The following is a 133,503-nucleotide window of genomic DNA, read 5'->3' on the forward strand; positions in this document are numbered from 1 at the left end:
TAGATACTTTTTCCTTATAAACCTAAAACGGTAAATCTCTTAGATCTTTGGGGTATATTCTATGCCCGGAATAACTTGCGGTCTGAAAGTCGCAGGCTTTGGATATACACAGGGGAATTTGGGGTTATACTCATTTTGCGTACATGTAAACATAGACGCTTTATAAGCAAGATAAAGTCATCGACTGACGAAAATGACCCGAGAAAAAGAAAACCCGAAGCCTGGAGGCCGAGGTTTTTCTGTTGAGGTTTATTTCTGAAGTCTTTCTCCCCCAGCATAACCCCAGTCTCGTGCATTATCCTACACGTAACATGATAAAAGTACATGTATACTAGTAATATTCAGTATCTGATTTGTGTTTTCTTAGGTAATTTCCAAATTAAATGGAATTGCTCATTTCTGCGTAACATCATCGATACCTTCGCAATTCGACTCATGCAATCTTGTGAATAAGATATAGATACAATATTTTTGGATGAAGCGAGACGTTGTGCATTATTAGAGTATTATGAAAGAAGCCTATCAAAGGTCAGAAGTTTTCGACCAAAGCTTGTGAAAACGATGCTGGATAGAAGTCATTAAGTGATTTTTACAAAAGAATTGACGCAACTTTTTCTTTTGGGCTTTCGAATTTCTGAATTGTTCGACCGAAATTTTCAAAACCTGACATTGTTTGGGAAATAACCAGGCCTGATTTTATAGCCCTACTACTACTACAACTACTACTACTACGAGAAGGGATTTACGTCCGTTTTGCCTACGGTAACATCGCAAACAAATTATCGATACGTCTGCCCGACTTAACAAAAGGAAAAGGTGTGACAGAAACGGACCAATAAGACGCCTCCGTTGCGCTTGGTCAAGGTCATACTAGCTGTCACACTAAACGCAGATTCAGTATAAACAATATCTGACCACAGAGATGGATGCAGGATTAGCCACAAAGAAAGCCCGTGTTTCAAACGGTTCGCATGTAAGTAATAGTAATATGTTTTAGTAAAAGCAGTGTGTCCGCTGTCATTGTTGACACTGCATGAATTTCACAAAGTTCTGTAAGTGTTGATCAATATGGTGAATTACCAATATGTTGTTATCTCAAGTACGTCTTCACACTCTGGCAGATTTGCTCGAAATATCCCCAATCGATAAAATTACGACTATTTATACATAACGATAGAAACGGGTTAGATCGGTTAGGATTAATCGATAACTTTCCATAGATTATCAGGAAATATGTGCTATTATAGTTAAATTTTATACATTTAAGCAAAGAATATATAAAATACTACCGAACTGGTTGGATTACTCGTTTGATTATTTTTAATTCAGAATTTTGTGAATCAAAATCGTGATTATTCATTTATTTGTAAGTTTTCAAACTTGTTAGTTAAAATAAATCTGTGAAACAATATTTAAGATTAACTCGAGTACATGTAGAAACCATCTGTTATTTTCCACCCTGTAATAGTAGGTTATGTGTGTTAATCTAACATAAAGTACAGTAAACTGTTTGTATGTAAAAGGTCACACCACATCTTTTGAATATTTTATTTTAATTGGCCATACTATTCCATAGCAATTATGGTATGTATAACTAAAATACACATGCTGTCATTTTTATAACCGGTGGTATTCTTATATTACAAACAATCTTTTATTTTAAATGTTGACTTTGGAAAACAGACGTTTTGGAAACTGTTTTAGTGTTTGATGATGCCCATGTATATGTGCCTTTCGTCATAGTGTTAACAGATTAATAAGAGACGACTATCAGACTTACTTGTAATCATATGATCAGCCATTTCTAAGAAGGATAAAAATGTCTATACATAATGATTTACGACCAACTTGTAATGTCCAGTTTTTGTGAGCGTTCAAAAATAATAACTTAAAGGAGCTCAATTGCTAATATCGAATGGTAATCTCTAGCGTCTGGTTATTTCAGTCTACACCGATAATATTTACTGTGCATGCTCTCCAGATAAGAATATAGCCTCACAGTTTGACATGACTTGTGGAATATGTCTAGCCTCTTTCTTTGAACCCCGTGTTACAAATGGCACTGAAACGCATTATGGTATACGATTCGTGTATCAATGGTAAAATGTTTATTTTGTCATAAATATTGGATATCAGAACCTCAATGTTGATTTAGATTGACTATTAATTCGTGTTTTCAATGTCGAAGACTTTGGATGAAAATTAATCTAGTTATATCATATTCAAGATAATCTTTGATGCTCCCAATTATTGAGAATCCAAGCACTGACCTATTCAATAAGGTATTTTGTGCCAGCGTTCGTTAAACTCCACGAAAACCTCTAAAGAATTTGCATAACTCATAAATCTACCGATAAAACGTCGATATCTGAGCGGGCGTGTCTCATAATTTACATGCAATCTAATTTGAACATTCAAGATGGAACTGTATAATCTAATTTAATTAGATCCAATTAAAAAAAAAATATTGTTTCTAACAACCGCCAAAGACTCCTAAAGTCACTAAGTAGCAAGTTAAATGCTTACTACCTATGGTACTAATTAGCGAAGTAAAGAATATAGATAGATTACTCGAAAAATGTAAAATATGATGGGATATATGACAAATCTATATTAACTGGGCTTGTATATTCAGCTTTGATAATAACAACAATTAATTTACTTTAAAGCAGCTGATCGCTATTAATTTCTAAAGGCTTAATGAACGCCAAAATGTACTGATGAATTATTTAACATTTAAGAACACAAAATCAAAATAATTATCAACGGGAGATAATCCCACGGCTTGGATTTAATCGGATTAAAAAGAGGTCAATCAAAAGATTTTCTTCAACTCTTATAGTTGTTTGTGTCCTCTGAAGAGGATGCCGAATGTTGCGAAATTTTCAACCCGTGTTATCTGCTGCTATTCCTTTTTCAGAGATTCAGTTCTGATAATATGATGGTTTGTTTGCAAGGGATTCAAAATATCTTAGAAAATGGCAATTAGTGGCTTTAAAGCACTTTTTATCTTAGCATTAATAGCCGGAACAGAACAGTAGGACGTTAAACCCCATTTCAATACATTTCTTAACATTAAATCTCCATGTTTGTATATGTTTGATTAAAAGCGAATAAAAGTTTACTAAATTGCAAAAAGCGGATAAACCGCCGCGCATCATTATTATTCTCAATTATCAAAGATTCAATCAAGTAAAACGTACCACAAAGCGCATTTTAACTTTATATCAAAGTATTGTAAAATAGAACAGCAAACATTATTTGATTAATTTTAAAAATTGAAAACCAGTTTGAATCAAAGAGGATATTTCATCAACTGTCATAGTCATCCAAATCAGCACACAACACCCTTTAATATTATAAAATCCACATTAATTTGCCATGCTTTAGCACCAAAAAAACCCCTCAGAATACCAAGGAGAATCAGAGAAGAGAACCCGGGCGGCATTGGAGTCCATATGTTGTTAGCACAACGGAGTAAAACTTGAAGAATTATTAGAAAATTTCATGTGTCATATGTTTTTAATCGTTTTTCCTGGATGATATTTTTGTTTTGTTTTGTATTTTAGCATTTGAAGGACGGGCAACCTATTTATGTAGAGGAAATTGAGGACACTGAGGGTAGTACTACTCTGTTGTTCTCTCTGAAAGAAAAGGTTGGAGCTCTAGCTGAAGCCTTGTCAATATTTGAGGTAACAACTGTATAAAATAAATTAAAATAGGTGGTCTTTTCGGGGGTTGACGTGCCAATGTCAAGGCAAAATTCTCTAACCTCGTATTGTAAAAGATTTAGTAAGCATAGAAATTCGAATTACCATTATTTTGTTCATAAATGACCGGAGTGATGTCTCCAGGAAACATTAAAACCAATTTCATTCCATTGTCATCCTGGATATTTTCCCAAGAAAATATTGATATCGTGCAATTACATGTTGGGGATATTCTAGGATTGATTTTTATTCGGTTTAACAAGTTTGGTTAATATATCAATGGTGCTGGGTGGAGGGCCGGGCTAGGAGCGGCGTCTAGTCTTTCGAATGGGACAAAAAACATTGTGTGAACGTAAAGAGCCCGCGACAGGAATTCGAAGCCAGAGTATATAGACCGTAGCGTAGTTTTCCGGTCAAAAATTCTCTCATAGCACAATGCGTCGTGCATACCCGTCTTCATTATCCCGGATGGAGCAGAAAAGCAGGACGTCAAACCCTAATTTCATTTGGTTAATGTTTTGACCCGAATAACTATGTATCGATTAAATGTTAATTGGATAAAAATATTTTAAATAAAACTGGTATTAGGTGTTCCACAGAGAGTGGGTACACCCTTCTACATGCCGTGCCCGATTGAAGTTATCATAATAATTATATTCATAGATAGACCCAATCTTGCTTTTTAACAGCTACATGGAGTCAATCTCCACCACATTGAATCTAGACCGTCAGCTGAAGATGCAGAAGAATACCAATTTTTTGTGTCTTGTGACAACCAAAGAGGGGGTTTGAAGGAAGCAAGCATTGCATTGAAAGAGAAGTGTAAAGACCTGACAATTTTATCTAGAAACCCCGGAGAACAGAAAAATGAAGGTAGGTTTAGAGACTTACTTCGTTTAATCGCACAGGGCCAATGGTCCAAATAGACTGTTTGCTGGGAAACAAATTCCTAAACTACTTGGGGCATTTCCGATAAATGTAGCAGATACGCCTATTTAGACGCGTTCATGGGTCGTGGTATGGCGGCTTATCCAGCAAGAAATGGGTTTCAATAAATGCTGAACTTACATCCGTGAACGTAACAACCTTCCATGACTATTGCTCAAGTGATTACACGACAGAGACACAGCACGTGCACTATCACCAGCAGAAGCGCAAATTCGCCTACTTACCTAGATGTGCTAGTTTCGACTGACAGTCGTATACGACATCTTGTCCATCATGAGTAGTTCGCCACACGTGCATTCAATTTACCAGATTTAAGTTTCCCATGTGTTTGATACTTTTGGTTAATTTAGAGTGTTAGATTAGTATAAGCCCTACATAATTGTTTTGATATAATTTTGTTTGTATCTTTAAAGTCACTCGGACATATTCTGAGCGTGTATGTTAAGTCATTATTCCGAACTCAACAGAATAACGAGTAAGATTTTTATCAAACGTAACTATTTGATGGTGTAGGCTATATATTTGTTATTAATGAAATTGTTCAAATGAATTTGCTCGACATCATAGAGTTGGACAGGGGCGCCTTGAATTAGCAAATTTAAACACGTTCAACTTACTATATGATTAAAACGTAAATTTATGTTAACATCAAGTATTGTGTTTATTATATAGGTTGAGTTAAACCTATATTTAATCACGCAATTATCAGACTGAAAATGTCATTGTACTTATTATATTATTCAAAAAGAAAATTGGGTCAGAACAGTTATGGAAATCGTTTTGACGAAAAATTTAGAAATTATATATAAATCTAACGGTATAATGTCAGAAGTTGTATGATGACATTAATATGTCACTACGTGTAACTTTTCTTTTGTTTTTATTACGATGGGAAAAGCCTAATCACAGCGTCTATTATTTATGTATTATTATACACGCAATGTTTTCCAGGTTAAAACTTTAGCAATATATCAGCCTGAACTCATTACACAACCAGAACCAGTCGTAAAAGTATATAAACGTCTAAATTAAGATTCTATTTTCGAAATAACGACATTCTTACTTTTTATTGGTTGGTTTTATTGTTGACACCTCATGTTATAGGGCCCTGTGGTGGCTCAGTAAATGAAACGCTGTTCGATACCGGTGTTACCGAGAAAGTTGATCGAGATTTTCCGGCATGGTTCTTCTTTATCAGTGGTGTAGACCGGAATGCCTGGCGAGAGACAGCGTCTATACTAGTCGTTCAATGGGGACGAAAAACCGAGTTCCCGTGTACACCTTGGCATGCACGTAAAGAACCGTTGACAGTTGGAATTCGAAATAAAAGTAGACAGTGTGCAAAATTTTCCCCCAAGCACTTTATCTTCTCCTTTATTTTTGAGTAATGTGGTTATCTTTGTTTATTATTTATCAAGCTTTTCTTTATTGTTTACAGTTTATCTCTATTATTTATTATTTGTCATTTTCCCTGCTTATTATGTTTGCTCTGATTATTATTTAACGCTAATTAAAATCTTGTGATTTTTTTGATTGTATGTTAATTAGGTATACACATAAGACTGAGAAATGGTATTACAGGTTAGTCTTAATCTAGACCTTTCTCCCATTACGTACACAATTCCTTAAATCTCGTTAAAAAAAAAATACAGTCGCTAACATAAACAAAGTAGCGTATTTACCCGTTTAAAGATTATTTCGTAATATTTATACCGTCGTGTAAATGGCTATGGGTTTTTCCTACATTCTTTCAGAAAACTTTATGATTTTCCAACATATTCCTTTCCGTTTTTTTCTTACACTTCTTCGTGTTAATTAAAGCTTTTTTATGCTTTTTAAAACCAAGTTGTATTTCTTAACATATTACAAAACAACTATCTTTGTTTATTATTTACAAACATTGGTTTTTAAATTATTCAACAGCTATCTTTATGTGTTAAGGGTTTTTTTTGTTTTGTTTTTTTTGTTTTTTATTATGTAAAATTATTTTTCTATATTGCGTATTAGGTAAAACTTATACTGAGACGCAGTGGAAACGCATAGCTTTTATAAACGAATGTCTTTCAGATCACGGCGATATTACTGTGAGAATGATGTTTTCACGACCACAGATCAATTCTCTCAAACACAAAACGTTGAATTCAACAAAATTTGCCATGTGGAAAATCACATACATGGGGTATGTCTTTTAAAGAACTAGAGCCAGTACACGCCATTGCGTTACCGTCAGAGCTGAGAGCAGTTAACTGGTTAACGTATTTATGAGATTAACGCGTTATTAGAAATGAATTAACGCGTTAAAGCTCTGTGTAGGCATATTAGGCTGGAAAATAGTTGCACAGACCAGTGAAAGGGCCTAATTCATGAAACATTCGGAATCAAGGGTTAAGGTCGAAGACACCAATTTCGATTTTTTATAAAAACGTTTACCCGTCAAAATGCCACCTAAATCCTAGATTTGGAGCCCAGAATAAAAATAATGACAAATAAGAAGTTTTTATTACTTTCTGAAATAGGTTGAAAAACGAAAATGGCCATAATTTAGAAGCTTTGATAATAACTCATAACTTAAAACTTTTAACGCGTTAACCAGTTAAAGGAAATTTTAACTTGCTCTCAGCCCTGGTTACCGTAATGCAAGAGGGCATGTTTTCATTGCGTCTCAGTATATTTTGTTTTAGCAACTGTGTCTGCTTATTTTTCAACAACCACCCTTGTTTATTGCTTTTACATTTCTTTTATTTGTCTTGGTTGCATGTTCAATATAGGTATTTTTATAACACTAAGAAATGGTGTGACAGGTTAGTTTTCATGTAGACGTTCTCCTATCTTCCCTCATCAAAGACAATCTCTTTAGTTTATGGCTATAATGAAAATCATAAAACATAAATACCCTTTTCATTACCCTATTTGTATACATGTACATATCAGTTTCTAGACCGTCGTTTTCTTATATAAATAAAGAGATTCTTAATTCCTTTAATTTTTAAACGCCCACATTTTCATGTGGACGTATTATGCCGTCGCCCCTGTCCGTCCGTCCACAATTTGTTTGTGGATACTCTACAGGTCACAATTTTTATCCGATTTTGACGAAACTTGAAATATAGGTATGTCTCCCAAAGATATCGGTTCCTTTCGATATTAGGGGCGTTGAATGGCCGAATGGTTAGCACGTGCGCGCTGTATCATAAGGTCTGTCATTGAGTCAACTTGCGTGGTTTCGATTCCCCGATTGTACGTGACAAGGAGTAGGGTCGCCTGTCCAACCTCGTGGGTTTTCTCCGGGTCCTCCGGTTTCCTCCCACTGCCAAAGATCACTACGCGCAAGCGAATTATTGAAATAAAATTGAAGCGTGTGTTAGTACCGAAATGACCTAATTTGTGTCCAGTGGACGTTAAACCCCATCTCTCTCTCTCTCTCTCTCTCTCTCTCTCGCTCTCGCTCTCCAAAGTTTCGGATTGTAGATTTTGAACAAGTTTCGCAAGTTTATCATGCCGTTCACATTCTGACTTTTAAAGTTTGGGAACGCGATACAAGACGAATGCTGAGTGGAAATGGTTAAAACTTGATGGCATTGTTCATTGAAGCATAATGTGTAACCCAATCAATGATTAAAAATATTCGTTTCTCAAATTACTGTGTTAACTTTCGGTTCACATGACATGTTGAATTTGGTAGTTTGTGAATTATCTACAATTAGTTGGATTTTTCAAAATTTACCCGGCGAGATTTTTATTGACATCGATTTTTAACCTATAACAGGAATGAATGTTTGCTGGTGGGCTCATCAAGGGACCCCCCCCCCCCCCCTCACACCTGTCTATGTTTTGGCTTGATCCAAATTCTCCTAGAGTATATGGAATCTTTAGAATATACCTAGTGGCAGTGTCAACCATATTTATTATTCCTGATACCACTTCTCATGATTAGGGTAGTTCATATAACTAAAAATTGTTGATTGTGTTTCCGTATTTATCCCGTTGGTTGGTGGTCATAAGCACCCAGGTGATCCTTTTAACCAGTAGACTTTACTTTAATTATAGCTTTAGGTAGTGGCACGTGGAAGGGTGTGCTTACTATTTCTAGTTTGCCCAATTATATATATCTTAAAAGTAATGGTTAATGTTTGAAAATTAGGCTGATTTACTTTAAAATCTAGTATATAGTATCATTATAGTGGTGCAGTTGAATATGAGGCTTTTTGATATTTATTCTATCTGTAGTAGTGAGAATAATAATAATTTTATTAATTTGTTATTAAATTCTTTGGGTATATCTTTCAGTTCCATGGTTTCCAAGAAAAATCAGTGATCTTGATAGATTTGCTAACCAAATTTTAAGCTATGGCTCAGAATTAGATAGTGACCATCCGGTAAGAATTCATTTCCGATTGGTGTTCATTTCAGAGAAGACAATAATATATTGAATGTAGACAATTAAACTCACCAAAGTCACATACATAACACAGCCGACATTAGTCATCCGAACAGTGTAGAAAATCTTAACCAGAATGGTGAAATACATATGCAATTTTGATATGGTTGTGAAAATTCGAAGTTTTAATCCTGGAGCTTGATAACTCATTATACATGTATTTATATGCGTTAGCTTTGAATTCATTTTAATGAGCTTGTATGTTGCCATCTCATTCGTTTGCCTTCTCGCACCCATTTTCTTGTTAACCTACAGCGCATACAGTTATTGTCCGACCCTTATAAGTTTATTGCTAATATTTCACAAAAAGTAAACTTTGACAACCTGTGGGCGTCGTTTGTTTCGTTGTCTGGGAACTTTACTTCCCATTCAGTACGATAATTTTCTCTTCAAACATTTTTATAAATAATTGTTTTCAACAGTACAATAAAACTATGATAGCTATGTGAAAACCTTAAACGTCACGATATATAGATTTCAGAAGATGAAACTGCTGGATGGTAGATACAAACTAAGCAAGCACAGACTTGATCTCTACCAGTAGTTTATAATAACCCCACTTCTTTTATTGTAGGGTTTTACGGATACGGTGTATAGAAGCAGAAGGAAGGAATTTGCTGACATCGCATTTCATTATAAACAGTAAGAACATTATAAAGTGTTTAACTTGTTTTTATACAAGATAGAATTTTTATTTATTGATTGATGGTCATAAATAATATTATTTTCCTTTGTTTGAAATCAATTAAGTTTATATATATTTCAGTGGCCAACCAATACCTCGAGTTGAATATACCCAAGACGAAATTAAAACCTGGTAATTTGTTTAATAAGTTAAATCACAAACTATTGAATTGTTTCAGTTGTCATTTTAAGAGAGGGTACCAAGAGAGTTTCGGTGTCATTAATGTGATAAAGTATAAATCATTAATTTTTAACCTTTGTTTATATAATTTCACCGTAATAATTCATTTGAGCAGGAAGTGACATAGACACGTTTAATGTCAAGGTGAAACTTAACAACCCTGCATCACAGTAGTTCTAGTCATTCCTTCCTTTTTTCATTATTTATTATAATTATCGAAGGTATTGTCTTTGTGTATTTCAGGGGAACTATTTTTAATGAACTGACTAAACTTTATCCAACACATGCTTGTCGTGAATATAATCATATATTTCCTCTCTTGGTGGATAATTGTGGGTTTAGAGATGACAACATTCCACAACTTGAAGATATTTCACAGTTTTTGAAAGGTGTGATTAACACTCCCATTTCACTCCAAACCATTTGATGAATATGGAATATTGTAAATTAAAATTTTATCAGATTAAAGTTTATATTTAACTATTCTACCATTGTATACAGATTATGTAGAGTTATATTTAATTCGTCTTCGGTTCAAATGTGTAACATGTTTTTGAATTACAGATTGTACAGGGTTTACATTAAGACCGGTTGCTGGACTATTGTCATCCAGAGATTTTTTGGCTGGTTTGGCATTCCGTGTTTTTCATTCCACTCAGTATATAAGACATGGTTCTAAACCTATGTATACCCCGGAACCGTAAGTTGTTTGAACCTATATTAGCTGGCTAGTTTTAAATATTAAGTTCGATTGCAGATTTCGTCAAGGTCGCGAGATGTAAATAGGGTTAGCCCCTAACCCTGTTTACATCTCTTGACCTTTGACCAAATCTGCAGTTGGCCTTAATATTTAGACTTAATCTACTTTAGATTATACAAACTGCCCGGTTTTACACGTCGAGCATCCAATGTCAATGTCACTATTAGATACAGCACCAAGTACAATATAAATAGCACCATTAAATTTCCAGTTAAAATGGTTATTATGAAGTAGTTTTAAAATTGATAAATTCGGCCGTTTGGTTTCCTATATTGAACAGACAAAGAAAAGTTCACTTTTGATATCAAGCAATTGCAAGATAAATTTTATCAGTATGTATAAACCTATTATTAAGCTACTACAGACTCGATTAGCTGGAAGTTATAAGTTTCTCCTAATTGAGGAGAACATAATTGTGCCTATTTTGCTTTCAGAGATGTGTGTCATGAACTATTGGGTCATGTACCGTTATTTGCTGATCCAGCTTTTGCTCAGTTTTCACAAGAAATAGGTTTGGCCAGTCTTGGTGCACCTGAAGAATACATACAGAAATTAGCAACGGTAAGTTCCCGTGACGTGTTGTGTTCAGGGATTATAATACATCTCTCATGAGAAATAAAATGAATGCAGTTGATAAATTCAAGGCAGTGGATATATAAATTAAAGGACAACGTCTTACCGGAACTTATGCTTTAGCTGTATTATAGACTTCTTCCTCTGCATTACCGAAAAAAATTATACCTTTCTGAATAGGGGTTTCCTGGAAAACGTGATGCAACTTTTCCTTTGAGAAGTAGACAGCGTACAATCATGTATTTTTTTATGTGATATTTTATTTTTATTTACAGTTGTACTGGTTTACAGTAGAATTTGGTATTTGTCGTCAAGAAGGTCAACTAAAGGCTTATGGTGCTGGTCTTCTTTCTTCATTTGGTGAACTACAGGTTTGTAACAAGATAACTTAAATTTGGCTTTTGGTTAGAAATATTAGCTTGATATTGTTAATAGTAACCTTAAGAAATTAAGATACCAAATTATAAAATATGATATTAACTTGATTTACTATAATTAATGTTTTGCATACTTGATCTTTTTTTTATAACTTTTGGTATTAAATTTTAACAGTTTATATTATGGATTTGTACTTTTGAGAAATCTATTATTATAAGTATAATTACTATATTATGATAAATTTATGATAAGTATTTTATTATATTACTTTGGTAGTGCCTTTGATAAATCTATTTTGATATTGTAGTATTGTATTTCTGATAAACCAGAGAAAAGAGAATTTGATCCAATTATAACAGCAGAACAACAATATCCTATAACAGAATATCAACCCGTCTATTTTATCTCTAATAGTTTTGAACAGGCGAAGGACAAATTAAGGTATTGTATCATACCACCTTTTTTTTTTAAAAAAAATAATTATGACAATAAAAGGCTGCAGATGTCTGTTAATCTTATTTAATAATTTGTTGAATGATACTCCGGGTGAAAATTTGGTTGTTTAATTTAAAGATACATTATGGGAGCTTCGATAACGAGTTGGCAGTTCTCACTATACTAATTAAAAACAAGGTAACGTAAAGGCAATTTGCTGAAAATTTCATTCAAATTGATCTACTATGAACCGAGAACTAAGCGAATGAAATTTCTGCCTAGCCTCGGTCATCATTACTAAAGTCAGTACGTTAAACAGCATAGTCTCGATTATCCATTTAATCGTTTAATCGAGAAGGAAAGTTATGCAGTAAATCGGATCACAATCCACTTAAAGTTGCAATTTCATATTTTTAAGTTATATTTTAGAAATTTATTAAAATAAACTTAAAATAGATGGTATCTATAAACAGTCCTACATTGTGAAAGAATAATCCTATAATTCACTATTGCCAGTTGAGAAATTGGCAAAAATATCATTTCATCGACAAATTCAAACGTTTGAAGTTAGCTACTCCATGTTAGAATAGAAAACAGGGGAGGTAATTGTGTTATTATTTCCGGTGTAAATGAGTTTTAAGTGTGAGAATGACACCTATGATCGTATAATAGTGAGTTGACAACCTATTAAGCAAAAGACATAGAAATAATTATGTTTTGACTTTCTTAGAAAATATGAAATTGTAACTTTAAGATCGCAGGCTAGCGATGCCATCTAGAGTTGATTATGGTCTGGATAAGTTAATTAATGTCTAATTAATAATTAAGATAACATTTCAGGCCTTAAGAAAGACATGCAATAGACAGATTTAGCTCTTGCATAATGTATGTTTAACAAAACGGTTATTAAACAATTGTGAACATTAGGTTGTTTAATATGATGGTTGTTTAATGATAAGTTGTAAGTGAAATAAAATGAAATGAAATGGGGTATAACGTCCTACTTAACTGTTCTGCTCCGAATTGGGCTAATGAATACGGGCATACGCCATACAGTGTGTTATGAGGGGAATTTTGCCCGGACAGCGGCACTACGACCTACTCTTATATCGAATTCCAACTGTCAAGGGATTTTTAACGTGCACGCCAATGTTTACACGGTACCCCGGTTTTCCGTAATTAAACTCGATTTTGACAGTTTCTTCGTTGAATGTTTTTAACTGCAATCAGCCTTGCTGGAAGTTACGTGGATACAGACAGATTGATAATATTATTATGATACCATGCTTTTATATGTATCCTTATCTATTAACAGGACTTATGCGAGTACTATTCCACGTCCATTCAGTGTGCGATACAATCCCTATACACAGAATGTAGAAGTTATCAACAACAAAAAACAGATCATGAATTTGACGAAAATCATTCGATGTGAGTTAATATTTTACACAAATTAATTAATTTATTGATATTTTGTCCTGTATGAAGATGACCTTGAAATATTCAGCTGTGTCTGTTGTTTCTCCATGACAAGGAGTAGGGGTCGCCTGTCCAACCTCGTGGGTTTTGTCTGGGTCCTCCGGTTTCTTACCACTGCTAAAGACCCCTACGTGCAAGCGGATATTGAAATAAAATTGAATCATGTGTTAGTCCCGAAATGACCTAGTTTGGGTCGAGTGGACGTTAAACCCCATTTCTCTGTATCAAATCTGTTATTGTACATGTAGTTACCAGAACAAGAATAACAAAATTATATGCACAACCTTTAGTATTTAGTTTGGAAAACGGTTGTATTGCCGCTGACCAAAATTCTCCTCTCTACCATCGAACACGTGAGCGTGATAACGGATACCTCTAATTCTTGTGTGTCATTTATTTTAAAAATCCAGTTATACCTTCAGCATGTTCTCGGTAAACTTCCTTCACAGATTATCAATAAATATAACTTTTTTGTAATGTGTATTTCTATTATTTGCAGGCGACCTCGGACTTTTGGAAGAGGCTTTGGAGAAATGCAAAAATATTTCGTCTCACTAAACAGTCATGGTATTATATGTTGTTAATATGTACTGGTGTATTTTGATTTTCACGGCTATCCACGTAGTATGTATATAAGCTAGAGCTATGGACGATTCATATTGGACTACATTCGTCGTCTTGAAATCGTATACTAAGTTCGATAGAGATTGTTATGTCACAATATAGCCTCGATCATCTCCAAAGACGACGGATACAAACCATTATAATAGTAGTAAGCGGAGGAGGGGGGGGGGGGTGAAGCCAAAATACCCGGTTAAAAGAAGAGTAAAATATAAAATTACAATTAGATATAATTTAATATTTATGTAAATATCAGCATCTGCATATTGTAAATATTTCTCTGATACACTTATCTCTTAATAGTATGACCTATGCAATATACTTTGGCAATCCATAAATTTTAACTGGAGAGTGTAAGGCGGCAATTTTCGGTGAATTATTACATTAATTTGTCATTTTGTATTCATGAATTTCGGAGTTAATTGTCCATTAAGAGTGATGGTGCTTTTATTGGTGCATTTTATTACAGGCAGCGGAATTTAACCTCTCAATTAAAGCTCAAGTAATGTCTATAGTCTGGTTGACATCGATTTTGATGTTGTTGTATATGTTTATATTAAATTATAATACAATATTTATAGTTAAGTAGTACATAATTATTACCACTGACTCGTACTGAGATATTTGTTATATTCTTTTGCATAGTGTTAAAAAACCAGAAAAGTATATATATATTGTATATGTGAATCAAAAAAAGAATATTGTCCAGTCTACCAAATTGAACTTTTTGTGGTGTGTTAATAAACCATATATACACATTCATAACAGTAGTCCAAAAATTGTACCCCACACTCTTGACAGAGGGTTTGAAAATATTACTTTTTAACAACTTTTTTTTAAAGCACAATGGTATAGACAGAATCAACGTAAAACAACATTATTGACATTCCATTCTACTATCTATAGGCCTGTCTTTTCAATATACAGTGCTAATACTAGTCAACAGCTAGAATAAGATGAACAGTGAACAATATTAATTATGATTCGCGATATACATGTTAGAAATCTTGAAGAATGTTCACCCTGAACCGGTTTGTTAGTTGGTATTATATTATAAATTGTATTGTATATTATGATGGTCTATCGGTGTTATTATTTAGTTAATGTTATACAAATAATAAAAAAAATATTAATAAGTATCTAGGTGTTGAATCGTTTTTTTTTATATGCCCACAGTGAAATGTGGTCATAAATTGATTTTCAACAATTTCCGATAATACTGCCAGAGTTGTTGCCCTTGATTACTTGAAAAATCTTGCTGCCGCTTTAGAGGCTGAAGTTAATATAAATTTTTAAAAAATTATATATAGTGTTTAAGGTCATGACACAAACAATTTCTGATAATTACATAATGGGTTGTTACTCGTAATAAGATTTTAGTGTGTTGTAAATGTTGTCGTTACTGTTAAAAGAAAAAATATGTGACAACCCTTGTTGACTACTCGGACGACTTTAAAGGCTGTGGGTGCATGTTTCTTTGTCTGGAAACCTGTGTTGTTAGACCACAGGGTCACCATTTCCAAAAAAACTAAAATATTTTTAAGACTTTATCCCTTTTTGGGGAAATGGTTAAGATCTGTTTAGCTTTTAGCCAACAAAAAGACTGCATTCTGAACTAACTTTCTTAAGTTTTCATATTGGACAACATCCATTTAAAAACAAAATCCCAAATAAATTGCTTGTCACTAAATTAGTACTAAGAAAGCTTCTGAATTTGCTAAAACAAACATATTTTTCAAAATTTGAAGACTTGTTGATTGTAGTATTTAGTTATCCCCGTAAGACTTTGTGATTTCCCAACAACGACGACGGAAGTCGATACCCACTGCAATGGTAATGGCGCACAAGCGACAGATTTTATGTGGTCGCAATTAAAAACTCGATAGTCTTGAGTAACAAATCTGGTTTTATTTATTTACATAAAATAGTTTATAGCTTTACAATGTTTGAGATTTCAATCTTACCAGGAGTTAATAATCAGAAGTATAATTCTTCAAACCCACCTTATGGATTAGCAGATCTTGTCTTCGGTTTTGCATAAAATCTAATTTTAACACCTTAAAATGAACAGTAGAGTCAAATCACAGACAATCGACATTGCCACTTCATGAAGCATGTTTTAGTTTTTCTTTTTTTTTAGTACAGATCATTATTGGTTGATTTTTGCGTATAAAATAACATCAGAAAGACTCTATTTTGATTTTATGCTATAACACCAACAGGTGTATTAACAACCAGAGACCCCAGAACAGAAGCCCGTGGAACACCATGCATCCAGACATCTTCAGCTGTATAAATAATCTCTTATTTGAAATGATCTCATTGGTGTACTGATTATACGTAATAATGTACACTTAATGTAAGTACATGGTTATTGTGTTCTGTCACAGGAACTTATTTTAAATTCATTCTTCAAACGTGAGCATTGGTTGGTCAGTCAAAGTGCAAAAAGGGGTATATGTGACTTCTGCCGAGTTGTGGTTTGTGCTTATTTTGAAGTTCTGGATAATCTGAAAAATATATAGCTGCACTAATTAAGTTTTCATTCACACTTAGTTTGTTATTGCATATTGCATTATCTTGCCATTTTTAATGTTCTTTATTTGCTTATACTAAACGCGTGCCTCACTGTCTATCATTTCCGGAAACAGACCATTAACAAGTCGACCTCCATGACGAAAGCGTTAGCATTTTTATAAGTACTTACGTCGATTAAACTCAATATCATTTATATTTTCCAAACTGAAATACTACTGCACAATGTTTGGTTAGCTATGTGAACTAAAGAAGCCACGCAAAGTGTGGAAATGAAGAACCAACACAGCTGTTTTGTCCCCAGAGCAGCTTATATCCAGGATGCTTCACAGCAAATTTGAAGAGCAATAGGACTAATTTTCTCACAGTCCTACATTTAATGGTTCATTCCAAATTTGAAAAAATCCGTTAAAAATGGTAGTCTCTAAGACGTTAACACGGTCTTCAGAAATCGGAGGGGGGGGGGGCAGAACGGAATATCTTCGAACGTTGAATATCGATAGGATATGTCCTCACCAAACCCAAATGTCTCCTGCAATTTTTTTGAACAATCCCTGATAACAAGTTTTTTTGACAAGATGGAATGTTGTAGAACATTGATAGGGTTCATCCCCTTATGACCCCAATCCGTCATAAAAATATTTGAAAGAAATCCGTTAAAAGCTGTAGCCTCTATCATTTATGCCAGGTTTTTGGGTAGTTACTCCGGAACAGACGGTCGTGAAGCGCAGAATATATAGATAGGGTTTGTCGTTTGATGACCCAATTCGTCACATCAAATGCTCTCCGTTACAAACTGTATGTTGTTAACAAGGTCTTCGGTATAGGGGTGATAACCAATTATTGGTCGCGAAGCGCTGAATATCGGTAGTGTTCGTCCTCTCATGACTCAAATGCTTCACACCAAGAAAATCCGTTAACAACCGTAGCCTCTATCCTTTAATAAGTCTTTCAGAGAAGGGCAGGGGGGGGGGGGGTAACTTACGGCTGGCCCCCGGATCCATTCACTTGATTTGATATTTGTTTATTTGGTGCAATGTCTATTTTCTGTCTTGTCCGCAGGTTTATCTTGTAGATATTTGTTTTGCGTGTAGCGCTGTCCTCCTGCACTTACTATTATGAATCCTGAATATCGACAGGTTTCGCCTTCTCTTGACCAAAACGCTTCATGCCAAATTTTCATACAATCCGTCAAAAACTGTAGAATCCGTTGCGATTCTCATAGTGGTGGGATGGGGGCTAAATATCGATAGGATTCCTTCTCCCATGTAGCCAATGCTTCACAACAAATTTTAAAGAAATCTGTTAAAATAGTAGCCCCTGTGGCGTTAACAAGGTTTTCGGAGAAAGGGGAGTAACTCCAGAACATAACCCTTAATATCAATAGGGTTCATCTTTTCATGACCCTAATAATTCTCACCAACCTGTTACAGAAATCTGCCAAGAACTGTAGCCGTAACAATGTTTTGGGGAAAGGGGATATAATTCTTCGAACACTCTGGCCTCTATCGTGTTTACGAGAATGATAGGGGGAAATAACTCAGAACAAAAAGACAGAGAACGCTAAAAAACGATAGGGGCCACCCTTACAAGGTCTACAATCAGCACAAAATTTGCAGAAATCCTTCAAAAACTATCGCCTTCACAAGCTATTGTTGCTGCCGGACTTACGGACAGGTGTGACGAGTGGGGTGTTGAAATGAGAAGGAATACCGGGTGTTCTATAAAGAAAGAGAAAACAGAACGTGTTTGTGTATGACAGTCAGTAGTGAACCTGGATTTCAGAAATCGAAGATAGTGGGTACAAGATAGCCGGGCAAAAGCGTTATCACTTGATCAGTGTTTGTTAGCCACGTGAACCTTTCAGATGCTGTCTGGAGTTTTTATACAGTAAGCAATGCGTAGGCGATGGATCCCGGGTATTTTGTTTCAATGATCGATGATCCAATTGTCTCCCTTGTCAGCATTGTGCCTTTTAGTGTAAATCTTAGCTCTGCGTGCATGTAATCAGCATCACTACAACTTGACAGTTATCAAAGACCTGCCTTTGTTCTTACCTTAGCAACTGCTAAATAAATTTCTTGTTCAGCGAATCGTCTACCAACACAGTTTCTAACACCTATATTGAACGATATTAAACCTATACTAGGTATTTGTTCTGCCTTTTCACCTTTCTCATCTCGTAACCACCTTTCTGGTCTATAAACGGTTGGATCTTTTACATATTTTGGATCCCTCATCTTCCGTCGGTTATTCAAAAATATATTTGTCTGAAATTAGGTTTTTAAGAAAATTGGGAATGTCAAAACGCCTGAGAGGAACCAACATACACCCACTGTCACCGTCCCCTGAGAATGATTTACGAAATAGATAGCTGTGTAAAAGAAGAGAGCCATGTCATGCATCTCATTGTGGACCAGCTAAGTTATTTGCTAAGATTATTCTTTTGTAGAGGTATTACGTATCTGCATTATAGACGTGTCTACTGCTATTTTTAATTTGCCACATTATTTTTACGTTTCATGCGATAAACGTAAGCCACTAGGGTACATGATAACCGCTCAAAACTATATCATTAGGCAAGATTCTAATTGTTCCCATAGAGACTGCATAATGCATCCTAAAATATAAAACAAAAATCCATTTTTAAAATAAAAATACCCATATCCCTACCCAAACCATTTATTTTGACGTCTACAAAGTTTCAACTCGGAATAGGTTAGTAAATAATTATTTTATGATTCGTCAAATGAGATAGTTCTATCACGAAAGCGTATACACCGCGTGAAAAAGTATCACGGAGCTTTCAGTTATGGAATGGGAATATGATGAAGTAACACCTTAATCTACTAAAGCTAATTGGTCGACACCTTTAATGCAAAGCTGCCATAAAGGCGCAATATAATATTAGTTCATGTATACAATAGAAGATACGATCAGATGTAACCAGTAGGGGAAAGACATTTCGCTATTAGTGCTGATCAGTTGCTGTCTTTTTTTTGCCCATTTGCCGTTTTGATGTTATTCAGAAATCAGTTTACATTTACCTAAACGACTCTTTTAAACATGCTGTTAAATATTTCATCTTAGGTAAAGTATCTGCTGTCAAATCACCATGACAACTCATGTGTTCTTAGATCTCCTGGTGTAGAGTTTCCTGTACGTCTTGATGATGTGCCAAGCAATCCAAAAATACTTGAAAGGGCTTAGCCGTCTGAAATATATTTAATGTAAAATGTTACTCGAATGTTATATAGGAGGACTTTTTCGTCTCAGATAATAAATTATATCCGTCGCTAATCGACACTGGTTTGATATTTGCAAATGTAATGAAATTGGGTTGAACGTCCTATTTTTCTGTGCCAACCGAGTTATATGAAGACAGGCGTATCCATGCACTGTGTCACTAGGAAGATTTTGTCTGGGCAACGGCGCTACGGTCTCTTCTTATTACGAATTTCAACTGTCAATGGCTCTTTACGTGTGCGCCAACGTGTATATGGGACCCCATTTCTTTGTCCAACCCGAAGGACTAAATGCTGCCCTGAATCACCGACAAACAGGAAAACACGCCGGAGAATTCTCGATCAAACCCTGGACCTCCTGGTTAGCAATCATTTTTATTTTACCTTTTGAGCCACCATGGCGCCCTGTTTTGTATGAAATGGACTATAAATTTTCATTGAGCAAATGTTGACGTGGTTGATTACTAAGTCCATTAGTTTTTAATCAGTGTTCCTCAAAAATGTAAACTTACTGAATCGGTACCAGCAATCAACAAGTCAAGCACCAAACCAGTAATTTGATCAATGGAAAGTCTGTCGTTTGCCAACAACGACATCAATAAATTGGGATCTTCTGGGTTCCAAGTTCTACCTTTCGTCATTTGAACTGCTTTTTCTAGAGACTTTACCGAATCTGAGGATAGCCCATTTTTCGGGCATCGATTATTATTTGTTATTGCAGCTGCAAGAGTCTGATTGGATGGTTGGAATTCAGAATGGGATTTCGCTTACAAAACCATTGGATTCTTTTGGAGTTGCTTACACAGGCTAGTATAGCAGAAAATGCATTTGCGGTGGTTAATTTGTCAAAATTTTCTCCGGGAGGGTGAGGCCCCCATACCCCGCGACGATTGATTGGTTGTTTGGAATTCTGGTCAGCCAGGTAGGCTATATTGGACCAAATTGAAGTTCCTGTATTCACTGGCTGGAATAGCAGGAAAACGCGTTTGCGGCAATTAAATTTTCAAAATTTTCTCCCAACGGCCCCGTCTCTGTGAACTGTAAACGATTTATCTTTTGATTTGAATTCGAGTCAGCCATCTTAATTAGGCTATATTAGACCCTTTAAAGTTGCTTTTTCACGGGCTGAAATAGCAGGAAAACGTGTTTGCAGCCGTCAAATATTCAAAAATGTTCTTGGGGGGGGGGGGGTCCGTATAAAGTAAGCTCCGCTTCTTCGCCTCTCGAGGAAGACCGTCGCCGCTGTCTGTAAAACCCGGGTTCTGCCTCCCTAACTGTCATCAAGCCCGTACGCCTATGCAGTGACAACGCTTAGCGGAAAATTATATCGATATGTAAAGGTTTCATTTACACCACCATATACACAATTATGCCGTATTCCGTTTAGTAATAAAACACTTCACCGTTTTATAAACGTGAATATTGTGAACGATTTCTACCTTCGCGTCCGAAAGTCTAATATCCTTGGCCTTCTGCTAATATCAATGAGCAAATTGTTAACTTTAATTACAAATTTTTGTATTTTGAATTCAAACAATTGCGGAATAAGATTAATTCATATCTGAATACAAATTACTTATGGTTACTTACTTATGGTAGATTTCCAGATCAGGTTCTATACGATCCTCTACTCGTCGACTCAAAGTAATTGTATGTTATTCTGGTGGATTTAACATTATAATTATAGCAAGATTCGTGTTTTTGCCAAAAGTTATCCAGTCGGGATTTAATAGTGTTGAGGTTTGGCGCACTGACCACATCTTCTGGCATGGTATTCCAGATGGGGGGGGGGGGGGGCTCTCACAGTGAAGGAATTTTTCCTGTCTTGTTTGCTCTCGGGACAAAAATCTTCTTGGAGTTTCCACGAGCACCAACCCTTGCCACATCGTTCCACATTTTATGGGGAGGTGCAGCCTGTTTTTCGTACTTTGTCTGCACTATTTTGTAACATTCTATTAAATCTCCCCTCAATCTCCTGTATGTCAGTGTTGGGATTTTTAACTGTTTCAGTCTTTCCGAGTAAGTAAGATCCTTGAGTCCTGTAACTGTTTGGTGTCCCTTTTCTGAATGTTTTCTATCAGGTCAATATGCTTCTGTTTATGTGGCGCCCACACAGTCCATGTGTGGCCTGACCAATGTTTTATATAGTGGCACAAATGTGTCCACATAATCTATGAATTGAAAAGTTCTTCTCAGTAGAGGTGTCATTTACATGATTTGATAATATTAAAAATAAATTATTCACAAACTTATTGTCGTAATCAGCACTTCCGTTGAGCGGCAATTCGACACAGAAAGGTGAATAAAGCTGCAGTAAATACTTTTTGACTTATACTATCATAATTATCGATAAATCAGGTGTTAAATTGTAATATTATAGACTATTGACCATCATTTGCAAGAACTGTCACATCTTTTAATATCAACATTATTCATATGGACCGTTCTATAAATTGATGAAAACAGAACTGTCAAAATCTAAGCTATCATGGCTGCCGTTGTCAAGTGTTGGTAAATGTTAGTAAAAAGGCTTGTTTCTAAATTTTGGATAGATTTTTATTCATTTATGTTAGAATAATAAGCATTATGAGGGTTTGTTACCTAGATATAATTTTTGTGGAGCAAATTCATTTCTATGGAGTACCATTTGCAACACATCATATTGTCCAATCAACCATTCAGCTGGACCTTTTCACATTCAATAGTGGACTATTAGTGTACAGTCTAAGATTAAACAATGTGTTGAGTTTGAATAAATATTGAATAAAATTTATAACAAACTATTTTACTATGAAACTTACTAAAAATGTCCAATGTTTAATTGTCAGTGCATCTTTATGATTCCAAGCACAAAGTTTCAAGGGCTTGAATTAAGAAGTAATACAAATGATAACAATGTGTATTCATTATAAAAAATTGCTGAAAACCAAAAGCAGTTTCAAGGAAATTGTGATGCAGTATTTACAATATTCCATACAGACCCGAAACATTTAATCCAAATGATGTTTATGATGGTACTCCATACAAAAAGTCTGAAAGTAATCCCTTAAAAAATGGAGGATATTTGAAAAATAAAAGTTTAATTATATGGACGTGTTGTGCTAAAACAACGATAGTTTTTAAGATTTGAAGTCTTGATGGTTGTAGTGTATATATTCAGGTATATCTGTGAGACTGTGATTTCCCATGTTGAGTTGTTTACCAACTGGAATATTTTATCTGCCAAAAGTGTGTGATAAAAAAGACAACACCTAACAATTTTATGTCTCAGCTAGGCTTGTTATAAAACAATAATTACCGATATATACAATACAATATACAACAACTTACTTTAAAAATCGTTTATCCATACGAGACTGCGATGGACCAATTATACTGAAAACGCCACTATCATGTGGCATTCAAAACTCCCAATTGATATATGGACGAAGGGCTGGATTTTTTTAGTAAGCAATACTATTTTAAAATATATTCTATAATACAACAGTTACTAAGCCGATTCGTTTTTCAGATTTTCTCAGAAACGTAGGTGTGCATTTTTTTCATTTTCTCTTCTCAAAGTTAAACATTGATTTCTGTTGAAGGAATCCAAATGTTTGGTAAATAATCTTTGGTGGCGGTACTTCGCCTGTCAGACTAACTTTAAAGTTCTGAACAATCTGAAATAAAAGAAAATAATTACAGACATTCGTTATAAAGATGTGCATGCGACCTATAAACGTGTACTATTCGTTTGGACTCGACGAATAAGTAAGGTCCACCCGTGTGCAAGTAAAAAAAATCAGTTGGAATCGGAAAAGAGCGGACAGAAACGCAGTGTTCTTTTTTCTGTTTATTATCAGAATTTGACAAAAATATAAATTTATGAAAAACCACTGCAATCAATTTCTGTTAATGAAAAGAAGTATATTTCTTACAGCATAGCTTCTCTACTCTTACCTTAGCAATTGCTAAATAAATTTCTTGTTCAGCGAATCGTCTACCAACACAGTTTCTAACTCCAATACCGAATGGTGTTAAACCCACTGTAGGAATAGGATCAACTCTTTCACCTTTCTCATCTCGTAACCACCTTTCTGGTCTATAAAAGGTTGGATCTTTTACATATTTGGGGTCCAAAAGCAATCTTCGATTATTTAAACCAATTAATGTCTGGAAGAAATCAATGTTCATGCCAAACATGACATTCGAATCGTTACACTTGCTTTCAAAACGTAAACACGTGGATGATAATTTATAAGAACTACAACATACCAAGAACAAAACATAATAGATAATTAGATAATAGACAGATAACTATAACAAAGTTGTCCTGAACAAATCCCACAAACAGGATGCAATCAATGGCTGAAATATGCACATTTTAGAAGGTAGGGCTATAATATTAATAGATAAAAAAGATTACAACAAAACGAAATTTCATAGTTTGCTCTGGGCGGGTGGCTCGATCTTAAAACTAATAACCACATGATGGTATATTGCCGATAATAATTATAATATCCAAACTTTGAGTATAGACGAAGGGAGTATAAAATCTCTTTTTAGAATAATAATTTGAACGTCACATTCTCCTTTTTAGAAGTAATTTTTATGTCTCGAATGATCTATGTTTAAAGCAACTCAAGACAATGTTTACATAAAATATCAGAACCATTGATATGTGCATATTAATAGGTGTTAAAAACAAATGTATATGCCAGTGACAAAATGGTTGAGTTCCTTTTTAAATGAAGGGTTTGGTCAGTAAGGCATACATTGCTACATGAAATAACCGAGGTAATCAATCAATATTTATACAGCGCTAATCAATATTTTAATGTCATTTTAAAAAACACCAAAATAAGTCATTTATTCCTAAAAAATAAAAAAATAAATAAAAACAAAACAAATTTTCTTGGATTATTATAAAGACAAAACATTTGAGAATGAAAAAGTCTTCAGTGGAGAACGAAATGACGTTAATGATTATGATACTCCCTTTATTCTACCTTGCTATGGTTGAGATTTATTCGCTAATTACAATATGATATGCCTACCCCCTTTGGTACATGATAACCACTTAATACAACATCTACAGGTAATGCTCTAACAGTTCCAAAAGATATAGGATAATGTAATCTGCAACATAATATTTAAACCTTATATTATATCCCATCATATAAATCACATAAACTGTCTCAATTACTGGTAATTCTTTCACACTATTATTATGATGTCAGTCAATTAGACTGTAGTTGCGTTTCTTGTTTCTTTTTTCATGTTGCTACATTAACATTGCAGCACAGGACAACAGCGGCCAGGGATGCGATGATGTTTTATGAAAAACTGATTGTAAATGATGCTTTCCATAGAGTATGTCATAGCTTATACACAAATTTCGCGTGTGGTAATCTTAGAAATTCACCAAAGAGATATAATATACTGAAAGATACAACGGTTTGTTACCTGAAACTTTCCTTCAAGCAAGCTACTAAATATTTCATCTTCGGTAAATTATCGGCCGTCAAATCGCCATTTTGGCCCATGTGTTCTATAATCTCTTGGTACAGAGTTTCCTGAACTTCTGGATAACGCGCCAAACAGTCCAAGAAATTCTCTAGATTTTTAGCGGTCTAAAATAAGAATGGCAGCAAATAACTGTGCAATAAAAACTAATATGGTAATACAAAATAAAAAAACCTCGCATCCCCTTTTTTTTATCACGTTCAATGTTCAACGTATAGTTCACCGTTCCTCGTAAAATTATGTATACGTAATCTGTACAGTAAAAATGTTTGATTTACTTGTAAGTCTTACGTGGGCTTCATGAAACTTGGCCAAGTGTCTGTCTAAAGTCCAAGGAACAAGCATGCCAAGTCTTTTTTCAAAGACCGCCGCCCCCAAGAAGATCAACAAGATGGGTCGTGTTTAAGTCCCAGTGCAGAACCATATTAAACACAGAAAATTTACATTGGACAAATTATTACACTAAGGGTGGTTATAACATAGCTAAAGTGATTCGAAAATCTTATTCATATTTATAATATTAGAAACAGTGGTAATCATACCGAGTCAGTGCCAGCAATCAATAGATCAATAACCAAACCAGTGATTTGGTCTATTGTAAGAGTCTCTGCTGCTAACAATGACATTAAAAAATTGGGTTCTTCTGGATTCCAAGTTCCATTTTTCTTCATTTGAAGACATTTATTTAGAGCTTCTTCTATCTGCATTCGACCGAATCTAAAAATGGTATGATTATGTACTAGAAGTAAAGGTTACATATTGACCAGGACATAATACTAAATAACCCTGAATACCTTATATTCTATGCTAATTAACAACGAATCCGTACCCACCACCAGTTCAGAATTTAGATGGGTCTTTGTTATAGATATTATATTATAATCGCGTTCGCCGACTGACTGTAACTGAACGGGGTTTTTAATATGTCGCCAACTTTAATTTAGACATTTTGAGGACAACAAGCGGGTGAGTGCGACACCTTTACACTTTGAATTCCAGCTGCCAAGAATTTCTCTTACTCTCACAACTATACTAATGTCCAAAAGAAAGTATACACTGCGTATTTTGTACTGCATCAACCAAAGTCGTTTTTCCATGGTATACGTTATTTGGTCAATTTGTTTCACATTTTTATTTTGCTTAGAAATGTTGAGTTTGGACGCAAGAGACACACTCGGTAATGCTTTATCTAATGTTTTTAATATAAAGAAAACTTAGTCATACTTTTAGTGTGTATACTTTCTTTTGGACATCAGTATACACATACTTTATTGACCAGGCTCACGAATATTAATGATACATATAATAATTTACCCATATGATTCATCTGCAGCTTTCTTGAATTTCTTGTACATCGGCGTCTCAAAGTATTTATATAGAGGCAGGCCCAGTCTTCCCTTATTAACATACACAAAAAACGTCTTGACATTGTCCAGATAATTCTTCACCTCTTCGGTTGCAACTCCACTTAAAATACCTAATCTTCTATCAAAACACACGACCGATATAGCTACAAAATATAATGTAATTATGGTTGGCGGGGTTTGGCACAACACCTGGGGGCTAATTGACGGAGACTCAGTGGTGCGCATAGCGTCATGCGTTTGAAGGTTTTGCGTCCACTTGAGATTTTGCACGCCCGGATCAAATGAGTATGTAAGCTTATAACTACCATTCGTAATTTCTACTTTTCGTCCCTTTACACTGTTAGAAATAAATGTTAATTTACCGTAAGAATGTGGTAAAATATTTACGTAGTTGTATGTTATTTTACAAATGTATGTTTTATTACATCAAACAGGAGTGATAGTACAAATAGTCGTAAAAAAACATATTATACAGGAGATTTTACCGTGAAATAATTTATTTTTACATACGTAACGTCAAAATACAGTAATGTTCAGTGTATTCAAACTATAGGAAGATGTACCGTAGCCCAAATTGGTTGTCGTAAAATGTTGAAAACACAGAATGTTTTATTCAATAGTAATGAAAGCAAACCTTGAAATATTTTTGTTAATATTTCTCAACACACAACCAATTAACAGTGACCGTTGAAGTCCACAACCAAATAGCAAATGATGTTACGACAACCACCAGGTAAACTGTCAGAAATGTATGTAAAATTACAGTAGTTCAAGGGTTTTTTGGACCTCAATTATCGGTATATTTTAGAACATAAACTACTTTTACCAAGTCTAATGTATTTTTACCGAGTTTCAAGTATGTTTATCGAGTTTCATGTCTTTTTGACAATAAGTGGCGATGGAATCAAGGACATATTCAAAATCCTGTAAAAATACATATAATGTAATAAAATTGAACTGAAAGTAACGCAGCAAGCGTGTTACTTTAAAGATTTTACGTTTGTTCACATTATTATGTAATTTACTTTTAGGTAAGAAATATAAGTAAAATTACAGCAGTTAAAGCATTTGTTTTTACCTTAAAATATTGAACGGAAAATAACATAGCCAGCATGTCATTTTACAGACTTACGTTTATTCACGTTATTTGTAAATTTACTTGGTATTCATTTCAATTTATTAACCATAATATGGACAATCACATTTTGTAAATTTAGTATATTGCATGTCATGTATATCTAGTTTCCATTATTTCTAAGATCTATAAAGTGTATTGATATTTAGCGTACGTTAATCAGTTTGTAAGTATTTTCTTAATTGCATAAAAAAAATGTTTTGACTTTCTGGCCGTAGGTTGTATTATCTCGTTTTCAAGTTCACTTGAAGACGGTAAATTAAACCGATTGACCAGTGTTAGTTGAGCCGGACTGTCTGTAAAGCAGGGTTATAATGCCTGCAAATAGAGAGTACCGCAAGCTTACATCTGAAAGCCTGGAACCATGCTCTCGTCTACCAAACAGGATTATCGATATTCAATATATATTGAAGTGATATTAATACGAAATATTTTACACCGGGGCTATTGCTCGAATCTTGCATGTAAAATTACCAATATTAGTATTTTTAACAAAAGTGTAAATTAACAGTGTGATGTATTATTACAAGAAATGTAAATTAACATTCTGCTGTATTTTTACAAGAAATGTAAATTAACAGATATGTCCTTCTACAGTAAATTGTTAAATAACTAATGGTGTAATTTTACCTATGATTTAGGGGCAACTTTTGCTGCCCGTAATTTTAGGGTAAAATAAACAAAATATTTTTAACAGTGTAGAACGCGAAAGTCGAAAGTCGAAAAGTAGAAGTTACGACAAAAATGTGAGGTGAAAGTACAGCCAAAATCGACTCGAAAATGGAAAATTAAAGACACATTATGTCAGATTTAGATAGAGAGTTGACCATTCTTGCATCCAAGGTTACTCAATGGAGCATCATGTTAAACTTGTCAACGTCTATGCTACATTCAGTTGATGATCCGAAATAGTCCATAGAGGATAACTGTCGCCGGAGTGCAATAAGTACTTCTTCGGGAATAGTTCCGATAAGCTTCCCTTTTCCAGTTTCAGTATTTGCGAAGTCGTTTCTCAGTTTTTCTAGTTCTGGCAGTTTAGCATCAACAAATTCTTTCACATTTTCCCACTTACGTTTTCGATCACCTCCACTTCCATCTATACCTAGTAGGTCCATTAGAGGATATATGAGAATTTCAACAATTAGTGAGTAGACGTCATTACAGCAAATAAACCAAGTATTCGATATGAATGAATGAATTGCTAATACCAGCTTGTTCGAATTTTCATCAAAAAAGCCACTCACTAGAGCATCGAGATTCTTGAGAAATTCTCTAGCCAGCTCGACAATCTTACCAAATCGATTAGAAACGAACCCTGGGAATAATGCTGAATCATATCCATTAACAGACATCCATTCCTTGAATTCGTTGTACAGCAAAACGGACTGTGATGAATGACCGGGAGATACTAACTTAGCTAATGCAATTAGACCCAACGAATGAACACTGGACGAGCTTGTACGCAGTATTTTATCAGCTTGGATCAGTTTATCGAATTCAATCTTCTGTTCAGTGTCTTTAAATGTTTGACCTTTGGCATAGTCAATACATAGTATCAAATGTGCGCAGCATTTCAATATTTTGTCATTTTCGATTTGTAACTTGCGGAACAAAGCCGTGCAGTCCGCCGCTCGATCACTTATCCAGAAGTCAATCTGTAATTTAATATCCCCTACGTTTGTTTCCGCCAAAATAGCGAGTCATTTTAATTTCATCTCGTATGCCTTTGCACCATCATTTAATTGATACGTCATTTTTTCTACACACAATTTATTACGAAAAGGTCATGACGGTTTTCCTGAAAATCCGCCATTTTGGAACCCATTTTAAATTGGATTTGCGAAATTAATTTTTGAGTCTAGAATTGAATTTAGAGACATAGAAAAACATATAAAAGACATATCCAACAGGAAAAATGACGATTATTTGAAAATCCTCTACTTTGGAACCAATTTTTGCGGCCATTTTGAATTTCCGCCATCTTGGATTATCGAAATTCATTTTTGAGACCAGAATTGAATTCAGCCACCTCGAAAACCATATAAAAGACATATAAGAAAACATATCTTACGAGATACTGATTAGTTATATGACCGGCACCAAGTGAAAAATTCAGTTTTTGACAAAATTTTGTCAAATTCATTATTTTCGGTATATTTCGCTTATAAATCCACTTTGCGTTTAAAGAATTAAAAAAAAAACTATTTATTATCCCATCCCTACCATAATAGCCCAAAAATAGATAATGTAAAATGAAAATATTGAAAATTTCATTCAAATTACTTCATTCTGAGCCCAGTTATCACTGTTTGTAGTTTTGACAAGATGTGTGCATTGTGGTAACCAATGCACTGGTATATTCGAGACTTAGCCTCGCTTTCCCGTCTTTAAATTAAATTTTTAAATGGAGAACCGTTCTAATCTAGTCAAAATCTTGAGTATCCGGTGCCATCGAGAGTTAATTATGGTCTTGTTTTGTTAATAAATGTCTATAGTCCGGTAAAAATAATAAATGACCTAGAACAAATTCCAACAGAATTTTTCTCGACGGCATCTGGTAGAGGGGTCCCTGAAGGTCTCCCAAACAAAAATCGCCCAAAATAAAAAGATTTTCGAGTAATTAGCATAAATCCAATATGGCCGCCATTGGCACCTTAAAACTCCAATATCTCGGGAGTGATTGATTTTATAGGGTGTAAATGTATTAGAGGTAGATATAAAAGTGGTACCAAAAAATAAAAAAAAGCATAATCCATGACGTCCCTGTGACGTCATAACGTCATAGTCCAACAATTGGCATAAATCCAATATGACTGCCTTTGGAAACTTAAAACTACAATATATCGGGAATGGTTGAGTTCAGAGGGTGTAAATGTGTTGCGGATAGATAGGAAAGTGCTACCAAAGAATCAGAAAAAACCTTGCTAAATTACGCCTTATGGAAATCTTAAAACTCTAATATCTTATGTATTATGGGCAGACAATGTGAAAAGACAATATTATTCGACAATGTTATGATAATTTACGAAAAGGGGATTTGGAATTCGGCCAGAAGAGATTTATCAAAACAGCAACCACACTAATCTGCAGCAAGATTATTAAACAAAATCCATCACACATCCAGAAAAGTATTACCTGGACCAGAAACAATAAAGTTTTTGAGTGCATTGACAAATTTTGCATCAATTTTGCTGAAGGATACACAATAACTTTCAAATGTTTAAACGATCCTTTGACATCACCCTATTTATCCGATTTGATTAAACAATATGTGCTTTCTCCTTCCTTACGTTCCTTATGTCCAGTACAAAAGTCAAAGTTTGGTGAGAGAGCTTTTGCGTACGCAGCACCAAACGAATGGAACAAATTGTCTCTGGAAGTCCAAAATAGCCCAAACTTGGCTATATTTAAACGACGTCTAAAAACCCGTTTTTTACCCAAACTTTTGAACTATAATTTAAATGCTTCACTTTCCATTTGTATATTGTAACTTGACTATTCCTTTGTATTCTTTTGTTTATTTGTATATACATTTATATTTGTTTATAATCATATCTACGTTGTAAAGCGTCACAGAGCAGTCAGACTGACTGAATGTTCAGCGCTATAGAAAACGATTATTATTATTATTATTATTATTATTATGTTTGGTAAAAGCTGCGAGACCCTAAGCAATTTTAGACCTATTTCATTCAGCGTTCGCGAAACAGCTACATCATATTTATGGGCCAGGATTTCTGATCGGTACTTTGAATGCATACGACTTCTGTACCTCTTATTTGAAATTAAAGCAGCAACGATGTAGTAATACTGGACTTCCTTGTTGTGTTTCCTTTGTGATCGTAAGATAAAAGTACAGGTTAGTTCGTTTCTACAGCTTTACTATTAAACTGCTTGCAGGGCTTCTATGTTCCACGTTCTCAATAAAGCATTGCACTATAAACCCCAGAATGCCTCGCTCGGCATTTTTGTCCGAACGTGGCAAAAACGTATTAAAATTTTTGCCATAATTTTGCCAAGTTGTAACGTGGTAAAAACAAAATGCCACGTTTGTCTGGAGTTCCAAAACGTATTTTTTTTGTTAAATTGCATTGTTTTTGGAACGAGGTATTTTGTCCAGAACGAGGCTGATCACAAGGTTGGATACACGATTTTTCAAAAGGGTTGGGGGTGGGGTTCAGCCAAACCCAATATTTTGTTCCTGTTTTTATATAATAAACGACGGGTTTAAGATGAAAACGTGTCATGTATATTGAGTTAGTTGCTCGGTCCAAAGGTAGAAGATTTTAATGGCTTTTAACACAAAATTAAGCAGTTTTATTCTCCAAAATATAGTCCAGATCGACCCTTTATGTAAGAATCCAGACGTAGGCCGGTCACCTGAAGGATGTAAATGTAATTATCATTTTTAATATAGTTGTTCGCATCGCCTCACTTTGCATGTCATTATATAAACATAAATTGTGTCTATTTCATTTTTCGATGGATTTTAATTTAATTGCTTTTACCATTTTTATGCATACAACTGAGTGACAATTACATAAAATTTTATGTGATATATTAAATATAATATCGTATATTATATAAAAAAAGGAACAGCATATTTGTAATTAATAATATTCAAAGGCCTAAAAAAACAATTATCGAGTTTGCTCCGCTTTGAACTTGGCTGTTTTTCATTTCTCTCATCTCTTTGTTGGATATATTGTGTGAACATATGAAACTGCAACAAAGAACTTGGCTGTTTTTCATTTCTCACATCTCTTTGTTGGAAATAATGTGTGAACATATGAAACTGCAACAAAGAATGTAACAAACTCTTTTATGCAACGAATGTCATTTCTAGTCGACTTTGCCGTGTTTTTTTTTATCTACATAATCGCTTGAAAGTGTCTCCAAATAATGTTATGCTGTCCTCGATACGCTCGACGAAACTTTGGTTTGGCTGAACCCCACCCCCAATCCTTTTGAAAAATCATGTATCCAACCTTGTGAACAGCCTCGTTCTGGTCAAAATACCTCGTTCCAAAAACATGGCAATTAAAAAAAAAAACTTTTTGAAACTCCAGACAAACGTGGCATGTTGTTTTTACCACGTTACAACGTGGCAAAATTGTGGAAAAAATTTTATTAGCACGTTTTTGCCAAGTTTGGACAAAAATGCCGAACGAGGCATTCTGAGGTTTATAGTGTTGATAGCTGCTAGGAATATCAGGGTGAGTTCTGTTCAATTTCACTCCCTAATTTCTGCACGTCATAGTCTGACCTAGGCCTTCATTTCCTTCCCAAATATGGAATAAGCACTCCCATTCTCCCCAAACCAGGGGGAGAACATTACCTTATTTGGTCTATCAACCACATGTCATAAACAGATAAGAGACACATGGACAGAAGCTCCAGAACTAGAGCCGCCAAGTTTGTTAACTACACTGTTAGAAATATTTTGGTTATTTTACCCTAAAATTACGGGCAGCAAAAGTTGCCCCTAAATCATAGGTAAAATTACACCATTAGTTATTTAACAATTTACTGTAGAAGGACATATCTGTTAATTTACATTTCTTGTAAAAATACATCAGAATGTTAATTTACATTTCTTGTAAAAATACATCACACTGTTAATTTACACTTTTGTTAAAAATACTAATATTGGTAATTTTACATGCAAGATTCGAGCAATAGCCCCGGTGTAAAATATTTCGTATTAATATCACTTCGATATATATTGAATATCGATAATCCTGTTTGGTAGACGAGAGCATGGTTCCAGGCTTTCAGATGTAAGCTCGCGGTACTATCTATTTGCAGGCATTATAGCCCTGCTTTACAGACAGTCCGGCCCAACTAACACTGGTCAATCGGTTTAATTTACCGTCTTCAAGTGAACTTGAAAACGAGATAATAACCCTACGGCAAGAAAAATTTTTTTTTTTATGCATTTAAGAAAATACTTACAAACTGATTAACGTACGCTAAATATCAATACACTTTATAGATCTTAGAAATAATGGAAACTAGATATACATGACATGCAATATACTAAATTTACAAGATGTGATTGTCCATATTATGGTTAATAAATTGAAATGAATACCATAAGAAGATACTTGTAGGAATGTTTCGTTTCTATGGAATACTAAAATACAATAAGAGATAGTAAATTTACCGAATAAGTAAATTTACCGAATAAGTAAATTTACAAAATAACGTGAATAAACGTAAGTCTGTAAAATGACATGCTGGATGTTATTTTCCGTTCAATATTTTAAGGTAAAAACAAATGCTTTAACTGCTGTAATTTTACTTATATTTCTTACCTAAAAGTAAATTACATAATAATGTGAACAAACGTAAAATCTGTAAAGTAACACGCTTGCTGCGTTACTTTCAGTTCAATTTTATTACATTATATGTATTTTTACAGGATTTTGAATATGTCCTTGATTCCATCGCCACTTATTGTCAAAAAGACATGAAACTCGATAAACATACTAGAAACTCGGTAAAAATACATTAGACTTGGTAAAAGTAGTATATGTTGTAAAATATACCGATAATTGAGGTACAAAAAACCCTTGTACTACTGTAATTTTACATACTTTTCTGACAGTTTACCTGGTGGTTGTCGTAACACCATTTGCTATTTGGTTATGGACTTCAACGGTCACTGTTAATTAGTTGTGTGTTGAGAAATGTTAACAAAAATATTTCAAGGTTTGCTTTCATTACTATTGAATAAAACATTTCTGTGATTTAACATTTTACGACAACCAATTTGGGCTACGGTACATCTTCCTATAGTTTGAATACACTGAACATTACTGTATTTTGACGTTACATATGTAAAAATAAATTATTTCACGGTAAAATCACCTGTATAATATGTTTTTTTTACGACTATTTGTACTATCACTCCTGTTTGGTGTAATAAAACATACATTTGTAAAATAACATACAACTACGTAAATATTTTACCACATTCTTACGGTAAATTAACATTTATTTCTAACAGTGTAATTCACCTGATGCCAGCTTAAAAATTGAACCTGAACCTGAACCAACTGCATACTTGACACTACAGTCCCTGAAATCGTCAATAAAGAAGAATTGTTAGCAGAAGAATTGTACAGTCCATAATTGAAATCCAGGTCTATCAGAAACCAAGTAAAATATTCCTGTTAAAACCTTTACAAACTAATGAAATATATGAATTGTTTGACAAGATGATACAAGTACATTTAATACATTTTCACCCTCTAAACTCAGCCATCCGCGAGAAACTGGATGTTTATGGTTCCAATGGCGGCCGTATTGGATTTATACTAATTTTTGGACGTATGACGTTACGACGTCACGGTGACGTAATTTGGCAATGTTTTTCTGATTCTTTGGTAGCACTTTCCTATCTACCAGTAATACATTTATATCCTCCAAACTCATCCATTCCCGAGAAATTGGATTTTTAAGGTGCAAATGGCGGCCATATTGGATTTATGCTAATTGTTGACCATATGACGTTATGACGTCACAAGGAAGTCACCTAGCATCGTTTTTCTAGTTCTTTGGTAGCACTTTCCTATCGACTCGTAAACCATTTACATCCTCCAAACTCAACCATTCCCGAGATATCGGAGTTTTAAGTTTCAATGGCGGCCATATTGGATTTATGCAAATTGTTGGTCGTATGACGTAACAGGGACGTCATTTGGCTTTGTTTTTCTGAGCCATCTTTCCTATCTACCCGTAATACATATTGGATTTGTGCTAATTACCCGAAAACTTATTTCTTTATTTTGGGCGATTTTTGTTTGGGAGACCTTCAGGGACCCCTTTACCAGATTCCATCGAGAAAAATTCTGTTGCAATTAATTAATAGTGACATTTCAGGCCTAAAGAAAGACCTGCAATAGGCAGATTTAGCTCTTGCATAATGTATGTTTAAGAAATAAACACATCGCGATATTAGCAACCCTGTTTTGTCGTGACTTCTACTTTTCGACAGGCATTTGGCTTGTGTAGCATGATGTCGACTTTCGACTTTGTCATATTTTTGTATTTATCCATGTCAATAAGAAGGTGCCAACAACCATACCAAGCCAAAATTAATACAAAATCAGCAGACACCACGTCCCTGTGCCACCTTAATTTTCTTAGTTACGAAACGGAATTCTAACCGTAAATGTCTACATAATATCCAATATTCAGTAGGTCCAATGGAAATTTTACACAGGCAGCAATTGAGTACCAATTCCAACTCTCAAGGGCTCTTTTACGTGCACGCCAACTCATCATCATAGGTCACAATTCAATGCTATCACCCAGTGATTACGTTTCTAGTGCAAGGAAAGATTTGTAATATAAGAATCTTCAATGAAAAAAATGGAATTAAACAGTTAGAAGGTTTAATGGATCCATGTGATTTAAAGCGTCGACACATGGATCCAAAATTTTCACAGTCTACAACAGAATACAATAATAATAATAAATAATAATAATAATAATAGCTTTATTTCCAATCAAGGGTCCACAGGGGACATGGTACAGAGCAAACAAAGAGGGAAAACCCAAATGACAGTCAAGTAAGAAAATATAATAGTATACATAGCTCACAACAGGGGAGATACACATATAAGTACCTTATGCACTAAGGCTTCATGGCGAAAAAAAACGGCTCATGAGAACATTATTATTAATTAAGAAAGGGAGATAAATCCACTTAACTCTTAATGTTACAGATCAATATTAAGCATTACAGAACAGCTGTATTCATCCGCAAAAAAAATAGTACCTAAAATTCATGTACATTATATAGGTTTAAACGTCAAATGAGGTCAAATGAATAGAGACGTCTTTAATATATACTAAATATTCGTATCATCCCAAATCGACAATAAAACAGTGAGAAAAAGGAAAATCTAAGTAATGGCAATCTAATTAACATAAAATTTACGACATAATGGATTCTTCAATGTTTTGATGGTGATCATGAAGAAAATAGGCCTACATCTGTTCTCAGGAATCCGATAAGATTTTCAAAAAAAAGATCAGTAGAATTATAGATTGTTATTCCACAAAGTCGAAAGGTATGTTAGATTTTTCATTCAGTCAAGTTAGAGCGAGTTTATTGCCGTACTTTGAGCTCCAAACCCGATAGAAATGAAGGCGGAAGTGGCCATAATAGTTTTAGAGATCGCTACGTGATGGCGCTCCTGCGTCGCGACAAACGGGGCCGATTTGTTGAGAATAAAGTGTGGTAATTTTGAAAAACTAAGTAATGATTTTTCACAGATTTGTTACCATTCCCTCGAAATAAATATCACCAAATTCGTGATTTATGATAATAACGGACAGCTAAGGTCGTTAAAAATCAAAGTGGTAAATTTTATATCGTATGTTATAAATTACGTGCCACGTGAAAACCGGTATCCAAACTGATATGGTTTCACCCGAGTCTCATTCCCAAGGAACCAAGCACAACCGGGCATTATGGCACCGATTTAGTTTACGCACTGAACAATTATACAATGGATACGGTACAGATAATATGCGGACAAAATTCCTACATAATTTATTTTCATGAACAGGTAAATTCGTATACGATTATCGTTTACTTACATTCGGTGGCATATAGGAATAAGAGTTCTCGGACCTGGTCTGGATGGGTGTTCTGTAATTTATGAACCAGATCTGTAGCCACTTCTGACTGTCTTTCTATGTAATGAAGAGCCGATTTCGGTCGCACCAACTTTTTCTGTATTTGATGCCGAAGCTCAGCCCATTTTTCGCCATGTCTAAATTTAACAGAAATGCATCACGTTCATATACAACCGTGAATTAAGATAAATAGAGTAATATGTTCTTACTGTAAAATCTAAATGAAATGAAATGGGGTTTAACGTCCTATTTTTCTGAACGTGTGTGTGTGTGTGTGGGGGGGGGGGGGCGAATGATAAACGCGTGCGTGTTGCATCATAAGATCTGCCATTGAGTCAAACGGCGTGGTTTCGATCCCCCGGTTGTGCGTGACAAGGAGTAGGGTCGTATGTCCAGTATGTTCAACCCCGTGGGTTTTCTACGAGTCCTCGGGTTTCCTCCCACTGCTAAAGATGAAATAAAATTGAACCATATGTTAGTCCGGAAATGGCCTAATTTATGTCGAGTTGACGTAAACCCTCATACTGCCTGCTATGAGATAAATTTTACCCGGACAGCGGCAATACGACCTACTCTTATTTCGAATTCCAACTGTCAAGGGTTCTTTTACGTGCACTCCAATGTTTATACGGGACCTTAGTTTTTCATCCCATCTGTCGTGTACCATGACTAACAAACGGAAACCGCACCGGAAAACACTGGGAGCGAACCAGAGACGTCCAAGGTCAGGGGCGGATCTAGGAATTTTGAAAAGGGGGGGGGGCGCCGCAAAATGAGGGCACTGACCGCGGAGACGGGGCACGCCGCTGAGAGGGGATTTTTTTTTTTGGGGGGGGGGGCCCCCCCAAGAAAATTATCCGTCATTTCCTTGCATCTGTAGCCATTCCAAGAGCTATTTGGCTGATATTTTCGTTTAAGTAAACATTCGGAAATCGTTGAAAAAGAGCCTTAAAATCGAGGAAAAAAGCCAGTTGAACATGCGGCTCGAAAATTGTCAAGGGCGCGCGAGGCATTATGATGGGAAAAAAGACGAATCTATTCCCTAGCCACTTAACTATTTAAGCCTTGTAACTTGTTCTTTGTACTGTCCACACATGAAACATTGCTACATCAAGTTGTACTCATGCGCGTCGGTGATGGACATGAGTGTATACGCCGCCGATTCCACAAGATGTCTGTCTATAGCACTCTATAGGATTAGGGCACCGTCAGCTAAACAACAAGAATTCGTTTGAAAGTGGAAGCATTAATTAGACCAGACTGGTGTGTTTGAATCGATGGTTTGAGTCATTTGGGATCCCTGCAACGGGTTGGGAACGGACATATTTGGGTCTGAGAAAAGGCACTTTCAGCAGTAAAAAAGGGCATTGTCGAAAATTAGGGGGGGGGGGGGCGCCCCTTGCCCCCCCCCCCCCTTGAATCCGCCTCCTTAGGTAGCGAGTCAGGGACTTACTCACTGGACCACTGCGGCTCCTTATTACTGCAAGGAAATGGTATGATAGGTTAATAAAAGGTAAAACTATTTACTGATAAATATCACTGATCTGTACAACACGACCAGGTGCAATATCCCTCCGTATAATTATACGAAATTGTTAAAATGGCATATGTTTCTCATTTAAAGTCCCAACACGTCTTTCTGAACTAAACAAGATTTTTCGTTTCATATTACAACTGGTTAACAAACGCTTAACAATCAATCAACATTAAGTATATGCATTGATACAGCAGTGTTGAGGGTATATGTATCAACCAAAACACGGCGAGGAATACTCGGTATGTACATTTGAGTCAATTTGACTTATTTGTTTAAGTGTTAAGTGATTAATAGAAATATATTTCGTAAAAAATAGTTGCTTACAGAATTCCTAGGTTTTTGGGTCTTTTAGTTCTCTCAATATAAACTTCGAATAGTCCCAATCCTGGTCTAATTGGATATTTGCCTTCATTTTTATAGACGATTTCTATATCATTGGGATCGCTGGTGAATACAGCGGACTTCATAAGGGATAATTTTATTATAGGTCCATATTTATCACACACATTGTCCAGTACCTCATGGAAACGTTCCTGGTTATAGTTAGCTAAAAATGAAACAAGCGGTTGCCTATACAAGATACGTCCACACTTTCCAAGAGATGAACAGAGAACAAGATAAAAAGGCGATTTTCGACCCAATTATGGACCATAATCCAGGATCTTACGGTCTGACATGCGCCAGTATCAAAAGGAACTAAGATCTTTGGGATATAGATATATATTTTAAGTTTCTTCAAAATCGGATAAAAAAATGTGACCTATAGAATAGAGTAGCCTAAAGTTAATGACACGACTTTTCGTATAATAAGGGGCCATAATCCAGGAATGTGTGGCCGTATAAAAACGAAAGAAGATATATTCAAAGAACTGATGGAAAAAACGGTGGATATTCTTTTTATTACAATAACGTTTCACTTTTCTGCCCCACCCGAGCTAATGAACATGGGCATGCGCTATACAGCGTGCTGTGAGAAATAATTTGCCTGCACAGCGGTGTTTCCGCTTTCTCCAACTGACAAGGATTCCGTAATAAACGGCTCGGTTTTCGTTCAATCCGAACACCTAGACACCTGTCCTTGTCATACCCTCTGACCTGGCCCACTCACAAGAGGAAATCATATGTGAAATAATATTATGGTTTTGAATAATTATTCTCCATTGTCAAAAATATTAGCTATGGTATAGGTTTAATCTGAAACGCAAATTAAATTGTTTATGAAATATTGTGACAATAACAGGACATGGGGTCTAAAGACAAGTAATGGAGAAATATGATGGCTGAAACAATATTATCTTTCATAGTATTGATTCTAACTTCATAACCAAAAATATAAACAGTATATACTGGTTATTTTGATACGTTAACTGAGCTATAGATTAATGAACATGTTGGTCATTTACATTTTTCTTTGTTATAAAACATATATCATATTTGTTGACCAAATTAATTAATAATCCCTGTCAATATACAGCTTGGGGTGCATGTCCATTCCATATTAGGAATTTTAGCTGTTGTCTTTTACGTAAACACCACAGACAAAAGAATAGGCATCTATAGATCAGATGGAGTGAGGGCTAGAATAGAGATGTTAATTTTAAATATTGTAATGCAGACTATTGTTTAACTGTTGTGACATAAAAACGTAGAGAAATAAAACTATCGTTGTTCCTGTTACTTATTTGAGTCGGTATCGTAAGAAAACACATTGGTAGCAGCCGAGAGTCAAACAAACACTTAGAAAATCATGCCAAAAGAAAGGTATGTGGCAGCGGTAGTGCAACAGACCTCCTGATGTAATCCCAGTTATTACACTCGTAACTGCGTCACATAATTTGGCATGGCGTGCTATTACAACTTCAGAATTTACCTTTCACATCTTTCGGGAAAAATTCTCTGAAATTACTTACAAAATGGTTTAAATAAAAACATAGCACCAATTTTTGGTATATTGTATATTCCTGTAGGTCCTGGTATATCTTTAAATGGTTTAGGGTTAGAGGTTTTGATATCAGATAGTTGTGCAGCAGCGACTGTAGAATTGTACTTGTGTAGGAGCATTGAATTGTGTTGCCCATACTGACGTAATAACTTGAAACTGTTCATCATAGCTAAAGAATGGGATAAAAAAGACTAAGTTTTAAGATGGCGCTAACTATAAGTATACAAGATTTAGCAATAGCTAAGGGTGCATTTCGACGAAAGTTTTTTAATAAGGTAGTTATTTCCAATTTGATACATATGGTAAGTAGATATACTCAATCCTACTAGAAAAATACTCGATTCCCTGAAAAACACCCATGGGGAATCCCACATGACAATGATGTAAGGTACGGGTATCACTAATTGGCAACCTGTTGCCTAATTATCTACTCGAATGACGTAAGGAATGCTTCTCATGTGTTGACCAAATGGCTATTGGGAGACTTAAACGTATATCAAAGAATGGCAGAAGATAATCCAAGAATTTACCATTTCGTGCTTCAAGATTAAAATGATATTACTATTTTCAATGGATAGCTATAATGTCTGTGCATACAGATAAAATATAGATGATTAAAAGAGAGGATGTCTATTATTATAGATGATTATTTTCTGGTTAAGTAGATATAGCCTATATTATATATATATCATTCCATAATAGAAAATTTGAGAATAGTGACTCTTACAATAGACCGTTTACTAGTTTCGCGTAGACGGAACAGGAAATAGGTGTATTTCTATGTAAACAATCCCATTCGTTGTTTTCTTCATCGTTTGCTGTCAAGTATTCTAGTGTATTTTCATATATAGTTTGAGAGTTAGATGCGATTTTCAATTAATTGAATTTTAAATAATTATCTCAATCCATTAACTTTGTAGTTGCGCACCTTCTTTTCTCCATTGTATATTTTTGGTAAAAACAAATAAAATCTACAAAGACTATATACGTACCGGTACTGGATAATAGAAAATCTATCTTCATGTCACCAATAAGCTATTGAGAAACAATCGTGCGAAAATATTGAGGGAAGGTAGACCTAGTCTGTATTTTCTGTGTAATCTGTTGTATTCTGGCAAATGGAAAATAGAAGCCCAAATTAGAACCCCAAGAAAAACAAGCGGTTGCCATGCAAAATACGCCAACGTTTTGCAAGAGATAGACAGAGATCAAGCTAAAAAGCGATTTTTTTGTACAATCTGGGGCTATATATCCAGGATGTTATGATCCGATATGCGACAATATCAAAATGAAACAAGATCTTTGGGATATACACATATATTTTAAGTTTCTTCAAAATTGGATAAAATATTGTAACCTCTATGAGGATGTATAAACTAACCAGTGACTGCCAGGCAGGATACGCCCACATTTTACGAGAGATGGATAGAGAACAAGCTAAAAACAAACGGGATTTTTTGTACAATCAGGGGCAATAATCCAGAAAGTTATGGTCTGAAATGCGCAAATATCAAAAGGGACTGAGATCTTTGGGATATAAAGATATGTTTTAAGTTTCACTAGAATCGGATAAAAAGTGTTAACTCTAGAGGGTCCACAACCTTCGTATTGCATACTTTTACACAATTTGCGTACAAAGAGCGGCCATTTTGGCGGGCAGGTTCATTTCGATTTTCCCGAAAATCGAAATCAACCTTCATTATGGTGGAATGGTGAAATATTTAAACGGTTTTTAAAATCGGAAAATAAATTGTGACCTCTAGAGAATCCGCAAGCTAAAAATGCGATTTTTCGAACAATCAGCAGCCATAATCCAGGTAGTTACGTTCAGATATAAGCGATTATCAAAAGGAACCAAGACCTTAGTGTGTAATGGTGATATATTCACATGTTTTTAAATTGGATAAAAATTGTGACCTCTACATGGACGGCAAGCTAAAAACGTGATTTTTTTGTACATTCAAGGGCCATAATTCAGGAAGTTACGATCCGATACGCGCGAATATCGAAAGGAACCAAGATCCTTGAGTTATAAAAATACATTTCAAGTTTCAACAAAATCGGATCAAAATTGTGACCTCTAGAGGGTCCACAAGCTTGATGTACCAGATGATATACACTATTTGCGTACGAGGGGCGGCCATTTTGTCTGTAAGTTTTGGGTCGATTTTCATGAAATTTGACCTCAAACATCCTTAGGGTGTAACGGTGATATACTAAAACGGCTTTTTATATCGGATAAAAATTATGACCTCTAAAGGGTCCACAAGCTAAAAACGCGATTTTTCGTACAATCAGGGGCCATAATTCAGGAAGATACGGTCCGATATGCGCGAATATCGAAAGGAACCGAGATCTTTGGGTTATAAACTTACATTTCAAGTGTAAACAAAATCGGATAAAAATTATGACCTCTATAGGGTCCATTTCGTACAATCAGGGGCCATAATCCATGAAGTTACGGTCCGAAATATCAAAATCGGATAAAAATTGGCCGGACGGACGGATGTCCGGAGGGACAGGGGATGACGGCAATATACGTCCACGTGAAAATGTGGACGTAGAAAAATTTAGAACTTGACTAAACAAACAAATTTATCAAGAGCCGAAACTCTGGCAAAATTCGTTGAAAACCAATTGTCTTCTTCACTTCATGACCTTAAACACTGCGTATATTCACAAGATGTTTCCAACTGACCAAGGGTGATAGTCCTGAAAGTAATTGTCGGAAATCGCCTATATTCTACAGCGCCCACAAGGTTGTTTTAATTGATCAAATGTCATAAGTCTGTCAGGAATCCTCGGAAATCGCTGAAAATCAATAGGGTTCTCCGTCGCATGACTTTAAACTATGGAAGGGTATCGCTGCCAATATTAAATGCTCTGCTACAATGTCTTTTCCATTGATTATATGTAAAAAGTACAATGTACAAAGTCATAACACCGGTAATGATAAAGTCAAAAAATACCTCTAAGGCAAGAGTTAAATGTAAAACGTCAAATGTTAAGTGTTAAATAACAAATGTTTTGTGTGAAAATGCTTTTTTTTGACGTGTCTACATTTTACATTTCTCTCATTAAATTTTACATTTGCTCTCTGCCACATCCCATTTGTCATTCACGCATTCTACATAGCATGTTTCTACATTAAACATTGTGTATCAGTCGAATAATAATTTTAACCTCTAGAGCGTCACCGAGGTGACGTTACAATGTGGGCGTATATAAACTCCTAAATGGTCTATTATATAACATTATTTTATGATACAATTAAATGTCCGTGTGCACTGCATAATATGTCGGTCGCCATACTTATTCTTTGGTGTATAACTTTTCGATGTGGGATAATACATACTTACAATGAACATAATAAGTTACTATAGATGGTAACATCAATAACGATTTCTTCATTGATAAACAAGAAACCTGTGATAAACGAAGTACCATAGTGCGTTATACTATTAGCTTAATATGACTTATCTATGTAACACAAATCGTATATTTATATGTAGGTCTAATATACATGTATATAATAACACAATGTTACTAGGTATACATAACAACACTAATATAACACATAATTTCAAGGATAATCATAAGCTTAATTGTTAGGTGAGTCAACATCCCAAAACAGCCATTCGGAATTACTTTAGATTAAATAAGGTCAAAGTTCGAGAAAAGGCTGAAATTAAATCTTGATTCAAATTCAGTATACAAATATTTGTTTATATGAGTTTTAAAGTTAACGTTGCATACTAAATTACGTTGAAGTATATTCGACAACTTGTCTGTGATATGGAAGCGGGCTGTTGTCTGTAAGAGGGGTGTTGTACTGTGACAAATTTATCCCGATTCATATTGGCATAAGAAGTAATTTTTCGTTCTAAAGGGGGTTTCACTAAATTACATTTAAGGATATTCGCTTACCGCTTTGTTCATTCGCATACTTTTAACGAAATTCACATTGTTTTCAGATATTATATGTTTAGTTCATGTTTTAGAGTTACGTGTAAGCATATTCTCATATAGAAGGTGGGGGCTATAGTGGTTCAGTGTGTAATACGGTGGTCCCAGGTTCGATCCCGTGTTGGCCGAGGAGTTCATCGGGATTTTCCAGCGTGGTTCCCCCTAGTCACTGGTGCAGGACACAGTGCCTGACAAGGGCATATAGTTGTTCGGATGGGACGAAAACCCGAGACCTCGTGTACACATTGGCGTACACGTAATTAAATGGGCCCTTGGCAGTTGGAATTCGATATCAGAGTAGGCCGAAGTGCCGCTGTCCGGGAAAAAGTTCCCTTATAGCAGACTGCACGGCGTATACCCGTCTTCAATAGTCCAGACGGCGCAGAACAATTAGACAATAAACCCCGTTTATTTTCACATGGAAGGAAGGTATCCACTACCATTAAAATCGTCCATTAACACTCGCAGTAAACAATAATGAAAATATCGATCTTTAATTGTAAATCCCATTTTAGTTTATCCTTTAGGGCTATATTTGATCATATTTCCGGATATAAGGCATGCATTCACTAGCACAGTAGAACTCGCCATTATCAATGTGTCACACATACTGACATCAATGAGATTATACAGCCCCAAACAAAAACACATTGCTTTAGTAACGCTATATTGATAACTCACTTAATGGCAGCCTCCTGGTATACTGAAAACTCACTTAATGGCAGCCTCCTGGTATATTGTTTGTGTCAAAATATAATTTTTGGTCAAATGCTTTAGTTTTCGTTATGCACCGATTATCAGGACCCTGTCCACTAATGATTTCTGAAGGTCGCATCGTGCAGAGAATGCCAGCTCTTTCTAAAACATATATTTAGTTATTGAACATTTTATGGACACACAATTACTAGATGTAATTCCTATGACAGCCTTCGAGAATGACAGCCTTAATTACCGCATGACACCTGCGAGCATAATGTAAAATGTATGCCAGGTCGCCAGGTCTATTTATCAAGCTTTAATTGCGACCTTACCTACCTACCTGAAAGATAACGCCCCAGAAAACGTCAGTTCGAGGCCGGATCTGCAATGCGTCCTGCACGGTTGATTTCAGGTTGATATGTGCCATAATTAGACCAAGTAGAAAATAAGATATGTAGATAATACGAGAGAACATTTGGGACAAGTAAATTTATGAAATAAATATTGTTGAAATATTGCAATTTTGGCTTCCCGGCGAATTGACAAGTACCTTAATTATTACTAGGCGACCTATATTCTTCAACAGCTCCATACAAATTAAGCACATTCGAGCTGAATGAATTTATGTGGATGACGGTCGCTAGTTGACTCGCCACATGTCAAAAATGTAGTAATTGAACGCGGCGCCACGTATTTACGAATGGGCAAACACCTGGCCTCAAGTAGGATAAAACAGTTTGGGACAAAATATAACGATAGCAGACGTACAAGCGGAATATTAACTATAATGTCATATTAGCTAAAACTAATTTTTCGTTTAGGTCATATTCGAGACGCAAATCCAAACTGGGCGCGCAATTGTCACGTTCAGATGAAGTCAATAATATATTCAATAAACTTGTAATTTTTTGGTGAGAGTCGCTGTCCAGGCCAAATTCTCCCACAGCCCATTGCACATAGGAATAAAGAGTAAAATATAATATCTTTCAAAATGACCGAAAAATTGCCTTCTCTTTATTTTTATGCTTTGCCGATTCCTCAAAAGCATTTGATTCTGTTTGGCGCAAAAGTCTCCTTCTTAAATTACTGAAACATGAAATTAATGGAAAAACATTTGAATTGATTAAATCTATGTATAAAAATACATCCTATGTGGTGAAATACAACAACTCCATTTCGAATAACACCGATTCTACCATGGGAGTTAACCAAGGCTGTGTTTAGGTCCTACATTTTTAAATATCTATATCAATGATCTAAACAAATACTTAGACAATTCTACAGACAATTATCCTATATTAAATATTACGGGTCAATCCCATCTGCTCTTGTTCTGATGTCATCTACCGAAATAGGATTACAGAACACTCTTGATAATTTAAAACGTTTCTGTGATGACTGGAAACTGGACCCCAATAAAGATAAAAGCAAAGTTATGATCTTTAAAAACAATAAGGACTTTTTAAGTACTATAAAAGACTAAATGAAAATATCAATACCATAAGCAACTCATTGCCGGACTGAATTCTGCATACCAGGAAGACATACAAATTTCGCAATTAAATAATCTTATGGAATGCCAAAAATATGAAGATTTAAGAAAGCCAATATATACATGTATACTATTCAAAAAAAGTAGGGGATATTTGATTTTTAAGTGTTATTAAAGTCACCTAATGAAACTGACGAAGAAACAAATGACAAAATGAAATGAAGTTCACATTCATCGATTTATTCCAAATGATCGTTAGACTAAGTAAGGCACAGACTGACCATTATAAGGGTAAAATGATACCCGGGGTCAAACAGCAAAGTTACCACAGCATCACAACCAAGTCAGTAACGGGTAAATCCTCCTCTGTTTGCCAAACAAGCATTGATCCGACGTGGCATACTCCTAATGAGACGTCTAAGGTCATTTTGGTCCAGATTGTCCCATTCCTGTTGCAACGCAGCAGCAAGTTCTTGGACATCGGCAGGACGTTGTTGACGTTGACGTAACCTCTGTCCAAGCATGTCCCAGACATGCTCGATGGGGGAGAGGTCGGGACTCAGTGCTGGCCAAGGTAATGTGGTGATGTTCTGTTGTTGGAGGTAACCTGTAACGATCCTGGCCCTGTGACATCTTGCGTTGTCATCCTGGAAGATGAAATGGCGGCCATGACGTCGTGCGAACGGCACAACATGGACTGCCAAGATGTTGTCCCGGTAGTACTGGCCTGTAACACGCCCTGCAACAACATGTAAAGCCGTTCTTCCAGCAACAGTGATGCCTCCCCACACCATAACAGAACCACCCCCAAATCGATCATGTCTGATGACGTTAACGTCTTGGAAGCGCTCGTTTCGACGACGCCACACCCTCCTACGTCTGTCCAAAAAATCAACAGTGAACCTTGACTCATCTGAAAACATCACATTGCTCCAGCGTCGATTATCCCAGTGTTGACGATCCCTACACCAACGACGTCTTGCTTGAATGTGATGATCTCTCAAACAAGGGATCACGCGAGGACGTCGGGCGCGAAGGTGACCCCTATGCAGTCGATTCCGAATCGTCTGGCCACTCACTCTCACACCAGTGTCTGTTTGAAGACGAGCGCTGATCTGATTTGCTGTGATGACACGATTTCTCAAGGCCAAGGTACGGATAAATCGATCCTGGGCTTGAGTTGTCGCCCTTGGTCGACCTGAGCGTGGTCTGTCCTGTACAGATTGTGTATCACGGTATCTGGACCATAGCCTGCTTATGACAGACTGAGAAATATTCATCGTCCGCGCCACAACCGCCTGTGTTGTGCCGATCTGTAGCATGCCAAGGGCACGTAACCTTTCATTTTGGGTAAGCCGACGCATATCAAAATTTGTTTTCTGGTCACTAAAACAATTAAACTGATGTTTCCACCCTGGAATTCAATGCCACAATGACTGTAACATTCAAAGTCAGAGTCGTGCAAATCTTGGGTTGGACCCCCATGATGATCCCAAGCATCACCTACATTCCATGCGGTAGCTATTGGTGCGTTTGGGCGTCACATGTAACTGGAAATGTTTCTTCTGTTAGGTTCTATAGTGACTTTTTTCGTAGTCATTTGCATATTTTAGTATTATGCCCCCAAAATCACCTACGTCTCACCAGAGAGAACATCCATTGCCGTAGACCTGACCGTGGACCGATCCTCACCCCTCGCCATCGACGTGAACTTCTTGTACAGTTTGCCCAACAACACCAGAACTGGCGACACAGGCAATGTAGAACTGTTCACTGATGAGAGTCGGTATTGCGTATCAACTGCAGACTGGTGGCAGTGACCAGAATATGGCGTCGACGTGGCCAGCGTTATTCTGACCAATCTGTCATGGAACGAGACTCGTGGGGAGGTCCAAGCATAGGTTTCGGGTGGAATATGGGCCTGAACCAAAGAGCGGGTCCTGTGGTGTTCCAAAATCTTGGTCCAGGGAGAGGAGACGGCATCACAGCAGTGCGCTACATCGATCAAGCTATTCTTAGACCCCACGTCATAGGCCTTCCACATTTCACACGTCATCGAAAAAACGTTTTCCAGCATGACAATGCCCGTGCCCACACCGCCAGGCTTACTTTCTACAGCAGAACGGTGTCAACGTTATGCACTGGCCAGCCCTTAGTTCATACATAAACCCGATTGCACATCTTTGGGGTGAAATTCAGAGGAGACTTAATAACGTACCGAGACCAAACACAGCCGATGGATTGCGCCAGGCTTTTCTGGGAGTCTAGTGGTTCCAGGTACGTGCCAAGCCCAATGGCGTTCATCAATCGTCTGATCCACTCTATGTTAATGTACAGACGCTGCGCTGCTGTTATTGACACTCGCGGTGGTCACACCAGATAAAGGATTGTATAGACTGTGTTAGTGTACACAGAGACACGACTAAACCTTCTGCTCGTAATGTCTAATAATTGTCTTGGAATTGTGATGAATTAATCACTAATGTACGGTAGGCTATATGTTTACAAAAAATTGCTTTGATCCATTTTAGTAGTCGTTTTCTAGAATATTTTGATTAATTATAAAGTGCCTCTCTGATTTTGAAATCGTAGACTACAGACGTTTTTTTTTTTCGGTTTAGTATTGGAAACATCCGGAGGCAGACCACCATAAAATTTTACCATCTCGTTTTCTCTCTCATTTCTCCCCTTTTGCATGCCCATTTTTGTTGATTTTTTGGTCTAGAAATAACGATGAGGGTTTGAATTAACATTTTCTGCCAGGTTTTGGTAAATATTCATGATTTTGAGGCGGAAGGATAACAGGGTTATCAGGTTGGCTACGGCGATATGTACGGCAACTAGTTACATGTTTTTAGTATGCTTCTTCTATCTCAAAATTTTTGTGGTTTACCTCATACAAATTTTAGTACAAAGACATGACCATTTGTTCCTCTGTCTGTAGTGAAAAGCATTCAGCCCAACGAAAATTTGGGGAAAAGTTGGAGGTGGGCATAGAGGCCAGAATTAATGGGGAAATTAATGGTGGTCTGCCTCCATACATTAAATGGGAGTTATTTCCCTTTTTAAAAGTAAAAGTAGAAAATAACTATACCCACAACAGAGGTTGGCAACAACAGATAGTTAGCTGTGATACATGATATAATTTGTTTGGACTTTGCTCACACTTTGACATTGTTTGTTTTTAGGTTACGAAAGAGGGCTTACAGTTCACCAGTCAGTAACTACATCAAACTCACCCTACATCAAACCGACAGCGAGGGCCTTGCAACAAAGACTGAAGACAAAGAGCAATGTGGTTTTTCATAATAAGCAGCCTGTTGTTTTTGGCAGGAATATATTTCTTTTTGGCAGCCGATCCACCGCCAGTGAAGGGGGTTTACAGACAGAAGGGGAAATGGTTTCCTCTCAAATTTTTTCTATTTAGAATTTTATTTTGGCTAAGACAACGTAAAAGCAACAATTTGAAAAAGATCAGTGGAGAAGATGCTGGGTATGGTATGAAATCTCGAGTTTCACAAGAGGAAATGGACAAGGTTCAGACACTCTCACCAAATCATCCACAGGTGACAAGAAAATGTCTATATCATACACAGTACTATGATTCACAGGCATAGGCTGAAGTAAAAAATGTGTCTAATTTCAGAAAAAGTAGAATTTTGAGAATTTATTTTAGCAATTTTGGTATATTAGCAATTTTTTCTTCTACTAAGTTTACATAGCAAAACAATTTCAGCACTTCTGAATGGAAATGTTTGTATAAGATTATAAATATAACTCCAAGCTATGTCCTTAATTGCCTGTTAGATTGCTTTTTTTGTTACCAAATCCCAAGATTTGTTTTGGTACATTACTTGACAGCACCTAGACTCATGGTTTCTCCCTAATTATGCAATTTCTGGCAAGGAATACTTAATAGCACCTAGTTGTTCAGATGGTATGGAAATTAAAAGTTTCATGTACTTGTTGGCATGCATATATGAACCCTGTCCAGACAAAAATTCAATTTTGTATGTACTACATGGTATTCTAGAGTTAAAACCTTTTTTTAACTTTCATAATTTATTATTCAACATATATAAATACTATTTACCAGTGTATTAAATTTATTTAAGGCTGTAGATGCTGTGTATTTTAATGGAGGAAATAAAGATGGTATTTACGTGGTGGCAGCTACAGCTAGAAGACATAAAAATTTGACACAAACAATACTCATACTACTGGTATATCTTTTTTTATTTTCAAGAGGTGCTATCACTATGAAACTTATGTATTGTAAGGTCCATTCTGTCACCTTGTATGTCTAGCAATCAAACTTTCCCAGCAAGTTTCGAATAATAATAGTGGCTAACCTATAACAATTCCAGCAATAGTGAAAATTACTCTGCTGTTATGGTGACAACTCTGTGTAAAATTTAAGCATAAGTTTGAATTTCAGTACGGTTCTTCTGTATGTTTAGCAGTCGAACAATCCCAGCAAGTTTCGAATAATAACTCCGCAACACGAAATACAAGAGGGGTCCTACTATTGACGGCCCAAACAAGTTTGGGTATTTACAATGTTATTCGGTGACCGAGCATGAAGTAAGTCTGTGGAAAAACTGTTGCGCTTAACTAAATTTCAATCGGGATTGTCCTTTTAATGTTCTGAAGAATTTCAATAAACCCAAAAATCTTGAGCTTTTAAAGTTTTCGGTGAAAGGGACAAGCCAACAACCCTTAGTAAATTCGACAATCTGAAAAACTTCAAGAATAATAGGCTACCTGAAAGCTCTGATTTGTCTGGCCATTTACAAGAATGACAATATACTCCCATCTAATGGTATCCAGTCGTTATAATATTTTTGTATATATAAATTCCCAAGTGAAAATGAAAATATAACGACTCAGTTCATGTTTTTAGGCACGTCCTGTTAGTTATTATGAGATTCCAGCAATCCCTTGGAGAATATAACAACCCAGTTCATATGCTTCTTCCATCATGTGAGTACATGATTGATGTGTATATAAAAATTTTTCAATCTAATTCTTGAATCTGGGAGTTTTCCCGAACTGTGGCGTGAATCGTTCATATCCCAATACATAAGAAGGGGAGCATACAGGATGCTTGTAACTAGCTGCTTGAGCAAACATTTTTTATCTATTATGAATAACCATATATCTAAATATATTGAATCTAATAATCTGTTAGAACAAGCACAGAGTGGATTCCAAGCGGGCCGTAGAACAGTGGATAATGTTCTCATTCTTAATACTCAACTTAATCAACAAATAAAAGAAACTCAAGAAACCTCTATTTTTATGCTTTGTCGATTTCTCAAAAGCATTTGATTCAGTTTGGTGCAAAGGTCTCCTTCTTAGATTACTGAAACATGTCATTAATGGAAAAATATTTGAATTGATTAAATCTGTGTATAAAAATAGATCCTATGTGCAGTGAAATACAACAACTTCATTTCGAATAACATCGTTTCTACCATGGGAGTTAAGCAAGGCTGTGTTTTAAGTCCTACATTTTTTTATATCTATATCAATGATCTAAATCAATACTTAGACAATTCTACAGACTGCGACAATTATCCTATCCCATCTACTCTTGTGCTGATTCCAACCTCGTGGGTTTTTTCCGGGTCCTCCGGTTTCCTCTGTAGGATTACAGAACAATCTTGATAATTTAAAACGTTTCTGTGATGACTGGAAACTGGACCTCAATAAAGATAAAAGCAAAGTTATGATCTTTAAAAACAATAAGGAAAAAACAACAAAAAAAATTGTCAAATATTATCTGTACCTAGGCATTTTCATAAATGATAACAGATCTTTTAAATCAGCTATTGTGAAATTGGAAAAAGAATGCTAGGAGAGCCTGGTTAAAGGCATAAAGTCTGTACATCTAAAAGATACATTAGTTAAGAGTTTTATAAAGAGTTGGCCATTCTTGGTATAATAATTCAAAAATAGATGATAAAAAAAGAAAATGTTGAACATTTCAGTCAAATTACTTTGTTCAATTGTGTCTGCACTGTCTATGAAAATTGGTGATCGTTTGATTGACAGACGATAACTCCACCCATATATTCTCGATTATCAAGTAACATGCTCAATGGCTTTATGGTAGCCTTGCTTGGCAGGCCTTTCATCAGCAGTTTCCGGTAGTGACATCAGCGACTAACGGTAAACGTTAGCTTGGTCCGCCATTTATTGATTTACTTTGTTCAATTGCACTGTCTATGAAAATTGGCGATCGTTTGATTGACAGACGATAACTCCACCCATATATTCTCGATTATCAAGTAACATGCTCAATGGCTTTATGGTAGCCTTGCTTGGCAGGCCTTTCATCACCAGTTTCCGGTAGTGACATCAGCGACTAACGATAAATGTTAGCTTGGTCTGCCATTTATTGATTTAAAGTAGCTAAGTCTCCAACTCAATATCATCCAAAATCTTCAACATTGAAAACACGAATTATTTGTCAATTTAAATCAACATTGATGTTGTGATCTTACCGGGAAAAGATGGGCTTCTGATATCCAATATTTAAGACAAAAAAAACATTTTACCATTGGTACACGAATCGTGTACCATAATGCGCTTCAGCCCCAGTTGTATCAAGAGACTCGAGGGACGAGGCTAGACACGTTGCACCAAATCAAACGGCGTATGTAGACTGGAATAACCAGACGCTAGAAATTTGCACTCGCTTGAGACTGCTGGCTTATTTCGCCGAACATAACTGATTTGAAATTGGAGTAAAAACGGAAACCATTGAATGTAAATCAGTTTATATACATTCATATTACAGTATGATATGCGTTGCGACCCACTTTTGTCAATTTCTAGGTCCCAAATGTTAGCGATTTAGCTCCTTTAATTTGAAATGGATGACTGTTTAAATCCAAACTGTATCCAAGCCATCCATGGGTCTACAGAGTTGATTTTGAGCTTGTCATTGGTCGTGTAAATAAAGGTCTATAAATTAATAATTTCTATAACATCTGAAGCCTAAATAAACTCTTGCAATAGGCAGATTTAGCTCTTGCATAATGTATGTTAAATCGCCTTCCAACACATGTTCTGATACAACTTTATGAATCAGTTGTGAAACAAATAGTTTTATATGGCTCAGAGGTTTAGGGGGATAATGTAGTATTAAGTAAGAACTTTGTGATAGAAAATTGGGGGGATAATGTAGTATTAAGTAAGAATTTTGTGATAGAAAATTGGGATAAAATAAATATGAATAAATTGGCCGTTAAAATATGTAAATTTATACTTATACAGCCATTAAAAGCATCAAATATATGCTGCCTGGCCGAATTAAGAATTTTTCCTGTTAATATCGATATATTTCAAAGAATGACTGTGTACTAAATATACAGAAATTTATACTAAAAGACTAATGACTGGTACAACTGAATATGCCCATGTCACCCATATGTTATACTTGATCTGCACTGGTTACCCATTTCTTATAGAATAGACTAAATATGTTCTTTACTTTTAAATGCTTAAACAATCTAGCATATAAATATGCCATAATACACATTTCAATTTGAGTCTTATTTTATTTGAAATGAATACATATATTGCTAAGATTAACTCTGCTTATAAAATGTAAATTTGTTTGTTTTGACCAGCTAATAAAGAACAATCAAAAGTGCGATTGGTATTGAGGTTTTTTTTCTTTTAGATTCCAGAAATTGGTTTGTTAGAAATGCCTACTCAGCCTGACACTAACTTATCTGGTGAAGAAGGAAAATATTCAGCTGGTGGACTTGTGATAGAACCAGTAGAAGTTATGAAAAATTGGAAAATATCTTTTAAAGGAAAACTGAAGTATGTTCATGTTTCAGCCATCCGTTTCCTGTGTTCTGTAATGATTTATGTACAGTATTTGATTGTGAAATTTGGTGTCATGTTTTGGACAGTCCATTCCCATATATATATATATATGTAGAACTTTGGCAGAAGAGAAACTTTGGTGGAGGTGGTCGTACACCTTTAAATTAGTAGTATTATTTGTCTGTGATATCAACTGGGTGAAAGCGGACATTAAATAAATCTCTTTAATATACTCTTTACAGATTGTCGGAGAAAGGGAAGACACTCTTTGTATCTTTTGATCTGGAATGGACAGCCATTTCAAAATATTTTGATTTTGATACTGATTTAGATCCCAGTGTCATGGCAGATGCTATAGCCAGAGAAGACTGGTCCAGAGAATATTTTCAGACACTTCAAAAGTAAGCTCATGTTGTTCATGCTTTAAGTTTAACCATTTATTTGACATATTTTACTAGATTTCTTGAATCATAAATGCCAAATAATTTAATAAAAAATTAATAAGATAAAATAGGGAAATATTTATTTAAAGTTACTTGTAGCTTTTCTATATGAAAGATGCATTATGTAAGAGCTAGAGCTAAATATGCCTATTGCAGGTCTTTATTTTGGCTTCAAATGTTATATAAACTATCATTTATTAGACATAAACTTGACAAGCCCATTATCTACTCTCTAGATTATCGAATGGCAGAAATTTAAATGGATTAGAACGTCTGCGAGATTTAACAATAAAATGGATAATTGAGACAGAGTCTCATTTATCCATTACCGTTGCTGGTAACTTTGCACAGAATAATGTAATTTGAATGAAATTTTCAATATATCGATTTTTCATTATTTATTTTTGACTGTACAAGTTGCATAATACCTATTTAATAACTTGTAGTGCTTAACACTTTTAAGGGGGAAGCAACACATATTTTGCTCAAAATGTATCACCAATTGTTATCACGTCAATAATAAATATAATATTTGGCATGAATTGTTAGATTCTGATATTTCATTAATTTTCCTAAAATTTATTCCCCAAAACCTCAACTGAAAAGGGTTAAACTAAAAGTCTTGATGCACATTTTCTTCATTTTAGAGCACATCAGACACACTATGAACAGTTTGGTGAAATAACAGGCTCCATTAATATAGATGGTTATAATACCATTGATATAAGAGTACAAGGTGTTAGGGATCATTCTTATGGTAAAATACAAACATCATGTTCTTTATATTTTAATAAATTTCTGTATGGTACTTATTTTTATACACAAATATTTTGTCCATCTGTTTACAACTTGTTTTTTGTTGGGGTTTTTTAAAAACAAACCTGCTGGGATTTTTCAGCTAGTCATAAGTTGTTTTTTTTGTCGGAGACAAACTGGCTCAAATAATTTTGTTTGGCTATTGGATAGTCGTAAGGAAAAACCCTATCAGAGTTTTGCATCGATTTTATTTAAATTTAGTACTTTTCTCACCAAAACCTGGTACAGTTTTTCAGATGCGGTTATTGCTTCTTTGATGTAACAACATATACTGTGACATCCTCTGTTTCCTCTCACTCTCACAAAGCTGGTAGTGGGTGGATTTTCATTGCCTGGCAATACTATATTATAATTTCTACTAATTATTAATAATATGATCCGTGCAATGTTTGAGATATTAATTTTTACAACTATTCATCAATAAAATTACAATCATATTGATATACTGCTGCAATATTTAACAATGAAAGTTTATTTGTACAAGGTGCTTTAAAATTATCAAGATGAAAGCTACATCAATACATAGTTAACAAACTGTATTATTCTCAATTTTTTAGGTAATATTAGAGAGTGGAAAAACTTACATAGATATGGTATACAATATATGTATTTTGAAGATGGATCATGTGTATGCGTCGGATGTATATGTATGCCTATTACCATGTCAAGGTAAATTGTGTGTCTGTCATAACAAGATTTCATGATATGTATTGTATGCATACTGTCAAAATTAAGTTCTTACCCCCAACATGCCAGAATAAATATAGTTTAATTAAATAACATTTTGATCCTTAAAGTATTGATCAATCAATTCCATCTAAAGGCCACACAAAAAATATTCTGATTATCTGACAATCTTTCAAACAAGTCTAATGCGAGAGGGAAGTCTTTATTTTATCAAGGGATACATTTCAAGGTTCTGCATTTATCTCATCATTTTGTTTATTCATGCAGCTTACAGGAATTCACTTTAAAAAATTGACTTTAAAAATTAGGTGAACTAATGAAGAGACCGCAGCCTTACGTAATCACTCCAGAACATAACATAATTTAGTTTAGTTTAAATTTCACTTATGATTAATAAGGTAATCCATGGAACTATATTTATGAAACTTTAGGTTGACAATTGGTTATATTTTCCACCAAGATGGAACTATGGAACCAGTTTCTAACACTGATTTTGAATTTTATAATTTTGGTGATGATGGTCACCCACCTAAAGAAATGTCTTTAAATTTTCAAGCAGGTAATTTTGATGTCTTCTTAGTTCTAAATTGTACATAGGTAGCTAGTTAAGAATTGTGTTGAATAGACTTTTACAAGACACAAGTTAGATACTAACGCAGTAAAAATGAACCAGTTATCAATAATTGAGGACAAGCATATTGTTCCATCTGAAAGCAGGTATTTCCTGGGTAAGGAATTTTTTGGTCTAATAAAAATTATACTAACAATTTTCAGTTGTTACTCCACTAAAGACATTTTTTTAAAGGGTGTGTTCAGTATGCACAGATTGTTTGTTGGAGGCCAGATCAACCTACCAATCGAAACCTGTGATACAGAAAATTCTGCAAAATCTTTTGATAGGCTTTGATTATCAACACATTTAATTGCTTGTATAATCAAGGTCACACAGGCCCTGAACACTCTGAACCTGACTGGCCAGTTTTCTGGCCAAGATAACATCTATATCCCGGCACAGCATGACACATTAGGAATTCCATACTTAACACATGTTGTGTTTAAAGAGGACTATGGCCACTTCTCTTGGTGATACACTGGTATGACTTACTTGGAATTCCATCAAATCTAGACAAATCAGAACGTGTTACAATGTGTCATCTGTAGTGAGGGCTTTCCCTTCTTCATTGCAAACACAACACAAATATTCCTGAAAATATTATTTTACGGTCATGAATGGCAAACAGACGTAACAGTAGACCAGCCACTCGCTAGAATACTTGAGAGTGATGACAAGGACTTGAATAATGTTGATTAGAGCAACGATATTGACTTTCTAAATGAAAGTAATGACGATAATGAAAATAATCACTTTTTTCAGGGTTTTTGTAAGCTGTGGAACTATGATGACAAATGTTGCCTTGAAAAATCATATTACGTTACTATTTTTCCTGGTAGCACTTAATCCATACTTGCAGAATATCCCCTTTGTTTGCATTGTTATATTTTATCAATGAAAATTGTAAAATGTTGCCCCACGGGCCGGGGGGGGGGGGGGGGTCATTTACGGTATATAAGCCAGAGTTCAAAGGGTTAATCAAACAGGTCTTTAGATGTTAATGGAAATGAAATGAAATGGGGTTTAACGTAGATGTTAATGGAGTGACCACGAGAATAAATGGAGCAAAAATAGTATTTGAATTTAATTCAATTGGAATTTTCCCCAATATTATTATAATATAATTGTTACTATTTTCACAGGAGGAAAACAATACCATCTGCAAATAAATGTTTTACATTGTCCAATATTTTATATGGGTGAAGACTGGGATGTTAAGATACACGAGAGATTCTGTAGATATAATTTAAATGGTATTAATGGTTGGGGTATCAGTGAATGGGAATACAGGTACATATATACAAAGAAAATATCTTTACAATATATTACGTTAGATAAGGGAGGAAAAACTAACTGTAATTCAAGGATCAAATCAGAAAAGGTCATATTTTCATTTTAACCTGTAACTAAAGTTGATCTAATAACTTGAAAAACATCAACTTTATGGAATTCTCAGACTGATTGATGATGAGCATGTTATAATTTATTGAGAGTAGGACATTGAGCAAGTTTTTTTTTTTTTAAAAACAAAACATGAATGTTCTATGTAAATATCATTATTATTATAATCATTATAATATAATGGTTAAAATTACTGTTTATTTCTACTGTGTCATAACATATTCTGAATATTTAGAGGGACTTGATTCTCATTTTTTGTGGTATTGATATTAGTGTTGGCTATATAAATGTTTATTATCTGATTTTAGTGGCACTGTTATCCTGCCTTATAATCATACATTATGTATTTTTTGTTTTTTCAGGAATATTGCAGGGCGATCAGACAAAATTGTGACAGTACACTAATAATTTATATAACGCTACACTCACTATATGTGAACTGTTTCAGTTGATTTGTAGGACTGTTATAATTTGATACAATGGAACAATACTTAGATATTGTAGGGTGCCCCATGCAGCCCACATTTTCCCTACTGAAAGTTGAACTCAACACAGCGAATGTGCACACTTCAGTGGTTTGTTTCTAAGTGATTTCTGGCTAATCACGCGCTGTGATAACACTCAGCACAAGAGTCTATGAGTCTATAAATAGCCATCGCACATGAAATTCTCTACACATCTATCAACTATTTGAACTGTAAAGAATCTATTGTTGAAGATTCTGAATAGCAGTAATATTTAGCTTTTTGGTTATTACAGCAGCTTTAGAAATTACATTTGTTCTATTTTTTAAATTGCTTTGTCATTTACTACACCGTTAGGAGCGGAATCTTTTGGTTTAGTACAGATAATATCTCTGAAACACTCAGGTTAGGCAAAAACATGATACTAGCAGTAGTTTGATTTTACTTTTACAAGATTCTTAAAACAATTGTTGAGTTGCCAGCTTTCTGTTATGTTTTGTAAAAAAGTAGTCTTGCTTATCTCTACATATTTTGTAAAAATTATTATCTTTTTTCTACCAGTACAAGTATATTTGTATGTAATAATTAAGTGGGGGTCAAAGGATTACTAAACATTGTTTACCAGTGTGATAATTGTAAATTTTGATATAAATCATCCTCAGTATACCTAGTATGGTATCGTTCCGTTCTACTCCTTTAACCCATGGGTCCATTCACTGGGGAGACACATAGTCAAATTATCTTCCCTTAATAATTGTGCTATTTTTATCGACCAATCAAAAAGCGAGTGGGCGAAGGGCGGTAACTCGCATTTTGTTGAAACTCAGATCACTGAATCAGTGTTGTAAACTTTGTCAATAGGACATGTTTATGTGTGCATGTCACCTCTTTGATATTAAATTTCTTGCAAAGTTTCTCATAATCGAATGTACAAGTTGCGGTATTGTGGTGAACATAAACAATGATGCTATGATTGGTTTGTAGAAATAACCTATGTGGCCAATAAACAATCGAGGGCAGATAATTTAAATTCATGAATACCCTGTGAATGGACCGAGGGGTTTGTGGAGTGAACTTTGAATACGGAAGATGGATATAAATATGACTGAGAAATAAAGGTGATTCTTCAGTAAAAATATATAATTATGAATTATTACAAATGAACTGGCCTCCAGTTTATAGAAATACTAATTACCTCATGATAAGGTACTTATTTGATTTGGTTTATGTCCTTTTTTTATAAACTTGACCCAGGGAGCAGTAATTAGGTTTTCGACTGAATTTTCCATAGTGACAGACATCTCGTGCATATGAGTCCCTTATTAACATATGTGACCCGTGCTAGCTAAATGAGTCAGAATGAGCTACAGACAAAACAAGTGAAAATAATGAGTTTGAATGAAATTGAGATTTTCACAAAAATGGGTCTATTAATATACATGTACTATCTATCAACCTTAAAGATCAAAATAACAATAAATCATTAACACCTTTATTTGGACGTTTTTTCTTAAATTAGTTATTTTTCTTCACTTGCTGTGGGACGATTAGATAATCCCCTTGCGTAATACTTGGCATTGTTGTGAAAGCTTTATATCTCTAGTTTATAAATATTATTATGACCTATTGAAAATATTTTTCCTGAAATCAGACACGACAACAGTTTGTATTCATCTTATAATAATATAAAACAGTAAAATCCAATGAATAAAAAATAGAATTGAAAGCATTTAATGCACTACAAAAAATTATCTAAAATGTAATAATTAGAGATTCATGGTATATGGACAGAATGGCATTTATAATGCACTTAAAGTGGTAAAATATATATAATTTTCATAAATACAGTAATTCTTTGATATAAATTAAAACAAATTATAAATAATAATACATGTATTAATTTATAATATTCTTAGCTAAAGACTGGTACATGTTGACTGTAAAATGGAACTAATAACAACTCAACTCTAACTTTTAATTTACAAAACTTCCTATGACTTTTAAGTTTTAACTGGTTTTTTGGACATAACCAATTTCAAGCCTAATCATAAATGTACCAATTGGCAATTTTGCACTTGCAACAAATACTTTTTATTCCGTTTTAACACAACAATATTGAAATGATATCTTACTAAGTAATTAATGTATATTGGGCCGAGTTGTAAGTCTACATATGCAAGCCTTAAAAAAAAACAACATAAAAAGTATGCGTAGAAAAATATAAAAAATAGATTCACATTTAATTTGGATATAAAAAATAAAAACAAGTACAATTGTGTAGGGATTTTAGCAATAAAATTGTTGACTCTCTTTTACAAATAAGATTTTATACTCTCTAAAAAAATATTATATATGTATCCTATAATTTTCTAAAAGGAATAATGTAAGAAACAAAATATATATTCCTATACCGGAACTAATTTTAATAGTGAAATAGCCTTTTCTTTTCCTCATCTTCTTTCAACCATTTTCTTAAGACAAGAACAACTTGATCTTCTTGTTTCCATCGTCCCATAATCTAAAATTATAAGATATAAATATAGGGTAAAAACAATTAGTAACACTTACATGTTACATGTCCACGTCTATTAAATGTACATGTCCATCATTTTCTTTTGTTCTTTATGTACATATATAAATATTTAACTAATCTGTTCACTCTTTCGTTAATCACCCTGTAAATATTTTATCTGTATATATAACATGTAATTGTCTGTGATATCAGTTTATGTAGTTTATAGTTGACCCTATGTAACATTAATTATTTGTGAACTTACATGATCCCAAACATCAGGTGCTCTAGTACTTGAAGATGGAGTAGAAACAGGACGAGTGACTTGCTCATCTCCTAGAGAATATTTAAATTTGAATTAATAAACAGCAAAAATGTTCATTTCTACTATCCAGTGATATATTCATGCAAAAATGCCTACAAAATACGCAATTAGCCTAGAACAAAATGAAATGAAATAGGGTATAACTAATGAAGTCTAGAACCATTTACAGACACGTAATTTCTTTAATGTAACCCAATTTTCATATAATTTCTCTGAAAGTTTAAATAAAGTCTGCTGAAGGATAACCGTATGTCTATCATGAAGTTATACTTTTAAGTTATTATCAAGTCACTTCTACAATAATGCAATTCCTCAAAAGAGTTAGTCTACATAAGCCTGTAAACGGCTCAATATTGTTTATTGGAAATTTCAAAAAGGTAAATAGCTTTTTTATTATTCCCTTTAAAGTTTCTGATTTGTATACTGTAGTCCAATTTTATCAACAGATACCAAATGAAATTGGGGACTGCTCCTTTATTTTGAGATTTATAAATCACTAATAACATAGCATAAATTATACCTCTTGTAACTTCTTGTAACGTTAGTCTGACTTCATCTCTCAACTTTCCTTTAGTATACTGAGCCATTGCCATTAGTACACTAGATCCACCATGACGATTAAATAATTGTTTTAATCGAAAATCACTGCTAATCAACATCTTAGTCAATATCAAACCTAAAATATATGTAATAATTTTATTTCAAAATTAAGATTTCAAGATGTCCATATTTTTCCACATGTAGGCTACCTCTTTAAAAATAAATGAAAGATCACAAAGTATTAGTATTTGGCACTAACAACGTAATTTATATACCATTAACATTACAAATATTTCTCTGAATCATTGTTGCAGAGAAGTAGGACGTTTAACCCTACAACCTTCATTAATTCCAAATCACTGTCTGAGTGCAATAATGACCAATTGTATTTAACCTTATTCTCTTGTATTCTCTCTACAGAGGAGGCATTTGAATTTTTGAACCTCATCTATGGATTAAAATTGTCATTATTTGTGTAATTTTCATAAAAATATAATTTGTATATTAGAGTAATATGTAAAGCAGATTGAATTGAAGAGAGGATTACTTCATTAGATGGAAGACCTACCTGAAATTTCTAACATCTCATCATCTTCATTAATACGGAGAAAATCAATAAGTTTTGGTATACAACCTAGCTGTGATAATTCCATGTGTGTTTCTACCTATAGAAGAAACACCAGTCTATTTATTTTATACAAACATTCCAGGCAATGAAAGTATACCCCCAAGCAACATTTTGATATGTAGAACATTTACAATCACTCAATGAAAAGCTAATGTTTTTGTTGCTTTCAGTTACTCCAAGCTCGTGGGTTTTCTCCGGGTCCTCTGGTTTCCTCCCACTGCTAAAGACCCCTACGCGCAAGCGAATTATTGAAATAAAATTGAACCAGGTTTTAGTCTCGAAATGACCAAGTTTGTGTCGAGTGGACATTAAACCCCATTTCTCTCTCTCTCGGTTTTAGTTACTTTTCAAACTCTCAAGACCCTTTTACAAAAATTGTAGGGGGGGGGGGGGGGTTGCAATGTAATGCACCTTCAGTCTTTTTTAGATATTATTCTTCGGGCAACTGTCTATTTGTTAAGTCATTGAATTGCCTTTTTATACGCCTACATTTTCATGTGGACGTATATTGTCGTCGCCCCTGTCCAACACTCTACAGGTCACAATTTTTATCCGATTTTGACGAAACTTGAAATATAACATACAGTGTGCTATGAGGGAAATTTTGCCCAGACAGCAGCACTACGGAATAATTTTATATCAAATTCCAACTGTCAAGAGATCTTTTACGTGCACGCCAATGTGTACACAGGACTTCAGTTTTTCGTCCCATCCGAACGACTAGACAGCTGTCCTTGTCAGGTCCTCAATCCGGATCACTGGCCAATGTAACTTCCTAGATTACAGCCCCTGATTGTATGAAAAATCATGCTTTTTAGTTTGTGGATTCTCTAGAGATAGCAATTTTTTTATCCAATTTTAAAACCGTTTAAATATATCACTATTCCACCATAATGAAGGGGAAAATCGAAAACAAACTGTCCAACAAAATGGTTGCTCTTTGTAATATGAAAGTACTTTCTGGATTATGGCTCCTGATTTTACAAAAAATCGCTTTTGTTTTTAGCTTGTTCTCTATCCATCTCTTGCAAAATGTGGGCATATCTTGCCTGGCAGCGGTTGGTTTCTCTATTTTATAGATAATTCTGAAACATCCAGAACAATCACAAATACCTGTGTTCTGAACATGTTTGTAAATCCAGAGCCAAACAAGATTGTGCTTTCTACCATTAATAATTGTACAGGGGAGGATCCCAGAATTTTTGCAAGAGGGGTTTGCCCGGTACCTAAGACAATGTATCTTAGCGGGGTGGGTGGGGTCTCGTATCGGTAAAACCGACTGAAACCTTTGACTGTAGAAACCTTTTTCTGGATTCGATCCAATGCCAGTGATCTGCCGTTGCTTGACAGACCTATTGTTTTGAGGTCCTAGATGAATGTAAAATTAGAAACCTATTTTTATATAGTCCTCGGTTGATGATGTGCAGAGAATCTACTGATTATGCAAAGATCATGAGGAGTGTAAAATGTGGTAGTGCTGTGTACAACTTAATATACCCGGTAAACTCTGTCATTATGGTAGGTAGAGTACTAAATTATTATATGTAATGACATATACTTCCACATTAAATGTGAGCATATAAAAACCATTCATTTACATATACAGTGAAAATGTCTGCTCAGGGAAAGAATTTTATTAACCATTATGAGCTGACTGTATGTAACTTACAGTTCCATATTTAACAAGATCTTGAATGAGAAGCAGACAACTCTTCTTTACATCTCTAGATTTACTGAAGATGCCTTTCAATAGCCGTGGACCACAAGTTCGTACTGCTGACTGACGACATTGTTGAGTTAGTGGTTTGTTGCCATCAACTGGTGGTTTCAATGTTGTCTTTTGATCTGATAAACAGAAAGGGTAGCAAATTATTAAAATTCTTTTAGAGGATTACAACAGAGTGACACACATATTATGTTCTATCAGCCCCTGTAACAGGTTGGGTGCAAGTAGAAACATGATATAACGAAACACAATAAAAATACACTTGCACAAAGGATTGGGATTGTTACTCTTCGTGTAATTGAGAAAATTGCACACATCCCAATCCCTTCAATAGACAGTTAATATCTAAATTATTTCAAGCAAAAGTAGTCACACTTTCCCGAACAATTCCAAACTCATACTTAAAGTGTTTCGTTATTTGCCCTATAGTATCAAACGATTATCCAGTCCTAAATATTAATGTCCACATATAAATTCAGATACACGACAAATTAGCAGCATTTATAGAGGAAGGCCAATTGAAGACTAGAGAATGGAAAAAAAAAGCTTCATGACAAAAGACATTCAGCAACATTGTGCAGCAGGGCTGTTTATGATTGCACTTACTAACTGGATAACAATCTTTACCTGTTTTGTTTCTGTTACAAGCTGAAACTGGTCTTTGTCCAAGAATTTTCTTCATGGATGAAGATAACTGTGGAGACATGCCATGTAAAGCCAACTCTATTTTATGCCTATTACTTCTTGTGATGGCAGATTGAGGTCTAAAAAATAGTTTTTGCAAATTAAAATACAAATTATCAAAGACATTTTACCAAATGTTTCAATCTATAACAGCACAACTAGCTATGCAAAACTTTTAACCAAATTTAAGAAATTGGAATTAATTTGTTCAAAGTACACCGTGTTATAATTACCCACTAACTATGTGAACTTCTCAAACAAATATTCAACTCAAATTGATTTCTCTATCCTCTTCATAGAATAGTATTCAACAAGAGTTACTATTTTATTATATCTTTACTTACCTGGATCTTTTAGGTTTGTTTGAAGGAGGTTGAGGAGTAATTACCTCATCAGTCTCAAATATATCATCCAATGGTTGTACAGAACATCTTAATATCAGTGGTGACATTACCTACAAACAATTAAATAACATGATTTTATATTCCTAAAAATATAGCCTACATGGTAAGTAGATACAATAGTAAATATGCTTAATATGTGTGCTGATTCAAACTATAAGAATAACTCACATTTTTGGTATAATTTTATGTGTAAGAATGCGCATTATGATATCAGATTTCACTACTATTTTCAATTTCTCTAGATTAAAGCTGATATCAACAGTAAATTTCACAAGTCAAGGATGATAAACCATTCATAGTGTGCAATTTTGGCAATCAAAAACTGTGTTGATGTAATCACTTGAAATCTCTATTGGTTCTGTTAATTTCTAATTGATTATGGGTTTTTTTTTTTCAACCCCTCCAAAATAAACAGCACAAAAATAATAAATTTTGAATATGGAATCCACTCATGCTTTATTATCTGAATAATGATATTTTAATTCTCAATTCATAAAAGTGTGTCAAGGGAGATAACTCATTATTGGCAATTAAACATATGATTGAAGGCTTTTTTATCGACTTGCCAAATCGATTTGAATTTAGTGGAGATTTCATGTGACAGTATAGTCAATTTCAAAGTACTTTGGCGAGTTCGTTAAATGCTCCGATTAGCTGTAAACAATTGTTGTGGCTGGACACAGTTGAAAAAAAACACGTGATCACCCGATCAAATCGTCAAATCGCACCCTGAAGTGATTTGGCGATTTGATTTAATCGCTTCGGAAATTCGTTGATTAGGGTAACCAATTTGAATTAGATGGAGGTTAGAGATGAAAATTTGATTGAATGCAAATCACTTTGGCTAATCAGTGGTCGATAAAAACACCTTGAATTGTATGCTTTTATTAATTATTATACCTTTATTAACTTATCTATTCTTAACCCTCTAGACATTGATAATTCTTGCGTTTAGTATGCATATCCATTATAAAAAAAAATAATTATTAAACTACAGAAAAACTAGGCCAGTACTTTATATGTGAAACATTGAATTATTACCACAAACTACATACAAACAGAATTTTTTATTTAAATGTTTATATCTTACACTTATTCTTGTATCTTTAGATTCTAGGAATGGACTCAACACTCCATATAAATTTTGTTCATATAAGTGTTGTCTTATTAGTTTCCCTTCATGGACAGCTTCCATAGTCTGTTTATCTTTAAGAGCTATCTCTGGATCAATAACTTGTGATACTCTATCAATACTGCTGGTTAAATGAGGATTGGAATCTACCCAGATCTGTGTTTTAGCAGACGGTTTGTTAGCTTTCATACTATTGTTGTTCGATAACTTGAAATTTTGACAAGTTGCCACAGAAATAAAAGCTAATAATCTTAGAACATTTTGGACAAGTTCATTTTCTTTTTCTGTGAGTAAACCAGGTGTAGTTGTTTGAATAGTTTCACAGGTTGGTGAAAAGTCAAGGCATGTCTGCAACTTTCTGCTGAATTTACGTAAAATTGTCATCATGTTGGTTCCAGCTCTGTGCCATACGTCTAAAGTTAAGAAACGGTTCATCTTAGACAACATGAACCTAAAGAGGATAAAATACATTTATAATATTCAACTTTTCTTATTTTAAGGTTCATGTAGCCCTTAGCTTTAAAAATGATAACCAGAGGTTGCCAGGCAAGATACGCTCACATTATGCACGAGATGGATAGAGAACAAGCTATAAAACAAAAACCCGATTTTTCATACAATCAGGAACCATAATCCAGGAAGTTAAAGTCAGAAATGTGCGAATATCAAAAGAGACAAGATCTTTGAGATATAAACATATATTTTAAGTTTCATCAAAATCGGATAATAATTGTAACCGTTAAAGTGTCTACAACCTTGATATTACATACTTTAACACTATTTGCGTACAGGGAGCTCCCATTTTGTTTGTCAGTTTCAGTCTGATTTTTTCGAAATTTGAACTCAACTGTCATTATGGTCTAACGGTCATATATTCAAACATTTTTTTAAATTGGATAAAAATCATGACCTAGGGACCACAAGCTAAAATATGATTTTTTGTATGATCATGGGCCATAATCCAGTAAGTTATGGTCCGATATGAGCAAATGTCGACAGGAACCGAGATCTTTGGGAGATAAACCTATATTTCAAGTTTCGTTAAAATCAAATAAAAATTCAATCAATATCTGTCTATACAGATAGTTGAATGGCCAATAGTCTGAAGGAACAATGAAATGAAATGGGGTTTAACGTCCTACTGTTCTGCTCCTATACTGGGCTAATGAAGACGGGCATAAGCCATAAAGTGTGCTACGAGGGAAATTTTGCCCGGCTGAAGGAACAAAAGAATATTATCATTTCTCAAGTAAATCAATTACAAGGGGGATATTAACAAAGAAAAATGTGAATTAAAAAAATAAACATTACAAAATCGTTTGTCTCCGCACCAAGTGAACAATTTGATGACTTGGAGTTGAACTTAAATGCTAACAGTTCTGAAAGCCCCCTGACCAATACTGAGTTTGGCTTATTGAAATGTGCAAATATATAAATAATCAAAAGAAAGTTGTATTTAAACTTAGTCTGTCCTTTCTTGATACTGTTTTGATTCATACTTACTTTATTTCATGATCTTCACTCAAATCATTTACTTCTATTTTTGGTAAAGAAGATTTATGTTTTTCTATGGGCCAAACACATAAATTAGATAGTATTTGAGACAGATGTGTCAGACATCCCACTTGATTCAGGGTTAAATTACAGGTCATTAGTCCATCCACACCTTCAAAGTTTGTTAATTCAGCTGAAAGCAAAAAAAAGAAAAAAAAAAAGAAAGGATAATTGTCTTTTACTTTATAAATTTTAATATTCCATATACCGGTATTTAAATTCTAAATAAAGTGTTATCTAATTGTAGACACAAGCATGTTTAATGTCCTACTTTACAAGCATGAAAAATCGATGGAGGAATAAATGAAATATTCAAAATCTAGACATGATTATTATTAAAGTTGTATTATATAACAGCAGATGTCTTAATTTGAATTGGGTTGAAATACAATCCTTCCATGGTTTATTTCAAATCTAATTTCTGATTTCACACATAAGTGATCAATGATGTTTTTTATTAAGATACAAATTTCACATATTTAAAGCTTAACTTCTTGAATGAACAAACAGAATATTAGTCCGGAATCAGACCAATCAAACACACTCTCATTGATAGATCAACCAGAATAATAGTCACAATGTGATAGATCAACCAGAATATTAGTCACAATGGGCCCAATCAAACACTCTTATTGATCAATCAACCAGAATATTAGTCACAAATCAGCCCAATCAAATACTCTTATTGATAGATCAACCAGAATAATAGTCACAAATCAGCCCAATCAAATACTCTTATTGATAGATCAACCAGAATAATAGTCACAAATCAGCCCAATCAAACACTCTTATTGATAGATCAACCAGAATAATAGTCACAAATCGGCCAAATCAATCACTCTTATTGATACATCAACCAGAATATTAGTCACAAATCGGTCAAATCAAACACTCTTATTGATAGATCAACCAGAATATTAGTCACAAATCAGCCCAATCAAATACTCTTATTGATAGATCAACCAGAATAATAGTCACAAATCAGCCCAATCAAATACTCTTATTGATAGATCAACCAGAATAATAGTCACAAATCAGCCCAATCAAACACTCTTATTGATAGATCAACCAGAATAATAGTCACAAATCGGCCAAATCAATCACTCTTATTGATACATCAACCAGAATATTAGTCACAAATCGGTCAAATCAAACACTCTTATTGATAGATCAACCAGAATATTAGTCACGAATCAGCCCAATCAAACACTCTTATTGATAGATCAACCAGAATAATAGTCACAAATCGGCCAAATCAATCACTCTTATTGATACATCAACCAGAATATTAGTCACGAATCGGCCAAATCAAACACTCTTATTGATAGATCAACCAGAATATTAGTCACGAATCGGCCAAATCAAACACTCTTATTGATAGATCAACCAGAATATTAGTCACGAATAGGCCAAATCAAACACACCCTTAGTTATAGATAACAATTAACCTTCTTTGCTTATAGCCATGACAATCAGATGTATAAACTGATCCATAGAGCTCCAGAGTTTTTCTTCTGTTTGATGTTTTAACAATACTGGATACATCAGATGATTATGTATCACAGTATCATCACAATCAGCTTGAAAATAAATTCCTATCTGTGTCATAAAATCATGAGCTATCTTGGGTTGTTGACTTCTGGTAACATGTTTTAAAACACAAATGGCTGCTTCTCTAACTTTCCTGAAAATAACAAATAGATTTGTCTGAGTAAAGAAAGTTATGAGACACTAAATTAAATAACCTTACTAAGACTGATTTTATTATTCTTTGCTTCTACGATATTCACACATATCGAACGGTAAGTATCCCCCCCCCCCCCTTTGTTGTACGAAAAATCACATTCTAAAGTTCACAATTTTATCAGAATTGAAAAAACATTCAAATATATCACCGTTACACTACAAGTGATTTTTCGTACAATCAGGGGCCATAATCCAAAAAGTTATGATACGATATGCACGAATATCAAAAGTAACAAAGATCTTTAGGTTATAAAATTTATAATATAAACAAACATTTCAAGTTTTATCAAAATTGGATAAAGATTGTGACCTCTTGATTGTCGACAAGCTAAAAACATTATTTTTCCTACCATCAGGGGCCATAATCTATGAAGTTACAGTCCGATACATGCCAATTGCGAAAGGAACAGAGATCTTTGGGAGATAAAGCTTTATTTCACGTTTCGTCAAAATCAGATAAAAATTGTGACCTGTATAGTGTCCACAAACAAATTCTGGATGGATGGACAGGGGCAACGACAATATATCGTCCCCTGAGAGGGAAAAGGTCGTAAGTGACATTTTTCACTTTTCGAGAAAATCGAGTTTAAAGGTTTGAAAATGGTCCTGTAAAATTGTTTATTTATTGTTTTTTCTAATATTTTGTACAGTATGTTATGATTGGGAATAGCTAGAAATGCAATATAAAGTTTTCAGTTATCAGGTGTGGTAACTCGGAAAAGTCACTTACGACCTTTTTCTACTCTCTACCTATAACCAAAGATACATACTTATTGCTGTTTACGACCTTATGTGATTTTGCCATGGGGTGGAAGTTATATTGGTCTTACGGGTACGCTTTGGATCTTAAGGTCTGTAATTGAGTTAAGTGGCATGGTAGCCTGCTCAACCTTGTTGGGTTTTCTCCGACTTTCTATCATTGATACAGACCCCTACGCGCAAGCAAATTATTGAAGTAAAATTATGGCCTAGTTTGTGTTCAGTGGATGTTATACCCCTCTCTAACCCCAGGCCCCTCTTCCCTCTATCCCTCACGCTATCTTGATACCTTTCTCTGGCTCTCGCGCGCTCCCTCCCTGTCAAGCCTCACGGTATCGTACAACCTTCTCTCTATCTCACTCTCTTCACCTCTCTATCTCGCCCACTTGTTATCTCGCTCTAGTACCCACTCTCCCTTGCTGTGCCCCCCCCCCCCGCTCTCCCTTCTCTATCGCTACTCCCTACCCTTGCTAGCTCCCTCCCTACCACCCTCAGCCTTTAGCTCATTCTCTCTCTCGATCTCTTCTATCCTTCTCACAGTAGATTGATAGTATCATCACATCGCAGGCTTATCACTATCTCTCTCTAACCCCCCACCCCCTCCGCCCCTCACCCACTAGATTGCTCTCCTCATATCGATAGTTCTCTTTAGACCCCCCCCCATCTCTCCATCTCTAGCTCTTGCCTTCTATCTCGCTATCTTCCTAGGTCTCTATCTCACGCGCTCTAGCTTTCTCTCTAGCTCACGCCCTCTCTCCCTATCTTTCTTGCTCTTTCTCTTGTTCTTTATCTTGTGGATTCTCTTTCTTTCTATCTCTCTCTAATAGTCTAAGCTTACTCTCTAGCTCTCGCCCTTCTCTCTAGCTTGTTCTCCCTCGAGGTCAAGCTCTCCCTCACCTCTTTCTTTTGCGAGCTAACTCCCTACCCCCCCCCTTAGCTTGTTCTCTGTAGCCCCACCCCGCCCTTCTCTCTCTCTCTCTTCTCGAGGGACAAGTCTCATCCCTTGGCAGCCAACTCTCTAGCGCTTTTTGACCTCCCCACTCGCCCTCTAGCTATCTCTCTCCCTCTAGCTCCCTCCCCCCCTTACCGATAACTCTCTTAAGTCCCTCCCTCACTAGCCCATTCTGTAGCCGTCACTTTCCGTGTCGCTATCTCTCTAGGTCTCTCTCTATCTTACGCTCTCTAGCTCTCACCATCTCTCTCTTTCTCTAGCTCTTTCCATCTTGTTTCTTATCTTTCTCAGGGTGTGTGTGTGTGTGGGGGGGGGGGGGGTGGATGGCCGAACGGTTAGCATGTGTGCGCTGTATCATAAGGTCTGTCACTGAAACAACTGGCGTAATTTCGATTCCCCGGTTGTACGTGACAAGGAGTATGATTGTCTGTCCAACCTCGTGGGTTTTCCCCGGGTCCTCCGGTTTCCCCACTGATAAAAGACCCCTACGCGCAAGCGAATTATTGAAGTAAAATTGAACCAAGTGGACGTTAATCCCCATCTCTCTCTCTCTCTACTCTTAAGCTCGCTCTCTAGCTCTTGTCCTCTCACTATAGCCCTCGTCCTCTCTAGTTCGCTCTCTCTAGCCTTCGCTCCCGCTAGCTCTCTGTCCCTAGCCCGCCTCTCTAGCTACCCCCCCCCCATCTCCCTCTCTATAGCCCTGTCTCTCTAAGTTACAATGTGGATCTCTCTTTCTCGCTCTCAGCCCCCACCCCCTCTCTCTCTCTCTACTCCACTCTTAAGCTCGCTCTCTAGCCCTCGTCCTCTCTAGTTCGCTCTCTCTAGCCCTCACTCCCGCTAGTTCTCTGTCCCTAGCCCACCTCTTTAACTACCCCCCCCCCCTCTCTAGCTCTCTATAGCCCTATCTTTAAGTTACAATGTGGATCTCTCTTACTCTCTTTCTCGCTCTCAGACCCCCCCACCCATCGCTCCTTCTCTCTCTCTCTCTCTCAAGGGGCGTCTCATTGCATCACAACCCTCTCTCTATCCCTCTCTAGTTCCCATTCGCTCTAGTGTGTACGCATACCGTACTACAGTCCATTGAAACGGCGAACGTGGGGTATTAAAAGCGTCTCTTACATGCAGTATCGCAAAAAGGCCCCCCTACAGCCCCGTTCTTTGTGTAGTCTACTGTGAAAAAAAAAACACAACACAATTTATATCGAAAAAACAATCACTGTTTTGTACACATATAGCACGACGTTTCGACAAGTATCCCCTTATTGTTATCAAGCACAAAACGACAACGATAAGAGGATACTTGTCGAAACGTCGTGCTATGTGTGTACAGACCAGTGATTATTTTTTCCATATAAATTGTATTGTGTTTTTTAATGTGCCCAATCCCTAAATGTCACTCAAGGATTAAAGTCTACTGCGGGTTGATCAATTTTAAACACTACTATCGCAAAATGAAATGTACACAGGCTTTTGTGGGAAAGCCAGAAAGAAGTTTGCCAGAAAGAAGTTGCTACTGCACATATTTAAATGTCACTTACGACCTTGTTACACTGCCATCAGTGTACTTACTACCTTTCTCCAGTGACATTTTGGTAAAGTTTTCCACTTACTACCTAATATTAATTACCCATATTGTAGTTTGTATCATTGCAATTGTCACCATTGTTTGTAATAACCTGGAGGGGTCAATTTATAAAGTTTTGGTGCAAAAATATCAAATTTGCCTGTTTTGTCACTTGCGACCTTTTACCTCTCAGGGAACGATATGTCCACATGAATGTGGGCGTATAAAAAGGCTGAATAGATGTATAATACATACCTGCAATCTGAGAGTTGTAAACAGTTAAGAAGGGATGGTATAAGGTATTTATGGTTGATTGTTACTAATATGTATTTCTCATCCTCTAATAAACTTGACAAAAGTGATAATGCTATTGTCTGACTAGAACTACAAAAAAGACAGGGGAAAGAAATGAAGAAATTGATACATCAGAACTCAGTCAATAGATTATATACTCTTCCAGGTGTCATACTACTGGAGCTGAGCCATGTAATTAAATACAAGCAGAAATGAAATTAAATGGGGTTTAATGTCCTTAAATATCACAAATGCTATATGATAACATAGTAATAATAGTATATTTCTGTTGAAATCCACAAAGTTTGGATGATAAAAAGATGGACAACACAGTGCTTAGACGTTATATTATATGTATCAATCTGGAATCCTTCAAATATGGGATATAATAAAAATATGAATTAAGATATTTACCATGGACCTTCACTAATTAAGTCGGAACAGGTTGGTAGTAGATTAGTGTCCAGTAGTTTTTTGTCCACTAAACCTTGATGACGATATAAATTTACCAATATCTCAGTAAAAATTTCCTTTAAAAAATCAAAATTAAAGAAATAATCTAAGGTAATATAATCTTATATGTGTATTAAAAAAATTATGTACATATATGTCATTGACAATTGCTAGGCCATTTGTGAAATATAGCCAAAATAAATGCTGTGGAAGCCAGATACATGTAGCATGACTTTAAAAGTTGTACATAAACCTGAAGGTTCTTCTCTTCCTGGTAAAAGTTAAATTCTATTTTATCTTTTACTTTAGAAGGTAGATCTTTTATTAACAACAAACTTTTTAAAAAAAACAACATTTTATTTATATCATAACAAACCTTTAACCTAGCACTAGAATCTTTAAACTGTTTTAATATCAATAAGGCTTCTTGTCCTAGAAGATCAGCTGTTGATTTATTCATGGAGAGAGAACGTAACAAACATGTAGCACTATATTTAACAGCTAGTGGACTGGATGTATAGTAAGTACGTAATATACATGGTAAAATACAAGTATCTACTTGATTCCATAAACTATCACTGATACTATTGTAGGTAAATAGCTGAAAGAACAAGCCAACAGTGAGTCTGATGCCCCCCGCCAAAATCCCAAAATAAATAGATGACACGTATTAATTAATCGCACAAAGCATCGACCAATGAACTTTAGCTCGAAATGTTAATCATTGAACTCAGTCAAGACATTCACCTAATGAACATCTATATCAAGTTTAAACATTCTATCTTGTTATGTTCCAAAGTCTTGACCAATCAAATTGCTTATCGCTCCTTAGCCTAAGTAGAAAATTCTCATCATCGAACTTAGTCAAGGTAATGATATAATGAATATATAGTCGGAGTTTCATCACTATCACTTAATTAAAACCAAAGTTGTCGTGCCCAAAAGCATCAACCAATCAAATTCCTTATCTCTACTTACCGTAAGCAGACAATGTTCATCATCGAACTCCATCAAGGCATTCACCTAATGAACGCCTACACCAAGTTTGAACATTCTACCTCACTTAGAAGGAGAGTTATTGTGTTCCAAAGTATCGACCAATCAAATTGCTTATCGCTCTGCTTACCCCGAGCAGAAAATGCTCACTATCGAACTTAGTTAAGGTATTGATGTGATAAAACTATACACCAAGTGTCCTCACTCTCACTTAATTAGAATTAATGTTATCGTGTCCCAAAGCATCAACCAATCAAATTGTTTATCTCTGCTTGCCCTAAGCAGAAAATGCTCATCTTCGAACTCTACCAAGGCATTCAACTAATAAACACCTATGCCAAGTGTGAACATTCTAGCTCAATTATTAGAATGAGAGTTATTATGTTCCAAAGTCTCGACCAAACAAATTGCTTTTCGCTCTGCTTACCTTGAGCAGAATATGCTCATTATCGAACTGAGTCAAGGTTTTGGTGTAAAGAAACTCTAGACCAAGTTCCATCACTCTCACTTAATTAGAATTAAAGTTATTGTGTCCCAAAGCATCAACCAATTAAATTGCTTATCTCTGCTTACCCTAAGCAGAAAATGCTCATCTTCGAACACCTTCAAGGCACTGACCTAATAAATACCCACACCAAGTTTGAACATTCTAGCTCAATTAGGAGTTATTGTGTACTAAAAAGTGTGACGGACAGACAGACGGAATATATTGAATATATTCACAAACATTAAAAATTTAACAAAGAAAAATCAGGCTACTGCCCTGTTTATTACCGTAGTATGGCATATGGCAATTATAGCCAAAGCAGCTTGCAGGACAAGGCAGAGAATTGCAAATCTTTAAATATGAATTCTGTGACTCTGGGCAAATTCCACAAAATGAGAGAGATAGAGAAATGTGGTCATTTCAAGACTGACATATGGTATTCTTTATTCCAATAATTAGCTTACACATTGGGATCTTTAAAAATTACAAATGTAGGAGGAAACTGGAGTACAATGAGAAAAGTCATAAGGATAGGCAGGTGACCCTTTTCCTTGTCAAATGCAAACCCAGGATCAAACCCATGACGGGCAAAAAAAAAAACAGGCCCTACAATCTGCTGAGTAACAATCCCCACATCCCTCATACACAAGTTCAGGAAATTCTTTACCATTTGTTATTCTCTATATGATTTCATATTCATTCCTTAATATTAAGATTACCTTTTCAACAGTTTTAAATGCTGCAACTTGAACAGGGACATCATTTGGTGAAGATAAAATATTAAATATCATCTCCATGATAGCATGTTGACTAACTTTAATGGCTGTTTCCTCATATAAACAAAGCTGATAAAGAAACGTTAATGTCACTTCTTGAAAAGACGATTTCTCTGATGATAATAAATCCTGAATCTGTTCGAAGAAAACAAAGATTTAGAAAAGGAAATCAAAAGTACGCTCAAGACCAGACAGAAATAATTCAAAATATTCTTCCATTTGCTATTATATGCATAGCAACATTCTCAAGCACTTTCAAATTACATTCATGTCATGATTTGATACCATCTGAACTTGTCGTAGACATTGTCCTGTGGTGTGAGCAAGTTGTTAACAGCTTTAGGATTTTGACAACTGGATTGAGTGTAATCACTTTGTCTCTTTTCAGTTGAACCAGTACATAAAACTGAAGAACAACTGCTCATACCACCAAATACTACCTTATTATTGTGAAAAAACTACAATAATACTTCAATTATATATATATAAAAAAGAATTAGTTCGCAGAATTAGCAAAATTATTACAATAAACCGGAAAATTCTATTTATAGTATCCGTAGTACCCAGTAGCTGAAGCATCTGAAAGTCTACCCAAATATCCCTCAATTCCATCGTAATACTACAAAATACAACCACATACTACCTTAACTTATTATTATCCAAAACAGAAAAAATTCTTCAATTACTTCAATGTCAATGAGTTAATTCCTATAATAAGTGCAACCATGTGAAATATCTATTTATAGTATCAGTGATAAATGGAACACTAAACTTTGAAAAAATAATTCATTTTCCACAAGCAAAGATATTGGTATCCAAACATTTTTACTTTTATCTCATTTTTTTGTAATATTGGACCATTATTTTACAGAAATAGATTGATTTCTTATTTCTGGTAGGGAGTAGTGAGGTAACTGGACACAACCATCACTTTTGCCGTACCTTTTTCACAAGTTTCCCACGAATTAACTTATTTTGTTTTATATAATTGAAGTGGTGAGATGTGGTGGTATTTGGAAGTATTTAGTTTGTATTTGGTGGTATTGGGTAGTATTTGGTAAGAGTACAAGCTATGGTTTTAACAAATGTTTCTTTACCTGATTCAACTGGTCATCTGTTACACCTATCCCACTAAATGATGTAATCAACCGTAGTAAAGCTTTATTACCATGGCAACTCGGAGGCTTGTATTGATGTTTTTGCAGAATATTCATGATCTCCTCAACACCAATTCCTATTCACATCAATATTTTGTTATTTTGTAGATGTGGGAAAAATAAGCTTACACAATTGAAATATAAGCTATAATTAGTGATTTCTCTAAATTATACATCCTAAGTTAAATAAGTGGTTGCCATGCAATTTACAGGTAACAGTGAAAATCTATAGGGTTCATCATGTCATGATTCCAATGCTTCACATCAACTTTGATAAGAAATTGCTGATGGACGGACGGATAGACCAATGGAGAATGATGAAAATCCACGGAGTCCATGCTCTCATGGTCCCAATGCTTCACACTTGGCGATACAAAATTGTTCAAACTCCGCATGTTAACAAGAAACTAATCTTTCACACCAGGCTGGGGCCATAACCCAGAAGAAGTTACAAACAGATGCGCACCAAACTAGAAGTCATCTTTAGATAATTCTCTGATGAATATGATAGTTTTACTTACCTTCATCTTCTGAATCTTCTTCATTTGTTTGCTCTCTGTTGACTCTTAAATCACCAGACAAAATGGCTGACTTACAGCTACAGACGGCACAAACATAATATTCTAGTTTCTTCAGATTACAGTTGTTTAATCTATCTAATACATCATCCATATCATCATCTCTAAAAGCAGAAATTCAATATTTTTTCAGTTTGATTAAAAACTCAAATGAAACTGAATGATAATCGCATAATATGAGCTGACCGTTTTGATTTGGGTCAAAAATAAAATTGTGTTGACTTTGTCTTCTCTGAAAATTTTATGTCTACAGGTACATAAATGTACATAAAGCCAGTGTTGCAACAGAAAGACGGTATTAAATACGACTTTTCCTTAATCTTTGGAGATTAGAAACATGCACCCTCATTAATCGAAATAACACATCCAGTCAACCTAATTCAATTATACATTTTGGCCTTGAAATTTAGTTCCTTTAAAGATGCATTATGTAAGAGCATCTTCAATAGAAGGATTGATCTCGCTTTAACTCGGTACATCTTATCAATACCCTAAATTTTTTGGCACTAATTTCGATTGGTTCCTCATCCAGCTGGGGACCTCTATGATTGCTTGATAGAAAATATCATAGTGAATACCAAGTTGCACTTTCCAACTGAAATGTCTAAAATTGATAATCGAGTTGCAAAGTTCAAGGTCCATTCAATGTCAAGGTTGCTGGAACTTTACGCTTGTCAGCTATGACCCACTTCGTATCTTACTTCAAACCTTTCTACTTTACTTTTTGTTCTTCCATTATGCTAGTAAGGTTGCTTGTTTTGGTTTTCCGTGAGTTTTTCAACGGCTGTAAACGAATCTATTCCTTTACATGTTTGTATCACGCGTCTGTGGTTAAGGGAAATAACTACTAAAAGTTTGGGGATTTCAGACTAATCTAGCAATGGCTAGATGTTGTAAAACTTGTGCAATGGTTGCTTTAGGAACATGTAGGAGCTAAATCTGCTTATTACACGTCTTTGCTTTGGCTTCAAATGCAATATAGATTATTAATTAGGTATTTACATGAATTCACATGACAATCAACTCTCTATACCACCGGATGGCCATGATTTTGAATGGATTAAAACACAATCACCATTTAATAATTTAATGCAAAAATACATAATCTAGACTTTGTTTATTATCGTATAAATAGGTACTTGACAGTCAAGACTATATCCATAAACCTTAAACCAGTAATATAACTTCACTCAGAATAAAGTAATTTGACTGAACTATTCAATATTCATTTTTCAATATCGACAATATCTATTTTTGAATTATTATATAGCAAGAACCACAAGCTCTTTCTCTAAATCTTACATTACACATCTTTAATATTTCATATTCATTTTACAGTAGACAATATCATAAATAGAACTTCATATTACTCCCAGGGGTCAATATTATCACCCTTTAATTGTATTGATAGGAATCCTTTGGATTGCCAGAGGCAAAATCTGGATATCCAAGAAGGAAACTAACAAAGGACATGGATGATTCTATAATTTATGCTTACGTGTGCAATGCAAGGAAGCAAAATTCTGCTGTCTACTAATATGCTTTAATTTCCAATTGTCAAGGGTTCTTTGACATGCACGTCAATGTGTAGGCCTATGAGAATGAACTTCAGTTTTCTGTCCCTTGCAGTTACCATCCCTGAGAAATATTCTTTACGGACGTTGCCGGTATTTGTTTGAATACCTCACTTGTGGAGAGTCTTTTTGTGTTTTGATTAGAAATATTTGTACCTGTTATATTTGGTCATTTGTTTGGGTGAAGCATAAACCATTTCACCACAAACTTCTAGTGGTGAGTAATTCTTGTCATACTGAGGTACACAAATATACTCAGTAGTCAATCTCTTATTTCTTTCCATTTTTTTTACTTCAAATCTTCTAACTTGAGTAAGCATAAACCACGATACTTTTGTTCCATCTTCATAATAAATCAATTTACACTATTATTACCCCCATACAGCAACTCCACAAAGAAACAAATTTATCTAAAGAGAAAATAAACAAAACGATATATCTGTAAACCTATAATCCATCAACATTGACAAGAAGTAGAATTTTGATTAAGAATTAAAGTAGGCCTACAGAATTTGGAGGAGGGGTTAAAGAGTTAAATGTACCGGTACATGTAAGTACAAGATAAGCAAACTGAGTGATATATAAGCAGTAAATATTCTATCACTGAGAGGGATGACATTGGTGCAAGTTAATTTTAGCTCTCATTATTAAACATACATTATGCAAGAACTAAATCTGGCTATTGCAAGTCTTTATTTAGGCTTCAGATGTTATAGAGATTATTAATTATAATTAGACCTTTATTTACACGGGGGGTTGGATGGCTGAATGGTTAGCGTGCGCGCGCTGTATCATAAAGTCTGTCATTGAGTCGACTGGCGTGGTTTCGAATCCCCAGTTGTACGTGGCAAGGAGTAGGGTCGCCTGTCCAGCCTCGTGGGTTTTCTCCGGTTTCCTCCCACTGCTTAAGACCCCTACACGCAAGCGAATTATGTAAATAAAATTAAACCATATGTTAGTCCCGATTAGTCCCGAAATGACCTAGTTTGTGTCGAGTGGACGTTAAACCCCATTTCTCTCTCTCTTTATTTACATGACAAGCTCGGATGGTTTGGATACTGCTGGGATTTAAACAGTCATCCATTTAAAATTAAATCAAGAAATGGTCGACCAAGCTATTAACGTTTACTATTAGTCACTGACGTCACTACCCTACAGCTATTTTATGACAAATATAAGTGTCAATAAAATGGTGTTTTTTGTTACAACGCCATATTGAGTAATACACAACACAGTACATGTCCTTTCACTTGGGTTTATATTCCAATTACAATCGGAGCATATTTGTTCAGCGCCATTGAATGCCTAATAACTTATCCAGCGCATCGAGTCAATGACAGACGTTAACGAATGAAAGTGATGTAAATATTAAAAACAAGTGGCTATGATTCGTTTGTGGGGAGTATTTATGCAAATCAAAAAGGCTAGATTGAAAACCAGCGGCTGCCAGGCAGGATACGCCCACATTTTGCAAGAGATGGATAGAGAACAAGCTAAAAACAAACAGGATTTTTTGTACAATCAGGGGCAATAATCCAGAAAGTTATGGTCTGAAATGCCCAAATATCAAAAGGGACTGATATAAAGATATGTTTTAAAATCATTAAAATCGGATAAAAATTGTGACCTCTAGAGGGTCCACAACCTTCGTAGCATACTTTTACACAATTTGCATACAAAGTGCAGCCATTTAGTACGGCAGTTTCATTTCGATTTTCCCGAAATTCGAATTCAACCTCCATTATGGTGGAATGGTGATATAATTAAACGATTTTTAAAATCTGAAAAAAAAAATTGTGACCTCTAGAAAATCTGCATGCTAAAATCCAGGAAGTTACGGTGTAATGGTGATATATTAGAACGTTTTTTTAAATCAAATAATAATTGTGACCTCTAGAGAGACCACAAGCTAAAAACGCAATTTTTTGTACATTCAAGGGCCATAAGTCAGGAAGATACATATAAAAATGTATTTCAACTTTCATCAAAATTGGATCAAAATTGTGACCTCTAGAGGGGCGGCCATTTTGTCCAGCAGTTTTGGCCTGATTTTCACGAAATTCAACATCAACAAACATTATGGTGTAATGGTGATATATTCAAAGGATTTTTTAAATCGAATAATAATTGTGACCTCTAGAGGGACCACAAGCTAAAAACACGATTTTTCATACAACCAGAGGTCATAAATCAGGAAGTTACAATTCCATATGCACGAATATTGAAAGGAACCAAGATCTTTGGGTTATAAACTTGCATTTCAAGTTTCATCAAAATCGGATCAGAATTGTGGCCTCTAAGAGGGTCCACAACTTTGATATACCAGATGTTTACACTGTTCAGGTACGAGGGGCGGCCATTTTGTCTGGCAATTTTTGTCCGATTTTCATGAAACTCAACCTCAAACAAAATTACGGTGTAATGGTGATATATTTGAACGTTTTTTAAATCGGATAATAATTGTGACATCTAGAGGGACCACAAGCTAACAACGCGATTTTTCGTAAAATCAGGGGCCATAATTCAGGAAGTTATGATTCGATATGCACGAAAATATAAAGGAACCAAGATATTTGGGTTATAAACATGCATTTCAAATTTCATCAAAATTAGATGAAAATTGTAACCTCCAGATGATCGACAACCCTGATACACAATATTTTGACACTATTTGTGAACGAGGGGCGTCCATTTTGTCCGTCAGTTTCAGTCCAATTTTTTACAAAATTCGAACTCACCCATCCTTAGGGTGTAACAGTGATATGTTCAAATGGTTTTGTAAAACAGATAAAAATTGTGACCTCTATGGGCAGGCATCGATATTTCTGCACACATGCACACGGCGTGCGCAGGCACATTTGCTTTAAAAAACTTTTTTGCAGGCACATTTTCAAAGATGTAGCCACGCCGGGCGGCGCCTGTGTTCGGCACTATTTTTTGCCGCCCAGCACAAAGAAAAAATCGAAGGAAGCCGCCCAGTCGTATTTAAACCCCTTCGTCCTTCTCTGTACACAAACTTGGCGCTCAAAATTTTCCACGGCGGTTAAATGGCAAAGCCATGGTAAAAGCCGACGTACGCAAACCATGTCTGTCACAGCATAATTATTTTTGTGTGCCGTAGTAGACCCTATCATCCCAAATTAGTTTAAATAAAAACCCAACAAAACAACAAATACCGAAAGGTCCTCAACTTATCTATCCAGAGAAACAGAGTGGGGCGGGACAATTTTATGCTCGATTGGATGGTGTCAAAAAGTTTTTAGATCCCTGTATCATTGATGAAAATTAAGTGAATTTGGTAAAATTTGAATATATCAATGGAAATTTGATTTGCACTGAACCAAATACAAAAGCCAGCAGATGCTCTGAAAATACACCAAGAAGGATTTAATTTTCATAAAAGACCACGCCCCCCTCCCAAATTTTACACCACTCACCAAATCCTGGCTACATCCCTGTGTAGCAGGCACATTTTCAAGTGTGTGCGGAGGCACACTCAACTTTTATAGAGACCTGTCTATGGGGTCCACAAGCAAAAAACGGTTCGATTTTTACGAAATTCGAACTCACCTTTCTTAGGGTTAATGGTGATATATTCACACCTTTTTTTGAATCGGATAAAAATTGTGACCTCTATGGGATCAACAAGCTAAAAACGCAATTTTTCGTACAATCAGGGGTCATAATTCAGGAAGTTATGGTCCGATATACGCGAATATCATAAGGAATCGAGATCTGTGGGTTATAAACATACATTTTGAGTTTAAACCAAATCAGATAAAAATTGTGACCTCTACAGTGTTCACAAGCTAAAAACGTGATTTTTTGTAGAATTAAGGGCCATAATCCATGAAGTTACAGTCCGATGCATGCCAATATCGAAAGGAACCGAGATCTTAGGGTGATAAACCTATATTGCAAGTTTCATTGAAATCGGATAAAAATTGTGACTGTAGTCTAGTGTTCACAAACAATTGTGGACGGACGGACGAACAGGGACAACGACAATATACGTCCACATGAAAATGTGGGCATATAAAAAAACCATATCATTCTATCATCAGAGTGAATCGGCAGAGGTTAGATTGCCTGACATTACGAATTGTTGAAAAAAAAACGAGCCAAAGCGAGAGCAGATAAAATCGAGGCTTCAGCAGGCATTGCATTCCTGTTCTTTTTTTATTATATATTGTCTAGTCGAGTATTATTATTATTATTATTATTACAGCATATTTATAGTGCACCCTTTCATATAACATGTTCAGGGGCACTTTACAAAGTGACAATGTAAATCACACAAAAACAACAAGATTATGGGCATGTTAACGATTGTATACAGAGTCAGTTAAAAGCCTGATTAAATAAATGTGTTTTAAGTTGTTTTTTAAAAGAATACAGAGATGTACAACATCTTAAACTAAATGGTAGATTATTCCATAAAACAGGTGCTTGATAACTAAAAGAGCGCTGACCATAGGAGACTAGTTGAACAGTTTTGGGCTTTAAAAGTAGTTTATCTGATGTATGTAATGTTCGGCCAGGTGTATAAAGTTCTAAAAGATCTGAGACGTAAACAGGAGCTAAATTATTTAAACATTTAAAAGTAAGTAATAAAATCTTAAAATCAATTCGATATTTAACAGGTAACCAGTGTAAATTATATAAAACAGGAGTTATGTGGTCACATTTCTTAGTTAAAGTAACAAGTCTAGCCGCAGTATTCTGTACTTTTTGTAATTTATCTATAAGCTTTAAAGGTAAACCAACTAAAAGTGAATTAAAGTTATCTAATCGAGAAGTGACCAGAGAATTAACAAGTGACTTAGTGGCCTCTACAGTTACACATTTACGTATTTTACCTATATTTCTAATATTAAAATAGCACAATTTACAAATATTATTTACTTGAGCTCCCATAAGCATAAAACTATCAAAGATAGCGCCAATATTACGAGCAGAATAAGATGAAAATATATCACAATTACCAATTACAACAGGGGGGTTATCTTGTGCAGATTTACTTAATTGATGCCTTGAGCCTAATAACAAATATTCGTTTTTTTTATCATCATTCAATTTTAGAAAGTTCTTTGACATCCATTTTCTAATTTCACTAATACATTTTTCAAGTTGCAATTTTGATAAATTGAAAGAAGATGGACAATTAGGTGTAAATGAAATATATAATTGAGTATCATCAGCATACAAATGAAAGCTGAGACCATATTTTCTGACAATATCTCCTAATGGTGACGTATAGAGGGTAAATAAAATCGGACCAAGAACAGAAACTTGGGGAACCCCAGATGACAAATACAGATTCAGACGACGATTTGCAATTAACTAAAATACACTGTTTTCTACCCACAAGTGTATGCATCGGCTAGCCTATATTATATAATAGTATTACTAGACTATTACTATTAGTATACGATAGAAGCCAAGGTCAGATTCCTGTGTACTTTACTAGTAACGATTGAATTTTTGACTAGTGATTACTGACTGAAATGTCTGTGGTCATGTAAATTAACATAAAGCTTAATAGTTCGTACAGCGTATTGTACTATTCCTACTACTGATAAATCAAAGTTCCTGAAAATGTGGCAGAATTCGAAGTTCCATTTCGAAAATATTTACTAAGAAAACGGTGCTCACAGTCATGTGACTACCAAATAAAACAGTCTGCATGATTTGTATTTTTCAGAATAACTATTATTTGAGCTGTGCTGATAACGCCTGGCGGTCTCCTTGTCATTTATTATGCTTACTGTATTAAAAATATTCTCATTCATGACATAAAATTATTGATTTTTAGACTGCATTCCACAACAACATATTATTGCGAATGTTTTTTTTTAACGGTGGCAAATTATATCAACACCGTTAATAAGGACGCTCTTTACTATTCGGAGAACATCGTTCAAGCACCACTCCGGTGCCACTACAGGGCAAATCACTTGACATACATGAAACATTTGGATGAAAAAAATATATCTCGACCATCTGAAGACTATTGAAGGAAAAACAAGACTGTGCATTTTTGTAGTCGGATTTGTGTATACGGGTATATTATGTTTTATAATGTTCATTGACCTATTTATTTTATCGACCGGACGAGGATAAACCGAATGGGACCTAAAAATCTATTTTTATCAACCAATCATCGTCGCGATTTGCAGTTCTATAAATAGGAATTATGACGGTAGACTTTAATGGGAAATCCTTCAAACAACTATCGTGATTTTGTTGCTCATTATGTACTGAATAATAGTACATAATCAGTAGATAATGGAATTCTTGCAGAGGCTAGCTGCCTCAATGAAGAGAGGAAGATCTGTTGCATTGCCTTCAGGTTTGTAGTAAAGTAGTCTCTAACTCCAGTCTTCGACATTGAAAACACGAATTATCTGATCCGTCAATTTAAATCAACATTGATCATTTGATCTTACCCGGAAAAGATGGACTTCTGATATCCAATATTTAAGACAAAATAAACATTTTACCATTGGTTGGTACACGAATACCATAATGCGTTTCCGTGCCATTTGTAAAAAGGGACTGGAAGAACTTCTATAGACGTCATGTCAAAGGGGTACGCCATGGCATATTCCACAATATCGGTGTAGACTGGAATATCCAGAGGCTAGACGTTGCCATTTGATTGAGACGATTGAATGTACAAATAATATACATTCATATTACATTATTATGTGCGTTGCGACCGATTTGTGTCAATTTCTAGGTCCCAAATATAAGCGATTCCCCCGCTTAGGTACGTGGCAATTTAGTAGGGTCGCCTAGCTGTCCAACCTCATGGGTTTTCTCTGGCTCCAGTTTCATTTCACCTTCATTATTACCGTATGCATAACACTGTCTTGACTTTCTAATGGACCGGAAAAAAAATTCTTTGCTACGGTTGCTTCTAATGGAACAAAAAAGAACCCTTGGCAGTTAGAATTCAATAAAGAGAGATGGAAACTGCTGTCATCACTCAGAGCAATATTTCATTAGCTCACTACATGGCATTTGCCCGTCTTCATTAGCATAATTTACTCAAGGTCGAAGCCATTTATCAGTGCCCCAACAAAAACAAATACATTTAATCATGATAGACAATCAATTTTTATTAGTCAGTGTTTAATTTATTTTATTTTCAGACAATAGAGAAGCCTTCTATTTTTTGATGCCAATGGTTATTTCTGATAGTTACAGGTACACGTAGTGAACCATACAGATTTACAAAAAACAATATGTTACATATATTATGCAGATTTTTCAATAGATGCTTTTTATGCACTATGCATTTTATGTTGAAACATGTTTTTGTCACCTTTGTATGTCCATCTGTCAGTCAAGAAATGATTAGTGCAATGCCAAGAAGTTGATTCACAGTGTGACAGGCAAGAATTGAACAATACAAAGCTAAGAAGTTGCTCAACTTCAAGCATTCACAACCTCGTTGTTTTGTCCTATCCGAATGACTAGACACTATTACTTGTCGGGCCCTCTATCCTGCACCACTGACCAGGGCAGGTCAAGCCTGAAAATCCTTAGTGACTGGACTTATCGGATTCACATTGTTTATTTCTTGCCCTTTTGCCTTTCGCGCTGTTAACTCACAACGAAATGACGCAGTGAGATTTATGCCTTCAATGTCCTAGAGAAACTGAAAGTTGAAGCGTGATTAAATACAAACTTGTCTGTCAGATAATCCCTCCTCATGAGCCTGGTCGGTGCACAAAGTAGAACATTAAATTTCATTTCTGTCAGATAATGTCGGGAAGAAACTGTCACGTGACTTCCATGTGGTATAGTGTGTGTAGGTCATTTTAACAAGGGTATTTATATGACATCAAATAGTATAAGTCAAAATCTTTGAATTTCAAAGAATAAACAACAAAATACATGAATGGATATTTTATTTATGATTTATTTTAACTTTAGATCTGTTGGTGATCTTCTTAATGGATCATCCTATGATGTCAACTATACTTGTGGCAGAGCACAAAGAACACTACTACATATAGCAGCAAAGTATGTATATTATGTGAAAATGATTTTATACCACAGACTGATGGAGTTTGACTTTTGTTTTGGTTTATAAATCTGAAGCCTGGTCTCATGAGTATATAAAATCTTTCAGACCATAAAAAACAGTGTATCATTATAGATTGTTTGAATTTTCTCACTGTCTATTATTTTGCACGGCTTTGAAGTACCGGGTAGATGTTACTTAATTTTCATTTTTACACAGTAATTGTTTTGTTTGTATGTGATCCGCTCTAGCTAAATGAGACAAATGTATAAGGGACAAAAATCTAAATTCCCTAAGTTTACTCCAAGACTTTTAATTTGTTATGTGGCTGCGCAATTATCCCAGCAAATGGCTGAGATATTTGGCCTTGAAGTTAGGATACACAGTAACATCAATTTTAAGAAGAAAAAAAAACAATTGAAAATTAGTGAAGGACGCAAATACAGCATTTGTTTTTGCATTTTGAGCATTGTTGAATTAAAATAAGTTATTGAAGACAAATACACTGGAAATGCATCTCAAATAAGGGATATATTTTTCATTCAGAGAGAGTTTGTCACATATACCAATACTTGTATATAAAAATAAGCTAACATATATTGCTTTTAATTTTAGTTGTGACAGTGTAAATTGCCTTGGTTTATTTTTAAAGAAAGGTGCTACTGTTAATCTACAAGACATTTCCGGTTGTACACCATTACATTTAGCAGCTAGAAATGGGTAAGGTCCGGATTTGAAATTTTTGCATTTTTCATAGAAGTTTTTTTACAGAATCTTTTGGTTCAATCGCTTCCCAACAATCAGACAATAATGCACAGAATGCAGGTGTACTATACCTTTGTATCTTGTAATTTGAAGGCTACCCGCATCCTTGGTTTATCAAAAAATGCATTAAAACTATTTCAAGTATTTTTACTGCTGAGACTTTCTGAACTTTTTAAGTTTTACATTTAAAATAAGATTTTTATATTTTTTAGTCAGAAGAGATGTTTGACAAAACTTGTAGAACATAAATCAGATATAAATATTAAAAACAAAGAAGGTCTTACTGCTGTAAGTTTTTTTTGACAAGAACTGTTTCATTATCCCAGTAAAGGCTTTTTGACCATAACTGCTGTGTTTATCTACAGTGACTGGCAGTCCCCATAATAATGTTGCAGTCTGTGTGAAAATTGAATGATAGTAAAATAATTTGTACATCAATTTGTGCATTAATACTAGATAATGAATAAAATGTAAAGATTCTGCAATAACTGGAGTCTTACTTTAAGTATACTTCTAGCCTACATAAGAATCTTGTGTGTAGAAATGTATTATACCATTTTTTTTCCATCCATTAAAAACCCTGTAAAGTCAGTGTAACATAGCTTTAACTTAGGTTTGTTTTGATAACAGATACACTGGTTGGCTGTCAATGGTAGAGCAGAACTACTACAAACTTTGTTATTACATATAAAGGATGTAGATATTGAGGTAATATTATGATATACTTAAATCTGGATCAACAATAGTTGGATGTTGTATAGGTATTCTTAAATGAGCTAAACTTCTCAGCTCTTTTTAAAAATTTAATTTTAATTGTGGCTACAGTGGAAAACAAATATCGATTATATCTCAGCACTACTGCAGTAAATTGGACACTGACAAAGAGATTGTTTCATTTTAAGAGTATTCCCACTCTGAATACCACATAATGCATACATATATTACCCATCATTTTAAACTGTCACCACTTGTACATTGTATGTATATACAGTTATATGTATTCACATCTTGGATAGATACTTTTGATTGTCATAGTTGGAAAAAATAGTTTTAGGAAATTCACAATTGCATGATTAGTTTATCACTATTTACTGCTCCATTTGTCTTCTTCCAATTTCTACTTCCATTTTGTTCAGCACATGTTTCAACACAGAAAACACATTCAGCACATTCAAAACAAGTTCTCCTGAAATTTGTCATAGTATTTGTCCCTACTAAATCGGGATGATTTGGCAGAATCAAATCTCAGTAAAGAAGACTGGGTATTTTTACAACGTTTCAATCGAGAAATGCAAAAACAACTTCGTGAACTCTTCGTAGAATTCAAGAACGACTTCCCATGAGCCCCTTTTCAAAGTATGCGAAATAGCAGCATAATACTTAGCCTAACTCAAGGCAGGAAATGAAAATTGGGACGAGTTCCCAATTTATTTAGCTGTGGAACCCCCATTGTGAAAACTAATAAATTATCGCATACAACCCCATAACCTAATAGAGTTCTTTAAAAGCCCCCATTAGTTTATAAAAATTTTAAAGATAAAACTCAAGAGTTGGGAGCCTAAAGTCTATGTAAATATGCACACTTTTTGGAATAATCGACTCCGTTGTTAAAGATCGACTCCGGTCCACTTTTGATGTCACATGTTCTCCGGTCCTCACCGACTATATATAGAGGGAAACCGCACGTCCCTAATCAAGCCTAAAGAGTTTGAATAGAACAAAACTAGTAGCTTTCTGAGAGAACTCTGGGAAGGCTGTTCACCTAATTACAGTTTTTTTACCTACTAATAGGACATATCATCTACTGGTAAAAGCCAAAGATGTTTTGTAATGATTTTATGATTATTCTACTTTTAAGGATGCTCAGGGTCAAACTGCACTACATGTATCGTGTCGAAATGGACATATCAAGGTAAGAGTGTTTGACACATTGTATGCATATGTAATTAATAGTATTTGTATATATACATAATATAAATCAAAAGTATAGTTATTTTAATGACTTCTGTTGTCACTTTGTCTTCTTTTTCAGACATTACAAACACTGTTAGAAAAGGGTGCGTCTATAAATAAGACAAACCAGAAAGGATGGACACCACTTCATTTTGCCTGCAGGTATTTTTGTATAGTTCAAAATATTAACTAAGAAGCAAGTACACAATAAAAACACAAATGTATCAAACTTTTATACTCAATTTTAATGTTGAAGCTCTTGTGTATCGAAACAGAAGTCATTATTAGCTCAATCAATATATTATTATTCATTTTGAATGATTTCTGATAAATCATAGAGCTTAAAAAATAATAGATCACATAACAGTTTTTGTGGACTGCACAGACATGTTATCTGCTGTGTGTGTATGTTTTTTTTTGCCTGGCAGCTTATCTTTTCATTTGTTTTCTTTTGTCGTCTAAGCCATGGTCAACATGAAATTGTAGATATTCTGTTGAAGAGAAAAGCACTGTTGACAATAGAACCAAATAAAACATCACCTCTGGAGTTGTGTGTTAAGGTAGATGTTCAATATCTTACTTAAATATAGAGTTTTATGTGGATATTTTGTAACTTAAGAGTTAGTATATTTTAGTGTGGATATTTTGTAATTTAAGAATTATATACCCGGTATTTTAGGATGGATATGTTGTAATTTAAGTGTTTGTATAATTTAATTGAAGAGATTATATATTTTAGGATGGATATGTTGTAATTTAATTGTTTATATTATGTAAGGGTGGATATGCTGTAATTCAATTGATTATATATTTTTAGGGTGGATATGGTGAAACTTGTGAATTGTTATTACATCATGATCCACGACTATTATCACATCTTTTACAAACAGTTCAAGATCAGTCAATAAATGAAGATATGGTAAGCCTTTATAATAATTTATTATGTACACTAGTAATTATTTAGCAGGAACTTTGGAAGAAATAAAACGTTTGCTGTAGTACTGGCAGAAACTATGGATATTGCCGATTATCGTCGGTTAAACGTTTTGAAGATCGATAATCGATACAGATTCAAAATATCGATAGAAAGCAGTATCGATTGCCAGCCCTAGATTACTGTGAAATTAGAAGGGAGAGTCAATGACTGGCTTTATGAGGCCAGCGTTGATTGAAATTATCATCATTGATTACAATGGGCATCATTATTTTTAACCCATACGTTATTGATTATACAACACATTATTAATTTTGCCGATGGTTCTCCCCTCTTCAAGGGGGGTTGGATGGCTGAATGGTTAGCGTGCGCGCGCTGTATCATAAAGTCTGTCATTGAGTCGACTGGTGTGGTTTCGAATCCCTGTTGTACGTGGCAAGGAGTAGGGTCGCCTGTCCAACTTCGTGGGTTTTCTCCAGGTCCTCCGGTTTCCTCCCACTGCTAAAGACCCCTACGCGCAAGCGAATTATGTAAATAAAATTAAACCATATGTTAGTCCCGAAATGACCTAGTTTGTGCCGAGTGGACGTTAAACCCCATTTTTCTCTCTCTCTCTCCCCCCTCTTCAACCATGGTTGAAATGTTGTTAGTAAAATAAAGCAGTAATTGTTATTCATAATGCATTTTATTACCTATCAATAACTAAGATGTCACGTAAAGAAGCACATTGTTAATTGTTGTTATTGTTATGCTTTAGATCCTGAAAGTGTTACATTTTTTGATAACACAAGATTCATCTGTAATATATAAACTATTGAATGGTTTGGCTGAACAGGCATCATTGATTGGTCATCATTTACTCAGGTATCTGTCTGTCTTTGATAATTCTGGTACTGTCATGCATTGGCATATTTCACCTGCCTAAATTGAATCCTTGCATTTATGAGAGAATATTATTGTTTTAATTGCTGACTGGCTAGTGAGTCAGTTGGCAGGATTTGCAGAAAATGTCTTGCATTTGTTAATGTGGTATTAAATAGACCTTGATATGAGGAGTAATGTATACAAATCAACTGGGTTAAAAACTCAAGATCGATTTTTGAGAGAGATAGAAATGGTGTTTTACATCACCCAACACAACTAGGTCAGGTCATATTGGGACTAACATTTGGTAAGCATTTATTCAATAGGTCATTTGTTGGTATGGGTCTATCTATACTGAGCGCAATGGAAAACGCATCACTTTTTTTTCCCAAATATTTTATTTCTAGGTGGTTTTGTATGTATAATATTATGCAATACTATGAACTATTGTTTCACACAATGCTCCCAAATGCAAAAAATATCGGCCCGTGTGCAAAAAAAAATTGCACGAGATGCACATGAAAACCCCAATATTCACGTGCAGCATTGTGTGTGAGCCCTTTAAAAGCATGTTTTCAACCTAATGTGCAGTACATGATCTATAAAACTTCAATCTGTCGTAATTTGTTGTTGGACGTGTGAAGGAATCGAGCTAGAGATGCCGAGACTTACTGAAAATCAACGGAATGAAGCCATGGGAATGTCCAGGGCTGGCATGTCTACACGTGTTATTGCCAGACACTTCAATTGTCATCAGTCCACTTCAATCTGTCGTAATTTGTTGTTGGACGTGTGAAGGAATCGAGCTAGAGATGCCGAGACTTACTGAAAATCAACGGAATGAAGCCATAGGAATGTCCAGGGCTGGCATGTCTACACGTGTTATTGCCAGACACTTCAATTGTCATTGCCAGACACTTCAATTGTAAGGTTGGTGGAACGTGTTCGAGTTACTGGATCAACACGTGACCGTCAACGTCCTGGTCCATAACGTGTTACAACCCAGACTCAAGACCGCTACATCCGGGTCACTCATCTGCGTGACAGAGATTTCGCCCAGCGACTCGAACAGGTGCAGCAGTCGTTGGAAGACAAGGACCAGTAAGTGCCAACACCGTAAGACGTCGTCTAAGAGAAGTAGGACTCCGTGCACGATGACCTTATGTTGGAGCTATCCTCAGGGATGGGCTCAAGGACACCAGACATGGAGAAGAGTAGACTGGCAAAGTGTGCTCTTCAGTGATGAGAGTCGCTTTCATCTTTATCACGCTGATGGCCGTCAACGTGTGTGGAGACGTCTTGGGGAACGTCTTGCAGACTGCTGCGTCTTCTAAATGAATCGATGGGGTGGGGGAAGTGTAATGGTGTGGGGAGGCTTCACATTTCATCACCGTATGGACTACCTGGCTGCTAACAACATCAATGTCTTGGACTGGCCAGCCATGTCTCCGGACATGGCACCGATAGAACATGTCTGAGATGAGATTGGACGCCGTCTGTATCGGAGACCACAGATGCACACCATTGCTGCTTTAGAAGCTGCATTTGTCCAAGAATGGAACAATTTGCCCCAGGCCTTTTTTCAAACATTGGTAAATTCCATGCGACTTCGCTGCACAGCGGGCGTAAGAGCCCGTGGAGGACACACACTTTTGTCATACTTTTGGTTTTGACCCCTCTGACTTTGTACCAATGATTACAGATTAAACATCCATAAGTGTACAAATGTGTTGTTATTGATGTGTTCCCATTTGAATATTGTTCACAATAAGAAGCAAAATAAATAAGATATGTTTACAGGATCATTTTGTTATACGAAAAACTAAGTGATGCATTTTCCATGGCTCTCAGTATATATCTATGGGTCATGTACAAACATGGGGGAGGAAACCACAAACATTTGACACAATCACTGACCTAAACACACAAGTGATAGTAAGGGTTAGTGTGGCAACTTTAACACTGGCCTGGAGAAAATGAGAATTTTTATCATCTTTAATGTTGTTAACATAATCAAAATTAGTGCTATACTATTATTTTTACACATTTGTTTTTTTTCCAGTATTTCTACAGAGTCAGAAACTGACTCCAAAAATCTATTGAAGTGTGTTCGAATTTACAATAAGTTATTGAGTTCTCAAGTTATTGAACTAGATTCTAGTTTTCTACAAACGGCCAAACAACAGGTAAAATATATTAATTATTGTCTGTCTGCAGCAGGTCATAATAACTGACGATGACCTGATACATGTAGGTATTTCCTTCTGAGCAGTCTGTCAAGAACAGAATCAGTTTTTCAATGTCAAGGCAATTATAAATTCCATTTTGGTCACTTGTCCCGTTGATCTACATTTACAGGCTTAGAATGTTCATGTCTTTAGTTCTTTGAATTAATGGAAGAAAATAATATCTAGTTTTATTTATAGATATATGACAGTAGGCATTTCACTATTTCAGTTTGATACATTATGGCAGCTATTAGAGGATTGGTTGATTTTGATTCATACAGAGATAAATAAAAATTGTGAATCAATTAGTGAAGATTCAACTATCTCTCAGTCCTATTCTACTGGTAAACCACAAATAGCTTATTCAAACCATGACACAAATACCACAAATATACCAGTACCAACCGATTCTTCCACGCTTTCAAACAATGATGTCCCATGTTGTAGTGGGATAAAAGAAAATGGTGATATTTCTTCAGATTGTGAACCCAGTAAAAACCAAGATGTGATTGGATCTGCCTTTCCTAAAATCAGCGCTGTGATACATGCTTTTTATATCTGCTGTCTAAATAACAGGTATGTTACAGTCTATTAAGGGAAAACCGCCCAATTGTATTATGTATCTGGTAAGCACTTCCTGTCAAATCTGTTGTGTGTCTCAGTATATTTTATGGCCTTCTATAAACTTATTGAATCTTAAAAACCTCCACATTTCTCAAATACAGTGTTTATAAACTCTTATTCTTATATAAATTGGCAACCAAAACAACACTTTTTGACATTAAGGGTGTTGAGTATTCTAAAATGCACATTTTAAAGCTAGCACTGTTAAGTTTAGTTCATAAGATATGACATTTTTTGTTATTTGGGGTGATAAACTATATATTAATCACCAAAAAAATACCAATTTTATATACCAACTATGAACTTGCCGGCCCAAAAGCAGGAAAATAAAGGGTGCTGATGACAACAAAAGTTGAATTTTCTCAGCTAGCCAGCATGGATTTGTATCAAATTTGATGTGAACAATGCTAAATGCAAGTCCACGAAATTAGCCATGTTCCAGTCGCAATAGATGTTAGACCTGGATAATCACGTGTTAAGAGTAAATTCCCTCTGATGTCATATATAAACGTCACGGGTCCAGTGTGAAACTGTTGCTGGAGACAGCCATGATTGTTTACTGCGGATGACGTGACCGATGTGTGTGTACGACGTCATAATTTATTCAAGAACTGATGTAGGTCAGGGAAACTTTCTTGTTTGCTATGAATAGTTTTCTGCTTGTATCTCCATTATTATACAACAAACGGTCGGACTGTTATGTGTCGTCTGGGTTATTTTACACATGGAACAAGTATGCAAAGTCTTAATAAGAAGACTGGTGTTAAAAAGTTAGTGTGTGCCAGAGATTAAAAAGTTATTCAGTCCATATATTAATTTGCATATTGTAATGTAATAGATTTTTATAGCTGTTATTGTTATACTGTAGATAGATTTTTAAAATTCTGAAATAGATAAATACCACAATGTTTTGTATTTCAGAAGCTTTGTAAATTTATTATATTTGGCTTTATTTATATTTACAGTCCATCAAGATTTATGGAATTCTGTTTAAAACATCTTCCAATATTACAGATTTTAGTCAACAGGTGACTGTTTTGTATTATTATTTAAGGTCTTGGGATCTTTATATCTAAAAAAAAATTGCTAATTGTGGCTCATTTTGAAGTAATTTGAAATATTTTGTCAAGTATGAAATTTAGCATGTCATTGTTGAGTCTGTATGATAATTATTTATACAAATCTTTATTTCTTTTCATATATATATAAATTCTTTTTCTTTCTATTCAGAAACCCACAAATCATATTTCAACATTTTCATTTTCTGTTGGAATGTCCTGATCTGATGTGCCATTTTCAATCTGTTATTCACTCACAGGTAAATATTCATTTTTATACGTCAGTCTTTTGCTTATATATAGATTTTTTAAGATTATGTACGAGCCATACAGGTACACATTGCCAATAGTTCTTATTTTTATACGCCCACATTTTCATGTGGACATATATTATCGTCGCCCCCGTCCGTCCATCCACAATTGTTTGTGGACACTCTCTACAGGTCACAATTTGTATCCGATTCCATGAAACTTGAAATATAGGTTTATCTTCTAACATCTCTGTTCCTATCGATATTGGAATGTATCGGACCGTAACTTCATGGATTATAGCCCCTGATTGTACGAAAAATCATGTTTTTAGCTTGTGGACCCTATAGAGGTCACAATTTTTATCCGATTTTGTTGAAACTTGAATTGTAAGTTTATAACCCAAAGATCCTGGTTCCTTTCGATATTCGCGCATATCGGACCATAACTTCCTGAATTATGGCCCCTGATTGTACGAAAAATCATGTTTTTAGCTTGTGGACCCTATAGCGGTCATAATCTTTATGCGATTTAAAAAAATGTTTGAATATATCACCATTACACCCTAAGGATAGGTGAGTTCGAATTTCGTAAAAATCTGACCAAAACTGATGGACAAAATGGCCGCCCCTGGTACTCAAATAGCGTAAAAAATATGGTATATGAAGGTTGTGGACCCTCTAGAGGTCACAATTTTCTTCTGATTTTGATGAAACTTGAAATGTAAGTTTATAACCCACAGATCTTGGTTCCTTTCGATATTCGCGCATATCGGATAGTAATTTCCTGAATTATGTCCCCTGATAGTACGAAAAATCATGTTTTTTAGCTTGAGGTTCGTCTAAAGGTAACAATTATTATCCGATTTAAAAAAAACATTTAAACATATCACTGTTAGACTGTAATGTTGGTTCAGTTCAAATTTCGTTAAAATTCGGGCCAAAACTGCCAGACAAATTGGGCGCCCCTCGTACACAAATAGTGTATAACATCTGGTATGAAAAGGTTGTGGACCCTCTAGAGGTCACAATTTTGATTTGATTGTGATGAAACTTGAAATATATGTTAATAACCCAGAGATCTTGGTTCCTTTTGATATTCCCATCGTATCGGATCATAACTTCCTGAATTATAGCCCCTGATTGTATGAAAAATTGCCTTTTTAGCTTGTGGTCACACTAGAGTTCACAATTATTATCCGATTTAAAAAAAAAACGTTCAAATATATCACAATTACACACTAAGATCTTGGTTCCTTTTGATAATCGTGCATATCCGAACGTAACTTCCTGGATTATGGCTCCTGATTGTTCGAAAAATCGCATATTTTTTGCTCGCGGATTCTCTAGAGGTCACAATTTTTTTTTCCGATTTTAAAAACCATTTAAATATATCACCATTCCACCATAATGAAGGTTGAATTCGAATTCGAGAAAATCGAAATGAAACTGCCCGACAAAATGGCCGCTCTTTGTACACAAATTGTGTAAAAGTATGCAATACGATGGTTGTGGACCCTCAAGAGGTCACAATTTTTATCCGATTTTGATGAAACTTAAAACATATCTTTATATCTCAAAGATCTCAGTCCCTTTTGATATTTGCACATTTTTGCCCCTGATTGTACAAAAAATCCTGTTTGTTATTTGCTTGTTCTCTATCCATCTCTTGCAAAATGTGGGCGTATCCTGCCTGGCAGCCGCTGGTTCAAACATTGAGCAGACGCTGGTGAACAGTGCTTTGACCTATCAGTTCTTAGATTTTTGATAATTAACTAAATCTATGGTTATTTTGAATATCATATTATATGAAATGGGGTGGGGGGGGAACCGAAATGGTTAGCGTTTGCACGCTTTGTATCGCATGGTCTGTCATTGAGTCAATTGGCGTGGTTTTTGATTCCCCAGTTGTACATGACAAGGAGCAGGGTCTCCTGTCCAACGTCGTGGGTTTTCTCCGGGTCCTCCGGTTTCCTCCCACTGCTAACGACCCCTATGCGCAAGCAAATTATTAAACTTAAATTGAACCATATGTTAGTCCCGAAATGACCTACTTTCTCTCTGTATTAAATTGATTGAATTTATTTTATTGTTAACAGTTCTTATGCCTCTTTAAATAGAGAGTAGTTATGCGTCAAACAAATGGCTTTGATAAATAAAAAAAAAATGTCACATTTGAAACAAATTTTAATTCATTTATAGCCATTCAAACAAAGAAAAGACTGGTTTTATGAGAATTTAAAACAGGATACAGACACTACTACAAATATTACTGAAGAAGATAAAAATATTGTAACAGTTAACAGAGGTAAAGTGTTTTTTTCTTGGCTTACTTTACACAAATATTTTTACCGGGCGGGGGTATAATTATGGCATTTATATTATGTTATTATTTTACAGAACAAATATTTAATAGCAGCTGTGATATCATGTTATTAAAGAAACCTGAAGATCTGAAACATTCCATTGCTGTTAGATTTAATGGAGAGGAAGGAATGGTGAGTAACAACCCATACCATTTGATCATTTATACATATGTCCACATTTCATTGTGGGCATCAGGGCTCACTATGACTTTCAGGGTTTTTTTCTGCCAGAATGGATCACTATTCAACTCGTTCTTACATTTGCGATCAATGGTGATAAAATAATTTTAGATAATAATATATGATTAGGCATGCTTGTATATTTTACATGTCATATGAAGTTACAGTAAACTGAATTCAACTATCAAAATATTTAATTCGCTTCGATAAGAATTGTCTGCCATTTTGATTGTTTCCATCACAGCTTGGATTATTTATCAGGAGTAAATACTGAATTGAGATAGGCTTCCATATATATCACTGGCAACTAATCATTAATCCAAGATAATTGGTTAGCATTACTCATTGACACGATCCGGATTATCAGCAAGTTGATTAATTGATAGTATTCCGTCACGTGATTGTGATTGACACTCAATGTAATGGTCAATCTAGGATGTATGCGATTAGAATTTTAAGATTTTTTTCCACCAGTTCTCAAAAAGAATCGGCAGCACCTTAAAACGTTGTCTCCAAATTCAAATTTTAATCACCACTTTCATATTTTTATCGCAAATTGCGACTTTGGCGACCGACAGCATGGGCCCTGGTGGGCATATATATATATAAATGTTGTCACCCTGTCCATTGGTCTGCCTGTCAACAGCTGGCTTGTGAACATCAAGTAAATAGAATTTTAAAGGTTATTGCTGCATTTTAGTTACTTGTGGTCAAAGTTTACAAACATTATCGAATAGTCATGTTTATCAGGTCACTCACTGAAGCACTAGAGCACAGAACAAATTCCCAAAAAAGTTTACATGACCCTAATGAATTATTTTGCTGATAATTTCGAGATAGTTCAATATTTAGAGCTCAAACTCCTGCACAGTTTAAAGTTTGACATGCATACTTAAACATGCATTATGCATGAGCTAAATCTGCCTATTGCAGGTTTTTCTTTAGGCTTGAAATGTTATCTAAATTATTAATTAGAATTTTATTAACTTATCCAGACCATAATCAACTCTCGATGCAATCGGATATCTCCAATATTCAGTAGATTGGAACGATTCAGCCATATTTTGATTTAATTTAAAAATGGAGGAGCGAGACTTAGCTTCGAATAACCAGTACGGTGGTTGCAATTAATGCATGGGTCTTGTCAAACCTTCAGAGGCTAATATCTACGCTCGCATTTGAGTAATTTGAATGAAATTTTCAATTTATTCATTTTACATTATCTATTTTTGAACTATTATAGCAAGATTGGCTAGCTCTTTATCTAAATTTTACATAATGTATCTTTAAACGATCTATTTTGTAGTGGGTATTTTACTTGGGTCTACTGGGATTTTTCTTTTAATAAATTTGTTTTAATACATGTAATGGAAAAATACACATATAATATGAATGTAACTACCAGTAATAACTGAATTACTGCTTGCTGTAACCCCATTTACAACAGAAGGACACAAACTGTTATGCCAACTAACTATAACTGTTTAAAACCACACAAACAAAAAACACCATTGAAATTTGTATTGTGTTTATTAATGATCTCAGGTTAAAAGATTCATTAAAATGATTTACAGGGTCATGGTGTTGTTAGAGAATGGTTTGATGTTTTATCTAGAGAAATACTTAATCCAGATTATGCTTTGTTTACCCAATCAGCTGATGGTATGACTCAATTAATGTTTTTTTAAGTAGAGATAAGCTATTTGATTTGTTGATGCTTTTCGAATCTAGAATATTCATTCTTATTCAAACTTTGTGTAAATGTTCAATGTCTTGACTGAGTTTGATCATTAGTATTTCTTGCTCAGGCTAAGCAGTGATAAGCATGATTTGTAATACGATAACTCGTTCACTAAGACTCGGAGTGATGAAACTTGGTGTATAAGTTTCATTACATCAATACCTTGAATAAGTTTTATAATGAGCATTTTCTGCGCAGGTTTAGTGGTAACTGGTCAGCAATTTGATGGCTTATTGCTTTACAAAAAGATAAATAAGCAAAAAATTAATGAAAACCATCTATCTATGTGGAAGTGGCAGCCATCAGCCTCACTGTGGCTTGTTATTCCTTGACCTTGCTGTAATAGATGAAATAGCATTTATGTGACAGTACAATTAAATATTAATTTTGAAAAACTGAAACAAAACTTGATAATTTTGCTGTTGATGCTTGTTTTGTTGGGGTGTTTTAAAAAGTAATTCCCATTTTCATCAGATATTTGAATTGATATATAATGTTTTAGAAAATTATTTTTCAGGATGTACATTCCAACCCAACAGTAATTCTTCAATTAATCCTGATCACCTCAGCTACTTTCGTTTTGCTGGTCAAATACTAGGATTAGCCTTATATCATAAAATGATTTTAAATGTTTACTTCACCCGATCGTTTTATAAACATATACTAGGTTTGTTACTATTTCTATCATATATATTCTTTGTTCACAAATGGGAGGTTTAAAGACCCAATACCACTCTGGTTGTAACTGAATAATATGTCCCAATCTTTATTCTGGTCAACAAATTGTACTATTTTACAATATTCCAATTAATTGATGATGCAAATTTCATCTTAACACACCTAATTTAAAAAATTGGAAAAATTCAACTAAAAGATTTGAAAAGCCTGACGTAAAGCTTTTCAAATGTGACTTGGATTTAAAAATATTTTTGAACCCTTTGGACAAGTAAAATAGGATATAATGGATAATTTACACAACGGGTAGGACCAGTGATGGGATTTTGCCCGTATATTGCAGACTTGTCCGAATCTTTTTTCCAAACGCCCAAAATTGTCCAACCGGGAATATGCCTAATCGGACATCAAGACATGGTGAATAATATTCAAAATTCCGAAATTAATATAGTTTACTGAGTGTATAACTACCACTCAACCTGGGTTTATTAGGTAATTAAGTGATCAACGTATTTATCGTGTTATACCGTCTATAGTATAAACCTACCTTGATTTAACTACTTAATCTGCCTTGATTGACTGACTTAATCCTTTGTCGGACAATTCATCAATCTAATCTTAAACAGAAGTCATTGCTTTCCTTTTGTCTGACTATTCATCAATTCAATAAGAATGATTTAATTTTAATCCACCTGTTTACCTCGTGGTTTCTCATTTGTCGGGCATCTTAATCGCATTGATGTGAGCCGACATCATCTATAATAAACTAATCATAGATGTCACATATCGTAAGAGTAAATAACACCCTAAATCAATGGACAGTCATTTTGTCTACGATATCTTTTACGTCTTTTAAGAATCCATATAGAAATTCTCATCCACAGTGGCACTTTCCCTTGATCTCGAGCGCGGCACAAATATTGCTTAACATAATATTATTAGGCAGTGCTTACTATGAAGCCGTGTGATGTGAGTCACGTAGGCTATTAGTCTCTATTATCCAGAAAAATATTCTACGAATATGTTGAAGACTAGGACACTAACACATCTAGTACTTAGAATATGGCTATTTTTATACGCCCACATTTTCATGTGGACGTATTATGCCGTCGCCCCTGTCCGTCCGTCTGTCCACAATTTGTTTGTGGACACTCTAGAGGTCACAATTCTTATCCGATTTTGACGAAACTTGAAATATAGGTTTATCTCCAAAAGATCTCGGCTGCTTTCGATATTGGCATGTATCGCATCGAAACTTCATGGATTATGGCCCCTGTTTGTACGAAAAATCACGTTTTTAGCTTGTGGACCCTATACAGGTCACAATTTTTATACGCCCACATTTTCATGTGGACGTATTATGCCGTCGCCCCTGTCCGTCCGTCCGTCCACAATTGTTTGTGGACTCTCTACATGTCACAATTCTTATCCGATTTCAACGAAACTTGAAATATAGGTTTATCCCCAAAAGATCTTGGCTGCTTTCGATATTGGCATGTATCGGATCGAAACTTCATGGATTATGGCCCCTGTTTGTAAGAAAAATCACGTTTTTAGCTTGTGGACCCTATAGAGGTCACAATTTTTATCCGATTTTGTTGAAACTTGAAATGTAAGTTTATAACCCAAAGATCTCAGTTCCTGTCGATATTTGCACATATCGGACAGTAACTTCCTGAATTATGGCCCCTGATTGTTCGAAAAATCACGTTTTTAGCTTGTGGACCCTATAGAAGTCATAATTTTTATCCGATTTAAAAAAACGTTCTATTATATCACCGTTACACCCTAAGGATGACTGAGTTCGAATTTCGTGAAAATTGGCCCAAAATTGACAGACAAAATGGCCGCCGTTCGTTCCCAAATATCGTAAGAATATGGTATATCAAAGTTGTGGACCCTATAGGGGTCACAATTTTTATCCGATTTTGTTGAAACTTGAAATGTAAGTTTATAACCCAAAGATCTCGGTTCCTTTCGATATTCGTGCATATCGGATCATAACTTCCTGAATTATGGCCCCTGATTGTACGAAAAATCACGTTTTTAGCTTGTGGACCCTATAGAAGTCATAATTTTTATCCGATTTAAAAAAACCTTCTATTATATCACCGTTACACCCTAAGGATGACTGAGTTCGAATTTCATGAAAATCGGCCCAAAATTGACAGACAAAATGGCTGCCATTCGTTCCCAAATAGCGTAAGAATATGGTATATCAAGGTTGTGGACCCTATAGGGGTCACAATTTTTATCCGATTTTGTTGAAACTTGGAATTTAAGTTTATAAGTTATAAATTATAACCCAAAGATCTCAGTTCCTTTCGATATTTGCGCATATCGGACAGTAACTTCCTGAATTATGACCCCTGATTGTACGAAAAATCACGTTTTTAGCTTGTGGACCCTATAGAAGTCATAATTTTTACCCGATTTAAAAAAACGTATTATTATATCACCGTTACACCCTAGGGACGACTGAATTCGAATTTCGTGAAAATCGGCCCAAAATTGACAAACAAAATGGCCGCTGTTCGTTCTCAAATAGCGTAAGAAAATGGTATATCAAGGTTGTGGACCCTATAGAGGTCACAATTTTTATCCGATTTTGTTGAAACTTGAAATGTAAGTCTATAACCCAAAGATCTCGGTTCCTTTCGATATTCGCGCATATCGGACCGTAATTTCCTGAATTATGGCCCCTGATTGTACGAAAAGTCGCATTTTTAGCTTGTGGACCCTATAGAGGTCATAATTTTTATCCGATTTAAAAAACCGTATTATTATATCACCGTTACACCCTAAGGACGACTGAGTTTAAATTTCGTGAAAATCGGCCCAAAATTGACAGAAAAAATGGCCGCCGTTCGTTCTGGAATAGCATAAGAATATGTTATATCAAGGTTGTGGACCCTATAGAGGTCACAATTTTTATCCGATTTTGTTGAAACTTGAAATGTAAGTTTATAACCCAAAGATCTTGGTTCCTTTCGATATTCGCACGTATCGGACCGTAACTTCCTGAATTATGACCCCTGATTGTACGAAAATCGCATTTTTAGCTTGTGGACCCTATAGAGGTCATAATTTTTATCCGATTTAAAAAAAAACATATTATTATATCACCGTTACACCCTAAGGATGGCTGAGTTCGAATTTTGTGAAAATAGGCCCAAAATTGACAGACAAAATGGCCGCCGTTTGTTCTCAAATAGCGTAAAAATATGGTATATCAAGGTCGTGGACCCAATAGACGTCACAATTTTTATCCGATTTTGTTGAAACTTGAAATGTAAGTTTATAACACAAAGATCTCAATTCCTTTCGATATTCGCTCATATTGAATTGTAATTTCCTGAATTATGGCCCTTGATAGTAGGGAAAATCACTTTCTTGTTAGCTTGTTCTCTATCCATCTTTCGAAAATGTGGGCGTATCCTGCCTGGCAGCCGCTGGTTTATTTTCTGGAGCTGTCAAGCCAGCAGAGTGTTATTGTCCCTTTAATGGCCGAATGGTTAGCATGTGTGTGCTGTATCATAAGGTCTGTCATTGGTTTCGATTCCCTGGTTGTATGTGACAAGGAGTAGGGTCAGCTGTCCAAGCTCGTGGGTTTTCTCTGGTTCCTCCGGTTTCCTCTCACTGCTAAAGACCCCTACGCGCAAGCGAATTATTGAAATAAAATTGAACCTTGTGTTGGTCCCGAGGTGACCTGGTTTGTGTTGAGTGGACGTTAAACCTCATTTCTTTCTCTCTCTTGTTTACAAATAATTAAAGATGCAATATGTCAGACTAAAGTAAAAAAAAAACTAATGTAGATTTTTAGACAATAGACATTAAAAAGTTGTTATATCAAAAAGCATATTTGTCCAATAATTATTCGGTTAAGTCAATCCTAAAGGCCCTGTCACACTTATCCGGAATCGGCAGCAATCAAGCAGAACCAGTCGGAATGAAGAATTCTTAAAATTGACCATAATTCTTACAGCGTTGTAAGAATGCCATTCAAATACTTACAATGAGTTTCGACCCGCCTCAAATGATTCTTGCATATTCTGGGTGTATAAGCTCTCAAATGTAGTTGGAACACAATAGGAATATTTAGAACGCATTCGTAATTTTTAGAATGCACTTTGAATGCTGTACGAGAGTGGTTCAATTGATGCCCAAATACCACTCAAAGTCCGGTTGGAAAGTGCCTCGTATGCAGTTATAACGTTCCTGGACTTGCCACTGAATGTGGTTCAGATGTCCAAGGTGCATTTCAGCTCATTCGTGGCGCACTCTGGACATTCTGGCTGGATTTGATGTGACATAGTGTTTCAATTCTCCCTCGAATGGGATCAGAATCTTTCAAATGCTGTTGGAATGCTGTAAGAATATTTAGAATGCAGTCAGAGTGCATTTAGAATACACTTCGAATGCCGTTCAATATTTCTCCACTTCAAGTAGTGCACATGGAAAGATTTGGACCCGAATATTTGGAATGTTTAGAATGTACTACAAATATCCAGAAATATACAAAGAATTTTCATTCCAATGGCATTCCGGCTTATACCGTCTATAGTGTGACTAGGGTTTAACATAAGTTATGGCCATCTAATTTCCCATTTCTTTCTATTGACTTCTAGTTCTATTGTCTTTTTGATGCCAGAGGCTAAAGTTATGTGTTTTCAATATGATAAATGTTATTTCTGATAATTATTTCATGGGTTGTTACTCTTGAAGTACTTCAACAGTGTATAATGTCCTAGTTTTGTGTTACTTTCTGTAAAGAATTCATATATAAATTACAAGTAATGGTTTCTTTGATTCCAGGTATCCGTGTAAATTATACTGATGTAGCATCTATAGACCCAGAATATGCCAAAAACTTACAGGTACAAATATAATCTTACTTCTTCTCAAAGATCATTCACAATTGATTTCTTGATGTTTATTTAAGAAAACTATAATAGAATATCAACGGTTTGCATTCTTCAATCAGATTAAAAATAGGTCCATTAAAAGATTTCTGAAGATCTGCAAACTGAAAAATGTTTATAAGGGTTATAGACAAAACAGCCCAGATCATACTGTGTCCTACATATTGTCTTATCCCCCACCTTTTAAAGAGTTTGATGTTGAGCATCTTCTGCTTCAATTGGTCAACGCTTTAAACTTTTTGTTTCAAATTGAGCTAGAATGTTCAAACTTAGTTCATTGGACGAGTTAACAAATTTTTTTATTAATGATTTGAAAGACTTTTATTGTAATTAAAGGAGCCAAGTCGCTAACTTAATATCATCCACAGTCTTCAACTTTGCAAACACGACTTATTGGTCAATTTAAATCAACATTGGTGTTGTGATCTTACTGTGAAAAGATTGGCTTCTGATATCCAATATTTAAGACAAAATCAAAATTATTGGCATATGAATCGCGTGCCAGAATGCGTTCGAGCACCATTTGTAATGAAGCGACTTGATGAACGAGGCTAAACATAAACCACAGGAGAATACTACTGGTGTAGACTGATACCCAGACGCCAAGGACTGTCATTCAATTCGGACCCTTTGCAGATTTTTGCCGAACATAACTGCTTAGAAATGACAGTAAAAACAGAAACCACTGAATGTAGATCAGTTTATATACATTCATAATACATTATTATATGCGTTGCACCCCATTTGTTCAAACATGATAACTTTGATTCTTATTGAGTGAAAGTGATGAAATTAGGTGTGTAGTTTCATTACATCAATATACCTTCACTAATGTCAGTGATGAGTATTTTCTGTTTAGTAAAGCAAAGTGATAAATCATTTGATTGCGCAGTGTTTAATAAAAAAAACTAAATGTGCAATTAATTAATGAGTGTCATCTATTTATTAATGTTGACTAGGCCTGAAATGTTATGAACTATTAATTAGACATTAGACATGAAAAGACCATAATCAACTCTCGATGCCATCTTATATGTCAGATTTTCATTGGATTTGAATCCGATCTGCTGGTCAATATCCTTGGATGATTATTAAATACAAAAATGGATAATCGAGACTCTATTAATCATTGTGACAGCCCTAACAATGATAATCTAGTCTGCAAAGATTTTAAAATAAGGTTTTTGACTGAAGTTTTCAGCATATTCCCTTTACATCATCTAGTGTTTAACTATTATAGTTAGAACTTCCATAACCATTTAATCTATAACCATTCCACTAAAATAGTTTACTTTCTTCAATTCCTGGTTTTCAGTGGATATTGGATCATAATATTGATGAACTAGGTTTAGATCTCTCATTTTCCATGGAAACAGACGTGTTTGGTGTGATGCAGGAAGTAGAATTATTGTCTGGTGGTAAAGATATTAGTGTAACAGAATCAAATAAGGTAAAAGATTGAATTCTGTTTTTCATTAAAATCGTTGAAGAATAATCTTATTTTTATCGTTTTTACCAGTCCTGACCAGACTTGCCAACCTGGGGACTCTCAATATATGGAGATGACCTTCAAAATATAGGGAGAAACCATGAAATAAGAATTACAAAAACATGTAAATTTTTTCAAAAAGAAAACCCTGTTGTATAAATTGCCTTCATTCAAACTGAAAATTATTGCAAAGATCAATTGTCTTATCATATTCATAAATGAATAAAATATTTATGAATTCTGTGATATTGTCCTATAAACCTTATTACTGTTGTGTCATAGTAGTCCAATGCTTAGTGCTAAAGTTCTCACTCAGTAAGTAAAGATGTGAGATGCACAATGGAAATTTAAAAAATGTTTTTTGTTTTTAAACTGAAGAATTGTTTAATAACTTTTATTTTCTCATTATTTTTTCAATGTTTATTTCAATGTTACAGAAACAGTATGTGCAACTGGTAACAGAGTTACGAATGACCAGAGCTATTAAACCTCAGATTGACAGTTTTCTGTCTGGTTTCCATGACTACATACCGTATGGTCTAGTACAGTTATTCAATGAATATGAACTGGTATGTTTGTTTTAATGTCTATGGAAAAAAGAAATGAAATTGAATTTAACGTCCTACTTTTCTGCTCCATCCGGGCTAATGAAGACAGGTATATATGATGCAGTGTGCTATAAGGGACATTTTGACAGGACAGCTCAGCTACAGCATAATATTCTTATTTAGAATTCCAACTGGCAAGGGTCCTTAACGTGCATGCCAATCTGCACACAGGATCACAGTTTTTATTAGCATCCATCTGACTAAAGAGTCTGTTCCTCTCACGGCCATCTGTCCTGCGCCTCTGACAAGGAGAACTTTCTCAACCAACAATGGGATCGAAACTGGGACCTCCAGGTTACTCTTACTCACTGAGCCACCATGGCTCTCTTGTGGAAAAAAGAATTGAATAAAAGATGTGGTTTGGAAGAAATAGCATGAAAGCAAAACAGTTCTCAGGGGGACCACACAAAACACAGGGCACAATATACAGACACCACAGCCAACAAATTAACATATCAGATCAAGTGGATCTGGAGGGCTAGAAACATCTATTTATAGATTAGTTATATGCCAGACTTATTTCGCTAACTGCAGAAGTTAGAATGTGAATAAATAGTTTTTATTATACTTTCTATTACTTGTTTGATTTTGTAGAATAAATGTGGTAAATTCCTAAGACCTGAAAATCAGATTGGTGTGACTTCAGTTTATTCGTTTTAGTTGGGTGATCATGTTATCTTAAGCATGTTCTGGGGAGCCACGGTGGCTCAGTGAATAAAATGCTGGCTCCCTAGCCTGGAGGTCACGGGTTCGATCTGGATGTTGGCCGAGAAAGTGCATGTAGATTTTCTGGTGTGGTTTCACTTTGTCATTGGTGCCGGATGGAGGGCCTGACAAGATTAGCTGTCCAGTCATTCAGGTGGGATGAAAAACCGAGGCCCTGTGTACTCATTGGCATGCACGAAAAGATCCCTTGGCAGCTGAAATTCGATTTAAGAGTAGGCCTTAGTGCTGCTGTCCAGGCAAAATGTCCCTCATAGCACACTGTATGGCGTATGCCTGTCTTAATTAGCCCAGTCGGAGCAGAACAGTTAGACTTTAAACCTCATTTCACTTCATATCTTAAGCATGTTCTGTCATTGATTCAATTAAGTTTGGTTTCAATCAATCCCATGTACAGGGGTTCTCGCTGTCGCCTACAATTTCTTGTGAAAACTCTGCAAACTACATTTATATGTGTAGTTTACTTTAGTGAGACAAAGAATCCTATTGAATTTTAACAATTTCTTTTAAATACTTTTAGAGTTCTGATTTGTATAAAATTTCTTTTCATTATTTGAATTAGTGAAACAAAGAATCATATTGAATTTCAGCTATAGTCTATATATAAAAATTTTGCCTTGTTCAAACAACTAAACTGCTGTGTTTCGATGCCTGGCAACCTATCATTTTTTAATTTAGAAAATAAATAAGAAACAAACATACATACATACCAAGATAAACTATGTTATATAAACAATATACATACAGATATAGATATTTAATCTATATATATATTTGTGACTGTCGTTTGTCTGTCTGTCTGTCTGTCTGTTCGGGGTTGGCGGCTACACTAGGTCTGCCCCGAGTCTGAAATTTGGGGTATAGGGGTATCTCGGACCGGGGAATAACATAGGCCAGGTGGCGTTAGTCTACCACTTCCGGTTTCGGAGTTATGACCCTCGAGTGAAGCCGGTCTGTTCGGGGTTGGCGGCTACACTAGGTCAGCCCCGAGTCTGAAACTTGGGGTATAGGGGCAGCTCGGACCGGGGAATAACATAGGCCAGGTGGCGTTAGTCTACCACTTCCGGTTTCGGAGTTATGACCCCCGAGCGAAGTCTGTCTGTTCGGGGTTGGCGGCTACATCTGCCCCGAGTCTGAAACTTGGGGTATAGGGGTAGCTCGGACCGGGGAATAACATAGGCCGGATGGCGTTAGTCTACCACTTCCGGTTTCGGAGTTATGACCCCCGAGCGAAGTCTGTCTGTTCGGGGTTGGCGGCTACATCTGCCCCGAGTCTGAAATTTGGGGTATAGGGGTAGCTCGGACCGGGGAGTAACATAGGCCAGGTGGCATTAGTCTACCACTTCCAGTTTCGGAGTTATGACCCCCGAGCGAAGCCGGTCTGTTCGGGGATGGCGGCTACACATGGTCTGCCCCGACTCTAAAATTTGGGGTATAGGGGTAGCTCCGACCGGGGAGTAACATAGGCCAGGTGGCGTTAGTCTACCACTTCCGGTTTCGGAGTTATGACCCCCGAGCGAAGTCTGTCTGTTCGGGGTTGGCGGCTACACTAGGTCTGCCCCGAGTCTGAAATTTGGGGTATAGGGGTAGCTCGGACCGGGGAGTAACATAGGCCAGGTGGCGTTAGTCTACCACTTCCGGTTTCGGAGTTATGACCCCCGAGCGAAGCCGGGTATCCTGCTAGTACTTGATAAGTGTGATTTTCATTAGTGTATAAACTAGGTACAAAAAAATAAATAGGCTTACACAGAGTGATTTGATGCATTTTCTTTTTATATGACTGCATGTAGATGTATATACATATTGTCATTACCCTTGTGCATTTTGTATAATATGAAATAAAATTTTGATAATTTTATCAATTTAACACTTGTCAAAATGATTTACTGCTTGGTCAAAAGATCAACAAAAAAAATATATTTTATTTACAGTCCTGATACAATAAATAATTGGTCTTCTTTTATGAAGAATAAACTCTAACAAGTATGTTGTACATCTCATATTACTTTCATAAAAATTATTGAAAGCCAGTACAGCTTTAATATTCAGAAAGAAGTCAGTAGAGTATGGTATATAAACATATACTTAATAATAATGCAGTAATTATTGTTTAATAGTATACAATAAAGTAAGTGATTATAGGTTACGGTTTTTATCACTTATGCTGGTACTAGATAAAGGATTGAGATAAACAGGGTTTGTTCAAACAAGTAGTTACAAGGCTATATTATCGTCCCCCGCCTTTCGAAGAAAGCAGGGGACTCTTAAAATGGGTTAGTCTGTCTGTCCGCCGTCTGTCTCTCCGTCACACTTCTTGGGACACAATAACTCTCCTTCTAGTTGAGCTAGAATGTTCAAACTTGGTGTAGGACGTAGGTGTTTATTAGGTCAATGTCTTGATGGAGTTCGAAGATGAGCATTTTCTGCTTAGGGTAAGCAGAGATAAGTAATTTGATTGGTTGATACTTTGGGTCACGATAACTTTAGTTCTAATTAAGTGAGAGTGATGAAACTTGGTGTATAGTTTTATCACATCAATACCTTGACTAAGTTCATTAATGAGCATTTTCTGCTCAGGGTAAGCAGAGCATTAAGAATTTGGAACACAATAACTCACCTTCTAATTGAGGTAGAATGTTCAAACTTGGTGTAGGCGTTCATTAGGTGAATGCCTTGATGGAGTTCGGTGATAAACATTGCTTACGGTAAGCAGAGATAAACAATCTGATTGGTTGATGCTTTGGGGCATGATAACTTTAGTTATAATTAAGTGAGAGTGATGAAACTTAGAGCATAGATTCATCATATCATTACCTTTACTAAGTTCGATGATGAGAATTTTCTGCTTAGGCTAAGGAGCGATAAGCAATTTGATTGGTCAAGACTTTGGAACATAACAACCCTGCTTTTAATTGAGGTAGAATGTTTAAACTTGATGTAGATGTTCATTTGGTGAATGTCTTGACTGAGTTCAATGATTAACATTTCAAGCTAAAGCTAAGCAGAGCTAAGCAATTTCATTGGTCAATGCTTTGAGACAAGATAACTTTGATTCTATCTGATAGAGAGTGATGAAACTTAGTGTATAGTTGGTAATCAGTTTAATTGCTTGATACTTTTGAAAAAGATAAATGTGCGATTAATTAGTATGTGTCATCTATTTATTTTGGGATTTCGGCGGGGGACATCAGCCTCACTGTTAGCGTGTTAATTGTACTTTGCGTTTAATGTTTGTTACCATGGTAAGGACTGTACCTTTTGCTTAGCAGTGGGATTTACTGTCTAGACCCCATTGAAATTATTCTGTTGATTGGTTAGTACACTGGCTAGAATCAGCAGGTTATATCTTTATTTATAATTTCGCCAAGAATGAAAGTGATAAACTAATCGGGGATCACATGGCTAAGTGGGTAAGACGCTGGCTCAAGAAAGTTCATCCAGCTTTTCCGGCATGGTTCCCCCTTGTCAGTGATGCAGGCCGGAGGGCCTGACAAGGACAGCTGTCTAGTCCTTTGGATGACACGAAAAACCGAGGTCCTGTGTATACATTGGAATGCATGTAAAAGATCCCTTGGCATATGGCGTATGCCCGTCTTCATTAGCCCAATATAGGAGCAGAACCGTAGGACGTTAAACCCCATTTCATTTCATTTCAATAAACTAATCAAATAAGTATATAATATTGAAATGTATTTCAATAGACTGGAGGTAATTCTACACGATAGACACAACTTTGGAGAAAAATACGTTATTTGTGCTTTAAAAATAAAATGTTTATTAATAGTCCATTCAGATGCTTAAATTGAACTGGTTTAAAAACCCCAGGTATCGTTAAACCAGTTTAACTTAGTCGTCTGAACGCAAATGGGGGCAAATAAACCAGTTTAAAAACCCCAGCTCACGACCTGTCTTCGAGAAGGCTTTAAACTCGTTCATCTTGGCCGTCTAAATGAATTGACTTAAAGACCCTGGCTCCAGCTCGCTTTGGACTTGCGCAGTACATAGTAAGTGACATTCCTGGGAAATTGGCAAGGCCATGCAGTGCCAGTGTTATCGAAGGCGTGCGAGAACCGAATAAAGAATATGAAGCTACCCATGCGTAGTTAACTCTAACCACCGATCGAAGAGGTCAGAATATTTAAACTGGATTGACTTATAGTACGTTTTAATTTAAAATGACCCTGTCTTAAAAGCCCCGACGATTTTGAACTGGATTGAAAATAAGTGTCTGAACAGCATACTTAGTGAGCTGAAAATGTATCGCGAGCCCAATTTAAACATACATTATGCAAGAGCTAAATCTGCCTATTGCAGGGCTTTCTTTAGGCCTGAAATTGATAATAAATTATTAATTAGACAGTTACTTAGTGAGCTTAAATTGTGTCGTGAGCCTAATTTAAACATACATTATGCAAGAGCTAAATCTGCCTATTGCAGGGCTTTCTTTAGGCCTGAAATTGATAATAAATTATTAATTAGACATTAATTAACTTAACAAGACCATAATCAACTGGGGGGTTTCCTCCCACTGCTAAAGACCCTTACGCGCAAGCGAATTATGGAAATAAAATTGAACCATATGTTAGTCCCGAAATGACCTAGTCTCTCTCTCTCTCTCTCTCTCTCTCTCTCTCTCTCCATAATCAACTCTCGATGCCATTGAATGGCTGCAATATAAGTAGACTTAAATAGGTTTTGTGGTCAATGCGGTTACCGTAAAAATGGATAATCGAGACTCTATTTATTATCATAATAACGGTAGTAATGACAATCGGGCTAGACTAAAATTGTATCGCCATTATCTAGGCTGAGATTGAAGTAATTTGACTGAAATTTTCAGAATATTCTCTTTTTATTATCTATTTTTGGACTGTTATAGCGAGAACTGTCAGCTCTTTATCTAATCTTACCTAATGCCACTTTAACATATGAACTTATGTAAGCTAGATGTAAGGAAGATAAAGATTGCTTACTAGGCAATGAAATATACGCCCACAATGACAAAGCTCTTCAGTAGTTTAAATGGGGTAATAAGTGATCAAAGTCAACAACTTATGAACAAATGCTATGCAACAGATGAAAACTTTAGGCTAGAGCAAAATTTGTTCTATTTCATCCTGTTAAAATATCACAAGTAAATTTCTGTTCATCTGTGTTTGTTTAGTAATTTGGGTTTACACTTTTACCACAATAAAGCAACCAGGGAAATTTTAAAATACTGTTTTTAACCTTATTATTTTAAATTCAACAATAATAACACTGTTATGTCAGATATTTTTAAAGAACTTATGTTGAACAGATATCAATACCAGAACCAAACTCAATCAGCATTGAAATATTTATATTTATATGTCATGAATCAGCAAATTTACTCAATGACTGGGAGTAAATTTACTCCTTAACTGGGCGCAAAATGTAGCGGTAACTTGCATGGCAATCGCTATGCATTAATTTCTAACTTTGTAATGAATAAGCATATTTTATATGCAGAATATAATAATTATATTTTACATGTAATATGCATATAATAATTGTATTTTATATGTAATAAATAAACATATTTTATATGTAATAAATAAACATATTTTATATGTAATAAATAAACATATTTTATATGTAATAAATAAATAAATATAATAACTATTTTATCATGTAATAAATAAGTAATATGTATATAATAAGTATTTATTATATGTATAATAAGTATATTTTATATGTGTAATAAGTATATTTCATGCATAATAAATAAAGTACTGGTATGTGTTATAAATAAGTATTATGTAATAAATAAGTGTATTTTATATGTGCAGGAAATATTGTTATCTGGTTCACCAGAAATAGATTTAGATGATTGGAGAAAAAATACTGTGTATACTGGTTTTACAGAAGATACACCTTTAATACAGGTAAAAACAAAGGGAGGGATTGATTGAAGATTCTCGAATTAATGGAGACACACTCATCAAATCAACATCTTTCAACAAGTTTCAGCAGGTTATTTGATTGAAATTAATCAGGTTTTGTGCCTTCAATCAAGCTAAATATTTTTGTCATAATCTCTTTAAAAACAATATAGAATGCAAGATTTATAAGATGGACATGTATAGAAATAGTTATATCATATTACCATTGTTACTATTATTATAACAATAGTGATACCTAGTTTCATAGTCTATACCTCATAACATTGTCAGACAGGACTTAAAAAATGACCCCTAAACAACACATTTTTTCGTTCTAGTTTTATTGGATCATGTTCTTGGATTATGACAGATAGAGATATAAGGTTCATTGTCATTCCTCTCGTCTTACTTATGAAATATATAAGTGTATATATACGTATGTCATTATGATGATACAAATTATATTTCATAAGAGCCTGTCTGTGACAATCCCTTATACAGATATATGATAAAAAGTTTATAAAAATACATGTTTAAACAAAATGAGTTTAAACTGCCAACATGTTTCACCAAGATTCTCAAAACAGTCAAAAAACATGATAATGGAGATATTGTGTTAACACAACAATGATTTGGGCTTAAAGAAACATTATTGGAGATTAGATAAAGAGCTGGCAGTTCTCACTATACTAGTTAAAAACTAGATCATGTAAAGGGAATTTGCTGAAAATTTCAGTCAAATTGATCCACTCTGAACCGAGAATTTAGTGATTGAATTTTAGGTCCTTCCTCAATCATCATAACGAAAGTCAGTACGATAATAAAAAACATAGTCTCGATTATCCATTTTTTTATTTAATCATCAATGAGCGTTAAGTAAATATCGCAGGCTAGCGACAACATCGAGAGTCGATTGTGGTCTGGATAAGTTAATTAATGTCTAATTAATAATTTAGATAACATTTCAGGCCTAAAGAAAGACCTGCAATAGTCAGATTTAGATCTTGCATAATGTATGTTTAAATTTATCAAGGAAATATCGGTCTTTTAATCTCAATAATAATTTGTTATTCAATGTCATTTTATGAAACATAAAAATGGTAAATTGTCCCTTGGCACAATCATCCAAGGGCTAACTATGTAAGGGGTATTCGTCACTGTTCTTTTCCCGAATGTGCTGCTTGTGAAGTGTCACCCTGTTCCTCAAGTGAACCGATTTAATGGGGATTACAGCTATGACGTCGAATAACATATAGTGTAAATTTAACCAAACATGACATTGTTTTTAATGTCTAAATCATAGAGGTCTTGTCATATTAAACAATAAAATATCATGTATTTTGTTTCTAGTGGTTTTGGCAAATTGTAAGTGATATGACACACGAAGATAGAGTTTTATTATTACAGTTTGTTACAGGAAGGTATGCTTACAAGAAAAATATCTCATAATATCTCATAATCTCATAATCTCATAAGATGCTGGCTCGATAGCCAGGAGGTCTTGGGCTCGCTCCACAGGTGTCGGCCAAGAAAGTTCATCAGGATTTTCCTGCATGGTTTGTCCTTGTCAGTGGTACAGGACGGAGGGGTTGACAAGGACAGCTGTCTAGTCATTCGAATGGAACGGAAAACCAAAGTCCTGTGTACACATTGGAGTGCACATAAAAGATACCTTGGCAGTTGGAATTCGATAGAAGAGTAAGCCGTAGCGCCGCTGGGCGGCAAAATTTCCCTCATAGCACACTGTAAGGCCTTGCCCGTCTTCATTAACCCAGTCGGAGCAGAACAGTAGGACGTTAAACCCCATTTCATTTTACTCATAATATAATATTTACATAGTCAGGGAACTGGACAGTCGATTGGAATATCCTAGGCTCAAGGAACCATAATGATTTTTCATGCCTAGCCTTCACTAAATCCAGGTGGTGGTGCCTGCAAGGCTTAAACGGAAAGTGTATTAAGTTGTTAATGCTCATAAACAAAATGGAAGTTGATGGTATAGATAATTGAGATGGTGTGAATAGGTCTGTTATTAGGTTACCTGAGTACACATATATCCTTAATCAAATAGAGGACAAAGAAATATCACTCACATTACCTACACTTCTGATTATAATCCAAGCCAACATTCAATGCAATAAGATTAAGATAAATGTTTGATATTTTTTGAATTGTTTATCTCCATACAGTGCTTCAATCTATATTGAAATTTGATTTCTCTACCTCTAAATCGTGTCTCTGTACTATGATTCTTTTACAAAATTTTTTAGTTCGAGAGTACCCTATGGTGGATTTGCTAATCTTGGTAGTGGTGATGTAACTCAATCATTTACTATTAGCTATGTTGCTGCTACTACTGAAATACTATTGCCTACAGCCAGTACATGGTATGGTCTTTTTCTTGTTTTTCTTAATGTATATCACTTCTCATGTGAAAAGCTGACATATAGCTGATATGATGGCTAAACCGTAATTCTTCAAATCTGTGTTATTGTATTAAAACTAGTTGTCCCCCGCCTTTCGAAGAAAGCAGGGGACTATTAAAATGGGTCTGTCTGTCTGTCTGTCTGTCTGTCCGTCCGTCTGTCCGTCACACTTTTTGGGACACAATAACTCTCCTTCTAATTGACCTAGAATGTTCAAACTTGGTGTAGGTGTTTATTAGGTCAATGCCTTGATGGAGTTCAAAGATGAGCATTTTCTGCTTAGGGTAAGCAGAGATAAGCGATATGATTGGTTGATGCTTTGGGACACGATAACTTTAGTTCTAATTAAGTGAGAGTGATGAAACTTGGTGTATAGTTTCATTACATCAATACCTTGACTAAGTTCGATAATGAGCATTTTCTGCTCAGGGTAAGCAGAGCGATAAGCAATTTGATTGGCCGAGACTTTGGAACACAATAACTCTCCTTCTAATTGAGGTAAAATGTTCAAACTTGGCTTAGTGTTTATTAGGTTAATGCCTTGATGGAGTATGAAGGTGAGTATTTTCTGCTTAGGGTAAGTAGAGATAAGCAATTTGATTGGTTGATGCTTTGGGACACGATAACTTTAGTTCCAATTAAGCGAAAGTGATGAAACTTGGTGTATAGTTTCATTACATCAATACCTTGACTAAGTTCGATATTGAGCATTTTCTGCTGAGGGTAAGCAGAACGATAAGCAATTTGATTGGCCAAGACTTTGGAACACAATAACTCTCCTTCTAATTGAGCTAGAATGTTCAAACTTGGTGTAGGTGTTTATGAGGTCAATGCCTTGATAGAGTGCGAAGATGAGCATTTTCTGCTTATGGTAAGTAGAGATAAGCAATTTGATTGGTTGATGCTTTGGGGCATGATAACTTTAGTTCTAATTAAGTGAGAGTGATGAAACTTGGTGTATAGTTTCATTACATCAATACCTTGCCTAAGTTCGATGATGAGAATTGTCTGCTTAGGCTAAGGAGCAATAAGCATTTTGATTGGTCAAGACTTTGGAACATAACAACTCTGCTTCTAACTTGATGTTGATGTTCGTTTTGACCGAATTCAATGATTAACATATCGAGCTAAAGCTAAGCAGAGATAAGCAATTTCCTTGGTCGATGCTTTGGGACAAGATAACTTTGATTCTATCTGATAGAGAGTGATGAAACTTAGTGTATAGTTGATAATCAGTTTGATTGCTCGATACTTTTGAAAAAAATAAATGTGCGATTAATTAATATGTGTCATCTATTTATTTGGGGATTTCGGCGGGGCACATCAGCCTCACTGTTGGCTTGTTGATTTTGCCCTTGAGGTTATCTTCTAGCTTCTGCTACTGAACTCAATGTTCAATCCATCACTCTAATTAGTAGTGACAGGTGTCATGTATTAGGCAGGGTATGCTTCTCATTTGAGGCATTTACATACCTGATAATAAAGTTTTGTGGTAGGTGTTGTATATTATTCTCAACTGACTGCAGTTTCTTTGCCATGAATTTATGATGCAGAAATTAATGGTAAGTACTTTTTTTTAAACACAATGATGCATGTCTATATCTATACAATTGAAACTTTAAATATTAAATATTTTTATACCAATTTTTCAGTATCAATTTATTGAAGTTACCGAATTATGAAAGTAAACAAGTATTGAAAAAGAATCTAATGATTGCTTTAGAATGTGGTAGTCAAGGGTATGGACTTATATGATTCCTTATTTAATCCATGTTTAATAAATGCCCAAAATAATGACAAATACAGATAAGTAACAGTGCTTAATATAGACCCATGAATACACAGGACCTAATTCTATGAAATACAATTACTGTTTCGATTTTAAAGACAAGAGAAGCCTGGTCAGAATGTCACCCATTATTTGTTGTATTCCATAACCATTATTTGATAGATGTGAAGACAACATCATCTGCTTGGTTATTTATAGGTCAATGCACCTACTGCTGAACTTTTATTCAAGCTTAAATTTGTCTCTGTGGCACACCCTAGCAGTTGCGTTGTGTGTATATATTTTTCTGTTCAGTTCATACTGTAAACGTTTATTAGACCTGTAAATGTGTTTGAATGTGATAACCAAGGACATGGACTTATATATGATCCCTTACTTGATCTGCTTTTAATAAATGCAATTTATTTGTATACAAATGTGGACGTATATTATATTGCTGTCGCCCCAGTCTATGTGTGTGTCTGTGTGTCGCCTACAAGCAGCAATTCTTAAGTGATCGTCTTTCTTTATACCCTAATAGTCCATGTGACAGGCAGATATTCATTACCAATTTGATGAATTGGTTTAACTATGATTTTCAGTTAGCCTTAGGTCTAAAGTGTCCAAAATTGGTTGATGGACTTCCGGGTCACTTTGCCAAATGTCAGTTTGGCGGCCATCTTTAAAAAAATGGCCGCCGTTTTTTTTCTTATTTGAAATAGTGCGAGTCGGGGAAGCCTTCATAACTCCTCAACAGTTTCACCTATATGGATATGTAATATATCTCAAAATGTTCATAATATAATTTTGCATCTGCTGGTATATGATATATGTTGTTTAATCAATACTATCAGTTTTAAAATAAAAGATTAATCTGAAAAAAGCAACATTTTCGATTTTTTTTTTCATGTCTGTTCGTATGTTTACTAACAAATCGTGTTCAGACCCATATAAGCCAAATTATCTGTTTGGTCAACTTAAGTGATTGAATAGATATGGCGACAAAATTTCCTAAAATGGCCAATATGTCAGATAATAGTCATTTCATTGTTTGATATGACATGTACTATCCAATGAGCTTACAATTAAAGATTTATTACGTAAGATTTAGATGAAGAGCTAGCCATTCTTGCTACAATAGTTCGAAAATAGATAATGTAAAATGAATAATTTGACAATTTCATTCAAATTACTCTATTGCAAGCGAAGATATTAGCCTTTGAAGGTTTGACAAGACACGTGCAATAATTTCAACAACTGTAGATTAGATTAAATTAAAATATGACTGATACGTTCTAATTTATTTAATATCGGAGAAATCCGATGCCATCGAGAGTTGATTATGGCCTGGGTCAGTTAATTAATGTCTAAATAATAATTTAGAAAACATTTCAGGCCTAAAGAAAGACCTGCAATAGGCAGATTTAGCTCTTGCACAATGTTACAATGTTTGTTTAATCTAAACAAAGAGTTTTAAAATTCCAAGATGGGGAAAATTCAAAATGGCGGTCAGAATTTCCATAACATGAATGACTGTTTTATATAGCTTATAATGTCTCTTTTATAATGCTGAAAATGATGTTAATGATACTGCTAAAAATGACACATCCTATGCGACCCCCCCCCCCCCACACACACCCCCCCATAAACAATACAATGGGGCATAATATGATGGAATTGATTATTTTGGATCTCACAGATCACAAGACATTTCACCAAAATAGTGAGTCATTTTAATTTCATCTACTATGCCTTTGCACCATTTTAAGCCGTATTGAGAATTATTTATGATATATCCAGTTGTTAAGAATTTAAGATCTCTTATTCGTTCAGAAATGGTAAAGTGGTCCGTTTTTACATTAACGCCTCTATGCCCGGCAACTTTTGTCGTATAGTCTAGTAGGCCTGCAACCAAAATTTTTAGCTTGCTTAGAAACACAGTTCCGCTACAAGGTCCTCCCTATTAAACAAACTATACATATTTGGAAAGCTTATAACACCAGGAACACAAATTCAATGAAAATGTTTTAAGGCCAGATGAAAATTGTGATAATTGTCAAGTAAATGTTATATTTATACTAACAATTGTGAAGTTGACATAAAATTACACATATGATACCTAGGATAGGACAGGCTTATCTTTGCTCCGTGAGGTGAACGACAGGGTTCTCTACAACCAGACTCGAAATTTCTTTTGATAAAAACTGACTGTAATTTAAATGGTACTTTCTAGAGTATATCCTGGTGTTTTTAGCTTATGCATATATCTTAATAATTCATCAAAAACGACATAAATTCATAACTACGCGAGAACATTGACTAGTTTAGGGACCCCCGAAACTACCATACTCCTTTTGAGTGTCCATCCCTGAAAAGGGAGGCAAAAGATATGATGTTAAAACGATAATTCATATATTATTTTACAGTTATATATATAAAAAAATGTCTCCTTTTTATCCAATGGACAATTTATTGTTAGTTCATGTAGAAAGATATGGTGCTTATAAACGTGTTGCAAATTTCTGTATTACACGGTAGACTTCAACGTATCATATACACAATAGGTATTTATTTTACAAGTATAAAAATGTTTCCGTTTTATCGAATGAACAATTTATTGTTAATTCGCGTGGAAAGATATGATGTTAAACATGTTAAAACTGGTATATTAGTCGAGTATTTTACATTTTACAGAAAGTTTACGTTTAATCGAAAATTCCAATAAACAATTTATTTTTAAGTTGAAGGGAGTGTCCTACAGGTGGTAGACCATATTAAATGCTGCTTGAATGTGTATTTTCATAAACTTTGTATGCATATAGATTATTATACTGAAGGTTCGTCTGGATAGAAAATAAGATTTTGTGTGAAACAGGTGTCCTAGAAAAAATGGGTTCACTAACATCAAATATCTGGTTCTACAAATTGTATTTGTCCCTTCTAAGCTAATACCTGTGCGGAACAAACCTTTCCGTTTCATCGAAAATTCCAATAAATAATTCAATTTTAAATTCAGTGGCTACGAAAACCCTATACATGATATATCACAAGCCCTACCTTGCATGATACTATAATAATAATAATAATAATAATAATAAAAACTTTATTTAATGAGGCAACGTATTTAGTTTGCAAAAAAACTAATCTTCCATAGGTCCCTCCTAAGCTACAAAGACATATATACATGTAATATCAGGATAAATTTAAAATCATTAGAAATGCAATAGCATTTTAAAGTGGGAAGTTTGATAAGTCACTCCAAAACTTCAAAACATATACATTATACAAGTAGAAAATAGGAAGAACACTATAATTACACACAAAATAAAATAGAATGCAGTTGCAAGTTAAAAATAATAAGTATGTCATCAGTTGAATATTATGGTTCCTTCAGTGTGCAAAATAAATGACTTTTCAGTTTAATCTTAAAATTTTCAACATTTTTACACATCTTTATATCAAAAGGCAGATTGTTCCATAAAAGACATGCAGAATAATGAAAAGTACGTTTCATGGATTCCGTTTTGCAATTTTGAAGAAAAAGAGATTTACTGGTCTGTGAACGGATCAAGATATCCGTTTTGGAAACAAGAGATTTTTCAATAAAATAGAAATTTAGATAAAGTGGAGTATTAAATGTAATAATTTTGAATGCTAAGACAATTTTATTGTAAAGAATCCTCTGTGTAAGGGTAAGCCAACCGAGTTTAGTAAATAAAGAGGTGGACGAAGTTTCAATCGGTGCATCAAGAATAGTTCTTGCTGCGATCTTTTGTAATTTTAAAAGAATGTCTAATCTACTTTTGGTAGCATTTCCCCAAATAATAGAGCAATAATCAAATATTGGTAGTATGTAACTGTTATAAAACAAAATTCCTGTCTCGTAAGGTAAATGATCTTTTATCTTATTTAGGAGAAATATTTTTGATGCAAGTTTTTTTTAGACATATCTGCTATCTGTGCTTCCCAATTAAGGTCTTGGTCAATTTGAATTCCAAGTAATTTTGCGGTAGTAACCGTCTCAATTTTCTCACCATGGAGTGATAAAGTTAGGTTTTTCTGATTTCTTTTGTGTTTTCGAAGGATTGATTACCATCCCATTGTTTTCACACCATTTAGCAACCAAATAGAGATAATTTTGGAGATTATTGGCGATGGATTAAATATCTTTGTGTGAACAATGCAGGGTACTGTCATCAGCAAACAAATCTATATTGAGTGGGAAATCATTTATAAAAATAAGGAATAGGAGAGGACCCACGATCGACCCTTGTGGAACCCCGCATTTGACTGTAGTAATTGAGGAGGTAATTGATCCTAAACATACTTTTTGCTTCCGTGAGTCAAGATATGATTCAATCAAAATTTGTGAATTATTATCAAATCGATAAAGATGTAGTTTTTCAATAATAAGCTTATGATCAATGAGATCAAATGCTTTGCTAAAATCAAGATACACTATACCACTCATCGCACCATTATCGATAGCATCAAGCCAATTATCTGTCATTCGGATCGGTGCAGTAGCACATGAATGATTTGATCTAAATCCAGATTGGTAAGCATAAAGAACATTGAAGGTTTCCAAAAAAGTTTGAATTTGAGTGCTCAAGTGCCTTTCGAATATCTTTGAAATTGTGGGGAAAATTGAGATTGGCCTATAATTGTTCGGATCATCTTTAGCTCCCTTGCGGTCATTTTGGACATCGGACAGAACCCCAACCGAAAATGACGTCACAGAAGTGACATAATCTCAAAATTGTCTTTAGGGACAAATTTTGTCACAGAAACAACCCGTCCCCAAATATCGTTTCGATTGTGACACACTAGCTAAAAGTTCACTAAGTTTGTGCTCTGCCTCGCCGACGTTCAACATTTTAAATTTGACAGCCTACTTACGACTTTTGTTGAGTTTGCGGCCACCGCAGCTGTATAAGGAGGACCACTGGGCGTATTTATTTATGCTAATTGAATAACTTAAGAAGACCACACACATAATTTGGCTAAAATTACTCTGAACAGGATTAGGTAGTAAACTTATAAAATAAATAATGAAAACCTGGGAAAATAAAAATGCCAAAAGGTTGCTTTTTCCAGAATAATCTGTTGATTTGGAAAATATATGATTCATTCAACAACAAGTATCATATAGCATCAGAAGAAGCATTTTCTTGTGAACATTGTGAGCCACATTCCATATCCATAGGTCGATCTTTTCAGGAGTTATGAAGGTTTCCCCGATGCGCTCAATTTCAATGAAATAACGGCGGCCATCTTTAAAGATGGCCGCCAAAATGCAATTTAGCAAAGTAACCCGGAAGTCCATCAACCAAATTTCAACACTTCAGCCACCAGGCTAACTGAAAATCATGGTTGAATTTATTCATCAAATTGGTAATGATGTTCCAAAATCCCAGGTCTGTCACATGGACTATAAGGATGATCCCTATTGTTTTTGGTGCATGCCCGCACCCCAGTGGAAGAGCCACAACCATTTCTTGTATTTGTTTGTTTGTCATCTACAGGCCGCATTTCTTAACGTGTCATCTTGAAACTTTGCATACTTATTCCTTTTACCCTAAGGAACATGTGGTGCATACCCAACCCCCAGGGCAGAGCCACGCCCATTTTCTGTTTGTGTATCTGTGTGTCGCTTACAGGCCGCAATTCTTAATCAATCATCTTGAAAACTTTTCATCCTTATTAATTATACCCTAAGGATGACCATTATTATTTTTGGTGCATGCCCGAAACCCTGGGACAGAGCCACGCCCAATTTTTGTGTGTGTCTTGTGTTTTGCCTACAGGCCACAATTCTTAACAGATCCTTTTGAAACTTTGCATACCTATTCCTAAAACCCTAAGGATGACCCCTATTGTTTTTTGGTGATTATTGCCTAGACTTCTTTGCCTCTTGTCATATTACAGCCATTTCAGATTTCATTCTCTTCATTTTAAAAAGTACCATATCAATCAAAGCAGGAATGTGGACGTATATTGCAGCGTTAGGGTACTCTTGTTAAAATATTCAGAAATGCAGATCCATTTTTATACGCCCACATTGAAATGTGGTTGTATATTGTCATCACCCCCGTCCATCCGAAGAAGCCTATTGATTTTCAATAAATTTTTATGACTTGAACAGCTAAATCCATGATATTAAAAGTTTTGTATACTAAACGTTAGCGTGGGGCAGAACTTTATAAAAACCAAACAAATTCTAATGGTTTTCTGATAATTACTTCATGAGTTGTTACTCTTAATCAGATTTTAGTGTATTATAAATGTTTCATTACCGAAAAAAGTAAAAATATGCGACAACACTTGTTGACTGCCCGGACAATTTAGCTGCTATGGGCGTATGTTTCGTTGCCTGGCAAACTATCCTTTTAAATATAGATCTATAAAGTTATTTAAAATACAGATGTGACGTCACTCTTTGATGTTGGCGTACCATTATTTCAAATAATCGTACGGGCAACTTGCCAATCGTACCTTGTCAAATATTAGACTCGAGTGACGTATTTCACTGTAAACGCACGTGCGGAGTGTCTGTATTTTAAGATGTTTAATGGTCTCGAGCTGAGACATTGCGTAATATATTGTAAAAACACTCGGACCTAACGGTCCTCTTGTTGTTACAATATATTACTTAATGTCTCGCTCTCGACCATTAAACAATACTTAATGTTGACCCATAAAGATGTTTAATATAGATTCATAAAGATGTTTAATATAGATCAATAAAGATGGTAAATATAAATCCATAAAAAAATAAGATATTTGATATAGATAGATCCAACATGTGTAATATTGATCCTTAAAGATGTTTAATGCATAAAGTTTTTAAAGATGTTAAAAAGAATGATTTATTTCTAACAACGAAAAACACTTGTTCTTTATATAATAAGTAAACCATCCAAATGAACAAATGAAAAAGTTAACAGTTACAGATCATAGCCATTTATTATGTATTTATGTTCATTAAAAAAGATCATTTAGCATATCATTTCCACCATATTGCCTTTAGATAGCTCCTAGAAGTTGACCAATAAAATGAGCATAACTTCAACCTTCTTCATTAGCCACCTTGGTGCAGAAAAGTAAAACTGTGAACATCACTTTATTTCTACGACTTCAATACAGTTGGAAATTTCTTTGAAAACATATCACACTTTAGATAGTTACCATACTTAAAGCCTTCCTTACAGAATTAAATCAGTTTTATTCACTAAAATATTCCTGGCATTTTGCCTTTCATAATAGTGGCACAACTTCCTCTACAATTTTGTATATAAATATTGTTTGTTATATAAAGAAATATAGTTTGTATTATGTCATAATATTATTTCTATTGAAAGTTTGTCTATTTTTATTTCATAATAGCTTGTTTATTTTATAATGAAAACCATTGTTACAAACTTTTATGATTTTATATATAAATTATTTTTATTTCTTTGTTAAAGACTTTAAAGATATTTTGTTTTTTCGTCAGAATCATAAGGAGATGTATACAGGTATTGTGTACTGGTATAATATGAATTAAATATTTTTATCAAAACAAGTGTTATCAATTTATTTTGGTCTGTCAGATGGGATTGTTCAGATGGGACCGACATTGAGGTCTATCTTGAAACTGATTTCCAGTACATCTGTACATTGGCATATATTAATTAACACTCTTGACAGCCAGAATTAAAAAACAATCGATGATATTTTCTCCATTGATATTAATAATCTAAAACGAGAAATTATATCATATCTAATAACACGGCGCTATATTGAAGTGGTATCTCACTAAATGAATGCACGTATTGCATATGAACAACTATCGAGTCAATTGTAGATTATTTAACGAACATTTACACACTTGTCTTATCTTTATTTTAAAGGGACAATAACACTCTTGCTGGCTTGAAAGCTCCAGAAAATAAATAATATCTCTATCTAAGTACTAGATGTTTAAGTGTTCTACCTGTTCGAAAATATTTTTAAATCGAAGTTTCATTTGAAAAGGTTTACGTTAGACGTTTCAAACCATTATGTTGAATTTTTCAAAATTTTTAAATAAGGTGTGTTAAGATGAAATTTGTATCATCAATTAATTGAAATATTCTAAAATAGTACAATTTGTTGACCAGAATAAAGATTGGGACATATTATTCAGTTACAACAAGAGTGGTATTGAGCCTTTAAAGGGTTGGAGGTACACACCTGTCTTTATTTTATAGGGTTGGAGTTACACACCTGTCTTTATTTTATAGGGTTGGAGTTACACACCTGTCTTTATTTTATAGGGTTGAGTTAGCCACAGTAAGAATTCTCACTGTCAATAGTTCTTTTACGAGCACGCCAATGTGTACATGGACCTCGGGTTTTCGCCCCATAACCACGACTAGCCACTGTACTACCTAGCCATCTCTCCGCCCTGCATTATTATTGTCCCCCGCCTTTCGAAGAAAGCAGGGGGCTATTAAAATGGGTTCGTCCGTCCGTCTGTCTGTCCGTCTCACTTTTTGGGACACAATAACCTTCCTTCTAATTGAGCTAGAATGTTAAAACTTGGTGTAGGTGTAATATTAATGCCTCAATGGAGTTCGAAGATGAGCATTATCTGCTTAGGGTAAGCAGAGAGAAGCAATTGGATTGGTTGATGCTTTGGGACACTATATACTTTAGTCCTGATTAAGTGAGAATGATGAAATTTGGTGTATAGTTTCATTACATCAATACCTTGACTTAAATTCGATAATGAACATTTTCTGCTGAGGGTAAGCAGAGCGATAAGTAAATTTGATTGGTGAATGCCTTGATGTATGGAAAACCAAATGGGACAATATTCATGATTCTTGTTTATACATTCCAGTTTGAACATTTTAGACACGAACGCAACATTCTAAACTAATGATTCTTGTTTCTACATTCTTATGTCAACATTTCATGCACAAAATCAACATTTTAAACAAAAAATTGACTTTATGTTTCATTGTCGGCGTTTTATCGGTAACTTTTATATATCATTAAATATTAAAATTAAAAAATAATTTTACACGACAAAGAAATCAATTCATTGGTTTCTGAAAGTATCTAAAAAAAAATCTGGAATTTGAACTCTTATGAAAATATTTTCTACGTTTCAAAAAGTCTTGAAGTTAAAATCTTGAAATGAAAACGTCCAGAAAAATATAATGAATTATCAACATTATTACACCAGAGGGCGTAAGCAATTTGATTGGTTGAGACTTTGGAACATGATAACTTTGGTTATAATTAAGTGAGAGCTATGAAACTCTTGAATATAGATTCATTATATCAATACATTGACTAAGTTTAATGATGAAAATTTTCTGCTTAGGCTAAATAGCGATAAGTAATTTGATTTGTCAAGACTTTGGAACATAACAACTCTGCTTTTAATTCAGTTAGAATGTTTAAACTTGATGTTGATGTTCATTAGGTGAATGTCTTCACTGACTTTAATGATTAACATTTCCGCGCTAAAGCTAGGCATAGTTAAACAATTTCTTTGAGACTTCGTGTATAGTTGATAATCAGTTTGATTGCTCAATACTTTTGAAAAAGATAAACGTGCAATTGATTAATATGCGTCATCTATTTATGTCTGGATTTCGACGGGGAACACCAGCCTCACTGTTGGGTATTTTCTTCACTTTTTTTTTGGGGGGGGGGGGGGAATTGGTCAGTCAGTTCTACGTAGTGTTAATAATTATTAAATGAACTTAAGGGAATGAATCTCTTATGATATGAAGTGATAATGGGACTTAACATCCATCCAACATGAACACGGTCATTTGAGACCAACGTATCGTATATTTTTATTTAAAGTAGCGCTAACTCAATATCATCCAAAATCTTCGACATTGAAAACCCGATTTATTTGTCAAATTAAATCAACATTCATGTTGTGATCTTACCGGAAAAAGATGGTCTTTTGATATCCAATATTTAAGACAAAATAAACATTTTACCATTGGTACACGAATCGTGTACCATAATGCGCTTCAGCCCCAGTTGTATCAAGAGACTCGAGGGACGAGGCTAGACACATTGCACCAAATCAAACGGCGTATGTAGACTGGAATAACCAGACGCTAGAAATTTGCACTCGCTTGAGACTGCTGGCTTATTTCGCCGAACATAACTGATTTGAAATTGGAGTAAAAACGGAAACCATTGAATGTAAATCAGTTTATATACATTCATATTTCAGTATTATATGCGTTGCGACCCACTTTTGTCAATTTCTAGGTCCCAAATGTTAGCGATTTAGCTCCTTTAAATAAATTGCTTGCATGCCGGGCATTTTAGCTCACAAAAACCAACGAGCTTTGGCAGGCGACCCTGCTTCCTGCCAGATATACAAGAACGTGATCAGTGAATTTAAATTAGTTATCTACTGAACTGATCTGTTACATTCTACATGACAAAAGTCATATCTTTATTTTTATACTGGTATATATCTATGTTGATTTATCTGGATTCTAAACGCCTACTAAATAATCTTTGACCTGGATATCTCACATCTATTATAATTGTCAACGTATTGTTATACTACAAGCATGTAAATTTAAACCACCTTAAAGATACATTATGTAAGATTTAGATACAGAGCTGTCTGTTCTTGCTAGAATAGTTCAAAAATTGATAATGCAAAATGAATATGTTGAAAATTTCACTGTAGTTTTGACAAGATGTGCGTATTTATTTTTTATTATCGTAACCACAGTACTGGTATATTACTCGCTCCTCCATTTTTGAATTAAATCATTAAATGGCCGAACCGTTCAAATATAACAACAAAACACATACTTATCTAGTTAAAATCTCGCTCATCCGATGGTATCGAGAGTTGATTATGGTCTTGTCATGATAATAAATGTCTAATTAATTAAATATAATATAACATTTAAGGCCTAAAGAAAGACCTGCAATTGACAATGCTCTTGAATAATGTATCTTTAAAGGACAATATTGGTGCCAGTCATTATCATATATGTGATAGAACTGGTTAAACACGTTCCAAACATTATTTTATCACAGAGATCATTGCTACGATTGATGTGGAATCAATGTTTCAACAATCGGAAGTGACGAACGCAAAAGGAAAACACGAGTAATCCCTCTATATAACTGATTGAATTCACGGGCGAATTTCTGCCCACTAATAATCCCTTCGAAGACCAAAAGTTGTTGTGTGAGATTGTGAAAGGATATCTGACAATTCATAAAAAAATTGACAGTTACTAGATAAGAGAACATGAAAGAAAAATAGAAAAAGTCCGTGCATTACCATGTTTTTATAGGGATAGAATAAATAAACACGCGTGAATGTACGGACTGTTTCTACTTTATTCGTGTTCTCTTATCTAATGACATTCAATTACTTTTTTGAATTGTCAGATATACTCTTACAGTCTCATATAACAACTTTTGGTCTTCGAAGGAATTATTAGTGGGCAGAAATAATCCCATGTACCTGTTATCACCCGTCACTTCAATCAGTTATATAGAGGGATTACTCGTGTTTTCCTTTTGCGTTCGTCATTTCCGATTGTTGAAGCATTTATTACGCCCCTATCGTAGCAATGATCTATGTGATAAAATAATATTTGGAATGTGTTTAACCTGTTCTATCAAATATGTGAAAATGGCTGGCACCAATATTGTCCTTTAACGTGACAAAGCGCATGTTTCGCCAAGACAATGGCTGTATAACCCAATTTACCATAAATACAATTGGCACGATAATCTTATTGCATGTTATTTCTAACCCTAACCATGAATATGCCGCTTCCATTTTACTCCACATCAAATTGGTCAATGTGCTTTCAGACTAATGTGCTTTTAAATAAATCCGAATCCAATCTTGACAGATTTTAATTAATATCATAATCTTTTATATTATATAAAAAAATTATAGTACCTGATAACTTTTAAAACACTTGATTACTGGAGAGAGAGAGAGTTTAACGTCCACTCGACACAAACTATGTCATTTCGGGACTAACATATGGTTCTGTTTTATTTCAATAATTCGCTTGCGAGTAGGGGCCTTTGGTCGTGGGGGGGACCCGGAGAAAACCCGCGAGGTTTGACAGGCGAACCTACTCCTTGTCACGTACAGCCGGGGAATCGAAACCTTGCCAGTTGACCCAATGACAGACCTTATGATGCAACGCGCACGCGCTAACCATTCGGTCATCCAATCGCCCGTTTTAGTTCAGATATGTATATACATGTATAATATGTCATTGTCGGCTATATCGGTTGGGTGAAAGCGGGCGTTAAAGGGCGTATGGGACCTTAAAATAGTTGAAAATGGGTCTAAAAGCTCATACTTATTAATGTAATATGAACTTATATAAACTTATATTCAATGTTTAAAATTTTTAATTATGTTTGGTGAAATACGTGAACAGTCCAAATTGAACTATTAACAGATTTAGCCCAACACACACATAATCCTGTCACTGGTTGGTAGATTACAACCTGTATTCAGTGAGCAGTTTATCAGTATATATAAAATCTGTATTCAGTTTAAAATCATCTCAGTTGTTAATAGAACAATCTGCATTCGATGAGTACTGGTTTAAATATTCATCGTTGTATAACTGAACGGGTTAGAACAATTTTTGGACTGGTATTTCTCTTACCGATGTAACATAGATGACAAGCAGTTATTCAACTGCTATACTGTTCTGTCAGTAGTCGTATTTTATATTAAAATTAAACAAATATATACATGTATAACAAATTACTCTCCCGCAGTTAAATTTGGTCACATGCTGAGCTGAGATCGTGTCAATTTTTAAACAAGACCCCCGCATGTTTCTTAACGTTTAAAAACGTAACAAGAGGGAACAACTATTACATGTGTCAATAAATAAAAGTACACGAACCCTCAAGTCACGACTTTTATTTAATCAAAGTCATTCTTCGACCAATTATTACTCACCTGGCTATATTGAAAACATTCTATAAATAAAGCGTGTGTGAATGACGGGTTTTATGATGGATTAAATGATGTCCTGGTGATTTCTACACGTATCACTACCTATATGCTACGGATACCAGTTAGGGACACAGAGAACGTAAAACAAATCTGGCGTGTGCTGTTATTTTTCGGCGCGCGCCCAAATTTACTAGATAATAAATAGTGTGCGCCTTATGCAAGAGCTAAAACTGCCTAATGCAGGTCTTTCTTTAGGGCTGGAATGTTATCTAAATTAATAATTAGACATTAATTAACTTTCCAAGACCATAATCAACTTTCGATGCCATCAGATGCCTGCGATATTTAGTGGATTCAAATACGTTTTCTGCTGGATGCGGTTACCGGAAAAAGGGATAATCGAGACTTTGTTATCGTAACAACGGTATTAACTATTATAGTGAGAACTGTCAGCGCTTTATCTAATCTTACCTTATGCCGATTTAATTATTAACATCGCGTGTCATATAATAACCAGTCCATACTAAATCGCTTAAAGTAGTGGCGGGTGCCGTGCAAGGGAGAATATGCTTACACTAGAGTATTTGATACATATTAATCACAATCCATAGTAATGGATCAAGTAG

General features: G+C 35.0%; 5 protein-coding genes and 1 long non-coding RNA gene across 23 annotated transcripts; 3 read left to right on the forward strand and 3 right to left on the reverse strand.

Annotated features, from left to right (window-relative positions):
- Positions 1 to 835: 835 nt before the first annotated feature.
- Positions 836 to 15,346, forward strand: LOC126811957 (protein henna). Of its 4 annotated transcripts, XM_050538048.1 has the most exons (15): positions 836 to 973; positions 3,570 to 3,692; positions 4,400 to 4,583; positions 6,207 to 6,239; positions 7,427 to 7,459; positions 8,946 to 9,034; positions 9,671 to 9,738; positions 9,863 to 9,913; positions 10,205 to 10,350; positions 10,526 to 10,661; positions 11,156 to 11,282; positions 11,570 to 11,665; positions 11,980 to 12,113; positions 13,423 to 13,538; positions 14,086 to 15,346. In XM_050538048.1, the coding sequence occupies exons 1-15, from the start codon at positions 923 to 925 to the stop codon at positions 14,142 to 14,144; spliced, it is 1,446 nt and encodes a 481-aa protein (XP_050394005.1). In that variant the 5' UTR covers positions 836 to 922; the 3' UTR covers positions 14,145 to 15,346. The 4 variants fall into 4 exon arrangements, with proteins under 4 accessions (XP_050394005.1, XP_050394006.1, XP_050394007.1 ...); XM_050538049.1 differs by lacking the exon at positions 7,427 to 7,459; XM_050538050.1 differs by lacking the exons at positions 6,207 to 6,239; positions 7,427 to 7,459.
- Positions 15,347 to 16,205: 859 nt separating this feature from the next.
- Positions 16,206 to 19,942, reverse strand: LOC126811967 (uncharacterized). Its single transcript, XR_007675792.2, has 3 exons — positions 19,790 to 19,942; positions 18,800 to 19,012; positions 16,206 to 16,717 (listed from the first exon to the last, which is right to left on the reverse strand). It is a non-coding gene; the product is annotated as an uncharacterized LOC126811967 (long non-coding RNA).
- A 2,566-nt stretch (positions 19,943 to 22,508) lies between these two features.
- LOC126811955 (cytochrome P450 10) lies at positions 22,509 to 46,229 on the reverse strand. 9 transcript variants are annotated; one of them, XR_007675786.2, is made up of 13 exons: positions 45,775 to 46,085; positions 42,120 to 42,238; positions 41,096 to 41,296; positions 39,510 to 39,732; positions 37,610 to 37,785; positions 36,169 to 36,327; positions 35,017 to 35,078; positions 26,807 to 27,002; positions 26,035 to 26,209; positions 25,433 to 25,599; positions 25,024 to 25,105; positions 23,927 to 24,139; positions 22,509 to 23,646 (listed from the first exon to the last, which is right to left on the reverse strand). XR_007675786.2 is itself a non-coding variant. In XM_050538043.2 (12 exons), the coding sequence occupies exons 6-12, from the start codon at positions 36,287 to 36,289 to the stop codon at positions 23,530 to 23,532; spliced, it is 1,071 nt and encodes a 356-aa protein (XP_050394000.1). In that variant the 5' UTR covers positions 36,290 to 36,327; positions 37,610 to 37,785; positions 39,510 to 39,732; positions 41,096 to 41,296; positions 42,120 to 42,238; positions 45,775 to 46,078; the 3' UTR covers positions 22,511 to 23,529. The 9 variants fall into 9 exon arrangements, 8 of the variants coding, with proteins under 8 accessions (XP_050394000.1, XP_050393997.1, XP_050393996.1 ...); XM_050538043.2 differs by lacking the exon at positions 35,017 to 35,078 and having other exon boundaries at positions 22,511 to 23,646; positions 45,775 to 46,078; XM_050538040.2 differs by lacking the exons at positions 35,017 to 35,078; positions 36,169 to 36,327; positions 45,775 to 46,085 and adding an exon at positions 46,133 to 46,229 and having other exon boundaries at positions 22,511 to 23,646.
- Positions 46,230 to 50,371: 4,142 nt separating this feature from the next.
- On the forward strand, positions 50,372 to 63,432 carry LOC126810008 (uncharacterized). Of its 3 annotated transcripts, XM_050534906.2 has the most exons (10): positions 50,835 to 50,850; positions 51,400 to 51,507; positions 52,188 to 52,267; positions 54,978 to 55,123; positions 55,372 to 55,530; positions 56,220 to 56,329; positions 56,946 to 57,057; positions 57,507 to 57,634; positions 58,831 to 58,978; positions 59,452 to 63,432. In XM_050534906.2, the coding sequence occupies exons 4-10, from the start codon at positions 55,002 to 55,004 to the stop codon at positions 59,492 to 59,494; spliced, it is 822 nt and encodes a 273-aa protein (XP_050390863.1). In that variant the 5' UTR covers positions 50,835 to 50,850; positions 51,400 to 51,507; positions 52,188 to 52,267; positions 54,978 to 55,001; the 3' UTR covers positions 59,495 to 63,432. The 3 variants fall into 3 exon arrangements, 2 of the variants coding, with proteins under 2 accessions (XP_050390862.1, XP_050390863.1); XM_050534905.1 differs by lacking the exon at positions 52,188 to 52,267 and having other exon boundaries at positions 50,372 to 50,850; XR_007675031.1 differs by lacking the exons at positions 52,188 to 52,267; positions 57,507 to 57,634 and having other exon boundaries at positions 50,372 to 50,850.
- LOC126810007 (uncharacterized) lies at positions 61,032 to 86,050 on the reverse strand. Of its 4 annotated transcripts, none has more exons than XM_050534904.2 (19): positions 85,947 to 86,021; positions 85,380 to 85,433; positions 80,551 to 80,804; positions 78,764 to 78,924; positions 78,183 to 78,319; positions 77,029 to 77,220; positions 75,203 to 75,427; positions 74,788 to 74,903; positions 74,335 to 74,463; positions 70,507 to 70,742; positions 69,008 to 69,191; positions 67,463 to 67,917; positions 66,313 to 66,422; positions 65,912 to 66,048; positions 65,228 to 65,403; positions 63,499 to 63,595; positions 62,911 to 63,066; positions 62,331 to 62,401; positions 61,032 to 62,071 (listed from the first exon to the last, which is right to left on the reverse strand). In XM_050534904.2, the coding sequence occupies exons 12-19, from the start codon at positions 67,889 to 67,891 to the stop codon at positions 61,976 to 61,978; spliced, it is 1,272 nt and encodes a 423-aa protein (XP_050390861.1). In that variant the 5' UTR covers positions 67,892 to 67,917; positions 69,008 to 69,191; positions 70,507 to 70,742; positions 74,335 to 74,463; positions 74,788 to 74,903; positions 75,203 to 75,427; positions 77,029 to 77,220; positions 78,183 to 78,319; positions 78,764 to 78,924; positions 80,551 to 80,804; positions 85,380 to 85,433; positions 85,947 to 86,021; the 3' UTR covers positions 61,032 to 61,975. The 4 variants fall into 4 exon arrangements, with proteins under 4 accessions (XP_050390861.1, XP_050390855.1, XP_050390856.1 ...); XM_050534898.2 differs by having other exon boundaries at positions 67,463 to 67,955; XM_050534899.2 differs by lacking the exon at positions 85,380 to 85,433 and having other exon boundaries at positions 67,463 to 67,955; positions 85,947 to 86,050.
- Positions 86,051 to 86,610: 560 nt separating this feature from the next.
- Positions 86,611 to 120,710, forward strand: LOC126810017 (E3 ubiquitin-protein ligase HACE1). Of its 2 annotated transcripts, XM_050534921.2 has the most exons (26): positions 86,611 to 86,746; positions 87,552 to 87,606; positions 88,339 to 88,428; positions 89,045 to 89,149; positions 89,407 to 89,482; positions 89,825 to 89,902; positions 91,053 to 91,106; positions 91,227 to 91,309; positions 91,611 to 91,707; positions 91,965 to 92,066; positions 92,839 to 92,945; positions 95,008 to 95,131; positions 95,403 to 95,749; positions 96,763 to 96,825; positions 97,028 to 97,115; positions 99,306 to 99,411; positions 99,504 to 99,601; positions 101,224 to 101,311; positions 101,908 to 102,057; positions 106,881 to 106,942; positions 108,303 to 108,437; positions 108,914 to 109,045; positions 115,618 to 115,713; positions 117,061 to 117,131; positions 117,981 to 118,097; positions 119,789 to 120,710. In XM_050534921.2, the coding sequence occupies exons 1-26, from the start codon at positions 86,683 to 86,685 to the stop codon at positions 119,889 to 119,891; spliced, it is 2,691 nt and encodes an 896-aa protein (XP_050390878.1). In that variant the 5' UTR covers positions 86,611 to 86,682; the 3' UTR covers positions 119,892 to 120,710. The 2 variants fall into 2 exon arrangements, with proteins under 2 accessions (XP_050390878.1, XP_050390880.1); XM_050534923.2 differs by lacking the exons at positions 117,981 to 118,097; positions 119,789 to 120,710 and having other exon boundaries at positions 115,618 to 115,801.
- The last annotated feature ends 12,793 nt before the right edge of the window (positions 120,711 to 133,503 follow it).

This window comes from Patella vulgata, chromosome 2 (assembly GCF_932274485.2).
Source record: "Patella vulgata chromosome 2, xgPatVulg1.2, whole genome shotgun sequence".
In the NCBI taxonomy this organism is placed as follows: domain Eukaryota; kingdom Metazoa; phylum Mollusca; class Gastropoda; family Patellidae; genus Patella; species Patella vulgata.

Excerpts from the sequence above, each read along its gene's own strand:
- LOC126810008 (XM_050534905.1), top strand. The coding sequence starts at position 50,578 with ATGTGGTTTTTCATAATAAGCAGCCTGTTGTTTTTGGCAGGAATATAT. Across the intron at positions 55,531-56,219 it reads TATTTTCAGACACTTCAAAA|AGCACATCAGACACACTATG; the intron begins GTAAGCTCATGT and ends TCTTCATTTTAG. Across the intron at positions 58,979-59,451 it reads ATCAGTGAATGGGAATACAG|GAATATTGCAGGGCGATCAG; the intron begins GTACATATATAC and ends TTGTTTTTTCAG.
- LOC126810017 (XM_050534921.2), top strand. The coding sequence starts at position 86,683 with ATGGAATTCTTGCAGAGGCTAGCTGCCTCAATGAAGAGAGGAAGATCT. Across the intron at positions 95,750-96,762 it reads ATCTGCTGTCTAAATAACAG|TCCATCAAGATTTATGGAAT; the intron begins GTATGTTACAGT and ends TTATATTTACAG. Across the intron at positions 118,098-119,788 it reads TTGCCTACAGCCAGTACATG|TATCAATTTATTGAAGTTAC; the intron begins GTATGGTCTTTT and ends CCAATTTTTCAG.
- LOC126811955 (XM_050538040.2), bottom strand. The coding sequence starts at position 42,150 with ATGAAGATAGATTTTCTATTATCCAGTACCG. Across the intron at positions 26,210-26,806 it reads GCTGCAGATGAATCATATGG|ATTCGGTCGAATGCAGATAG; the intron begins GTAAATTATTAT and ends TACCATTTTTAG. Across the intron at positions 24,140-25,023 it reads GTTATCATGTACCAAAGGGG|ACATTAATTGGTTTAAATAA; the intron begins GTAGGCATATCA and ends GATTTCTTCCAG.
- LOC126811957 (XM_050538048.1), top strand. The coding sequence starts at position 923 with ATGGATGCAGGATTAGCCACAAAGAAAGCCCGTGTTTCAAACGGTTCG. Across the intron at positions 3,693-4,399 it reads AAGCCTTGTCAATATTTGAG|CTACATGGAGTCAATCTCCA; the intron begins GTAACAACTGTA and ends GCTTTTTAACAG. Across the intron at positions 11,283-11,569 it reads ACATACAGAAATTAGCAACG|TTGTACTGGTTTACAGTAGA; the intron begins GTAAGTTCCCGT and ends TTTTATTTACAG.
- LOC126810007 (XM_050534899.2), bottom strand. The coding sequence starts at position 80,714 with ATGCTTACTCAAGTTAGAAGATTTGAAGTAAAAAAAATGGAAAGAAAT. Across the intron at positions 74,904-75,202 it reads ATTCTAGTGCTAGGTTAAAG|GAAATTTTTACTGAGATATT; the intron begins GTTTGTTATGAT and ends GATTTTTTAAAG. Across the intron at positions 74,464-74,787 it reads TTAATTAGTGAAGGTCCATG|TTCTAGTCAGACAATAGCAT; the intron begins GTAAATATCTTA and ends TCTTTTTTGTAG.